Below are 144179 nucleotides of genomic sequence, written 5' to 3'. Positions count from 1 at the left end.
CTGTCAGTAACCATGTCTCAAATGCGAGATGACTCTTATCCTGGCATGTTTTGGCAAGAAAGAACTTTACCTGGTTTGCCTAACCTACACTGGCTTCTAGTTTCAACAAGAATTGTTTACATGCATTTAGTTTTAGCTCTTGGGCTATAACATGTCATTGTTCTTTTTACTCACCTCCTCCCCTTGCTTTTGGAATCAGGACAGGCATCTTCAATTCTTGTTGTTCCTGTTTGGTGTGCTCTTAGATGGATTTTAGCTTTGTCCTTCAGCTCTCATGGCACTCCAAGATATTTTTGAGTCATATTTCCTGTATAAGAAAATATAGACTATGTCATCACAAAGGGAAATGGGGACTAGGGGGGCATTATTTAAATCATTCAGGGAACTCATATCCTGGCTTGAAGGAAAATTAAAGTATTTGGATTACTTTATTTCATTGGATTGTCCTTCTTTAGTCAACTTACAGGATAATGCATATCAGCTCTTATTCAATTTTATCTGTCACTGTCACAGTGAGTCTAGAAGAGAAAAATATATTTGAGACTTACTTTAAAAAAAGTCATTGTTAGTAGAATTAGATTTCCCCCTGTATTTAGAAGAGAATGAACACCCTAGAAAAATAATAACAAACTTTTGGCAAAACAGTGTTTTCCTGAATATGCCGTGAAAGGGAAAGTCCTCACAGCAAACTTGCAGAAGTGCTCTGAAAAGTGTCTTGCACAATTCTGTTTCTTTATAGTACTTACACAATCATATTTCTTAATGACGTTCTATAAACAATTCTTTTGACAAGAAGCATACAGTTGTAAAAATAAAGAGATAACTTTGGTAGAAAATACATTAATGATTTTCTACTTCTATACTTCTATGACAGACATAAAATTATAGATTTTTTTAGTACCTTTTTCCTGTTGATTGTGGAGGACACAGGAAAAGCAACACACAGTAGGAAGTATCAGTTCGCCACCTAGAGGAGAGATGTGGAATTCAACATTTCTCCAAACAGCTTCAGGAGGATTCATTCATTTATTCATTTGCTCACTCATTCATTCAGTCAATTATTTACTTATTTAATTATTAAAAAAATAACTAAATACTTATTAGGCTTAGTTATGTACCAGTACAGATTTGATAATCTAATCAAGAGTTATGAGCTGAAGGAAAGCATGCAGTGTATCTTATTTTAATTGCACAGCTCTTTAAACTCTTTTATTTTGGGGCACCTAGGTGGCTCAGTCAGTTAAGCATCTGCCTTCACCTCAGGTCAGAATCTGAGGGTCCTGGGATGGAGTCCTGAGTTTTGCTTTCTGCTCAGTCTGCTTCTCCCGCTCCCTCTGCCCGTCCCCCCCCACTCTTGCGTGCCCCCTCTCTCTCCTTTGAAGTCACGCTTGTTCTCTCTCTCTCTCATGCTTGCTCTCTGTCTCAAATAAATAAATTTTAAAATATCTTTAAAATCTCTTATTTTTTAAAGAGTATAACTCAAATATCTGGACAACTCAAAATATCCATACTGTGAGGTATACTACTTTTAGTGGTCGGGTCTACTTTTAGCGGTCTGATAAAGCTTTATTGTTTTTATTTGCTCCATCTCTTTACAGTTTACCTGTTAGGCTCTTCTCTATAAAAATTAGGAAATGGGGGAGGGGGCGCCTGGGTGGCTCAGTGGTTGAGCATCTGCCTTTGGCTCAGGGCATGATCCCAGAGTCCTGGGATCGAGTCCCATATCGGGTTCCCGGCACGGAGCCTGCTTCTCCTGTTCCTGCCTCTCTCTCTGCCTCTCTCTGTGTCTCTCATGAATAAGTAAATAAAATATTTTTTAAAACCAAATTAGGAAATAGAGTCTCAGAGAAATGAAATAACAAGCTTAAGGTGTCACAGGTACTTCACTCTAGTGTCAGTGTCTGAACCCAAGCCAGTCTAATACCAGAGCCGCCACCCTACTCAGCTCTACTCTAACAGAGACACTCACAAATGGCTGGACTGCAGCTGTGGGGATGGCCAGTGCTTACACATTGAAAGAAGATCATGGCCAGCAGCACATCCACAAAACAAGCTTGGAAGAAGCTTTATGGAGCCAATCAACTGGACAGAGTCTACTAAAGATGGTGAGATTGTTCATAGGTATGAATTCCTTGTGCCCTGAGGAATGAACTCCAAAACTTTCCTGAGATGGTCCAGCACAGGCAAGAGTAGACAGAGGGCTGGGAGCAGTTGGTGTGTATGAGTGCCTCCTTTGCAGTTGGGTGTCTAACATCACTAGCCCCCACATCTCTGCTTAGTAGAGGAGGAAACTGAACTACACGAAAAATTTCCTGAATTCCAAGGCCACAAGGTAAACCTTGGTGCCCGAACTAACCCCTAAGCTTTCTGATTTTTTTTTTTAAGATTTTATTTTTTGTTTATTTGAGAGTGAGCCAGAGAGCACAAGTTGGGGGAATGGCAGAGGGAGAGGGAAAAAGGCAGGCTTCCCACTGAGCAGGTAACCCAACATGGGACTCTATCCCAGGACCCCGGGACATGACCTGAGCCGAAGGCAGATGCTTAACTGACTGAGCCACCCAGATGCCCCAGATTTTCTGATTTCAATCCAGCATTCTATCTTTTCTCACTGCCAATAATATCAGCTTTGCTTGCTGTGACTTTTCTCGTCACTCCTGTGGTTTTATACCACTCCCTCTCTCTCATTAAGTAACCTCTGTCAAGGCAGAAATTCCCATGAAAACAAAACAAATATAGCAGAGACGTTGATGGTATAGGAGATAAAACAGATACAGAAGGAGTGTTGCCAAGGGGTATCCTTGAATGCAAGAAAGAAGGGCTATATTCAGAGGGAAGGAAATGGGGGAAAATTAAAGGCAGTCTGTGCTGAAATGGTGAGGAGAGCAGTTATTACCTGAGCCTCTTTGATGGGTGTGACCCTGAAGACTTGTCCATATGGTGGACAAAAGCATAAGGCACTGTGGAAGTTGTCTAGCTGTTGGGATCCTATTGTAAACCTCTTTTTTTTTTTTAAGTGAAGAAAACTCTGATCAACCTCTAGTTTGTTTATGGAGAGGACTTTGCCCAGATGTACCCAGAAAGTTTGAGAATACCACACGAGCATAACCCTGAGACAATTTTTCTTTGCCAGGAAAATTTGCTTAAAAAGGAACACTAGAATCTGTTTAATTCTACTGCATGGACATGTGATAATAATGTGCATTGTGACCTTCTATTGTAAATTTGAAAGACTTAACCTTTCTGCATCTATTGCTGAGGGACAAAGGAGAACATTTTCTTAGGGCTTTGAACTACTTCATTTGAAATCTGACTGAGAAAAGGGAGCATCAAGGACTGTATCTTACTTATTTTGTAACTTTCTCTGCATCTAGCAATTTTTTGAGGATTAATAAAGGGTGCTGCTTTTTAAAATTCCAGGTATTATTATTAAATAGATTTAAATTATTTTATTTTTATTTTTTTTTAATAATTTTTTTTTATTTATTTATGATAGTCACACAGAGAGAGAGAGAGGCAGAGACATAGGCAGAGGGAGAAGCAGGCTCCATACACCGGGAGCCCGACGTGGGATTCGATCCCGGGTCTCCAGGATCGCGCCCTGGGCCAAAGGCAGGCATTAAACCACTGCGCCACCCAGGGATCCCAGATTTAAATTATTTTAAAGACATTTGAAAGAGTTTACATTAAAAAATTGAATCAACACCAATAAAAATTAATTAAAAAAATAAATAAAAAATAAAGAAAAAAAATGGAATCAGTTTAACTTATATTTCCCTTTAGCTGAAATTCACAGACTTCTGGGGCGCTTGTGTGGCTCAATCTGTTAATTGTTGGACTCTTGGTTTCGGCTCAGGTCATGATCTCAGGGTGGTAAGATTGAGCCCCAAGTTGGGCTCTGTGCTCAGCAAGGAGTCTGTTAGAGATTCTCTCTCTCTCTCCCTCTGCCACTCCCCCCCTGCTCACATACACCCTCTCTCTAAAATAAATAAATCAAATCTTTTAAAAACAAACAAAAAAAGAGAACTTGCAGACTTCCAAGCAACTGTTTTCTCTCTGAAAAAAAAAAATTCAAAAATCACCCAGAAGTAAGGGAGTGGCCCTGATCCCTGTGCTTTTATTTATGTGTGGTTAAAGTTCAAATTTCTCAACATACCATAATCTCAGTGTACTGGCCAAATTCCATGGTGGATAATTAGATCTAGTTTACCAGCGCAGACATGGATGTAGAGAGAGAGCAGTCACACTGTACTTCTGGGAATCTATTAGCCAAGTTGACTGTGTTTGACACATGAGTGGTGGGACTCACCTCACTTGCTGACTGGACTTGCCCAGCAGGTTCTACAGGTGAGATCACTGCTTGGCTGGCTCATTGCTGGACCTGGTAGGCAGAAGAGGCCATGAAATAAATGGCTTCACTTTGGGTCTTGAAAATTCTCTCTTCCTTCTCTTGCCTTCTCCTGCCAACTCTCTATGGACTGAAGCATTCATTAATAAATTCATTTATTCAATAAATATTTACTGAAAACCTATTATGTGTCAGGTATTGACCTGGGCTCTAGAAATATAATAGTGAACTACATATTTTCTACTTACAAGGACTTAATAATGAATAAATATAATACTCAGTGAAAAATTTTTCTGTTGACAGATCTTAGTAATCCAAATCTTTATTATTTCTGTCTTTAAAAAGCAGAAGTACGCAAATGCTCTTTGGAGAGGTGTGGCATAGAAATGTATTTATAGATTTCAACATAAAACTAATGAATGAATGAAGACCAGTTCATCTGTCATTGTGAGTTCAGTTAATCCTGCCCTCCCTGCTGTACCCTGACTCCACCTTGTCCAATGCCCTCCCCATCATTACATGTACACATGTATACACACACATACAGTTTCAATTGTCTTCAAATCTATGCAGCATTCAGTTGTCGAGCACATATTAATATACTCACCTAGGTGGAGACTGAATTTCCCCTCAAGGAACTTATAATTTAGAAGGTAAGACATTTGCCTTTTTCAAAATGTGACACTACTTCCCATGGCTTAGATTGTGAAAACATCTGTTGGTGCTTTAGTTAATTGATGCCCAAGCTTCAGTTGTTTATGTACCACCTTCATAATTTTTTAGATTTTATTTTGTTTTTAAGATTTTATTTATTTATTAGAGAGAGAGAGAACAAGAGAGAACATGAACGAGAGAGGTGAGGGAGAAGCAGGCTCCCCACGGGCAGGGAGCTGGATGAGGGGCTCAAGCCCAGGACCCTGGAGTCATAACCTGAGCTGAAGGCAGATGCTTAACCAGCTAAGCCACCCAGGTGCCTTCCATCTTCATAATTTTTGCTATAGTTACATACCACCTGGGCCATTATGCCTCTGTAAATATACTGCTATTTTAACTTAAATTTATTTAATAATATCTTAAATCACTAGGTTGATGTGCTAGCTCTAAAATTTTCAGATATACTTTAATATAAATATGTGACTACTAAATTAAATATGTGTTACATATATATTTAATATATAAATGAAACAAATTAATTATATAAAATAATAAATGATATGTGATATAAATAGAAAATAAATTAAATATATACAACATATATGTTTCTATAATATATGTATTTAATTTAGTATTCATTTATTAGTACAAATCAGTACGTATTAGTACTAAATGAATGAATAAATGCCTTGGGTCAGTAGGACAGAGATTAGCAACTGGAGAAACAGAAAACCAATAACTAAAGAAAAGAAAATGTGAGCAGCCTGGGTGGCTCAGTGGTTTAGTGCCACCTTCAGCCCAGGGCGAGATCCTCCAAATATATATATATATATATATATATGTATATATATACCCAGATCTTCTCAGGTACTCTCAAGTATGACACATATCATAGCTTGGGTGGTTTTACAAAAGTAGGACCCACCTTTGAGAGTGAAGAATGTCAGAAAAAATGCTTAAGTGATGATAATAATCATAGCAATGGTCATGAGAGCTATTATTTATTGGAGGCTTTACCTATGTCATTTAATTTTATTTTATTTAATCTTTGCTCTCTCACAGGCATTCATATTACAGAAATGTGAGACAAAAGGTCAGGAAAGAGGGAAGAGTAGAAGTGAAACCTTCTTGTGCCTTGGGCAGCTATAACCAACACATGTCATAATGTTTTAGTTTTTATTCTTTTCTTTAGTTGGTTATTTCATATCTGATTTTTTAATGTAAACTAAATGTAGTGGTGGCAAATTAAAAAACTTTTAAAAATCAAATATATTTGTTAATCAAACAAGATAATAACCCCAGAAAAAGGATGTCAGTCTAATTATACCCATTCTAGGAATGCAGGATCCAGTAAGAGAGTGAGATTAAAACACATTTTCCTTTTTTTTTTAATAAGATTTTATTTATTCATGAGAGAGAGAGAAAGAGAGAGAGAGAAGCAGGCTCCATGCAGGGAGCCCAACGCAGCACTCGATCCCTGTGGCAGAACTCGATCTCACGTCTCTGGGATCACGCCCTGGGCTGAAGGCAGCGCTAAACTGCTGAGCCACCCAGGCTGCCCACATTTTCTTTTCTTTAGTTATTGGTTTTCTGTTTCTCCAGTTGCTAATCTTTGTCCTACTGACCCAAGGCATTTGTTCAAAAGCCTTTGCACTCTCTGGCACAAGTGCCTAACTTACTAAAAACAAAATTCTTATGGCTTTCTGCTAAAAAATAGTGAAACAAATATTATTCTAAACATAGCATGACAAAAAATATATTTTTAAAGATTTTATTTATTTATTCATGAGAGACCCAGAGAAAGAGAGAGTCATAGACATAGGCAGAGGGAGAATAAGGCTCCTGATAGGGAGCCTGATGTGGGACTTGATCCCCAGAACCTGGGATCATACTCTGAGCCAAAGGCAGATGCTCAACCACTGAGCCACCCAGGTGTCCCTAGCATAACAAAATATTAATGCTGGAAGAGACATACAGGACCTAAGACAGCTCCCTTACTTTACAGAGGGAAAAAAGTTGAAACACAGCAATAATTATGGAGAACTTCCCTGTGTTTTCATAGTTGATATTGTCATCATAAAGTTTATGACATGCATTTGTTATGTTGTTTTTTCTTTTTGCATGCCTGAATTTTGCTTCCAACACATGGTGAGCTCCAAGTATAAACCATGTCTTATTTGTTTCTCACTCTGCATTTTTAGCAAAGTGCCATGTACTTGGTGTTGAATAATCATCTTTCAACTAACTAAATAGTAGAGTATACCTCATAAACCTATCTTTTAATTCTTCTTTGACTGAACTTTCTAGATACACCTCATTTAGCATTCCGTTGTTTATCTTCCTGTAAAAGTGTCAAAGACAGTGAGTGCATTTGAGAGGTACTTTGGTGAATAATAAAGACTTAAATAGCTGGAATAGTATGCTGTCCATTGTCACGTTTATGTATTCTGGACCTAGACAATAATATTTCAGAATGGTCGAAACTAGAAAGATGAAAAATCTAAAGGTACATGGACTATGTTGATTAAATATTTTCATTGGACATTTACATAAATGGTGGGAGCTGTAAGAAATAATGCATTTTTTCAGATTTTATTTATATATTAATGAGAGACACACAGAAAGAGGCAGAGAGACATAGGTAGAGGGAGAATCAGGCTCCCTACAGGGGAGCCCGATACAGGCAGGACTTAATTCCAGGACTCTGAGATCATGACCTGAGCCAAAGACAGATACTCAAACACTGAGCTACTCAGGTGCCCCAGAAATAATGAATTTTATCTTTAGCAATTATGGAACAGATTAGCTAGAGATTATAAGGTGCTTAGAAAAAGATTAAAATATGAGAGTGATTTCATATAATTAAATTATCAATTACTCATTATTTTTCTCTTTTCCTCAAGCTTTATTGAAATATAGGTATACAAGACCTGCACATAATTAATGCATACAATTTGATGATTTTGGTCATATGTATACATTTGTGTAGCCAAACTCTGATTATTTTTCACAATAGTTTAATTAAAGTACAACTTTGGGTTTGTTAGTATATTTGAACATCAATGTTTAGAGGTTTTACCCCTGGGTTTCCCATAAAGGTTCACACAGATTTTTTGTTATTATTCTGTGGATAACTGAATTACAGCATAGTAATTCATTTTAAAAAAACACGTTGGTTGTTAACACTTTTTGGTGTGAAGTATACTTTAAGAATTGTTCTATTTCCAGGGCCTTGTTTTTACTTGTGAAGGTCAGTGCATCCTCCTTTTTAATCCTCAAGATTGTTTTCTTATAGCTTGATGAGATATGACATATTGCTCTTGCCTCCCCCTCCTTCCGGTACCTTTTTCCTCTACTGTTTTGTTTTTTTTTTTACTCTTCCGGTTCCTCCTGGCATCTGGACTTCTTTTTCTGCCAAATGAGTCAGTTAGAGTGGAAATGTTGAACCCACATTTTTTTTTATCTTGGCTGGAAAAAGAGGTTCGAAGTTAAAATGTGCCTGGTGATGTTTCACGCGGATCCGTCACACAACCCTCCTGACCTTCTCGTGAGAACACCACTCTGTATCCAAGACAAATTGCCAAATGATCCACCACTGCACGTACCTGTCACAAGCTCAATGCTCAGGAAGCTGTTCTTTAAGGGAAGGAATAGAAAAATATAACTTATTTATTTGTGTATGCTTTTTTTCTTAATACTTCATCCCCTCCACAAAGGATGTAAGTGGGTTTTACAAACACAAGCAATACACTAGGATTAAGAGTGAAAGGAAAAACATGTAGATTTTTTTATTTATTTATTTATTTATTTATTTATTTATTTTTAAAAAATATTTATTTATTCATGAGAGACACAGAGAGAGAGAGGCAGAGACACAGGCAGAGGGAGAAGCAGGCTCCATGCAGGGAGCCTGACGTGGGTCTCGATCCGGAGTCTTCAGGATCGCCCTGGGCAGAAGGCGGCGCTAAACCACTGAGCCACCTGGACTGCCCAAAACATGTAGATTTTTAAAAGGGAAAGGAGGAAACATGGGCATATTTATAAAATGAAAATGAATTGTTTGTATTCTAGCATATAGTAGTTACTGTATTGAATGTTTTTGTTAGATTTTATTTATTTGAGAAAGAGAGAGCATGAGCAGGGGGAGGGGCAGAGGGAGAGATAGACTCTCCGCTGAGCAGGGAGCCCGATGCAGGGCTTGATTCCAGGACCCTGAGATCAAGACCTGAGCCAAAGGCAGACACCTAACTGATTGAGCCATCCAGGTGCCCTGAGTGTTTCTTATATATTAGACAAAACACTGATCAGAATATCTAATCTGATTGAATGCAATAGTCACTGTTTTGAATTTGTTTAGATTTTGTAGGTGTAGAAATCAAGGCTTCCAGTGTTTAATTCATTCAACTCCATACTGCTAAATTAGTGGTGGGGTGGGATTTGAACCCTCCAGTAGTCTCACCAAGTCACTGCTATAACCTCTATAGCTTGCTTTTTAACACAAGCATTTATTATTAATGGTAATTCATAGAACTGTCTCAGAAAATGTACAAATAACATAGCCCCATTAAATTAATTATTTTTTTCAACTGCCAATGCTTAATAAGTGGAATAGGTTTGGGGAACAGTAGTTGTTGGGTGCTGGTGGTAGCTGTGGTTTTGATGGAAGAAATAGTAAAACACACAGGCTGTCCCTCCTCTTTGTAATACTGCAGGTCAAAAAGTAGTTCATTTAAAGTTTGAAGTTTATATTCTTTACCAAGATATTGGTGTTGAATAGGCCATATAGACTTAAAAATATGTTATAAAAGTGAAGATACAACAGTATAAAGTTCTATCATGATGGAAATTCCTCAAAATTATGGTTCAAGCTCTTTAGAATCTTCACAAATCACCATGCACATTCATTTACCAATATTTTATGTATACATACAATAATATAATACTGTATTGCAGCATCACAAAATGAAACTAAGATGAATTTATTGGCTTTATTAAATATTTAGTAGGCTGAAATTTTGTTAGCCCTGATCTCAGAGCATCGGAAACAAATTTGGGACAACTTAAATAGCTCAGATCTCTTGAGAAAGTTCTCAGTTTCTTTGAACAGCTTCTTTTCTTCCAGATAAATTTCCCTGTAGCAAATAGGAGCCATCGGAATGATTCCCCAGACCTGAGAGCAACCTCAAAGTACAGTTCATTGAACTAGATCACAGCAATAATTTGAGAAAAATGTACTGACTTCTATTATGTTTTAAGCACTCCACTAGGAACTTTATGCACATGATTTTCTGAAAATTTTTTCATTTTGTTTAATTTTAATAGGAATCCCATAAGATATTAGTATCTCCATTTTAGAGACTGAGGAACCACAGAAAGATCAGAGAAGTAAAATAATTTGAGCTTCCAAGGCCACATCAGTGTTGGACATGGAATTTGAACCCAGATAGGATCTGAAAGCCCATGTACTTAAACCTCCAGACTGCCTGCCCCTCAAGGAACTGCTAAGGTTGTCATTGGAGACTTGACCCTGTATAGATAGTTGCTTCAAGAGGAGGAAAAATGTAGGAGGATCTGGTCCAGAGGTTTCAAGTAAACATCTGTGCTCAATTAAAAGGTAGAACTAGCTGCATTCTATTTATCAAGTAGAGGTATCTCATGTTCCCTGGATTTCTCTACTCCATACACTGTCCAAGGTGATAAAAGTGTCTAGGAAGGGAGATTAGGATATATCTACCATGTTTAGGTCAAAGCTAAATCACAAGATTAGCCTCTGCCTCTTCTTTCTCCTACATCCAGTCTCTCTTTTGATGGGAAGAGTAAACCTAATTCCTGTTCAGTCATATGAGGTAAGTCAATTGGAGAAGGACAATCATTATGTGGTTTCACTCATATGGGGAATATAAGAAATAGTGAAAGGGATTATAGGGGAAAGAGGGAAAATGAGTGGGAAAAATTAGAGACGGTAACAAAACATGAGAGACTCCTAACTCTAGGAAACAAACAAGGGGAAGTGGAAGGGGAGACGGGCGGGGGGGGGGGGGGGGATGAGATAACTACGTGACGGGCACTGACGAAGGCACTTGACGGGATGAGCATTGTGTGTTATGCTATATGTTGGCAAATTGAACTTTAATAAAAAAACTATATATTAAAAAAGTATTTTATTTTCAAGTTTTAGAAGGAAAGTCTGAATGCTTGTGAACTGGTGGGAAAGAAACAGTTATTTCTGAGATTTAACTTTGACTCAGGCATTGGATAAACACTCCATCACCACTGTTGCAACTCCATGCCTCCAAGAACTGCTGAGCTGAAGCACTTCTCATTTGTGATAGATTAGCCAAGCAGCAAGTCTGAAACGAGCAGGAGCAGCCTATAATGCTGCACTGCATTACATATGCTAAAATGTATCATAATTATTTTTTATTCTGATTCTTATAGCTCAGGTTCAATGGTACCAAATTCCCTGTTATTTTTTTATTCATACTGTCTTCATTAAGGAAAATGTATTATAAAATATAGCTAATTAATAATAACAACAGGGATGCCTGGGTGGCTCAGTAGTTGAGTGTCTGCCTTTAGCTCAGGGCATGATCCCAGAGTTCCAGGATCAAGTCCCTTTTAAATGGGCTCCTCGCAGGGTGCCTGCTTCTCCCTCTGTCTATGTCTCTATCTCTCTCTGTGTCTGTAATGAATAAATAAATAAAATCTTTAAAAAATAATAACAACAAAAAAAAGAAGCAAGGACCTACTATATAACTTCCTCCTAGATATTTTCCCTTTAAGGTGATTTTGAGATCTCCCTTTTCTGTGGTTAGATACTAGATGAACAAATATTAAGTTGGAAACTCAAGGGCAATGTAGATCATTGGGTATAGTTTAGAGCTGGATTTCATCAACTTGTCACTATCATCCTGCCAGTGTCTTTCTGTACTAACCTCGCTGCCCCAGGTAGTGGACCTCTAAGGTTCATGCTGATAGGAAATCTCTCAGCTGGGGCAGGTTATAGGAGTGAGAGAGCTGCCCAAAGGACACATACCAACCAAAGCTTCTCATCATAATGGCCTAACTCTTCAGATCCTGCAAGTCTCAACAAAAGCTCTCTCCTGCCCCTTCTCTTTTTTTATAACTATAATGGAATAATTTCATCGAATTGCATGGAAGAGACTACTTATGGGGCTAGTCTGGCAGTTAGGGTTCTCCATTGGATTGTTAGGTTTCACAATAACTTGCATAAATTGCATATACCCTTTTCTTGGAGTCATAGTTCATTCTCAAGTCCTTTTAAGTTTTATCTTTAATTGCTTCTTTCAAGGTTTTACTTTTTTTTTGTTTTGTTTTGAGGGGGAATAATTTCATGGAATATACTGAGTCTGCAATCCCTTTTGGTAAAGCAATAGAACAGATGAATGGATTTTTGGACTGCCTTTGGTGAAGGAATAAGGTATCTCAGAGGACACTGGAAAAGTGTAATGTTCCATTATATAAGCCTCAACTCTATCCTCCTTTGTCATTTTGGTGGTCATTTTGGCAACGAGAAATACTGATGACAAACTTAGTCTTCTCATCTGAAAATGAGAATCCTAGCACTGCTTGCCTCAGAGGGATGTCGCAAAATCCAAATGAAATAACTTGCATAAGAGGTGTAGCACTATGCTTTCTATTGTGTAAGGTCTCAACAAATAGCCATTCAGATACTGTTATTACTCACTTTTAAAACGCTATTGTTTAAGTCTTCCCAGTTGGTGTTTCTAGATAATTTCTAATATTTAAGCTTATATGCCATGAGGTTCTTCTAGGGTTAAAGCATCCTGGTGAAGCATATTAGACACCTTTCCTGTGCCAGTACTGCTTTTTTAGGACAAAATTCGAATGCCTAGTTGGAATGTATCTAACTCCAAAGCCACCACGTGAAGTAGCAGGTAGGCATAGGAAACAACAACTTTTTAGGCATTGATCCTAATTGAATAAAATTTCCAAACAGCTAATTCCTACATCTGAAAAATAGTTTTTGTATAAATGGAATAACCGGAGAATCTAAGAAAATGTCTTACTGGTTCTGTGGCCTTTACCCAAGAAATGCTGCCCTTCAAAACTAAATCCCATAGGTGCTTTACTCATGAACCTTTGTCCTCTCTGCTGGGAACTCTCCTTCACACCATACCCCCCGTGTACCATCTGCTCTTCCATGAAGGGCCACAAACAGATTGACCAACAGACCAACCAGAGCACATAGCCCAACTTTTATTTATCTATTTGTTATTTAAAATAATTTTTTAAAAAAGATTTTATTTATTTGTGAGAGACACACACAGAGAGGCAGAGACATAGGCAAAGGGAGAAGCAGGCTCCGTGAGGGAAACCTGATGTGGGACTCAATCCCAGGACCCCGGGATCACACCCTGAGCTGAAGGGAGACCCTCAACCACTGTGCTACCCAGGTTTCCCTGGCCCAACTTTTAATAGCAAGGCAAAATGCCAAGGCCCAAGCAGGGACTAAAGAGAAGCAGTTTCCTTCACAGAGCTAGAATGGCTCTCATTAAGATCAAGGGCCCCAAAGTCAGACAGGTTTGAATTTCAGTATCAGTTCAGACAATAAATTTGTTCAGAAACTTTGGCATACTATATAATGGTATCATATAATACATCATCCATGGGATCGTAATGAAGAAGAAATGAAATAATATCTGTAAAGTGCTTCACAGATTGGCTAACATAAAGTAAACAATAATCAGTTGCTCTTTCTGCTTTTCCCTCAAAATATTTTGTCTCTGGCCTCCTAGCTGGCATGAAAGCCAGTTTTCTGTAGATTCCATGACAGAGAGTTGGAGAGAAAGATGGTCTGAGCAATTGAGACAACTGGCTTTTGCCCTAAAACCAAGTGTGGCAATTTGTTCTGAAATATCTAGATCAATCTACACTTCTCTTTTATGCAATTGGAAAACATTTTAAAAAGCTGCGTGTACACATACACACTTAAGTATGTCTACATGAATATACCTTCAGTCACCTTTCACTCATCTATTCTCTCCTGTGACTTCATAAGCATGTGAGAGGTAGGTTTTATATTTCCTATTGTATAATTAAAGGAAAGGGGAACACAGAGAAGCAATTTGGCGAGCCCAAAGCCTTGCAGCTGATTAGGGAAAGATCTGGGGCCCTTCTGACCCCTGGGCAGCTTTTCTTCCTCCAGACTGCTCTGATGAGTGTGGGAGTGAATTGCACTAGAACTTGGCTGCCAAGGAACTCCCAGCTGATAGGTAACCAAAGGAAACAGCGTGGCTGACGTCCAATTAAAAGGTAAAATCCCACTGGGCAATTTCTCCTTAATTGATGGCAGGAACTGCTGTCGCTGCGCCTTCCAGCCGCTTTGCAAACAGGCAGGGATGTTAGCAAGAGCCGGCGGTGAACGGCCAATGCTTCCCAAGGGAGCGGTGATTGCTTTGGCCGGATTCTGGCGCGGCTGTTTTCTGGGGATGACGAGGCTGTAGTCAGCCGAGCAGGGGCGGTAACCTCTTCTAATAACCACCCCGGGCTTTTGGCAACCGAGCTCTCTGGCACTATCTAGGGAAGCTCTTTATGCTACTTCGTGCTACTTGTCAAGTCAAGCCGCCTGTCTCATTTTGCTGGGAAATCAGACACTGCGGGTCAAATTGCTCATGTCGGAGGGGTCCGGGGGGCCCAGGGCGCGCGGGGGGCCCAGGGTGGGGGGGCCCAGGGTCGGGGGGTTCCAGAGCGCGCAGAGGGGCCTCTGATCATCGCAGTCTCAAAGTGACCCCGGTTCGTACGGCTTTCCTCTCCGTGGCTCCACGTTGTTTGAAATCAGGATGTGGTCCTGAGTTAATGACATAAGGAAGCACTTTGATGCTTGAATTGCCAGCTCGGTTTTCTTGAACCTCATATGGACTGGCTTCATCCTGTCCCCCACTCCATAGCCCCGCGCGTTCCTCCCAGCTTCCTGCGCAGGCCTTCCTCTGGTTTGCGGCCGAGCGCCTGGACCCGGCCTTCAGGGCTCCTGACTGCCGCTCTGAGTTCCTGCGGGTGGTTTCTGCTGCCTGCTTATCATTCAGCCCCGGGGGCAGGTCTCTCTTCCCATATTTAAGAACCTGAAATAGCTCATTTCTAGTTTGGCCAAAGCTTTCCCTTTCAACTCTGACTCTTGCCTTCAGAGTAAGTAAGCAGGGATTAGGCTCCTTTTCCAAACCTTGATTTAATAATACCTACATTTCTTTTTTTTTTTTTTTTCAGATTTTATTTATTTATTCATGAGAGACACACAGAGAGAGGCAGAGACACAGGCAGAGGGAGAAGCAGGGAGCCTGATGCAGGACCCCATCCCAGGACCCCAGGATCAAGACCTGAGCCAAAGGCTGATGCTCAACGACTGAGCCCCCCCAGGGGCCCCGATTTTCTGCAGAATGATGTTTATGAGACTAACCAAAGTATGTTAAACTGGCATTGATTTGATGACTTCATAAATATTTTTTGCCAGGTTTTGTGGGGGGATTGTTTTTGTTTTTGTTTTGTGGGTGTGTCTGTGAAAGAGCCTGCTTAAAATCTTTGCTAATCTACTTGAATTTCCTCCTAAATGCGGTTACATATAATGCCTCTTAAAACTAATTCTCTGTATTTGCCGTTTGGCAGCCTCCTGTGGCACTCTGGAGGGCTAATAAATCCTGAAGATTAGGTCTTCATAAGGGAAATATGAAAGTTCTGATGTAGGTAAATACAACTTAAGACTCCAAATTTGGAGGAAAGTTGGGAGATGTTTGTGGAGACCCTTGAAATGTTCCCTATTCTCCGTTAACCACCATGTCAGTTACCACTATGAACTTTCTCCTTCTAGTTTGTATTCTGTTCACATTGAATCATTCCTTGCACGTACCATATGTTTCTCTTTTTAAAAAGATTTTATTTATTTATTTTTTGAGAGAGAGAGAGAGAGAACAGGGGAGGGGAAGGGAGAGGGAGAAGGAGAAGCATACTCCCGGCTGAGCAGGGAGACTAATGCAGGGCTCAGTTCCAGGACCCCGAGATCATGACCCAAGCTGAAGTCAGACACTTAACCTACTGAGCCACCCAGGCGCCCTGTATGTTTCTGATCTGGGTAGATAAGCCACATTTTTGGTTTAAAGAAGATTGTATCAGCTGCTGCCGGGAAGTTTTTCTTGAGTTAGTTAAGAACATGTGAAACTTAACCCTTGGCATTTCAATTAGCTGCAGTTTGTAATAAAATCAGCTTTCATCTAGACCATGGTTATATGGTCCCAATAGCATAGTAGAAAAAAGGGCAAACCCTTATTCTTATTTCTGACATCCCTACAAATGTATATTGGACCTTAATTGAAAGACTTCTTGCCTTACCCAATAAAAATAATTGCGAATTTTAACACTTGCCTCCAACCAAAAATAAAGTTACAATATTTTTTTTCCAGTGCTCTTAAAGATTTCAAGGTCGGTCTGGGGGCTTCCCAAGGGCATGGACTGTGTCTGATTCAGTCACCATTTTATCCACAGACACTTACATGGTGCCTGGAGCACCATATGGGAAGTGGCCAACACATTAAATGAATGAATGAAAGGAAAGATAGAACCAGAGTCACATTTTAGTGGCCTACCTATATATTTTCAGAGTAATGTAGTATTTAAAAAGGGACAGTGATAACACATTTCTAAAAGGAGATGAATGGCATATTTAACACTTCTCAAGAAGACGGAATCCAGCTTCTATCACTTGAGCTAGGCCTTTGATTTATAGAGGCATTGAGGATTCCCCATAACTGAATATGGGTGAAACTTTAAGGCAAGCTAAAGGCCCAGGCTTCCCTGTGGACATCAGTACTCCCATGGGTCACTTTCCAAGAAGAAAAGTGTGGGCTTGCTGTCTTTTTCATCAAAGCTCCTAGATTTTGGCTAAGTGCCTGGTTTATCCTAGGACATTAGTCAGCCCACAAATCCCACATTTGCTTATTCAGTCTAGAGCAAGTGAATACTGTCATTCTCCCATCTCCTTTGTTGGCAAATGCTTTGTTAACCTGAATTGAGCTCTGTAACACAAAATGAAATGACTAATCTTTTGGGGGTTTCCCCCTCCCAGATTCTTGTATGAGCAACTAAACCAATAGGCCGCAAAGCCCCACACTGTTGCTTTCTCTCATGATGCCCTTTTATTCTGATGGTTTCACATAGTACGTAAGGAAACCAATACCTTCCAGAGCATGGCTGAAGTGGCGCCACCATTAAGAAAAGGAGGTTACTGGACTCTTTCATCTTGCGAGAAAAATGTTAGCAAGCAAAGAGCGTTTAGGTTGATTATTTATACTTAGGCAGTCTACTACTGGGCATTGGCAATAGGTGTCACTTTGCTCACCTCGCACCCTCTGAAAATTTTCTGATTCTGAATATGGGGGTCTGAAAGCATAGGAAGTAGGAATTGTAAAGTAAACACCCAGTTTGGACGATCCCGCAGTTGATTTGTGGTGGGTCTGGAAAATAACCTGAAAAGGAGATGTATCCTTAATCCTAAGGCTATTTGTCTATTTGAAAAGATCTGTAAAGACCTGGACTTTTTAAGCAAAAGTATAGGGATCTGTGTTTCTAAATTGCCATTGACCATGAAAAAGTGATTAGTTTGGAAGACACCTGAGGTGCAATAGCCTGCACAAGAGAAGAGGGGATAAAGGAAATCCTAAGACTTGACATTCTTGCCATAAACCCCAGCCATTTTTATAGCATGTTGCACATAGTAGCTTGGCAGGAAATTCTCATTAATCATTAGACCTGTGGAAATTCTATTCAGTTCATGAAGCTTTGACTCTGTGTTTCCCATTGATAGCCTGTTTTTTCTCTCTCCTCCTTTTCCAACTCTTGGTCACAGCTACCTTCCAGATGACTTCTATCTACCACAGTCTTCCTCCCCTCTGTAAGAGAATGCAAGTAGATGCTGATGTTTGAAGCAAGAATGTTCAAGAATTGCTGCCTGACTTTTAACCCAAGGATTGGAATGGTATGGTCTTTTTAGCTTTTTAGTGTGAGATTCAGGGATCATAAAGGTTGTTTCATCCATGAGACTTTTGTAAATTGTTACACCTGAGATCTGGAGGAAACATCAGTCAAAATGGTTTTTAAAATAGCCATTAGTTCAGGAGGTACATAGCCAAGGCCTGTGGCAAGAGCTTTGCCCACATTACCATTTTTTGGTCACACGGTCTTTAAAGAAAAGACATTTTAAAAAAATTTGTTTTCTGAGCATGATCACCCCTTCCAATTTGCTATGGAGGGTCAGGAAAATGTGTAAATGATTCCTGGGCTTGGGTGCAGATGGCGCATGTGCTGGCAAACAGAAATCTAAAGTGATTAAAGATTTTGTCCTTTGTAGTTACTTCTCCAGATTTGAGTTCTGTATTTTTGGATATGACTCGTTGAAAATCTTTGAGCACCTAATACATGCCAAACATTCTGCGACGTTATGAGGAGTTGGGAGTCTCTACTATAGTCCAGTTGAGATACAGGAAGGATGAAGAGAGAATACATATAATTATAGCAGAAAGCAAAATAGAATACAGTGTACAATGGACTATGGGATATGATGGCAGAAGAGGGCATCTTTTATTAGTGGTGTCAAGGTCATGGCATTCTTGGTGGGTCATAAGGATAGGATATTGGCAAGTGAAGAGGAATCCCAATGCAAGAGAATAAGAGTAAAAGCACAAATGTGAGAAAGTGGAAGGGAACTGTGGTATTGCCATACAAGGTGGAGGCAGGGAAATGAAGAGTGGCTGACTTTATGTGGTGAGTTCTAAGCCTCGTGCACACAGTTGACCGTGCTGCCTTCCTTGAACCGCTGTTTGCTCCAGCATCATGGCACCTCCTGACTCTTAACCAGCCTTACCGGCCACTGCTTCTCAGTCACCTTACCTGGCTGCTCTTCTTTGGCCTGAGCACCATGGATTTAAGGGCTTCAGCGTCCTACTGTTCTCTCTCTTCTCCTCAATTGCTATCATTTAAATATTAAATATTTAACATCTACATGCCAATGGTCTTTACATGGTTAACTCTCCCCATGATCCATGCCCTGATCTCTAGGCTGTGTATCAAATTGTCTACTGAACATTTCCACTTTGATGTCTAAGTTTTTAGGCCCAAATTAGAACTCTTGATTTTTTTGCTTCCACCCACCCCACTCTGCTTTCCTGCCAGAAATCTTCCTCTTCCACCAGTCTTCCCCATCTTAGTTAATGGGCCTGCCACTCACCTAGCTGCTTAGGCCCCTCAAACTTGCAGTTATTCCAGATATGGCCCTTCTCTCACCCTTACCATTTAATAGCATATTGTGAATTTACTCCTGCCCCACCCCAAACAAGCAGCTATTGTTTTTTCTTATAGGGCTTATGGTAGTAAGATTTGCCTCCAAAAGCACACGAATCACTGATTAAATATTAGGTTAAAAAAGTTTAATTTTATAGCGATCATCTCTTGATTCCTTTCCAGAAGTTAACTCCTAAGATGTCCATGTGTTCTTCAGTTTGCATGTATGTTGGAATTCATTCCTTCCATTCTTCAAAAGAATCTTCACATTCTCTTGCCTTTAGACCTTGCTGTGATGGATTAGATACACAAATATGGGTCCCCATGTATCTGTTACACAGCAAAAATAAAAATGATGAAAATGATAGCAGTGCTACTAATAGTAGCACTCACTAGCCATGCATTGCAATAGGCACTGTACATTCACTGATGTTTTAAACCCTAAAGATAAAGAGGTAACTTTATTTATTTATTTAAAGATTTTATTTATTTATTCATGAGAGACACAGGGAGAGAGAGAGAGGCAGAGACACAGGCAGAGGGAGAAGCAGGCTCCACGTGGGGAGCCAGACGTGGGACTTGTTCTCCAGGATCACACCCTGGGCCGAAGGCGGCACTAAACTGCTGAGCCACCCAGGCTGCCCTGCTGCCCTCAGGGTGGGTTTTAAACGTCACATCCCAACCTCTGGGATGGATATGCCATTGCCTTCATTTTAGACTTGCCTAAGATCACATCACTGGGGAGTGGCAGAGAACCAAGACCTGAACTTTTATTTCTGCTAGACCTCAAAGCCCATGCTTTCTATCAAATGTAATTTAGCATTCCAAATCACTGAATAAAAGTAGATGCGGCTTCTAGTGTAAAGAATGTTTTTTTTGGCTGACTACACTCAGCCTCTAGAAAGATGTTATGGTAGAAAGAATAGATCCTATTTGCATCACTTTCCATAGGCTTCAGGATGCATTCTTATGTAATTTTCAAGGTGATTTTATTTTAGGAACTGCCAAAAAAAAATTGCCATTCATTTAGTTTTTTGCCCTAACATTAATTTCTTCTCAGTCCCTCCAAGGGACACCTTCAGTGACATAAGTATAAAGAGAGAAACTGGGGAGAAACATGAACCTAACAAGAAAATAAGTGAAATTATTAGAAAAAATTTCCAGGAGAGAACAGTACTTTGCAGCCTTTTCAATATTTATTTCTTTTTGGATTTGATAGTGCGAGCACCACATAAACCTGAATGAAAACAGAAGGAGATTGAATCAGTTATGATAAACCAGGTTATGCTATGGTAACTAGAACCTCAGAATCTCAGTAGCTTAAAAAGCAAAGGATTATTCTCATTCATGACATATCCTCATTAATGGTCACATCGATGGCTTCTTTTATTCAGCATCAGTTTATACCCCTATCTCTTCATTCTGGTCACAGGTCCATTTGTTTTGTCTTTATGTAGAAACTATATCAGGAGAACCTCTTTAACATAGAACTTCTTTGAACAATTACAGATTCTGTTTGAAGCTTTAAATGCTTCTCTGGAAAGCTGATTACCCCCAGTGCCTTCTCTGATTGGGTTTTGGACCATCCTGCAGTTGAAATAGTGTAATATGTATTTCATAGAGGTATCTTTGGCTGTGAGAGTTCCTCCAACAGAGACAGTATTCTCTCATTTTTAGCATGGGCTTTGGAAACAGATGAGAGTCTGAGGTGGCTTTGCTACCTACTAGTTGTATGACATTGTTCAATGTCTTAACCTCTCTCTCGGCTCTAGTTTCCTTATTTGAACTAGGTTGTTGTTCATTATTTGAACAGGAAAATGTGGTTGGATTTGAGGGAAGCAGGAGATAATATTAGTAGAAATTGTTGATGAATTGGGTGAGGCAGAGGGAGGAGGCAAGGATGACTACCAGGTTTCTATCTCATGCAACTGGGTGGTGATGCCTTTTACTGAGGAGGAGATAAGAAAATCGATTTGTGTGTGTGTGTGTGGGGGGGAGGGTGTGTGTGTGGGAGAGAGAGATAGAGAGAGAGAGAGAGAGAGAGAGAGCCAGCCTGCATGCATGAACATACCATGGAGAAAGACTTGCAGAGAAAGAGATATCAATTTTGGACATGACATTTTGAGATGCTTTGTGGATATGTATATAAGTGGAAATGTTGAGTTGAAGTTTTAATGGTGCATAGAAGAGAGGTCTGGACTGATAATAGAGACTAAAAAGTCCTTTGCATAAAGAACACAATTGAAGCTACAGGAGTAGAAGAGAAAATGTGGAGACAAGAGAGCCTAGGGTGAGGCTTGGGAAATTTTCTGTTTAAAAGGCTCACAGAGAGAGTAAGAAGATTCTTCAAAAATAAAATTTGTTTTTATGATATATAACATATGTTTATAAAACTATATATATATAACTATATAACTATAACTATAACTATAACTATATATATATATATAAAAGTTTCCCTCAGACATTTCTGGACGCCATTTTTTTTCCAGTGAAGCAAAAGATGATGCGAAAGATGAAGTGAAAGATGATGTTGTCTGCTTAGACTAGGAGAACAGGCTCTGGTATGATTCCTCAATAGAGATGTTGAGGTTTAAAATAATGACCAAGGAAAGTAGGAAGGAGGGTTGATCAAGTGAAAGGATTGAGGAGATGTACTGAAGGTCTAAAATCAGAAACCGTATGTTTTTTTTAATTTTTAATTTTTATTTATTTATTTATTTATTTATTTATTTATTTATTTATTTATTCATGAGAGACAGAGACAGAGAGAGAGAGGCAGAGATGCAGGCAGAGGGAGAAGCAGGCTCCATGGAGGGAGCCCGATGTGGGACTTGATCCCAGGACTCTGGGATCACGCCCTGAGCCTAAGGCAACCACTCAACTTCTGAGCCATCCAGATATCCCCCATATGTTTGTTATGACAATAATCTGAATGGTTCTAACATTTTCCTAAGGAGTTCAACTTCTAGGTAGCAAGATGACATTGGTCCTATGTGGGGACCATGGAGGATCTGCCTGATGGATGCAGTATTGGAGGAGACATGCATGGATTTGCATGTGCTGGTGGTGGGTAGTTCAGATATTCCACTACTTGTGGTTTGTTTAGAGAAAAACTGATAGACTGTGGGGAGATGAAGACCCAGGCACTATAAGGCTCAGTGAGGAGCAGGTGTATGCAAGGGAAGATCCTGAGAGTATAGGAGGAAAGGCATCTGCGTCAGAGAACACAATGTTTGCAGTTAAGATTTTGGGTGTGGAACCATTCTTGGTGATGACAAAGTTCAGGATGTGTTTCCTGGTGGTTTGGGGAGTTAATTCCCCACAAAGTTCAGAATATGTTCCCTGGAGGTGTGGGTTAATTCCCAAGTGGAGTGAGAGTGAGATTTGTTACTGTGTATTTTAGGTCAAGGAATAATAGATTAAAGGTGTTGGGTGGATTGCCCACAAAGATACTGAAGTTTTCTTCAGAAGTGGGGTTGAGGAGGGAAGAGGAGTGTCATGTCCTGAAAAATGTGACTGGGAGGTCAATAGATGATAGACACATAGAACTGTACATGGTGGTGTGACCATGGAACAGGTACCAGGATGGAAGTGTGGTGGTTCTAAAGTGGCATGAAAAAGCTCAGATACTGTCACCCCACCCTTAGTTCTATGGTAGGTGAAATACACAGCATAATGTGGGGAGATGCTGTGCTTATAGGGTTTTTTTTCTTTTACATAAAGGAAGGAGATTCCAGAAGGCAAAGTGTTTTGAAGAGAGAAGCCAGAGAGGAAGTATAGAGCATTAAGGAATTAAGAACAGGGAAGATAATTTGGCTTTCTTTTGGCATATGAGGATAATAGCAATGGAAACCTTAATTGAAATTAATTGACCACAGATATTCCAAAGATGAAGTGAGTCATCTGGTGACAAAGATATCTGAAGGTCTGAAGTGGGATCTGGCCAGTCTTGTGTGGGTGGGCTTGCTGTGTGGGAACTGGGGTCATGGAGGATTTGAGCATGGGCTGTCTCCCGTGTGTAGGGTGGAGGGATCAGGCCTCTCATCCCCAGGGTGGTCTCACGATGTGATGAATGACCACATGCAAGATAGTTTTCATTGACATCTCATTTCTAGCCTCACGATTAAGCTGAAAGGCAGTCACAGCAATAATGATAATAAAATATCTGCCTTTCTTCCCTTCCTGGAGTTGTGAAGATTCAATGAAGTCATTTGTGGAAAAGCACTTTAAAAACTGTAATCGCTATGTGTGTGCTAAGTTTTATTGTTACCCACACCTTTGATGTCTTTCTCTGTATGCTCATCCATATATGTGTAACATGTTCCCTAGGATAATAAGGGCTGCCCTTTGACAAAGCCAAGATTCTTTATTTATAGCATTAGGCTGGCACCTGGGCTGATTCTCTTTGGTGATTATGTAGTCTTGATGTGGACTGGCATTTTTCCCTGGAGTTTGAGTGTCTCCCTCAGCAGCTTCTCATGGCCAAAAGCTCCATCTCTGTGTCTTTCTGTTACAAAGCCCAGATTCCCTTCTAGACCACCCACCAAGTTCCTTGCTCCAGGCTTAAGGACGCCTCCAGCTCCTGGCTCACTTGCAGAGCTGAGCTGATTGGCACGCCGTAAGCCAAGATTGCCAGGTTCCCCTGGATGATTTGACAGAAGATATCCACAGGAAAGTGGTAGTAGACTCTGAAAATTGCAGTTGTAAACTGTCTAAAATCTTTCAGCCTTCCATGGAGAGAGGTAGATAATATGATTCTAACAACAACAAAAGGCATTCCTTTATTAATACTTCCTACCTCCCTTTGAAATTTAACTGAGACTGTTACTTGAGTTTTGAGATGTTAGATATTCTTGGCAGGGGAACGGAAGCTTCTGTGATGGAATAAACTTTTTAATTCTCAGGCAGGTTCATTAGCTTTGCTCTATCATCACCTTTCTACTGATGGCGATTTGTTTTCTTACATGGCATGGCTTGGGACATGGAGACTGTTTTTCTGTAGAAACCACATACCTTGGGGGTAATGGGGTGAGCCTATACCAGTTGCTTAGAGCAATACAACATATTTAGTATACAATTAAGAAGTGCACCGATTATTGCTAGCAGAATGTAATTTAGTCTTGGGAGTAAAAAACGAGGCTATGTCTTCCCTTTACTCTCTTAGCTTACAATATTATGTGATATATTCTATTCAGGGTCGATTTGTACCCATGCCTCTTCATTCTGGGCATTAGGGTCATTTTGAGTCTTCATGTAGAAACTGCATTGGAGAATCACCTAGAGACAGTTCTTTGAACTGTCATCAATTTTGTTTGAGGCTTTGAATGCTTGCCTGGAAGGCTGATTACCTCCTGGTGCTGTCTTTCTTAGATGACTTATGGTGAATTTTCTCCAACTCTCTGATATTGTCCATTTGGATCTCCTCCCTCCCCCTGATTTGCTTTACATCTCTAGAGTTAGCACCATCTGGGTGACAAAGAGTTGACATTTACTAGGTAAACATTAATTTGAGTAAGAAAATTCTTACTTACATTTTCTACCTTGGTAATGTTGGTTTTCTGACTTTTTGAGAATTTCCAGAACTCTACGTTTATCCTTTATCATGTCATCCAAATTCCATGGGGTGTTCCCCTCAAAGCATAGGGATTTGGGAGGTGAAGATTTTTGTTACAGTCCCCCTCTCCAGAACCAGCATCTGGAAGAAAGGCCCCAGGTGCCAAGGATAAACACATTTTTTTGATGACCCTCTTTTTCTTTTTTGTTGGCCAGTAAAAATTTAACATGAGTGTTCTTTGTAGAATTGTACAGGCTCTAACGTGCAGACAGAGACTAGAATGATTTTTCTTACTGCAAGAAAACAGATCTATAACACATCTTTTATTTAGGAGACTGGACTTAAACATTGCCATCTTCAGTACTTGGTGGTGCTGCCAAGACGGTGTGGTCTGAATGAGGGTGGGATGTCAAACAAATGAAGCTCTGGAGAAAACATGAGCTGGGTTGAGTCATGTAAGCAAATACCTCAGATTTCTCACCTAATACAGCACCAAAGTGTGTAACTGTAATCACAGAGTGCTGATTTAGAAGGAAATTGAAAAGGATAAACAGACACACATACATACACAGACACACACACACACACAACCATCTGTGTGTCTAGGAAGGACATGCAGAGGTGAGATATGAAGGCAAGACAAAAGTCTGTCTTTCTTAATGCACACAGCCTAGAGTGATTAGCACAGTGCTCACATAGCAGGAGTTCCATAATGTTTGTTGACTGAATTGTTTTTTCAATGATATACAGAGCAAGGAGCCTAAATCTTAACAAGTGAACTTTTAGGGGCACGTGGGTAGTTCAGTTGGTTAAGCCTCTGACTCTTGATTTTGGTTCAGGTCATGATCTCAGGGTCGTGAGATTGATCCCCACATCAGGCTCCATACTCAGTACAGATTCTGCTTGAGATTCTCTCTCCTTCTCCCTCAGCTCCTCCCCCTGCTCTTTTTCTCAAATAAATATGTAAATTCTTAAAAAAAAAAAAGCAGGCCTTTATGTTCCATATTCAGCTACAAAATGTAAGTCCAAGAGCAGGCTGTATGTTGGGGTGCAGGTGAAGAAGGTAAAAGAATCAATGAGATTGGCAAGTGTTCAAACTCTGTGTTTCTGGGGTGCCTGGGTGGCTCAGTCTGTTAAGCATCTGACTTTGAGTTTTGGCTCAGGTCATGATCTCTGGGTCATGAGACTGAGTGGCTAGGCAGGCTTCATGCTCAATGGGGAGTGTGCTTGAGATTCTCTCTCCCTCTGCCCCTCCTCCTACTCTCTTTCTCTTTCTAAAATAAATCAGTCAATCTTAAAACAAAACAAAACGAAATCTGTTTGCATCGTTCTTTTCTTCATTCTCCCCAAATTTAATCAGACTACTCCAGGGGCACCTGGGTGGCTCAGTGGTTGAGTGTCTGCTTTCAGCTCAGGTCACAATTCTGGGGTTCTATGCCTATGTCTCTGCCTCTCTCTCTGTCTCTGATGAACAAATAAATAAAATCTTTTATTTATTTTATTTTATTTTATTTATTTTTTTAGAAGACTACTCTACAGTCCTCTTTTCTCATTCACAGTTGTGAATACATTAGGGCCCTGGCCCTCACAGACCTCATGATCAGTTAGGGAAGGCAAACATTAAACAAGTAATTATAGATATGATAAGGGTTAGGGAAGGAAAAGCTTATGATGCAAAGGGGTGTAATTAAATTCAGGAGATCACAGGAGATATTCCTGAGGAACTGTGAAGTTCCAGAACCGTATGAAGAAGTTCTAGAACAGTATGAAGTTCCAGAACAGTATGAAGAAGCCTGCATTTGAGAGAGAGTGTAGCTCATTCAAAGAATCTAAAGAAGCTGCTATGGGGTTTCCATGGCATAATTATATGTTTTAGGGGGGAAAAAGGGAGTCAGTGATGTTCTAGTTTGGAGGAACTAATGTTCATTGGTTCATTTATTGATTCATTAAAATTTATTGAGTGATTGAATGATTGCTATGTTTCAGGCATTTTACTTGGCTCTGGGGATACAAGGCTGAATAAGGCATGGTTCCTGCCTTTCCAGTGCCAATAACCCTTGGAGAAAGAAAATAGACAAACATGAACACTATACAATATGACATGTATGCCAGTCGAGAGAGGTAAGAAGGTTTAAGTACAATAGAGTGGTTAATGCCATCTGCGGGAGGACTGTAATCACCGATTTCCCAAGTGAAGTGATGTTTCGTTCAGTGAGGAAACGTTTTTCAGAGAGATAAGGAAGGATAAAGGCATCCAAGATAGAGGGAAGAGTATGTACCAATGCAGAGTGACCCATGACAATAGAGTACACGGAGGAAACTGCCATGAGGCAGGGCTGAAGCATGGAGCATGTGATGAAGTGCCAGGTATGCCTCATGGCAATGGGAGCAGAAGTCTAACAAGTGCCCACCTCTGGGACATGTTATTGAGTTTCCTCAAAATAGTTCATTTATTCTTTTTTTAAAATATTTTATTTATTCATTAGACACACACACACACACACACAGAGAGAGAGAGAGAGAGAGAGAGAGAGAGGCAGAGACATAGGCAGAGGGAGAAGTAGGCTCCCTGCAAGGAGCCCAATGCAGGACTCAATCCCTGACCCCGGGATCACGCCTGGAGCCTAAGGCAGATGCTCAACTGCTGAGCCACCCAGGTGTCCCAGTTCATTTATTCTTATAACCTGAGATAGACATTAATAGGAGCTTGCAGAACCAGAGCATACATAAATGACTTAGGTGGTATTTTGTCTAGTGTAATTGATTTTGACCTCAAGGACTTAAATTTGGGAGCACATAGGCCTAGAGTAGCTGGTAGCCATCTTGTAACAAGTAGGGCCTGAAAGCAGAGCCAGTGCATAGGGATGCAGCAGAGAGATAGGAGAACATCAGATCCTGCTGACATTCTTCAAGCCCCTGGATTAAGCCACAACTGAAACATGCATATTTCTGAATTCTTATAAGAGATAAGCCAGTTTGCATTTTTTTGCTTAAGTCAGTTCAAGGTGTATATATTATAAAAATATATAAATTATATATACACATATAGATTATATATATATATACATTTTTTTTTTCAATTGCAACCTAACAGATACACCTGGCCTCTTCGTTTACAGTTCAGGAGACTAATATCCAGTTTGCCAAACTGACTCACTATCAAGTGGTTAGTTAAAAACTGAAACTAAAACTCAGGTCTCTCTCTCTCTCTCTCTCTCTCTCTCTCTCTCTCTCTTTTTAAAGATTTTATTTATTTGTTCATGAGAGACACACAGAGAGGCAGAGACATAGGCAGAGAGAGAAGAAGGCTGCCTGAAGTGGGGATCCTTAAAACTCAAGTCTTTTGACTCAGAGACCAGGTTTAAGAATATCCAGCATTTTAAAAGCACCTGTATATGAAGGCCTCAGTATACATCTATCTAGAAATCTGTTTTGCAGGAACTACATACTTGAAAGTGTGACTGAATTTGGTTTAACAGTGACATTTCTAAGTGATAATATTGTAGAAAGAGCATTCAACCAATTATTTGGCATTATTGGATCAAGGCCCACTTTCCATAATTATTATTGTGACCTTGGGTGTATCTCTGTGGGCCTGGGTTGCTCATGGGATGTGATTATCTCTAATTCCTCTTCCATTTCTATGATTTGCAGAAAAAGTAAACTCAGTTTTCAGTTATCCATTGTGGATCTTACATATTCCTACATACCCTGAGGAAATCTTCCCTTTCAATTGTTTTTGGTATTATTAGTTTCAGTGCCACAAATAGTTCTTGAACACTGATTTGTGCTACAAAAGCCAATAGTTATTTCTAGTCAGTATTTCTTCCTTACTTTTGTGTTCACAGATGCAATTTGATCTTGTTTGTAGCCCCAAAGTATTAAACCATACTTTCTAATCCAGGGGACATGTGATTGGAAATATGAGCAGGGTTAGAGAGGGCTAGGCTGTCACTATGCATCAGTAGAAGTGAGGCCATGGTGTCTAGCAGTCAGAGGGAGGCACAGAGAAAAGCATTGAGAAATACAGGCAGATTGGGAATCAAGTATATGTACAAAAACACATTCTGCCCAAATAGATTTGGTTTTGAATCATAAGTCTTTAGAAGACCAGCACCAGAGTTGTCACTGTGGATACCTAGGGGTCCTTTCGGAGTTGTTCCCTCCATGTTTGGAAACAACTTACTAACACTTTTCCTTGTATGATATTATAAGCACTTAGTTGCTCAATGAACTATTTTGGATATATTTTTTAATATACAATTAATGTGATTCATCACGGTAATTTTCTAGCTTGGATGAAGACCAGCTTGGTCTGTTTCTTAGTCTGTCCACAAATAGTTCTATTGGCTAGAAAGTGACGCTGGAGCTCTATAACCTCACTTGAGTCTTGGGAAGGGGCAAAGATGCTGGCTCTGCAATTTGCTAAGCACCAGATTTTGTCTCCTCCCTTACCATTTTGGCCTTGTGACCCTACACACATGACTAAGTTATTTAAGTCTTAGTTTTGTCGTCAGTAAAATGGGAATACTGATATCCTTCTCAAGGGATTGCCCAACACAGTGAGTATATACAGCACAGACTAAATAAATGTTATTAGACAACATAGGATTAGTGAGGTCTTATTTGAACTGGGTTCAAGTAATGTATTAGGTTCCCAGGTTGATAATTTCTTTTGATCAGAAGATAAGAGTCCCAGCTTGTTCTGGGTTAACTTACTACTTTGCTTTGTAACTTTAGGAATGTTATTTAATCTTTCTAGACTTCTATATCTTTGTAGACAAATTGAGCATAATACTGTGATCTTATTTTATAGAAACTGAAAGGAGATAATGAATATGAAAGTCTTTGTGATAGAAAACATGAATGTGAAAGTTCATGTTAATATAGTACACTTAATCTTAAAAATTAATATGATTACAGATCATTTCTTTTTTTTAAAAGATTTATTTATTTATTTATTCATGAGAGATAGACAGAGAGAGAGAGAGAGAGAGGCAGAGACACAGGCAGAGGGAGAAGCAAGCTCCATGCAGGAAGCCCGACATGGGACTCGATTCCAGGTCTCCAGGATCACGCCTGAGCTAAAGGTGGCGCTGAACCACTGAGCCACCCGGGCTGCCCTATTTCTTTCTTTCTTTCTTTTTTTTTTGCACAGTCTACATGATCTTATATCCATGTGGCCTCTGCCACTTATTCATTTCTGTGAGGCTCATACTGCCTTTGTACTTTATAAAGCGTCCTAGAAAAACAATATTTGCCAGATGTTTCAGGCAGAAGAGTTAGAAGAGAAACTATAACATTGAAAATAGATAACTATTGTCAAATTTCTTTTCTACCAAGAAAATAATAGATTCCTTCTAAAGAACTATTATTTTGGGGGCAATATTTTCACTATTCAAAAAGATTTTCTGGAACACATGTCAAACCTTTAGTTTTTTCTGCTAAATATTTCTTTTTTTAATTTATTTTTTATTGGTGTTCAATTTGCCAACATATAGAATAACACCCAGTGCTCATCCCATCAAGTGCCCTCTGCTAAATATTTCTAATAGCATTTGTGCATCTAGGCTGAGAAAGTATGCAAAAATCCCCTAAACATTTTCAGATCAAGCCACGTGAATTTAATATATACCACCTCAAAGAGGAACATTACCACCCTAGCACTATGTAGTGAGGAGAGAACTGAAAGATTTCTAAGAATATATGGGTGTAATTTTTCTGTTAACTGAGAGTGATTGACAGTTCTTGGAAATCTGCCTCTAAAATAACCTGCTTATAGCACCCTTAGTTTTATTGGTATAAAGGAAACTGCTTGTTGCTTACCCATTTAGCTACCAGAAACTCTTTAGCATCCTAACTGCCTAAATCCCTATGGATATATTACATAAAATCTGTTTATTTAATTTAGTTTTTCTTAAAAACCTATTTTTTGTTTGTTTCAGCTTGAGAGTTGATTGAAATAACATGATGTATGTAAAACTACAATATAGTCTAGATCTAACGTTACTAAACACACGTAGGGGATTTTAATAAAATTTGAGGTTTTAGAATTTTAAGATCCTATTTCCAAAAGGAGAAGTTTTGTTTCATTTCACATGTAGAGCCAAAGAGCAACTATATTGTACTGGTAAGAATAGTAGTCCCAAATAAGAAAGAGGACTTAAAAGAAGAATCCAAGCTGAATTTATTTTATCTGCAGAACGTGGCTTAAGTGGGGGTTTTGAAACAATCATTGAATACACTTTTTGATGAAGGAGGTGGGGGGAGGGGGAGAAGCACTTGAGAAACCCATCTGGTCACTTTGGGATATATGGCACACTCTAAGTAAACTTCAGACTTCAAATACTTATTTCTTTTTGCCTCCCTTTAAAGTCTTCATCCATCCCAAGACTCTCAATATGTTGCTCATTCAGATGCTACTGCTGGAAGCTGGAAGCTGGAAGCTGAAAGTGAACTGGGGGCGGGGAATGAATTTGGGGGGGTTGTTTTGCTTTTCTTGGATTTGACTGGATTTCTTTGCTTCCCTACTCCCCACCCTATCCTCAGCTCTGAGTACAGAGAGAGGATCTGCACATCTGTGGACCATAGTTCAGGGAGTCTTTGTCCTGAAGAAATTCTATGTGGTCCCCTAAACCATATGGATCAGTTCACCATGAAATTTTCATAGGCTCATGGCTGCACTTTAGACTTTTCTGGTCTACCACTGACATTCTAGACCATTGTTCCTTCATTTCAAGGGCACACTGTTGCTGGTAAAAGAGAAAATTTTAAGTGCTACATGGGTAAATATTTTATTTTTTATTTTTATTTTTTTTTAATTTATTTATGATAGTCACAGAGAGAGAGAGAGAGAGAGAGGCAGAGACACAGGCAGAGGGAGAAGCAGGCTCCATGCACCGGGAGCCCGACGTGGGATTCGATCCCGGGTCTCCAGGATCGCGCCCTGGGCCAAAGGCAGGCGCCAAACCGCTGCGCCACCCAGGGATCCCAAATATTTTATTTTGATTATGTATTTTAAATGCATGTGAAAAACTTTAGTTCTCCATTTATAGCAGTGATGTAGTTTCTTTAATTTCTTCAATTCTTGTTTTTATGCATTTATTTAAATTAAAAGTATGAGTTGATTTAAAGGTAGATATTAAAAGAATTCTGGAGGATCTCAGGTATGGAACAAAACGAGAACGTTGTGTTGAGGTTAGGGAAGCTCCTTGTTCATCCCCAGGCCCACAAACTAGTTAGACTCGAGTCAGGATGCCCTTTGCACTTTTGAGCAGGGAAACTGTGTTTCTAAGAATGAGGCTTTGCTTAAACCTCTGCAATCCTTGGAGGGGCCTGGGGAGTGAGCAGTTTTTGTCTTTCCTTCTTAAATCAGCCACGCTTGATAGAAAAGTCGCTACTGGCAGCCTCAGCTTGGAGAGGCTTGAGTTCTTTTTTGAACATGAACAGAGAAAATCAATATGCTCTTTCAGAATAACAGAGCAGGGATGTCTAATAGAAATATAAAGTGAACCACATTTATCATTTTTAATAGACATATTACAAACATAAAATGAAATGGGAAACTATTATTATTGTTATTTTTTAAATATTTATTTATTTATTTAGAAAGAGAGAGAGAGAGGCAGAGAGGACGAGGGAGAAGCAGGTTCCATGCCAGGAGCCCGACGCGGGACTCGATCCCGGGACTCCAGGACCGTGTGCTGGGCCAAAGGCAAGCGCCAAACCGCTGAGCCACCCAGGGATCCCCGGAAACTATTATTTTTTAAAGATTTTATTTATTTACCCAGAGAGACACAGAGAGAGAGAGGCAGGGACACAGGCAGAGGGAGAAGCAGGCTCCATGCAGGGAGCCCAATGTGGGACTCGATCCCAGGACTCCAGGATCACGCCCTGGGCCAAAGGCAGGCACTAAACCGCTCAGCCACCCAGGTGTCCCTGGGAAACCAATTTTAATGATATATTTTAACTCATGTCTAAAATATCTTCATGTGTAATTAATATACAAAACACTGAAATAGTTTTCATTTTTTCATGTAAATATTTGATATCTGGGGCATATTTTCCACTCATAGCATGTGTTAATTAAGATGTTTAATTATCACTGGAAATAGTGTTTCAATTTTATAATATATGCAGTTAAAAAGTAGATTCATGAATCCTAAATGTTTCAAACATGCTTAAAGTTTCCCATAACCAAACTGAATGTCAGTTTATCTAATTATATTGATTATTTCAATTAAGGTAGATAGAAGTAACATTTTATTTCTTTAGTTCCACTAGCCATGTTTCAGATTCACAATATCACATGAGGCTAAGCAGCAAATGTGTTGGATCATAGGATAGAAGGAAAACAACAAAAATAATTCGGGTGGGTTGCTTAGCTCCTATTCTTCTGTAATGAATACCAGACTTTCTACCTTGGTAGGGAAACTAGGTGATGAAAGCTCAGAAAACCTCATTCTAGACCAAGATCCATCACTGATCAGATTTTCCTCTCCTATAGAATGGTACCTACTCCTCTATCTTACTGGTTTTTGCAGAAGATACTTTGAAGATTTGTTTTTGCCCATAGCAATGGATTTATGGGGATTGAATCATCCTTCAAATATTTTAACCAATGGTTCTCAAATGCTTGTCCACAGACCAACATGTGCTTTCCATGTGACATTCATTTATATTTTTAAGCTTTTTTTTTACCATATCTTTTTTTTTTTTTTTAAGATTTTCTTAATTTATTCATGAGAGACACAGAAAGAGACACAGAGACATAGGCAGAGGGAGGGGCAGGCTCCAGGTAGGGAGCCTGATGCAGGACTCGATCCCAGGACTCCTGGATCACACCCTGGGCTGAATGCAGACGCTCAACCGCTGAGCCACCCACCTGCCCCCCATCAACTATTTTTGTAACTGGTTTTAACAGTTCTAATTCCTTAAAAAAAAAATCGAACGTCCTCCCCCACCCCAGATCATGACTTTCATTTCACTGTCCTGGACCCTCTCCCTGAACATGTTCTTGTTTGTCTCAATATTTAAACTGAGTGTACTTAAGATAAGACTTGATCCGCGTGAGGTATTGCAGGGCAGTCATCCTGATCTAGATACCATGCTTCTATTAATGCAGCTCTAGCTTTTGTATTTGCTTGCTTTTCAATTTTTTTTTTTTGTAGCCACAGTCACTTGACTCATAACAAGCTTATCAGTAACTGAAACCCCTATTTTCTGTCTTCCTGTACTTAATTTTGTTGTAAGTTTTGAAATGCCTCACTTTTTTTTTAAATAAAAAAAGGAAAGTTGATCTAGCCTCTATACTGTTTGAGGCAATTAGATCTCTTTTTACTCCATCCAACATTTGAAACTATATTGTATGCAATTTGAACTGGGAGTAAAAGGGGGTTAAGGAGTCTCAGGTAAGTATCTCTCAAACTTAACTGAACACATGTCTGTGTTGTAGATCTTGTTAAGATGCAAATTCTGGTTCATTAGATCTGGGGTAGTATCTAAGATTTTCCATTTTTAGCACACTCCCATGGATTACATTTTGAGTAACAAATTCTTAGGGTATCTGAAGGTTGCGTTTTTTTTTTTTTTTTTTTTTTTTTTTGTAAACAAACAACCAGTTCTTCCACATTTTATTCATTATCAGATGAATATACATTTTCTCACTGTAAAACAGCTTTCTGGGATCCTTTTAGAATTTTTAAATTCTCAGATCCTTAAGGGAAGAGGAGCCATGTATACTCTTCTTTTGGGTTTCCTCATAGTCTGGTAAAATGAAGACTGTTGATAAATGGTGTTGATTTTTATTGAGTTTGTTTGGCTTCCCCGTGAGAGCTAGGGAAGGCCATAATCATGTAGGCCTTCCCAAGGAGGCAGAAGCAACTAACATTAAAGCACTTGTCAATCTCTGAAAAATATAAAATTTTAAAGATTTTATTTACTTATTTGAGAGAGAATGAATGAGTGAGAAAGAGAACACAAGTGAGGAGGGGCAGAGGGAGCGGGAGCCCGACATGGAGTCACCCAAGCGCCCCCCAAAAATATTTTTCTAATTGATTTTGTATAATATTTTAACTTTGTGTTCCTTGGTTCTGATTCATTTTGTTAAAAAGAAATCAATGCAAAACATGAATACTGGATATTCCTTAATTTCATTGAAGATTGGAAGAGAGGATGTGGTAGTTAGTGTTCTAGGTGAGGAAACAATTTGTGGAAAAGTGAACTTAGTCTTGTTGGAAGACTCAGGGCCCCTCCATGCTGCTAACATTCCCAGATGCATACCCAAAGTGAGGTAAAATTGAGTTTTGCTTTTTCAGAATAGAAATTTGCTTCAGGGTTTTTTTTTTTTTTTTAGCTCTTCTCTTGATTTCTTTATCATTCTTAGATCTATATTCCCCTTAGATGTCTCTGTCCCTCCTCCACTGTTAGCGCTTTTTCTTCTGAACCTCCTTGGGTTCATCAGGCTTCACACTGCAGTTGGCACACTTTTTTTGAAAACCTTGTTTGTCAAAGTGTCTTTCTAGTAATCCAGATAGCTCCCAGTTGATACTTTTAATGTGGTTTTGGTACAGTCATATAGAGCAGCATTGTTTTACAGAAATGAATTTGACAGAATCTGTCTGTTCACCAGAGCAGGGCTGACAGAAGGTGGAAAAAACCAGGTGTGTCTCACACTTACAGGTCTGAAAGTGACCCTGTTGGAGTGTCTTGGGCTTGCCACTAAATCTCAGAGGCGATGCTAGTGAATGGCCACAGAAGGCATGAGATGTTAAGGAGTCCTGGTTTGGCTGGCTTTGTTCAATCAAATGCAGCCAGCCCTGTTTGTGTGTGAAGGGACTGGGCTTTCCCCAAGCTTTTGGTAATGATGCAAGAACAGACTTTCCCCTCTCTGGATCCCTGGAGTAAAATGGCTGCCAAGATATTTTAGAACAGAACTTGAAAAGTATGTACCAGCCACTGGAACACTGGAACAAGAGATCCTTTGATATTTTTATGTTCACTCTGATTGAGCTGGCATCTGTCTCCTCTTAGGTAAGGACTCTGAAGTGTCAGTGGTTGATGCAAGCTTATGACGTGGCTACTTCTGTTCAGAATACACTGTAGTGGTGGTGGTGGTGGGGGCCCTATGGGGATTGGGAATCCTTTAGGAACAGCAGTTTACAGATGAGTTCTAGTGGAGCCCATCAGGGAGAAGAAAGAAACCAAACACAACGGGGGATGTTTAACAATTGAAACCAGTCCTTGCTTGTGTGGTCCTGTGTTTCACCACATTACTGTGAAAATGGACTGCTGGGAGGAAGACTGAATTTCTGATAGTTTATGAAGCCAAAATCCTGTTGATGGCTCTTTATAAGGTACAGGAGAAAATGGAAACTATCAAAACTTCAGGGAAGTTACTTAATAGCTCTGATTACCACAGGCCACCAGGCTGTTGTTGGATCACGGGATCACAGCTAGATGATGTCGAAAATAGGAGGGTGGCCTGAGCCAGACTCAGAAACAATTCCAAAATGGGCTAGGACTTTCCAGCTGGAAAGTCTTTTTATATTTATTTTTAAATAAAGTGTTTTTTTTTTTCATTGAGAATTAACCTATGTTCATTAAAAATGTAAAATGCTGGGACACTTGGGTGGCTCAGTGTTGAGCATCTGCCTTTGGCTCAGGGCATGATCCCGGGGTCCTGGGATTGAGTCCCGCATCAGGCTCCCCACAGGGAGCCTGCTTCTCCCTTTGCCTCTCTCTGTGTGTCTCTCATGAATAAATAAATAAAATTAAAATAAAATGCCAACAAGCGGAAAAATAAGCAGTATAACCTCTGCTCCCAAAGCTTAGGATCAACCCCTCTTCTGACTGTGGTGCATTCTTTTTGTTGTTTTGTTTCCTACACTTTGTACAAAAACATAATTATATCCATATGGTAGATACAATTTTAACTCCTTTTTATTTTATTTTTATTATTTTTTAAAATTTTATTTATTCGTAAGAGACAGAGAGAGACACAGAGACACAGGCAGAAGGAGGAGAAACAGGCTCCATGCAGGGAGCCTGATGCAGGACTTGGTCCTGGGATCCCGGGATCACTTCCTGAGCCAAAGGCAGATGTTCAACCACTGAGCTGCTCAGGTGTCCCAATTTTAACTCCTTTTTAAACTTCAGCTTATATCACAAGTCTGTTTCAAAGTTGTCATGCACATTTTGTCAAGTAAGTCTTAATGGCTGTTTTGTAGGTTTATGCCAAAAATTACTTATTCAGTTCCTGTACTAAGGGCTTTACATATGTTATACCATCCAAATCTCATTTAATAGGTATTAGTATCATCCTCATTTTCCTGATGAGAAAATTGAGTCTAAGAGATGAATTACTTGCTCAAGACTATAGGCCTGTTAATTAGTAATGCAAGCATTTGAATTTAGATTTGTTCTTCTCTAAAGCTTAGGCTCAGATAAATAAATTTGGCAGCACCAAGAGGGTAGATTAACTGTGAAGGGGGCCAAGGGTACTGGATGCAGAGTGACCACTAATGCAGTAGTTTCAGTATTCAAGAGAGACATGAGGGTCTGAAGTAAGAGAGTTGCAGTAGGGATGGGAGGAAAGTACAAACATGAGATCTGGTGAGTAGACGCCCTATAACAGTGGCTCCTAAATCTTGATGTACATTAGATCCTTTGTGAAGTCTTGTTCATTCATTCATTCATTCATTCATTCATCCATTCAAGTAAACTCTACTCCTGACGTGGGCCTTGAACTCACAACCCAGAGATCAAGAGTTGTTTTTTAGATTTTATTTATTTATCCATGAGAGACACAGAGAGAGAAAGAGAGAGGCAGAGAGACACAGGCAGAGGGAGAAGCAGGCTCCATGCAGGGAGCCCGATGCGGAACTCAATCCTGGGACTCCAGGATCACACACACCCTGGGGCTGAAGGCAGATGCTCAACCACTGAGCCACCCAGGTGTCCCTGTTTATTTATATTTGAATTTTTTTAAATTTTTATTTATTTATGATAGTCACACACAGAGAGAGAGAGAGAGAGAGGCAGAGACACAGGCAGAGGGAGAAGCAGGCTCCATGCACCGGGAGCCCGACGTGGGACTCGATCCTGGGTCTCCAGGATCGCGCCCTGGGCCAAAGGCAGGCGCTAAACCGCTGCACCACCCAGGGATCCCATTTATTTATATTTGAATGCAGATTCCCACGGCATACCTCAGGCCTTCTAAATCAGAATCTCTGGGGGAGGATTGGTATTTGTATAAAACAACCTAGTTCTGAAGCTCTGCCAGGATCAAGAACCACAGCTCTGTTGACTTTGATCTAGATGTTTGGGGTGAAACATGAGAGAGGGAGGATTTTAGGATGACAGCTAGGTTTCTGAATTTTGTGACCAAGTGAATTATGGGTATCCTCTGCTAAATTAGGAAATAACAGTAGTTTTGATGTTTCTGTGGGGAGCTGAGTATCAGAGTCTAAAGCTTGGAGTAGAGGTCAAAGCTGCAGATTAAGATGTGGAGATCATTTGATATTTGGAGGGTGGTTGCTTTATACTTCTCAAGGAATTTTAAAAATACTCAAACCTTAAATTTTCTCTCAATAGTCAAATAATCACTCTATATATCAAATGCATTTCCTTCCTGACCCTTGATTGAGTCTATTGCTTTTTAAATTTGTTACCATTTCTTTATAGTTCCTTAAGAGTCATGCACTATTACATCTACCTATTTGTACCATCTCATTGGAGTCAAATGAACAACTTGTTAAAATAAAATCTATTATCTTTATGTTTTAGATGAAAAAATTTAGGGAGGTTTTGTAACTTCCCCAAGGTAATGCAGAATCAAATGGTTGAGTCAGGACTTAAACCCAAGAGTCTTTCTGATTCCAGGCTCAGAGCTTTTGGTCAGGCAGACAGTCTTCATATCATCTTTGGAAAGAATTAATACAATCTACCACTGGTAACTTTTGCATGCTAATTCCAAAGTAAGTTTAAATACTGAAAAGTACATTTAGAAAAATGAGTTGAATGCTTTTTGAGAAATGGGATACCTAATAAATTATATTTAGTAGAATGAATTTATGTACACTCTCCAGAGATCAGTAGGATTAGACTAATCAAAGTACCTTTTGGCCTTTGACCAATAGCATGTGGAGTAGTCTGCATTTTTTTGTACTCAGAGAAAGGTGGGGGCAAGGGGTGTGGCATTGGTTTTCTGTCTTTGGAAATTCTGTTGCATGGTTTGGCCTGGGGTTTTCCCAACTTACCTTACTTTTCAGAGTATGGCTTAGCTTTGGGCTGAAATTAAATGGACTCTTGGTAAGTAAGCCCATGTTGAAAATATGTCCTAGCACTAACATTGTTTTTCCTTAGTTTTGAATAAATACAGACATCTGCCAAGTCTTCTTGGTAGCACCGATAAGTATGAAAAGGACTAATGAAAAATATTCAGGCTATTATGAAGATTGGCAGGTTAAAATTGATACACTAAAAGAAATCGTGTTGTTTTCTACAGATGAGTCACACAGCTGAAACTTCATGGTATTATTTGGACCAACAACCGTAATAATGTATTTAATCTCTGTAAGCGACAGATATCTAGATAACTCTGACACTCAGATGACAACTCAGGCAACCATAGCCCCACTTTTTGTTATGTGAACGAAGAAATCCTAAAATCATTTTTCCAGAGGGCTCAAATATGGTAATACTATCATAGCTGTAGTAATTCCTGATACAATGTGGTTACTAAAATTTATGATAACAATAACTTCTACCACTGTTTAAAAATGCAAATATCTGGGCTGTGAACAAGAAGAAAAAGCAACAGTTAATTTATGAATTAGGTAGCTAGACTTTGCACCCAGATCCATAGACACGTAAAGTAAGGGAAATCTTACCTAGCAGTGAAAAGGCAACCTTACCATAAAGTCAGTTTCCCCCAACCCCACCCTGTAAAGTACATTCCTTGCTCCCCAGGTGTGCCTGTTTATCCCCAAGTCGTAGCCACACCTACTCCCTTTCTGGCTCCACACCAAAGAACATATAAAAAGCCCTTCCCTTTAGATCTCAGAGTATCTTGGAGTCGCTATTGATTCTTGATGTCCTTCCTTCCCCCACTTGTCTAGACAGATTTTCCAGTCTCTTTTCTATTCCATGCTTGGGATACAGTAGGTGTTAAATATCTATTTGTTGCCTAGATTTGTTTTTGAGTTTTGGTTTTTCTATTTCTCCACATCACTTAACCTATTCTTTTGATCCCATTTTATAACCTCTTGATTTCATCCTTTGGTATTTGGCTGCACAAGCCCTCAGAGGCAGGATAGTTCAATGGAAAGAATATGGGATTTGGGTTCAGAAAGACCTAAGTTCAAATCTTTGTTTCACTATTTACTAGCTTTGTAAACTCTAGCAAATCACTCCTTTTCTCTGGTCATCAATTTTACATCTTTACAATTGGATAGAAATATCTGTATTGTGGAGTCATTGAATCAGACCAAATATAAAGAACTTGACATCCCTTAGGTGCTCAATCAATATCTCAATATTTGTCAGATGGCTTTTCCTATCTCTTCATGGCTCATCTAGATCCTAATTCAACAATTTATTTGATTCCATTCATTCTTGAGTGGGAAATAAAGCCAAGAATTAAGTTTAGGAAGCATTTACAACACAAATAACCTGAAAGAGGTGAGTTGGAGGTTTATCCTATTTCATTTACTATCACTAAAGTTACCTGTCAGGGCAGATGAAAACATTACAAGTTCTATGCACAGATAAGATAAGGATGCCCATTGACATATTCCACATCTAAGTGAAATTAAAAAAAATGAAAGTGTCTAATGATGTCCAATAACATTCTTATTTTTTTCCCATGATAAATATTGCACAACTTTAAAAAATAGAACAAATTCTTAAGAATAACAATAATAATCACTTTTGTTTACTGCTGTTTGCCCTTGCATATCTTTTTCCTATTCACAAGATCTGAGGGGAAGGGCAGGACTAGGGAGAAGGATTACCAGCCAATTAATGTTTTTTAAATCCCTGAGATTAATATCTTTGAGAATTTACTCTGTCTGGACTCTGAAAAAACTGCAATCTTCTACTTTCTGAACTACCATCTTCTGCATGTATGTTGAACCAGATTTCTATTACCTCTTTGTGGTGCTGAAATAAGATTTTTCCAATGTAAAATTTTAGCCTTTTTGCACCCCTCAGACTTGTTAAAATCTTGTGTTAATGCAAACTCATGGCAAACAATAGGAATTGCCTGCTCAATAGCTAACCCCCTCATACTTGTTACCAACTGAACCCCAGTATTGTTCTGTTATTAGGCCTGGCATCTTCATTATCCTTCCAGTGGGAAAATGGGGATTAGGTTAAGGCAGTCCTGGTCATTTATTTTTCTTGGCAATGTTTTATTTAGATATGGGAATTGGGTGGAAAATTGCTTGTGAAATGTGAAGGCAAATAGGGGATACTTTTCATAAGTTTCCTTTGAGCTTGAAAGGGCTGAAAGACAGTGGTTATACTTTTCTGAATCTGGTCATTGTTGGACAAGGGGGTTGGTGTCATGGAAACTGTGTTGAGATCATAGGGAAGGAAATCTGAAGAAAAAAATGACATGCTAAGTAGGGCAGAGGAAAGTATGCAAGAGCCTGAGTCTTTGATGACGCCACAGAGTCGTGGACTGAATCTGCTCTGGAAATCTCAGGAGACAGTCCTTATTGTTTAAAGTAACTTTTAGGGACGCCTGGGTGGCTCATCAGTTAAAAGTGCCTACCTTTGGCTCAGGGCATGATCCTGGTGTCTCGGGATCGAGTCCCACATGGGGCTCTCTGCATGGAGCCTGCTTCTTCCTCTGCCTATGTCTCTGCCTCTCTATCTCTCTGTGTCTCTCGTGAATAAATAAATAAAATCTAAAAAAAAAAAAAAAAAGTAACTTTTAGTTGTGTTTTCTATTACAAGCATCTGAGAACATCCTAACTAACTAATATTAAACACATTCCTCAGATTTTCCAGAAATGCTTCATAGAGATTTCAATTGTTGGCTATAAGATTTGTCCTAACTAGATTGAATTTTCCAAAAGACAGTTAATCTCTAAAATTAAAAGCAAGACCTGATTAGCAGTTATTTAGTCTTGTGTTTTCCAAATTTTTAGTGTTTGATTTTAAATTATCTTCCCTTTTTAAAATTAAATACGTTCATTTAAAAATGAATTTTCTCACTAGCTATAAATTGAAAACCAACCATTATTTCCTTTAAATAGAAGGTAATTATAAAAAGAAGTACTGTAACAAAGACATGTTATTAAATTCTTGACAGATCTAGTTGTCTGTGAAGACTGAGCTTGAGGGTTGCTCTCTCTGTTGAAAATGGAGACCAGGGAGTGTTATAGAAGTGGTAAAATAATCCTAATACCAACTGGGACTATTTCTTTGCCATAATCAGAAGAACTAAAAGAGAAGGTCAAGGAAGACATCTGTTAACTATCTGAATGTATCTAAGTGTCATGCTTGTGCCAACTAAATTCATCTGGTGATCCACCAGTGCTCTGATTGCCCCTGGAACTACCCCCCTCCCCACTCCACCCCCAAAGAACTCTCCTAAGAGCCTGGCATCCTGAGCAATACCTACTGGAGTGATGCTCAAGGTAACCCTAAAGAGAGGAGAAAGGCCTAAGAATCAGGTTTTGATTGATGTGATTATGAAGGGCCATAGAAGCCAATGTTGCAATGTTTTATTATATTTGATGCTAAAGCAAGGACAAGTAATCATTTATTACTCTCTCTGTGTCAGTGTTTTTTTAACTTTTGCACGTGCCCTATTCAGAATTCTGGAAAACTACGGTTCTTCTACTCAGGAAAATCCACAATTACACACACACACACACACACACACACACACACACAATTTTCACACAGGATCAGAGGGCCCAGGGACCCTGGGCTAAGAACCAGCATTCTTCATATTTTGTGTGTGTCCTCCTATAGCTTACATGGGATTCAGTTCAGTGCAAACTGTGGTTGAGTGCAGAACATGGTTTTTTGAATATGTCTGTAAATGAGTAAGAATTGTAATTTAAATGCACTAAACTGGAGAACTACGTTCCCCTCAACATCTACTTTGAATAGACATAGATGACACTGGTATTGCCTGGAAGGAGGCAAGAGATGAGGTCAGGCTCTATAAAAAGAAAATCAATCAACCCTATAAATTCATCCTTGTAAACTTTGAAACACCACTGAATGTACCCAGTAAAATTGTCCCTGAGCAAGCAGACTCCCAGGACTGGATGGAGTTCACAAGCGTTCCTTAGCTAGAATAAACAAAAATGATTAGGAACTCTGGATTGCCTTTGTCTGAACTTGAGTATCTGGCTGGATCAGCAGTAGAGGCATACCACACACCTGCTTGTCAAACCAAAGAGAAACCCGATAGGCACCTGTTTTTTACATTGTCAACAGAGCAAAGATATCATGTGATTCTAATTTATGATGGCTCATTAGTTTTTAAAAACACCCTCTGACTTTTTTACAAATAATTCTTCTCTTAAAAGGGATAGGATAACTAGCCAGTTAAAATAGACCATTTTAATCTCTAATTTTAAAAGATAATATTTTAAAAATTCAATGTTTCTGGGTTAAGACATTAAATATGCAGTAAGACCCAGAATAGTTTTTGGAACAAATGTTAATGGGCTATGAAATTTTAAAAATCATAAACTAAAGCTTCTTAAAATTTTTTTCTTTAAATTTGGAATGAAATTAAGCCAGTGATTAATTTCAAACATTTGTTAATTGCTAAATTAAAACATTTTACCCCCCAAATATTACAAGAAATGTTTGGATTAAAAGTCCTTGATCACAGTAATGCTGAAGAGGAGATCTGGAATATATCACCAATTTACCTGATATAATGCATTGCATAGCAAATGTTTGAAAAAATACTATAAAAACCTTATAAAAAGTGAGCTGTTCATTACCTCTGAATGAAGTCATTTGGTTTACATTAAAAACCACCTCTCAGTATTCTTTAGTTTACTCTAGGTTTGGCCAGAAAGAACTAAAAATTATCAGATATCTCCAATTTTTTTTTTAATATCAGTAAAGATGAATTTATCTGCTTCACTGGTTTATGAACTTAAATTTATCTCTGCAAGGACTTTAGATTTAACTTCTTAGTAATACTATGGAAACCATAATAATGGCAAAATTGAAATATGAAAATTTCATTTTTTATATTTAAGAGTTCTTTTTCTCTAAATCAAACAAAGATTGGCTAAATTTGGTTGATGGCAAACAAGTAGTGATTTGGGCACAGAATCAGTTTGATGAGAATTTATCATGTTGACTTCTTTTGCTGCCTGTGGAAATGTAAACTCTTCCCCTCAACTTCTTAATCTAGAAAGTGGCACTATCCATGCATAAATTGTCTTTACTAATACTGAAACTGTTCATTGGGTGAACTTTATGAAGTGCATTGAAACGTTCTTGATGAGTGTATGAGGAATAAGGTTTGAATAAAACAAAGCTGAATAAAACAAAGTTTGAAGAAGACAATAAGACCCTCTCAGAGTTACAGAAAACACAAATTCATTATCCTTCTTATAACGGTAGGTAAATATTGGATGAAACCATCTACAGGCTAACAGGGACTGAAATTTAAGATTAGGTTGTATGAGATAATGAAAATAGGCTGGAAGTTCTTTTTTTTTTTTAAAGGTTTATTTATTTATTTCAGAGAGAGAGAGAGAGAGAGAGAGAGAGAGAGAGAGAGGATACATGAGTAGGGGAGGGGCAAAGGAAGAGAAAGAAGGAGAGAGAGAGAATCCCAAGCCGACTCCCTGCTGAGTGGGGGCTCGAGGCAGGGTTTGATCTCACAACCCTGAGATCCTGACCTGATGCATGATCAGGAGGCAGATGCTTAACTAGCTCAGCCACCCAGGCACTCCTACATTGGAAGGTCTTTTAAGGATACTTCGAACTGCTGAGATCAATACAGACATGTATTTGAATAGACATCTATTTGTCAAAGGGTTGTCTATTTTGTTATTAATATTAATAAATTAATTCAAAAATTAAACTGTGCCATAGTTGACCAAATGCTTTGAGTTGGTAAGCAGTGATAAATATTCCTAATAAATAATCCCCTTAAAGCAACACTCTTAAATCTCACAACTCCCATTTAGATTTTTAGAAATAATCTTGGCTCAAAGCAATAAATATGCTGATTTAATCCCAAGGCAGTGTTTTTTAGTGTGATCCCAGAGCTACCAACAAGATCACCTGAGTGAGAGCTGGGTCACATCACTTTTATATTGATCAGACTTTGTGGGCAGTTCCCTGTTATCTGCAATTTTAATAAACTCTCAGATGACTTTATGCACTAGAAGGTTGAGACTATTGTTTTTGAATATAGTCACTTGGGGGGATTCAAGTAATTTTGCCCCCTGTGACAAAGGAGCAAAATTTTCAAAATATTAACAGTAACAAAATTTTCCATTTCTTACAGCCCTAGAGGGCAGATGGCAGGTTTTTTTTAGGTGAAAGGGAGAATCAAGCTGAAAACATCATCACCTTGATTCCTCATAATCCCCTTCTCTTCCTTATTATCGCCATCATTATAGCTGCTGTCATTTATTGAGCATTTACCATATGCCAGGCATTGTGCTAGTAGCCTTTCAAACATGATCCTACTTAATCCTACAATGGGTTTTATGATTGCCAGGTTACAGTAGAGGAAATGGGAGCTTCAGTTCACACAGCTGATATAGGACAGGGGTGGGAAGTAAACCGTGTGGTTTCTGATGGTGGCTCTCAAAGGGATGTGACAATCTAAAAACAGAGAAGTACTTGGGCGAAGGAGAGAGAGAAATGATATTTGTTAAGTACTTTCAACCAACCAGATGTTTTACATGAGTGTTTCTATTTACCACTCTCAACAAACTGTGAAGTATTTATTTCTATCCTCACGTTACAGGTACCAACACCGAGGCTCAGCCAGTTTACATGTTCTCCCAAAGTCACTACTAACAGTAGAAAGTCTCAGATAAAATTGTCTGCCCTCACCCCCCTTCTCTCCAGCAAACCCCAGCTCTAGGCCAAAAGTTAGACTTCATAGGTTAAAATCTCCAGTCTGCCACATAATAGTTTTGGAATATGTGTCATCAACAACTTACTCAATTCCCTATGCCTCTGTTTCTTCATTTGCAAAATAGAAATAATAATGGTATGAATTTCATCTGGATTTCATGAGGATGACTATATGTATATAATAGAAATCACTTAGAATAGTGCTTGACATAAATCTAGCATTCTACAAGTATTAGCTACAACCCTAGTTATTAAACCTTGAGAGCAGCAGTTAGATGGCAAATTGGAAAATGATCAATTCTATAGAAAACTTCCAGAATCAGTTGTTTCTAGTTTTGTTTTGTGTTTTTCATCTATTCTACTTGGCAGGATTAAGTTGTACACCCTAGCTTGTTGAACACAATGCCAGTAACCAGAGTTGGAAGAAATCCTTGTATGTAGTGGTTGGTGGCCATGATCATAATCATGGAAAGGACCTGTGCGTGGGAGGGAACTGGACTGGGCTTTGAGCTCTTGTTTATGAAAAGGAAAAAGGAAAAAAAGAAAAGGAAGAAGAGGTTATTGCAAGGATTCTGATGCAATCTATTGCTTTTACTTCAAAAGCCTACAAAGCATGATCGTCCATTGAAAAATGTTGTAAATTAGACAAAAATGCATTACTTTTCATTTGTGTGCTTGTTCCTGGTGTACCATGTAGTTCTGGCCTCTGTGAGCTTCCTACAGGATAGTTTGGATAAAGATAGGGCAAACGTTTTTTAGAAAAATGTAATTAAGGGGATACCTCATTAGACTGCAGACTCTACAATCTGCAGACATGAAAGGTGAGAGGACAGAGGGACATCACAAAGGTGATGGGCCCTCCTGTGGACCACAGGATTATTCACCAAGTCCCAGGGTACTTGCTGAAGGTAGCCTGTGGTAACTTTACAATTCTGAAAATAATCTTTTCTTTTCAAGGTGAAAACTCATTGAGGAGCATATCATTTACATGATGAAAAACAGGTAGGAAACAGTAGGTTTCCTGTTCCTTCCTCTTATTCCTCCTGTTACTTCCTATTCCTTCTGACTAAAGACTGACTACCCTGTGTGTTGTGCTCTTTGCAGCATTCTTTGGCTCTCAAGGAAATAATACTGAGGTCTTTCAGCCCACTTGCAATGTTTTTTGCCTGTGGTCTGATGCAGCAGGCAGATAGTTCATTATGTTGGTTATACAGTTTTTTGTGGTTGAGGCTGTGAGTCAAGGCTTATTGTTCAGAGAGGTGATGCAAAAGCATCCCTCTTTCCATGATTTGTCCACTTGATGGGAATTCTTTGGGGGCAAACTTAGAAGGTCACAGAACAGTGTATGTAGAACCTGGCATACTTTGTGTAAGAAGGAGGAGAATATCATATGTATTCATATGTACTTGTATTTGTCTTACAAATAAAACACAGGAAGGAATAATGTTCAGAGCAAGAATTGGGTCCGTGTGTTTTTTTTTTTTTGTCACCTTGATTTCTGATACATGGTCTCTATCACCTTTTCAAGTCTGTCAAAAGGCATCACTTTTTATTTTAAATAATATAAGACAAGAACAGGAAAACAAAGTCCATTTGATATTACAGCATGTGGCAGCAGTATGTTTGCTTTCAGGGTATATAAAATCTATTCAATAGCGTAAGATGTTCCAGTCACTCTAATCAAAGCTGCTTAATAAATACTTAAATACTTAAATATTTATTTATTTACTTTTAAATTCATTTTGCCAGTATATATATATGTGTGTGTGTATATATATATACATATATATATATATATATATGTTATAGATAACACCCAGTGCTCATCTCATCAAAGCTACTGTGTTTAGAGCACCAGCTCCATGCCAGTTACTTCCCTAGTTTAATTCCTTCTGCTGCCCTAGGCAGGTAGTACTGTCCATGTTTGTAGATGAGGAGACCAAGTCTTAGAAACATGAACTGACCCAACTAATATCAGAGAGTTAAAAGTGTCAGAGCCTGGAACTGGCGTCCTCTGACTTCAGATCCAGTGTACTTTCCCCTGTAATAATAAGCTGACCACACCTCCTTTACTTGCAGATATGTTGATTACATCCAGAAGCCAAAGTACACATTCATTCAATAATTACTTATGGAATACCTACCCTGGATGAGGCACTGTGGCAATTCCTGGTGCTGTGAGAAAAATGAGAGTAGTGAAGACAGGCAAGAGAACGATGAAGCCTGATACTGGGCAGGGAGTGCTTTGGATAGAATTAAGCACAGCGAGGGTGGCAGTACAAAAAAGATATTTAATTGAACTAGGGAAGTTCATGGCATTTTTCCCGGAGATGAGTCTTGGAGGACAAATGGTATTTAGCTAGGTCCTCCCAGCTAGGGTCAAGTGTATTCCAGGCAAGAGGGGACAACATGTACAAAAGCACAAAGTTCTGAAAGGATGCTGCATTTTTGGGAAATGGTCAACAGTTGGGCATGTCTACAGCATGGAGGGAAATAAGACCAGTAAAGGGAAGGGTCCTGTAACACTGGCACTTGTAACACTGAGTTATTTAGACTCCATCCTGTAGCAATGGGAAACCACAAATGATTTTTAGTAGAGGAATGAAAAGATTAAACTTTGAGCTTATAAAAATCATTCTGGCAGGAGACTATGAATTGAAAAGGAGCCAGGGTTGGCGTTGGAGAACTGGTTGGGACAATGTTGCCATATTTTATTGTTTACATTATATATATAAACATTATTTTATATTTTTAACATTATGGTTTTTTTCCCTGAAATTGAGATGTACCTTACAATGAATTTTATGTCATAATTTAATTGGCGGCAATTTTTTCTCTTTCAGTGGTCCCCAAATACCAGTGTGTCTTATAACTGATGGCATCTCAAATTAGATGAAACACAATGGTCCAAGCAAGAGGTGCTCAGGGTCCCACCCAGTTCCTTAGCAGTGGGATAGTAAAGAGGGAAAAGATTTGAGTGATATTCAGATTCTGATATATTACTGATTATTAAGTAAAAAAAATAAATGTGTAGAACACCATGTATAATATACTGCAAGTTGTGGGGAAAAGTGTGTGTGTGTGTGTGTGTGTGTGTGTGTGTGTGCGTGTTTGGGGTAGAATATACACACACATATATTTTTAGAGATGTATAAAATGTTTCTAGAAAGACACATAAGAAACTGGTAACAATGATTGTTTCCAAGGAGGGACATTTGGTGGCTGAGGGAAATAGTAGAAGAATTTTTTTTCATTGTGTTCTATTTTGTACATGTTTTGAATTATGTATTGTGCACTTGAAATACATAAAATGATAAAAATAAGAGGTATATGATAGTGACGATTGACAAATTTGTTGAAAGATTAGGTTATAGGATAAAAGAAAGTGTTTTATATGTCAGGTTTTTTTTTTAAATAATTCTGTAGCTTTTTAAAACAACTTTATTGAAATTTAACTTACACACCGTAAGTTCATCCACTTTAAGTGCACAATCAGATGACTTCTAATAAACTTACTGAGTTGTATAACCATAACCACAATAGTTATAGAGCATTTTCATCATCCCAGTAAGTTTCCTCATGCCCATTTAGTTATTCTCCTCTTCACCCAGCCACAGGCAACCACTAATCAACTGTATGTTTTTATGACTTTATCTTTTTTGGATGATTCATATAAATGAAATCATATAATATGTAGTGTTTTGTGTCTGGCTTTTTTCATTTAGTATGATGTTTTTCAGGCTTATAATTGATGTATATATCAGTATTTCATTCTTTTTAATGGTTAAATAATATGCTATTGCATGAATATGCAATATTTTGTGTATCCATTCACTAATTAATGGACATTTCAGTTCTTCCTACTTTTTAGCTGTTTTTAATAATGCTGTTATGAACATTCATGTTCAAGTCTTTGTGTGGAAGTATTTTTTAATTTTTCTTCAGTAGATACCTAGAAGTAGGATTGCTATGTTGTATGTATGGAAATTAATATTTAACTCTACAAGAAATAGTCAAACTGTTTCCCAAAGTGGCTGTATTGCCGTACCTCCTTAATCAACAATGTATGAAGGAGGGTTCCTGCTTCGATATCCTTACCAATACTTCTATATTCATTGTCTATACTTCATTGTCTATATTTTTGATGGGCTTGATCCTGGTGGGTGTGAAGTGGTCCTTCATAATAGGTTTGATGTGCATTTCTTTAATGATTCATGATGTTCAAGACATTTTCATATGCTTATAAACCAATTATACATCTTTGGTGGAATGCCTACATAAACCTTTTTCGCATTTTAAAATTGGATTGTCTTCTTCTTACTGAGTTGTTAGAGTTCTTTGTGTCCTTAACTTTAATTTGACTAAGGAAAATTCTCCACCAGTAAGAAAACTCATTTCTCTTTCTATTTCTGAAAATCATTTATTTATTTAAAAAATTTTTATCCCCCCCCCCACTTCTGAAAATCTTTTAAATCCTGATACGTTTTAAAGGGACACTTCAAAAAATCTGTCTTATTTATTTTTAGAGTATTTCTGTGTGAGTATTGATCTGTGGAGATCAATTATGAAAATTGATTGCAACTTTCCTTACTATGGACTCAACCAAGAGTTAGAATATAAATCTTTGTATCACATTCATTTTTGTAACTTTCAAAGTTCACAGCTATCTTCCTAATCACCTCCTAGACAGACTGAAAAATTCAATCTAGTGGAGCTGTGTCTTTCTTTATAGTGCTCTGCAGGACACTGTCTAAAATTGGGAAATAGGTAGCTCTAGAGATTTGATAAATGATTGCAGAAGTAGCAACCTTTAATAAAGTAAATATAGACTGTGTCAATATTATGTGTCAGTTTTATATCCTCAGTTTTATCTGACTTAAATACCAATCCTTTTAATAAAATATGTTTTAATGCTTTAAGATAAAACAAGCACAGAAAAATAGCTTTTGAATTTTAATTCTCCCTGGTGAATAATTTTATTTTTCCTTCTAAGGGAATCATACATCACACAGCAAAGTACCTATCGCTAATCCTCTTCAACACACACACACACACACACACACACACACACACACACACACACACGACTTCTAGATTCTCAATGGTCACAATCCAAACTAACCTACCATACAGAAACTAAGAGGAGAGGCCTAGAAGGAGGAAGGTTTTATATACTATCTCAGGGTTCAACAGAATGTTTCTCTCTGTTTACACCAACTTTGAATGTGAGTGGCCTGGGCTGCCATACCAGGTTGAGTAGGAGAAAAACAAGGCCCTGTCATTGATTTTGTCATGAATTGTTTATGGCATATACCTTAAATACCGTTAGTCGGGTCAAGGGACTCCCAGCAAATGGCTCCTTGTGATCACACTTCAGTCCTCACACCATTTGATTGGACCCACAGTATGCAATTTGTCCTCTTGGTTTTTAAACCAACACTTAAAATGTAGGAGAATTAAGGTAAAAATTCAATAAAAATGGGATGATGTGGTGATGCTGGGCTCATGATTTCATATAGTAACAATGAGGTGGATCTGGGTGATGAATAGGTCTTTTGGCTAGAACATTCCTACTCACTTTTGCTAAAGACAACCTATACTTCCTGTTGTTTCCTTGCCTCTGAGAGTATAAAATTGAGAGTATCAATTTTATCTCATGAAAAATTACATGGGTTGCTAAAACCACGACTTCCCTACCTGGACTACTTGCTCATTTCACTACCTGTGTGATTCCTATAAGGCATTTGAGTTTATAACTGTATTTGTTTCTATGGCTGCTGTAAGTAGTTACCCAAACCTGCTTGCTTTAAAACAACAGAAATATATTCACAATTCAGTAGGAAGTCCAAAATCAAAATGTTTGGTAGAGCTGTGCTTCCCCCAGAAACTCCATTCCTCACCTCTCCTGGCTTTTGTTGGCTCCAGGAGTTTCTTGGCTTGCAACTACATTACTCCTCCTCTGCCTCTGTCTTTATATGGCATTGTCCTCTTCACCCCTGTGTCTCTCCTCCTTCTTTCTTTCTTTCTTTCTTTCTTTCTTTCTTTCTTTCTTTCTTTCTTTCTTTCTTTCTTTCTTTCTTTCTTTCTTTCTTTCTTTCTTTCTTTCTTTCTTATGAGACAGAGAGAAAATGCTTGCACAAGAGTAGGGGGAGGGTCAGAGGAAGAGAGTCTTCCAAGCAGACTCTGTGCTGAGCATGGAGCCTGACAGGGGCCTCAGTCTCATGACTCTGAGATCATGACCTGGGCTGAAACCAAAAGTCAGAGGCTTAACCTACTGAGCCACCTGGTGCCTCATTGTTTGTGTTTCTTGTAAGGATACTTGCCATTGGATTCAAGGCCCACTTGGATCATACAGAATGATCTCATCTCCAGATCCTTAACTTTTTCCAAGTAAGGTCACATTCCCAGGTTTTGGGGATTAGGGCATGGACATCTCTTTGTAGGAGACACCATTTAGCCCACTACAGTAAGAAAACTGGAGAACCCTGGAGGACATCCAAGAGGAATGGGAGTTGAGGCTGGTGCCATCCATCAGGATGAAGAAATGCAATGAAGACAAGATCACAGAGAACGATTTTGCCTCAAATATTAGTGTACCAAGGGAATCAAACAGCCTTAAGACCTGGAATCCTCACACTTTAGCAGGTTGAATTAGGGCAGACTTAGTTTCTATGATCTGTCGCTTTTATCTGGGCCTAACTATACTGACTTAATTGTTTGCTTGACCTTGGCTATGATTACCTTAAGTGGGTATACAATCTACTATCTATTTATTGCTTTCAGTTGCCCCAAACCACAAGAACCATCTAAAAAATGCAACAAATATGAACATTAATTAACTTAGGACTAAGACTCTCTTCTCTGTTAAATGGGGAGATGGTGGGACAGGAGATGTGAAACTAGGTCACATATAAAAATAGGTACTTGTGGAGCTAAGACTAGTTACTAAGGGGCAGGGGACTCTGCTGGCTCTCATGAGCATCATCAAGAAACTAATCTCAGAAAGCTCTTAGCTGTTTAATGTCATGCAAACATAGACTGTTGGGGGGGAAAGGACCTGAGGGGATAGTCCTAGCTAGGCTAGAGCTAGATCTGAGGCTTCAATTGAGAGCATTGGAAATGTGGGGGGAATTGAGATAGATCAAATCCCAGGAGTGCAAACAACACATAATCTATTTAGAATCTAGAAATTTTACTAATGCCTATTTGCAGATTTCATTCTGTATTGGGCTGTTTTCCTTCTAGAAAAGATGTATGTGTGTGTCTGTGTGTGTGTGGGGGGGGAGAGGGGCACCCAGAAAACCAGACCCTGACCCCTCAATATACCCACTCTCCAAAATATCCAAACCTTAATTGGGCAATTATATCGGTATCCCCAGAGACACATAGCTGGAAAAAGTTTCTTGTTCCCCTGCTGAGATGTGGTCTGTACTTTCTTGCTGGAGCCTGGTCACCAGGGCAGCGAGAAGCCTGAGCAGGAGGCTGGTCCGAGGCTAACCAAACAGCATGGCTTAATTCTGGGCTACTCCAGAGGGTTGGGTGGGGGGGGTTGGCTGGCAAAAAGAAGTGTCTGACATTCTTGCGTGCTGACATCAAGCTGCAAAGCTACTGCCCTCTGGTGAGTCAACAGCAAAAGGCCCACATCGTTCGAGAGCAGCTGCCCAATCAGAGAATGTGGTGCCACGCCTCAGAAATCTTTCTAACCCTCAGCGTTCTGCAGCCTGCAGACAGCTCCTTCCAGAGAAAGAATGCAGAAATGATTAAACTTATAAGAAGCTTAGATTCTACAATAACAACAATAAGACAAAGTCCACATTTGCTTTTAAAGCAATTTGTGACTAGAGACGGCCAACACCCTGAATTTTACTCACTTAATAAATATTTAAACTTTTATGCCGAGGCAGGAGGGCAGACTGACAGACTCACTGGTGCATTGGGGTTTTCTGAATATTGAAATTAAGGTGCACCAGAATGACATTGGTATTCTGGAATAGCATTGAGTTCCAATGGCAGTGATTGGAGCTCAGCCACCAGATCCATAGATTGTTAACTGCTATAATGATAATTTTGTGTATAAATATGAATATATGTAAATTCTACAGTGAAAATGAAAATTAAGTGTAGACTTCTCACCTTATTAATGAAAGCTGTGCTGCTGCTTAGTAATTTCTCTCAATTTTGCTAGACTGAACACGGATCAGTGGGTAGATATCAAGCATGAGGCAAGAGGTATATTATTTGCTTAAGTACAGTATAAACCTGCTTGTCAGGTAAGAGCAGAGTCCCCTCTATAGCATTGCCACCATATGGCATTGCCTATCGTGGAGTCCATAAAAGGGACTGACATTGTAAAAGATTAACTGGGTTTTACTTGGCAAGGTCAGGCATCTTGATGGCAGGCTATAAAATAGTTAGATGAGGAAAGAGAATCTGCAGTTGGAGGCCATCTGAGATTTTGACGCTGGTTTTACTTATAATCTTGGCATCTAGTTTGGAGTGTCAGGAGCAAAAAGGTTCACCTGGCTAAGTGGGGATGGTCTTGGCATGGCTTTGAGTAGGAGAGAGTCTCAGTAATAATGGCTGTACCCTTCTACTGGAAAAAGAGAATTGGTCCTGATATGAAGAATAGCTGAATGCTATTCAGCGCCAGGACTGCTTCCAAGAGGACTGGAGACCTCTGTCACTTTACCCCCTCCTTTTTTTAAAAAAAGATTTAAAAAATGTATTTATTTGAGAGGGAAAGAGGGAGAGCACAAGCAAGGGGAGTGGCAGAGGAGGAGGAAAGAGTAGACTCCCCGCTGAGCAGGGAGTCCAATGCAAGGCTCAGTCCCAGGACCCCAAGATCATGACCTAAGCCAAAGGCAGACACTTAACTGACTGAGCCACCCAGGTACCTCTCATGTTATCCCTCTTGTATGCTAGATCTAAGGAGTTGAAAGGAGGCTAGAGTATACATACTTGTTGATTTCTTCTTCCTTTGTTTGCTTCTTTATTCATTTATTTGTTTGTATATTTAGCAAAAATGTTTTTGCATATCTCATGTTCCAAGGCATTGAGGATACATTCATTGTTCTTGGTCAAAAGAGGAAACAAAAAAAAAAATAGATAATTGCAATGCAATATAATTAATGCTCTAATTACAGCAACATGTATTGAACTCTTATTAAATACCAAGAACTTTGCTAGGAGCTATAAATGAATCTCTATAATACCAAGACAGAGGTTGGCTATTACTCCCTTTTGTAGAAACAGGTTTGGAGAGATTAAGTCCTACAGCTTGGAAGCAGTGAACAAAAAAAAGGTTAACGTTAGACAATCTCACTAGAAGTTTGGGTCCTTAACCATTTACTTCCAAATTTGAGAAAGATGACTAAAACTACAACGCCTACAATGACTCTTGAAAGCCAAGTAACTCTTTAAATGAGGGTGTGTGTGTGTGTGTGTGTGTGTGTGTGTGCTGGCTGGGGCATCATGGGCTGGTGGTGATTTGTAGGCAGAAGTGATAGCTTATTCGAGGGCCATGAGAGGTGTAGTGTCAGGGGAAATGAAAGTGATTAAAGAGCATTGGAGGTTTCCGTGGCTGATCTGGTTTTCTATTAGTGCATAACAAAACTCCCCCAAAACTCAGTAGCTTCCATAGTCATGATCATTTATTTAATTCACAAACCTGCAATTTGAGCAGGGCTTGGTGACGACAGCTCCTTTCTATTCCATGCAGTGACTGCCCGAGATGCTTGAAAGATGGCTGGCTGCTGGGGCTCCTCATGCATTTCAATCTTTACCAGATCTCTTCTCCTGGTCTCTCCAGTGTCGAAGCAGCTTGCTTAGGCCTCTAAAGGTGCGTGCTCTAGAAGAGATTGCCAGACAGAAGCTTCATTCCTTTTTATGACCTAGCCTCGGAAATCACATAGCTTTACTTGTGCCAGATTCAATTAGTTGAGGCCATCACAAGGTGCTGCTCCCATTCAAGGGGAGATGACATAGATTCCTCCTCTTGATGGAGAAGTGATGAGGTTTTAGAAACGCATGTAGGGCCAGAAATACCATTTCAGTAATTTTGGGGGAAATAAGGTGGGATAAATGCAGCAGAGTGTAGTCATTAAAAAAGAACAGATTTGGAGTACGATGGACTTTGACTTCGACTATGGGTTCCACCACTTCATAACTGAGTTACTTTGGCTAAGTTGCTTAACTTTTTTTTTTTAAAAAAAATTTATTCAATTTATTTATTTGAGAGAGAGAGAGAGAGAGAGAGAGAGAGAGAGAGATAATATCCACATGGCCAATGGGAGGAGGGGCAGAGGGAAAGGGAGAGACTCTCAAGTAGGCCCCACAATGAGTATGGAGCCCAAGACAGTGTACATCTCATGATCCTGAAATCATGACCTGAGCCAAAATCAAGTCAGACACCTAACGTGCTGAGCCATCCAGGCGCTCCTTAACTTTTTTGACTCTGTTTCCTTATCTGTAATAGGAGCATGCTAGTACTGATCTCGTGGAATTGTGAATGATTAACGAATATATGTATATCCCTTGGCATTGGGTTCTGGCACAAAGTGGGTCCTTGAGATACGAAACCTGTGATTACTGATGGGCTAGTAGCAAGATACATAACTGGACCGGAAGAAGGGGCGAAGGTGGGGAGGGTTTTTGTAGCTAGTAGTAAGTTGATAAAATAATAATAACAATGGTAGCCAGAAGTTCCTGAAAACTAGGCAGTGTCAAGCTCTTTAAAAGGAGTATCTCATTGAGCTAAACAGCAAACCTATGAAGAATGACGATTGTTATCCTCTTTTATAGATGATAAAATCGAGTATCAAAGAGGTTAAGAAATTTTCCCAGATTGGTAAATAGGAAAGACGGGATATGAACCTGTTTTTATCAGAACCTGTATACTTGGACAGTTTGTATTTTAACCTGAAGGCTATTGGAAGCCACTGAAGAGTTTTTAAATTGGGCAGTCTTAAACCTGTTCTTTCGAAAGCAGTATGGCATATAGATCAGGGGCTCTAATCCAGGTGAGAAACAGTGAGATATCTGATATATTGCAGACATAAGTAGTGTGGGAAAGGTGGAGGAGGTCCTAAGAAATGAGTGACAGTCATCCTGGATTACTGATTGGATTTGGAGAGAAAAGGAGGGAATTTCTATAGCCATTAGTCAGCTTTGGTGCAGGCAGTGGCCTGTGCATTATTACTCAGGGCCTCCAAGTGGAGAAAGAAAACAACCCCAGGGTGTCTTCTAACTTAACGCATATTTCCTAAGCCCTTGCACTCTCAGTCTAGACTAAAAACAAACAAAACAGACTCCTCTTGAAGCTCTCAGATCTCTTACCTTGCTATGCTAGCTTTCAAATTCCAGGCCGCACTTCCTTTCCCACACAACAAGCCCTCGTATCACACCGGGGATTACAATGATCGTTTGTGTGTACTGGGCGATTGTTCCTTCCACATTGGGGGCCTTGAGAGGATGATCTAAGGCTGCTTTCCACTGTCCTTGCCTCCTCCGCCCAGCACGGGAACCAACTATACAATTTGCTGGTCCTCATAAAGGATGACTGGCTGGTGCTGCAATATGGTCTTCAGGCAGCCTGGGGAGGGAGGGTCTCCATCTGAGGTGCTTATTGACGGTGTCATTTAGTTTCATGGTAAAGTTCCTTTGGAGGGACAAAATGTGCTTTAAAGGACAGAGAAAGAATATGTCATTAGATACAGCATTCCATATCTCTGATTAGGTACTTTAATCTATTAGCTGGGTCAAGGTCTGAGGAACAAAGTGGCCTTTGATAGGAGAGTAAATTAAAACAAGCAAACCTAAGCCAATGGACAACCTCCAAAATCTCGTTTTTCCAACTATGAAAATATTTCTCTTTTCAAGTTCTTTGATTTAAACTGGAATAATTTCTGAGATTAAAAAAATTCCTAGTGACCTTGTCTGATAGGCTTATTTACTGTTATTTACTTGTTTGTACTTTCAATCTCTTTCTCTGTTTTCTTTAGAAAAGGGTAAATTTTTGAAAAGTAACTCTATTCTGATGCTACATTTTGAATAAATTACGGCCTCTTCCTGTGGACTATGGAGGTTGACGTTTCTCAAAAGCTTTTGTCCACTGATTGTTCCTTTAGATACAGAGGGTGGTCCATTGAACCCAGTGTTTCAGACAATAAATCACTTGAAAAGAGGGCATCGCTCTACTGTTTGAACAGTGTCTGTGCACATGGCTTGGTCATTCAATAGATAGTGATTAACTTCACCTTTTGCTGTCAGTCTCTGAAGTTATAAGCTGGTTAAGCTAATGCCAGTGCATAAGGTTACTGTATGCTCACAGTTTGGTTAGAGGCCCATGTTAAGATCTTAGATCTAACTTCCTTTAACAAACAGGGAGGCTTACACTTGGCTTTGCACACTGAATTATTACTTTAGAGAAATCATCCACTATACTTTGATTACAATCCAACCTTTTCATTTGTAAGTAACAAATAAGAGTTATTTTATAATTTAGAAATTTCCCTTAAAATGGGAATTTCCAATGAAACTCATTAAATTGGTGAATGGTAGTGAGTAACTGATGAGGTCATACTTTCTTGTTATGAGCTATGACAAACACTGCAGAGTGGCAACAAAGTAGAATATAAAAGTTAGGGAAGGATCTGGTTTCTTTTTAGAAGTGTTTTTGCTTATGAAAAAAGCTTCCATAACTCAGTGATGGGTGTTAAGGGAGGCACATGATATGATGAGCACTTGGGTATTATACTGTATGTTGGCAGATTGAATTTAAATTAAGAAAATAAATAAAAATAAAAATAAGAAAGCTCCCAAGCCACTAAACATCAGACCAAAAAATTATTTTAAAAAAGCATACTTTGATCATCTAAGCTTCCTTTTTCTTTTTCATTAAATTAAACCTTGCATTAGGGGATGATTTTTTTTCTTTTTCTTTCTTTCTTTCTTTTTTTCTTTTTTTTTTTTTTTACCCAAAAGGAAACTTCTTGTTTGGGACAGCTTCAGCAATTTAACCACATTTTACAACATGTAGAGCAAATAAGAGGCAATCATTTGTCGGTCATAAAGATAAGCCAAGGAATGGAAATACTTTTGTAGGTCATGTCACCTGACAGAAACTTTGGACTGATCCTTTCCTGGTTCAAGAGTTTAGCAATAAGACCTACTTTCCCTATCAGCTGGGCTGAAGCTGATAAAGTTCTGAAGCAAGCAGAGGTTCTTTATGAGCTTTTATTTAATTGTCTTGTGACAAAATGGTTGAGGGGCATTGTCTATATTGAGTTACTTCTGGTTGGAATGTTCTTTTGAATAAGTCACTGTCTCCCATGATTGAACTGGGTAAATGGAGTTTGATTAAACACTTAGCATCAAATTTCTAGTGCCTAGTATAGAGCCTTCATCCCTGAGAATAGTAACTGAAGGAATAATTTTGAATTTAGCCTTAGATTGGTGATTAGCTCTACATAATTGGGTAGACATGACTCAAGAGAAAATTAATCAAGTAAGAGCAAGTATTGTATTGTAAGCCCAACAAGTGCATTAGGTGTAGGTGATAGAGATGAGAATGAGCTTTAGATAGAAATGTTTTTGAAATTACATATGAGATATTTTCTACTATGAGAATTAACACAGTATATCTTCTTCTGGGAATTTGTCCCTAGAAGAGTTCACTTAAAGGTGTTACTCAAAAAGTGGTACATTAGGCCTATATTCACAGGGACCTTCAGTGGATTCCAGCTCCTCTGTTCCTTTGAAAGGAACTGAGTGTTGGATTTTCCATACCAGATCTCGCTCACTTTCCCTTCTATTCCTGACTTCACTTCTAATTGGTCTGTGAACACCAATAGCAGGAATATTGTAAATGGAATACAGCTTCTATCCTAACTTCTGTTCTAGTCCTGACTCTATCACAAAGTCCCTGTTGACCTTGAAGTATTCAAAGAACTTCCCTGAGGTTTTCCTTTCTTTGGCTGTAAAATAAAGAGTTGAATGAGATGATGGTCAGGCTACTTTACTAATTCCACAATTCTCTTATTTTGTGAATAGACCCTAGTTAGAATAGCTTGAAGCTGACACTTGATCCATTGTTTATTATTTTCTCTACTAAGATGGAGATATGAATCAGTCATTTTTTTCTTTAAATGTTGGGCTAATTATGTGATATTAGGCAACTATACACCTTATATTCATTAGTATGGATATCTACTAGGTGCTTGTCTATGGCTTCGAATTTGAGAATCTCTCCTGGTATCATCCCTTAGGTGAGTGAAGGTTGAAAACCATTAAGTCTCAATCTCCAATAGGGCTATGGTAATAGGGCTGTGGTTCGAACATAGATTTTCAGGTATCTTGGAATACATGCATGGTGTACACAGATGAAGACATACTTTTTGATATTTTTTTCTTCTAAGTGGTACCAATATCTCCATGCCATAATATATCATTTATTGAGAGCTTACTACATGCTAGACACTGTTGTTAACCATCTACAGTCTTATTTAATCATCTCAAAATGTGAGTTAGTTGCTGTAATACTTATTTTTGTTTTAAAATTATCATATGTAAGTGAATTAAATATATATATATACACAATATTAGAAATAAACACCCTATATAACAAACACCTCTCAGTTTAAGAAATTCAACTTTTTCAGTACTTAGATGTCTTTGTGTGTCCTCTCTAGCCACATCCCCCTCTTGCCTCTAGAAGTAACCACTACCCTAAATTTTGTGTAAACCATTACCTGTTTTTCTTTAGTTTTGCCATCTTTGTATGTATCCCTAGACAATACATGGTTTAGTTGTACTTGTTTTTGAACTTGATGGAATCTTATAGTATGAATTCTTCTAGAATTTACTGGTGTCCCAAAAATCTTATTTTTGATATTTATCATTATTGACATGTGTAGCTATAGTTTATGTAGTTTATATATTACCTAGTTTGTAATATTCCATTGGATGATTTTGCTATAATTTATTCTACCATTGATAGATGTTTGGATTGTTTTCATTTTATTTATTTTTGCTGTTATGAACAATGTGGCCTTGGATATTTTTATACTATACAATGATAGATGTTTTTAAGGGAAAGCAAAATAAAATTTCTCTGTTGTTTGAATCACATCTCTAATGGTTGCAAGTGACTAAACCCATCTTGAACTAGTTTAGGTAAAATAAGAAATGCTGAACAATCAAACCATGGCAATATAGGCATGCAGTGGACTTCCTGAAAAGCTGTAATAAAGAGTCAAAAACTCACTCCAGGATCTCCCTCCAGCTCTTGCTATTGCTTCCCTCTCTGCATTGACTTTTTTCTCTTTCACTGTAGATTGGCTTCTTCTGGATGGCAAGAAACATTGCTGTCAAGATTTCCTGAGTTCTACATCAAAAAGATCTCATACAGGCCTTTGGATCTACTGTAGCATTAAATATGCAAATGAATCACTTCTGACCCTGACCAGTTCTCACCTCCACCCCCACCATCATAACCACTTCTGTCACAACATAGACTCCGAAACTTCCCTTTTAAGTCTTAAACTCTTCAAACTTCTTCTTTTATGATCACCCATTTCCTTTCCTCTTAGTATTAGATCAAATTAGCCCAAATGCATCAAATGGCCTAATTCTTCCTGTTCTTCCAGTAGATTCCTACCTGGAACTATGTTAGTTCAGGTCCTCTGAGAAGCAGATGCTAAGATGAGGTTCGTTTGACATACAAGAGACTTGTTGAGGAAAACCTTGTGGGAGAAAATGGGGAGGGAGCTGGAGGAGGCTGGGAAAGCTCAGACCCAGCTATGCAGAACTGATCCTTGTGAAAGAGAGAGGGAAAGAAGGCAAAGAATAAATGCCTTGACATTCAATTCAAGGAGCCCCTGGGTAGCTCAGTCAGTTATGCATCCGACTCTTGATTCCAGCTCAGGTCATGAGTTCAGTGTCATGAAATGGAGCTTCACATTGGGCTCCATGCTGAGTGTGGACTCTGAGATTCTCTCTCTCCCCTTTTTTCTGTCCCCCCCCCCAAAATAAATAAATAACATCTTAAGAAAAAAAAGATTTCAATTCTGAGGAAGTTTAGGCAAGGCTAATTTGGAGTCTTTAAACTAACAATGCCCATTAGAGGAGTCCTGCATGTTTCAGGAATGGGCCTGCCTTAGTGGGCCTGCTGTGCTTAGTCATGGCTAGGAGCAGCCACAGAAAGCATGGCCTCAGAACAAATGTGGTGATGGATTTCAGAGGGCTGCAGCTGGGACCATTGGTCTATTATGCTTCCCACAGTGGCCACCATAATTACTATCCTAGCAATCTTTTTTAGTATGTTCTATGGGATAACGGTCTTCTTTTTCATGCCTTCAAATGCCAGGTCATTGAAAGGGCTGATTATTCAAATTCATGTGGCATCTCTGACTGAATATTTCTGTTCATCACATTTTATTTTATTTTAAAATGCTTTTACTAATTAACTCAATTCCCTTACCATTCTAGTTGCTTCTTTTGTTTTCTTCCTATAAATATTATTATTGTAATGTATACATGGTGGCTTGGATCCTGAATCGCCAGCCCTCTTTGAGTAACCCATAGTAATCACCAATTCCTAACTGTAGAAATGTATTAGACAAAGAAAATGTCATTGCTAAAACCAAGGCTTGGACCCCAAATACTTTTGTGATTTTTCTCAATGGATCAAATGGACAACTCATCTGAGTCACAAGGACTCCCTTTCCTTGGTGGGTTGAAGTTTGACTGGAAGATTTATATCATGTTTATGACTCATTTAGAGTGGTTCCTGCTTCTTCTTTTAAGTGGGAGGGAGAGTGGGGAAGGCATCCCTTGGAGGGACCATATACTATACAAATGGAAAGAGAGCATAAATATTACTGCAGTGACAACATAATCATAACTAGGATGGTCCTGGGAAAAGTGAGTTATGTGTTCACTCTAGGGTCTCTCCTCTCAGAAGCAAGGAAAGCTTATACCTCTCACCTCACCAAACATATGGAAAGAAAGAGAGCAGTGAAATGTTTTAAGACAGATATCTGAAAAAAGAGGGATGCAGAAAGATAAAACTTTTAGCCTTTTTTCCTTTTCAAAACGTGACACCCCTTAGGACTCAAGATTCACTTAGGTGTCTTTATTCCAGAGTTCTTCCTCACTGGGGTGAAGATGAGGTGAGGATAACAAAGCATGAGTAGGGGCTGTTGTCCCTTCAAGGCTCCTCCAGAGTTATTTCTAATGATTATCAGCTTGAATCATCTGTACCTGGGGATTCTTGGTGGCTTTCCAGAGTAAAGAGGACACATCTTCTTGGAGAGCATATTTTTTCCAAAAATTTAAGGGAAAATTACTTTTATGTTAAATCAAACCCAGATATGTGATTATTAGAATGCAAAACTCATCTGGATTTTAAAAACATAATGTGCAACTTCAAAGATATATTGTCCTTGGGAGGTCACTTTATACTCCTGTTCTGATCCCCTTCTTAGTGTTATTATTTGCTATTCTAAACTGTTAGTTATATTTTGTTGGAAAAGTTTGAAAAGAACTACCCAAGAAATTAGAGTGTGTCATCAACATTCTCATAGCTCTTTTGTCTCTTTCCAAAAGTGGATGAATGACACTGGACATTACCAGCTTTTTACTGTTGTGACAGCCATCTGAGCATATCATTGTAATTGATAATTCAGACTGGATTACCCAATGTGTAATAAGACTCAAGACAACCAGAACTTCCCATGATAAATGGAGATGAGCTTTAAGTAGGTGTGGAGGTGAGCCAGGATTTTTTCCTTCAACAGTATTTTATTGAGTGCCTCTTATGTGTTGAGAGCTGTTCTAGAAATTGTGGTAAAGCAGTGAACAAGACAGATAAAGGCCTTCTTCTCCTGAAGTATAATGGAGGTGATAGAGAATAAATATTGACAAAAACTAATAAATAAGGAAACAAATAAAAGCATTCCAATAGTGCTTTAACTGCCCGGGGGGGGGGGGGGGGGGGAACAAAGCGGGAAAGTAGTTACAACCTGCTTAGTGTGAGAGAATTGATGGCTTCTGTGAGGAAGTGACGTTTGACCTTAGAACTAAATAGAGAGAAAGAGGCAGTCAGATGAAGATGGGGGAAGACTCTTTCAGGAAGTAGCAATGGCAAGTGCAAGGAACCTGAGACAGCACTGGCCTTTTTGAGGAACAGAGAGAAAGCCAGTGTGTGGGCCACAGTGGATGAAGGGGAGTTTGGTTGGAGAGAAAGGCAGGGAATAGGTCATATGGGGCCCTATAGGTCATGAAAAGGAGTTTGACTAATATTCTAACTATAATAAGAAGTTACTACAGGGTCTTAAGCTGGGGAATATCATCTCTGTCCAGATTTCATCAAATAGTAAAACTGTCTCTTCCTGAATAATTTGCCTAAAAAGGATATTATGGCTATGGATATGCATGGAAATTAAACAAAAGATGGAAGAAGGGCCTCAATGAAAATTGACCTCACTTAAACATGAGAAGATAAAATGGTAGCTGAGAGTGTTAAAAGGATTTAAGGATCATGACTTTTAATAATGAATGAAAGCTTCAATTTTGTTATGAAGAAAAATATTTTGTCTGTTATATATTCCAGAAGGAATTCCCATTCAAAAAACTGAAAATTCTTGGGTATATACAACAATAAATCTTTTAAGAAACATATGGAAAATTCATATATCTAGAGCTTGATTTTTAACAAGCTCAGACTTCATTATATACAACATGCTATGAAATTTTGTTTATAATTTAACCTATTCGAGTCAAAAAAACACAAGAAGTTTAAGGAATATGAATAACATTTAAAATGGCCCTGTAGGTAGTTTTAAAGTCATGTATTAGCACAGTGTTTCCAATAGTCCTTTAACTGCTGGGGAGTTAAATATGATAACCCCACCTCTCCAGGACCTTGAAATGAGGGGGGGGGACCTCAATCTGGAATAAAAACAGTGCAATCATGTTTCCAAGGAAAGTGTAATGAGATAGGAAAAACAAAAACAAAAAAAATCACCAACTCATTTGGAAGCTCATGAAAGGCAGAGAAGAGTTTGTGCATCTCAGCCTGATTTGCCTTGCCATGTGAATCATTTAACAGGAAAAAACACAGGACTGAGTCAGCTTGAACAGTCTCTTGTTGCCCCTGCTGAGGCCCTCATTTGCTGTGGCCTCTGTTACTCTCCTCAGACCTTGCTTCCCTCCTCTTTTCTCACTGTAGGGAAACAGGAAGTCATGTTTATTCATAAGATGGACTGGGATCACACCCAAGGCAGTATCAAACCTTTACCTTTTCTGGGCTTGGGAGGATGTGCAAGGATCAAGGACAAGCTTCTGGTTAGAGTGTGAGACAAGGCCAGACCCCTGAAAAATCAACCCACAACCAACATTGATACAGGCCCTAGAGTGACCTAGAGCATGAGATCTCATCAATTTCCACTGACCCCCTGGTCAAGCTTTATTCCTTATAAAAGTGAGACAGCTGGAGCCTCAACAGGAAAAGGAGCTTGCCCAAGATTATGGGGTGAGCAACACTTGGATCCAGACCTTTTGACCCCTAGGACTGTGCCATTTGTTATGCTTCCTTGGCAGATGGTTCTAACACCGGGCGGCATTGCGTGGCATCTCCTGGGTGCTTTGTTACAAGACTTTATTCCCCTTTGTCTTTCAGTTCTATCTTGTGGCTACCTACAATTAGCTCCTGTAATGGGGTCATCCCTTGTGTGACATAAATTGAGCTGCATTAAACTTGAAAATAAGGAGAGAGAGAGAGAGAGAGAGAGAGAGAGAGAAGGAGAGAGAAAAATTCATATGTTTTTCACTCCACCCTACTTCACTCTCTCTTAACAGGGAGAAAGTACCTAAGGAAGATTATTGCTATGAGGGGCATAATGAGCTAAATGGGTGTTACCCAGTCTGAAAAATCTTAACAATGTCAATAAGCCACTTGAGACAACAAGGCACCTGTTGTTCTGTCCTCATTCCTTATCGGTCCTAGGCTTTGGGACGAGGAACTTTCTGGAAAGAGAAGGAGCCTTTGTGGAATAAAAAGGGGGGAAGTTTTATGAACTTGGGGCTCTGAAACATATCAGTGACAAGAGGTTCATGGGGTTGACAGTTTTCTTTCTACCTTTCCTAACAGCTATTCATCTCATTGTCAGAGATTTCCAGTAAAAGTCATAGTAAGAATCAAATGTAATCCCCTAAGTACACTCACAACAAGTTAGCTCCAGCCATGCCAGAAATTCTCAGTGGAATTCCAACTCAAGTGTTGTGTGTGATCAATCCAACAGGTCAGTGAAGTGACTCTACAGAGGAAATTCACGTGACCACTGTGGCTTGGGTTTTCTTAGCATATGCAGATTGTATTCATTTTCATCACACCAACTGCTTACAGTACAGGGTTGTTTAAATGGATTGGGAAATCTCATGAAAACCATTAAGCCAAATAGTTCCGGCTTATAGGTACACACCTGAGTATCTTACCATTTTCCAGAGGCAATCAGAAACTTGCTTGGAGAGAGCATGGGTGCTGGAGTTTGGCTGCTGGGGTGTGGATCCTCATGCTACCATTGTTTTGCTCTATGACAATGCGAAAGTTATATAAAATTTTTGTACCTCAGCTTCCTCATTAAATATGGGTATAATGATCGTGCCTACCTCACAGGATTATATATGAGGCCCAAATGCAATAATATATAGTGTATCCTGCCTGGCATCTAGTAACTGTCTGTTGAAATGACAATGAAGATAATAGAGATGTCTCTTAACCTATAATTGTAATTTTGCTTATTTAAGCCAAGTGTTCTAATTCAGTGGAGTTTGCCAAACACAGTGAAATCCTTGGGATCTCAAGACCGTGGCTTCATTGCTCTCTTGTTTTCATGCTACTTCCTTTAAGCAGGAAGTATACCTGTTGACTGGAGACTTTTTAGCAATGTATATATTATGCTGACTTCACCTATGTGCCCTCAGGGCTAGCAGCCATCAAAGCAGGGAGCAAAAAAGTGTGTTGGTGGGAAATAAATGAGGAAGAACACGAACAAAAAAGAGGCCTGAGCTCATTCAATGGCAATATTTATTGTATGGAACAATAACATGCTTCAGACGTGTTTGTTCTGTTATTCTGTAAATATGGAAGAAATGTCATTGCTCAATAGCTGTCTTGATCACTTACCAGATAGACTTGTGAGGTAGAGTTGTCTCTGGGGGCCTTCAAAACACAGTGGCATTTTTGCTTTGAAGCTTTTCTGAGGAGTGCCAGATTGGGTGAGTCATGAGTGAAAAAGAGCGCCATCTATAGGCTAGTTGTTTATGATAAAATACCTCATATTCTTGGCACCATTTTAGAGCAGAACTTCTCAATGGGCTTGAGATTTAGTGGAAAAGTTTAAATGACAACCAACACCCCAATCCTAATAGATTGCAAACTTCAGTGAGGCAGCATGGAACTTTAGAGTGAGCTTGAGCTTTGGCCTCCGTCAGACTTCCATCCTGGTTTAAAGTCAGTAGCTGTGTGACCTTGACACTCATAGTGAACTTCTATGAGGAAATTATCTCAGAAATATGGGTAATAAAGATACTCAATAATATGATTGCCTTGTTTTATTTCTTTTCTGTCTCTTACTTTCTAGTCTCTCAGTGCCATTTGGGGCTCCAGATGTACAGGCCTGAATTATTTTGCAGGTAGTGAGTCAGATATTGGAGGAGGCATAAGCTATCTGAGGACTTTGGATCTTTCTGCTAAATGGAGGCCCAGGGCCAGAGTCAGTGTTCATGCTTTGCAGCCCGTTGGTTGGCTGTTCCGGCAAGTCAGAAACACTGAGGGCAGGGGCTACTCATGAGTGCTTCCTGGTGAACTACTGCATATGGATGTGCTTCATAAAGTGTCAAGGGTTCTAGTACAGTCACCACTACCACTGTTGTCAGCATTTATCCTTTTTCCTTTTCATTTTACAGGTTAGGAAATTGAGACCTGGGAAGATGAAAGTGATTTTCCCAAGCACATACCTCATTATCCTTCTCCTCATCACAGCAGCAAACAGTGCTTGCCTCGTGCCAACTACTGATCTAGGTACTTTGCATGCATTACTGGTAATCACATAATCTTCGTAACAACCTTATGAAGTGGTTTCTATTATCCTTGTCTTACAGATGAAGACACTGAAGCTCAGAGAGGACACACAGCTGTTAGGTGACTGGGATTTGAACCCTAGCAGTCTGACTCCAGAGTAGTCACTTTGGCAGCTATACTGTACACATACACATGAAAAAAATAAAAACTAGGCTCAGATGACAAACACATTTCTCTTTTATATTTGATCCTTTCTTTTTTCACTTCATAGCACATTTTGATTACTGTATTAGTTAGCTTTTGAGAATGTTATAGAGATGGAAACAATGCACAGAAAATGTATTGGTTGTGTAAAAAGAGGAAATAGCTGCTAAAGTCAATTAATATAATCCAACGATACCTTTGAGATACTCTCCTACGGGGTTGATGATGGTAGAGGTGAAGAGTGGGTAGGTGGTTTGTTCCCAGAGAAATACAAGACATGTCTAGTACAGCCGAAGTGAGGAGACATATGGAAACAGAATAAAGTCCAGTAGAAATTAGGGAAGAAAGGAATTTACATTGAGAGGATAAGGGTTTCAGGTGAGAGATGGCACTCTGGTGTGAGAGAAGCCCAAGATTTAGCAGGCTACAGTAAGGATGAGCAAGGACCCAGAAAGCAATATCAGATCAGAAATGGATAAACAAATCAAAACAAAAGCACCAAAGCTGCTCAGCTTAGAGAAGAAAAGACAGGGATACGAAGGCTCACTTTTCATATTTTAGGGTTGCTATATGGCCAAGGGATCAGATTTATCTGTGTTGTTCTAGAGGACAGCAGAAGGGCAAATGTATGCAACTAGAGGGAGGAGAGAAACCTTCCAATAACAAACACAATGCCAGCATTTCAGCCACAACAACAGAAAGGACTACTTTCATAATTAATGGCTCTTGGTCACTGCAAAGATATATAAGTGGAGGTGCATTACTGGTAATGTAAAGGGAAACAAAGCACACTGCGCAACAAGAAATATTAGACTATGTTTCCACTTCAAAGAATTTATATGCATATAAAAATACACTGAACAAACTCATAAAGACTTGCCTTATATAGTCATTTTTTTCAGTTTTTAAGAACATATATTCAATAATTTAAGATAACCTATAATAATTTTTTTTAATTTGGAAAAGCTTAGGAAGATTAATTAATTACATTTTCTGAGGTCACCACTAAAGCCAAGATTCAAACCCATCTCTGTCTGACTTAAAGTCTAGTCTTTATTTCAGAAAACCACAATCCCTCTTTTTAGTGGACTAAGAAGGGGATGAGTAAACAAAATGTGGAAGTAGTAGACATAGAATACTACGTTGTAGGATATAAGGAGCTTTTAAAGTGGCAAGCAGCAGATTTGGGAAGTATGACTGGAAAGTGACGGCACAATTAAGTCCATTGGAGCTGAGTGGTGACAAAGCAGGGTTGTGGAAGATGGATGACCACACCTTGGCAAGTAGCAGATGTGAAATCAAGATAGAGTTGCTACTTTTCTCCATAAGAGCACTGTGTAACTGACAAAAATACCCCCAAACCAGTATTAAGCATATTTCTCTATCCTTTAAGCTATTTTGATTTTTTAGTCACTTCTTATCCTTTCACAATATTTATTCTTTTGGGATTAAATTTCCTTTTTTATTTTCCTATGTAAGCTAGATTTGATACCGGGAATAGATTCTGTGGTCCTGGCTACTTGAGTGCAGAGTGGAGTCTGGCCACATTTAGGGACCAGGAGTGGTCTTAGCTGAGTTAGAACCTGATAACATTATTTATACAAGTGTAGTCTGTCTCCAAGATAGAGGGAGGTGTTTTATGACCACAGGCTTTATGAGTTGTAGCTATAAAATAATCAATCTTTTAAAGCAAACATAGCACAATGTCTCTATCCAAATGTGAGTTGTCCTTCAGAGCTGTGACCCTTGGAAACTTTTCACACATATTGGCATAAAACATATTTAAGCTTTTCAGTGGAAACATCTTTCAGACCCAGTTTATCATACATACAGACACACACATACACACACACATTATTTTAAAGAACACTTTAGGGGTGCCTGGGCAGGTCAATCACTTAAGCGTCATGATCCTAGGGTCTGGGATCAAGTCCCACATTGGGCTCCCTGCTCAGCGGGGACCCTGCTTCTTCCTCTCACTCTGCCTGCCACACCCCCTGCTTGTGCTCTTTCTCTGTCAAATACATAAATCTTTAAAAAAGTAAAGTACACTTTATTTTTTAACAGGAAATTGAAATGTTTTATCTTGCTTGATAACCAATTTTATTTCCCAGAAGGACTGACTGGCTGTGAATATCTCTTGGCTATCTGAAAAATCAAATCAGTCATTAAAAGACAAAGTGTTACCACGGAAGAGGTTAAAAAAAAAATGGGGTGCTGACTCTGAAAACCATACCCAGGGGAGAACGGCTAACTGTTCAGAATATTGGCTGGGACGAGTGAATGTTTTGCTCATCATTAGCCAGAAGCTGGAGAGAGGTGGATATATGGCTACTGGACTGAGTTGAGAGATACCATGCAAGAGGAGAAGAAGCCTGACAGATTTCGCAAGTTCTGACAGTTATAGCAGCTTCACCTATGGGGAGACTGGCTGGGCTAAGACAGGAAGGACCCCTTCAGGATGTGCATTATGGCTGGTACTTTCACCGCTCTTCTCCTTATTCATCCTTAGTCTTTTTATTATTGTTTCACTGAGGTTAGATGTTGCTTAGTATGGCTAACTCTCAATACTATGTAATTCCTAAAGAATTTTGGCAAGAGCGGGGTACCTGGGTAGCTCATTCGGTTAAGCATCTGCCTTTGGCTTGGGTCATGATCTGAAAGGTCCTGGGTTCAAGCCCCACACTGGGCTCCTGTTTAACAGGGGGCCTGCTTCTCCTTCTGCCTACCGCTCCCCCTGCTTGCACGCTCTCGCTCTCTCTGTCAAATAAATAAATAAAATCTAAAAGAAAAAAAATTTTTTTTGGGGGGACAAGATTTCCAAAGAGTGTTCCACTAGGGTTTTCATGTTTCATTACTTTCCAGTCTAATTTGAAGTCTGTGCCCATCTTCGAGTTTCAAGGGAGAAATTATGCTCAAGGTACATGGAAAAGAGCAATCTTTAGGTAGCCCAGGGGCTTCCCTGTCTAGTGTCTGGATCAGAGAAGCACAGATAACCACTTTTCATGTGTATCCTCTGTAGAGCGGAGCTGACTTGAGAGGCAGACAGTCTTTCTCTTTCATCTCTAATAAATAATGGTGCTTTGAGCAATGCGTGTTTACTGGGAACAAATTCCACCACTGGGTGTGGTGGAAACACAGAGCCCTGGGGACGGTGCAACTTCTGCTGTCGTCCACAGTATTTCCTCCCTTGTCTTGGACGTTCCTGCCTCCTCAGACCGGGGCAGTGGCAGGTCCTGAGAGGTGTCTGCGTTGTCCTCCTACAAAGATGAGGAGGTGATGGTAGTGGTGGAGTGGCTCTGGGGCAGGGATTCCATCTTGCAGAAAGTCTGTCTTTACAACACAGTCAATGGGGGCAAGCCATGTCAGCAGCTGAATGATTTCCTTGTTGATAGGAGCTGAGGAAAAGATGAATAGCTTTGTGGAAGGAAAATCGGAGGATAGAAAGGAAGAAGAAAAAAGTTAAGCATTAGGGAAGACTTAGGAGCTGGAAGAAATGTCAAGGTGGATGTTTGCTTTTTCAGTTTGGCATGGAGACACAGTGAAATAATCTTTTCATCCTTTTTTTTTTTATGATAGTCACAGAGAGAGAGAGAGAGGCAGAGACACAGGCAGAGGGAGAAGCAGGCTCCATGCACCAGGAGCCCGACGTGGGATTCGATCCCGGGTCTCCAGGATCGCGCCCTGGGCCAAAGGCAGGTGCCAAACCGCTGCGCCACCCAGGGATCCCCTAATCTTTTCATCCTAATTAGCAAAGCCCTGGTGTCTGTTCTGCCCTGGGGAGCACCAGCCGTTATATTGAGCCTCTAAGTAAAGATAGCCAACTTATGTAAGTGTTCTAATCCCATCTTGTGGTGAGAGGCCCAAAAATTCTAGGGGCCAGAATCAATACCTGTAGTGTACACATAGGAAGTGGTGCCCTCAAATAGGACCAGGGCATCTGACCACCTTTTGTTATGTGTGTTTCTTTATAAATGTTGTATGGTGTCATATCAGTTCACTTGATTTTTTTTTTAAACAAAACTGTAGGCCATCTTTGAGAAAAACTCAGCCTAAACAATGGAAATATATATATATATATATATATATATATATATATATATATATATATATATATATCTGCACACAGAATTCGCATACAGCAAAGCCAACACACACCATGGAGTGGTTTTGATAACCAAGAGTGGCTTGTCCTCTGTTCCAACCCATCAGGATGATAATCAATGTGGTCCGGGAAATGCTTGTTTTGGGTTGATCCATCTGTGGGTATGTTTCTTCCTGTCATCTGGGTTTCGAGTCACCTGCCGATCTGTTTCAGTATGAGTGCTAGGTCACAGCCTGCCCTGTCCAGGTTTTACGGGGCACTTTCTTGAATCAAAGCTGATTTTCCACTGAAGAGAATTCTGTCTCTGGCAATTGTCCAAAATATAGCATCTCAAATGTAGATACTTCAACTGTGTTTACGTGTGTTGTGCAGGCTCTTTCTTTTCTTAGCTTTGAATTCTTCAGATATGGGATGTGCTGGAGGTGTGATTCCTGCATCATTCAAGTGTTATTTTGCAAATTGTCTTGGCTAATGTGTTGTGCACAAGTTGCCCATGACTGGGGCTGTGGTCTGTGATTTTTTATTTTTGTTTTTTAAAAATTTTTATTTTGTTTAAATTCAGTTGATTAACATATAGTGTATTATTAGTTTCAAAGGTAGAAATTGGTGATTCTTCAGTTGTATATAATACCCAGTGCTCATTACATCACATACCCTCCTTAATGACCATTGCCCAGTTACCTCATCCCCCCCTGCCCCCGCCCAGCGACCCTCAGTGAGTTTCCAATTGATTGAGAGTCTCTTATGGTTTGTCTCCCTCTTTGATTTCATCTTACTTTATTTTTCTCTCCCTTCCCCTATGATCTTCTGTTTTGTTTCTTAAATTCCACATATGAGTGGAATCATATGATAATTGTCTTTCTCTGATTGATGTGTTTCACTTAGTGTAATACCTTTAGTTCCACAAATCATCTTGACCAATGTATGTGTGCAGGTTGCCTGTGACTGGGGCTATGGTGGCAAGGACTTTAGAGACGTCTGTGACATTTTTAAAAAAGATTTTATTTATTTATTTGACACAGAGAAAGATAGAGGGAGAGAACAAGTGCCCAAGCAAGGGAAGCGGCAGAAACGAAGAGAGAAGCAGACCCCCACTGAGCAGGGAACCCTAGTGTTGGGCTCTATCCCAGGACCCTGAGATCATGACTTGAGTTGAAGGCAGACGCTTCACTGACTGAGTCACCCAGGTGCCTCAAGAGCTCTGCTGAATACTGTCCTCTTACTATTTAGGCAAGAGGTTGCTATCTTTTGAAACCCCATAAATGTGTAATCTCTGTGTGTGTGTGTCTCTCTCTCTCACAAACATACACATTTAACAATGAGTGATTCATAAATATGAAAAGTTAACTTTTGAATTTTCACTCAGAAAAATCGACATTATTGATAATGTTATCAGTATTTCTAAAGTGGAAATTCATGGAGAAAATAGATTCCTAAGCATTTACTAATGCCAAGGACATTTTACCAGCATTTTCTCATTTGACTTCTGACAACTCTTAGATATGCTTTATCCTAGCAATGAAGTAACTGAGGCTCTTACCCATGAAGTAGCCTGCCAGGGCTATGGTAAGTGTGGGGCCAGGCCAGGGGCCTGCCTCTGACACCCGAGGTCCCTCACTGTTAATTATTCTCTGTGCTGGGCTTTAGCTAATTGGCAGCTGTTTATTGCATTAAATTCATAATTCTGCTTTCATCATCGCAAAAACAATAATTATCACCGTGACTCTTTGCAGTGGCCCCTGGCCAAGACCATTTGATCCCGAGTCAAAACCTTATGTGCTTTTGTTTTGTCCAAATCTACTAAGGGTGGTTTTCATGATCTGAGGACAACCAAACTGATTTCTCTCTATTTAGTATAGTGACATATCAAATTATTAATTTTATATGTTTGAGTCAGTTCCCAGGCTTATCATTCTTTGTGTTTTGGGAAGTTGGGAGCTTAAACATGCCTTTGAAAAATGTCTTCACCAAAGACAGGAGATGGTTAGGTGTCGCTTTTAAAGGGAAAGTTTCTTAGTGAGACAGGGGAAATGAGAATTCATGTCCCTAGCCAAGAGTTTATTGTCTTTTCTAGTAACACCACACAATCTGGTGTCTAATTTGTCTAAAGACTTGGGATACTTGTCTATTAATAGCCTTGCTATTAATACTGTGCAGTGACTTGATAGGCCAAGATTTTACTGCTGTTTTGGAGAACTGAAAAGATTTCAGAGTTATATCTAGAAAGCCTTTGGAGTTTCTTCAACATGGTATATGATCAGCAACTGAAACTATGACAAGAAGGAAGGAAATGAACATACATTGGGAATCTATTATTTGCGAGACATATCAATAGGCACTTTTCCTGTAATTACCTTGTAAAGCTGATAGGAAGCTCTGCTTTGTAGAGGATGAAAGGTCAGAGAAATTAGTAATTTCCCCCAAGTTGGACCCTAAGAGGGTTTGAGTAGAGTCTGTTCAATGCCAAAGCCTTCATTCTTTTTATATCCTTGCCTCCATGTAGTTTGAAAAATGAAATATGTAGCATTTCATGTGCGGGTCACCTCAACAAGAAGACTGGTCACTCATTAAAATAACTCCCACTAAAAATCAACACCCCTCTTCCCCCCACAAGCTTCTCAAGGTTGCAGAGAGGAACACTAGAACTCTGCTTAGCATAGGAATGCTGTCTACAGTAATCTGACATCAGAGGATAGCATTCAGATCATTTTTTTTTTCTTTTCTGAGTTTCCTTCTCTGATGTCATATATGTTTTTGAAGCTTTTTTTATGATAGAAAATTTCAAGTATATGCTAGAGAAAACAGTATGTGGAAAAATTGTGTGCCTCGACCTGGCTTCAATCATTTTTGCCTTAATTTTATGCTCTATATCATACTGACATAAATTGTGATGTGTTTGCTTTTGGTGGTAAGTAGATAATGAACCATATGCTTTTACTTTTCAGGCCCTAGTTCTCACCCCAGTACAGGATTTTTTCCCTCCAATACAAAGTCTTAATGGATTAGCAATAGGGACATCTTAAAAATCCATTAAGATTTACAAAGTCTTAATGGATTAGCAATAGGGACATCTTAAAAAGTTAGCATAATGAGAGACAACAGTAAATCAGCTATCAAAATAAGGTACGGTGGGATATAAAGATTTCACTTTGAAAATAAAAGAAAGGCCAAGAAAAGAGTGTGAGGAATATGAGAATTGGGAGCATGGAAACAAAAGGCTACCTGGAACCAGTTGATTCCCATGGGTGCATGAGTCTTGATTCCATTCAGGGTTTGGAAGGGGACTGAAAGGGCACAATCCAGATCACTGGATTATCTGAGAGATACAACTGTCCTTTGTTACATGGAGTGTTTGCCTTTGGTGTCATAGCTCATCTGCCTTGAGAGAAATGGAGAGTCAAGGAAAGAAATGTGTTATGCTGTCATTTTTCAATTATCCACATAAATGCTTGGGAACAGGGGCATGGATTATAGAAGACGATAAAAAGCATTTGTATTTGACTTCGGAATGTACTGCCATACTTATTTACATTTGTCTATGAAGTATGTCCATCCTGGAAATTCCCTTTAAACACCATAGAAGACCATTCTGTGATGGCCAGTCTCTGTTGGAGCTGCTTTCTTGTTCCACCAGTCTGCAGCCCCACCCCTCAGTCTCCTTCTCTAGTTTGACCTAAATGGCAAAGTTTCAGAAGGTCCTGATTCTTATACTATAAATATACATTTAAAATATTGACAGAATGGGAATTAGGCAGATGAGATTCTCAGAGTGAAGCTGGGGTTTTCCAAAACCAATCCAGTTAACAGACTTGAAAGTATTTGTTAAGTCTGTTCTCAGATACAATTACTGAAGACCTTAGACATCATAGACCTTCTAACCCATTCTCCCTCAACAGGGCTTCCAGCTCTATCAATACCTTTCTTCCAGCTCCAGTTTACACATGATAATAAGTCTGTTTCATGGGCTCTGTTCTGTCTCTGGCCCCTCCCACCCTGGTACCGGGAAGGGTTTTTTCCTGATGTTATCCTCACAACAAATTGTCGGAAGAGAAGATAAGATTTTCTTTAACAGCAATAACCTAGGATACTGCACAGGTGTGTCTGTTTATGCATCCCATGCTGGGAGGAAAAAAACTTGTTCTAATCTGCCTATGAATTCAGAATCCAACCCCAAACAAATTCATCCTTTACTTCCCTTGTGTAGACCTGGCGTGGTTTTCTTTGAGGACTCAAGCTATTAAAAAAGCAAAGCACAGAACTTACAGGCGCAGTGATTTTCCTGTCCTGAATCACCCGGTACTATTTTTATTTCACTGCTTCTGTTTCTTTGCTATATGAGTGTGTGTGATTTGCTGGATCATTTGTCCTGATTTTAGTTCAAACAGCCAGTGTACCTACAGGGCAATACAAAGTAATATAGAATACTTTGCTTTTGCATTAAAGAGAATTGCCTCCATGTAAGTAAAATAACAAATATATGACAAGAATAATAAAAACCAGTATTTATTATGTGTTTACTCTCCACCAGAGCTCTATTGAATGCTTTACTTGCATTACCTAATTCCATCCGCACAATATCACTATTAGATAAATTCCGTTATAATCCTCACTTTGCAGAAAGGGGCACTGAGGCTTAATGGAGTTGGTTGACCCACTTCACAGCAGTAAGAGCAGAGCTGGGCAGGATAACTGGGTGGCTCAGTGGTTGAGTGCCTGTCTTCGGCCCAGGGTGTGATCTGGAGTCTCAGGATCGAATCCCACATCGGGGTCCCTGCATGGAGCCTGCTTCTCCCTCTGCCTGTGTCTCGACCTCTCTCTGTGTGTGTCTCTCATGAATAAATAAATAAAATCTTTAACAAAACAAAAAAAAAAAAAGCAGAGCTGGGATTTGAGCACAGGGAGAATGATTCCAAAACACAAGCTCTGACACACAAACAGAACAGCTGCTGAACATGGACCCAAGGCAAAAGAGCCGTGAACAGGGAAACTTATATGTGAGAGTGAAGCTGTAGGGATAAAGGTGGAGATAGGCATGAACCAGGCTGGTTGGGTTGGGTTGGTCAGGATGGGTTCGTGGGGCAAGATTGGTTTGAAGGAGGCAAAGGAGATAGGGAAATAGTGGTTTGAGAGATGAGAGAAGGGGTGGGGTCAGTGGATAAGGTAAACAAAGGTAGTGGTGGAGATATTAGGTCCAAAAAAGAAATTGAGGACAGTTGCGGACAATGGAAACATCTCTGGCCTACATGTCACTTTAAGAAAAATGGTGGTCTATTGCTTTGCATTTTAATAGCAACATGCTTATCCTATAGACTAATGGGAAGCTATACAACCTACTCTTTTTAGAGGCTTCCATTACCCTGATGGATTAGAATTTGTGGTTTTACTTCTTTACTTGCTGTTTTGATGTGAGAAGTTTTCTTCCCACTGCTCTTTTCTTCTAAACACCTGAGATTTATTGAAGGAAGTGAAGCCCATGTATGTTTTTGAACTTGATGACTATTATTTATTGCCATATCTTACTAATTATAAATTATTTTTTTCAAAGTCTTGTTTGAAACACATTAGGAATCAAATGTATATAAATATAGTAACCATAAGGGATGTCAGGGTGGCTTAGTTGGTTAAGTGTCTGATTTTGGCTCAGGTTATGATCTCTGGATCCTGGGATCAAGCCCTCTGTCTGGCTTCATGCTTGGCTCAGAGTCTGCTTGGGATTCTCCCTCTCCCTCTCCCTTAGCCCTTCCACCCACTTGCTCTCTCTTTCTAAATAAATAAATAAATAAACTCCAAAGAAAAAGGATAGTAACCTTGAAAGTATAAAGGTGTCCTCTACAGTAAGTCCTATGAGATTTTATGATTTAACATGTACTTGACATATTTGATAAAAGGATTTATCAGTCATAGTTTTCTTGGAGATTACTTATATTTTTTACAGTACATTTTACCTTGATGCCAGGATATTTGAGGCTTACCAAGGAAGAATGTCATAATTAAAACAGTGTCTAAGTAGGAAAGAATAATATTTATACATAAGCAATGCAGTATATTAGAGTTGTATTTAGAGTTGAATCATATTCTGAAATATATTGTATAATATAAAATAAAAACTAGCACATATAAAAATCACTTTACCAAATGCTTAAATAATAATACCTGTTTACCTTTAAAGTTTAAAATCTTGATCTATTCACTAAGGAGGGCACTTGATGGGATGAGCACTGGGTGTTATACTATGTGTTGGAAAATTGAATTTAGATAAAAAATTAAAACAAAAAATAAAAGCTAAAAAAAGAATCTACCTCAAAAGCAAAAAAATAAAAAAAATTTTAAAAAATCTTGTCTATTTCACTACAGACACATTATTATTCTATTGATTGTTGACCCTTCTGACCATACAAATTCTTTTTTTTTTTTCTGATCATACAAATTCTTTTCATGTCTCATTGTAGTCGTGTAAAGTATTTTACTTCAAAGGAAAAATGCTATGAATTTACAGTGATTTCAGAATTTAAAAATGTTTCCTATTTTGTTGACTAATACGGAGGAACATTGATTGTGAATAAAGAATGTGCTATGTTGAAAACAAAATTAAAGATCCTGATGTTTCTCTGCCAGATAGCACAAAAACTAAAAACGCCACAGGAATTTTTCAACATTATTAACCTCTTGACAATGTGTGGGTCGTATAAAGGACAAACGAATGTTTTGGAGGGACTGAGAATGCCAATTTTAACAGACTGCCCAATCACTGAAGATAAATATTTGTGTTCCTGGGGATTATTTGATTTTTATCAAAGCAAATTGAATTGGAAACATGGCATGTATTAAGTCATTGGTCCTTATTGTCCAATTCTTTTTCCCATAGAAGTTTCTATGCACTGAAAGAGCACTAAGTCATCAGTTAGACATACCATGTAGTGATTCTTATCATATCCAGACAAAATAAAAGCCTTTTAAGAAGCTACTTCACAAGACAACTGCATAGCTTTCCTCACAGGAACTTGTTAAACAAATAATGATTATTAAAGCTTTTGGGTCAATGACTTGCACCAGTTTAACGAGAACAATTCCAAGACGTCTAGCCCATTCCACATTCCATGTGACTAACTATGGTATCCAGAGCTTGGATAATATCCAGGCAACTCACAGTAGCTTTTCTCAAATGCTTTCTGGACCCTGGATTTTAAGGAAAGTGATAGAACTAGGTTTGCAGAGAGGAGTCTTCGAGGATACCCACTGTCAGTGCTATCAAAGGTCTCTTCTGTATCTGAAAGTTGTCCAAAAGTATTCAAACTTGAAAACATTGCAAGGCTTGTCCATATCAATATTGGAGCTGGCAAATACATTGATCCTAATTGTTGATGTGGAGATTAATTGTATTTAGTGAGACAGATGTACTAGTAGTGTTGCACAAGTGTCCAATAGAGGTTGCTGTGAGTTGGAATGATTAGCTTTTAAAAATGTGTGCATAGGAACCACTCCTTTATGCTTGTTGTCATGGTGTGATTGGGGTAGAAACAAAAGAAGGAAGATTTAGATTGGAAAGATAGGCATAAGAAAGAAGGAAGACAGGGACTAAGTCAGACAAGAAGAGCTTTGACTGTTTTAGGGTCAATTCTGTGGTTATTAACCAAGACAGATAGAAGCAGCAATTATATCTGGGACACAAAAACTCAAGTGCAGAAAGAGGCCAGGAGAAGACCAGCTGATCATCTAGGTCCCTATCTCTTATAAATAGGGTCTGGAATCCAGAACTTTGGAATGAAGTAAAAAAACCAAGATAAGGGACTTCGGAATAAAGTGTCAGTAACCCAGCAAACAAAAATCAGAGGTCCAGGACACCAGCACTAACAGCTTATAGCCTAAACTTGTGAAGATTTGGAGAAGGCCTGAGCTCAAAGTTTTACCTTTCTCATTTCGTTTATATTTATTAGGCACCCATTATGTGCCAGGCACTGCATGAGCAGCAGAGGCTATTATTGAACAAGGTGAGGTGTTTTTGTTTGTTTGTTTTTTTTTTCAGTGCTGACTGGACCCCGCTGACCTACATTGATGACAAGGGGCCCCGTTGTGGGTGGAACTGTGGCGCCTCAGGGTTCCACCGCTGCCTGGCGCTTACTCTGTGTCCGCAGGCAGGTGGAGGCACTCGTGCTCCGGATCTGGCTCGCAGCGCCCGAACTATCCCACTCTCCCCAGTACCCCAGTGTATAAAGTGTGAGTGCTCACACAGTGACAGGTCACAGGTGAGTGGGAGCTGCTCCCTGCTCCCCTCGGGCCACCGTGGGACCTGTGGGTCCGGGTGGGGGTGCTGGCCTCCGGGGCTGGGGTGAGAACACAGCGGCCCCCATGTGATGAGAACATGTTCTCATTTTATAAAGGAGACATACAATAAACCAGTAAATAATGATATGAACAATTAACTCTAGAAGGAAAATACATGACACAATAAGTATGAAGAAACTATTCTAGAGAAGAGTGGTACAGACAACCTCTCCAAAGAAGCGCTATTTGAGAATGAGAGTGAAGTTTGAGAGAGAGTAGACCTTTGAAGAGCTGGAGGAAGAACCTTGTGAAATGCCTGGAGGTAGAAAAGGCATTGGGACAAATGATGGGTATTTGTCTCTTCTGATGGCCGAGTAATATTCCATTGTATATATTACCACATCTTCTTTATCCATTAATCTGTCAAAGGACATCATGTCTCCTTCCACAGTTTGGCTGTTGTGGACATTGCTGCTATGAACATCGAGGTGCAGGTGTACCAGCGTTTCACTACATCTGTATCTTTGGGGTAAATCTCCAGCAGTGCAATGGCTGGGTTGTAGGATAGCTCCATTTTTAACTTCTTGAGGAACCTCCACACAGTTTTCCAGAATCTCTGCACAAGTTCACATTCCCACTAACAGTGCAAGAGGGTTCCCCCTTCTCCACATCCTCTCCAACATTTGTTGGTTCCTGTCTTATTAATTTTCCCCATTCTCACTGGTGTGAGGTGGTATCTCATTGTGGTTTTGATTTGTATTTCCCTGATGGCAAGTGATGTGGAGCATTTTCTCATGTTCTTGTTGGCCAGGTCTATGTCTTCTTTGGAGAAATGTCTGTTCATGTCTTCTGCCCATTTTGTGATTGGATTTTTTGTTTCTTGGGTGTTGAGTTTGATAAGTTCTTTATAGATCGTGGATACTAGCCCTTTGTCTGATAGGTCATTTGCAAATATCTTCTCCCATTCTTTAGGTTGCCTTTTCATATTGTTGATTTTTTTTTCTGTGCAGAAGTTTTTTTTATCTTGGTTAAGTCCCAGTAGTTCATTTTTGCTTTTGTTTCCCTTGCCTTCATAGATGTATCTTGCAAGAAGTTGCTGTGGCCAAGTTCAAAAAGGGTGTTGCCTGTGTCCTCCTAGGATTTTGATGGAATCTTGTCTCACATTTAGATCTTTCAACCATTTTGAGTTTATCTTTGTGAATGGTGTAAGAGAATGGTCCAGTTTCATTCTTCTGCATGTGGCTGTCCAATTTTCCCAACACCATTTATTGGAGGGCATTATGCTGAGTGAAATAAATCAGTTGGAGGACAATCTTCATATAGTTTCATTCATATGTGGAATGTAAGAAATAGTGAAAGGGATTACAAGGGAAATTATGGGAACTGAGTGGGAAAAATTAGAGAGGGAGATAAACCATGAGAGATTCCTAACTCTGGGAAACAAACTAAGGGTTGTGGAAGGGGAGGTGGGCGGGGGATAGGGTAACTGGGTGACGGGCACTGAGGAGGGCACTTGATGGGATGAGCACTGGGTGTTATACTATATGTTGGCAAATTGAATTTAAATTTTTAAAAAAGTAAAAATAAATAAAAATACCCCCCTCCCCCCCCAAAGAAAAAGAAAAGAAAAGGCATTGGAAAGTTCAAGGAAGAAGGAAGTGGATTTTCAGAATAGGGAGCAAAGGAGAGAGTGGTGTGAAATGGGGGCAGGGGATAGAGAAATTGACAAGAGCTCCATGGTACATTTGGAGGGAAGAGCATTTGGCTCGGCTAACGGATGGGCCAAGTAGTCTAAGAACTGATTTGAAGTAGCTCACTGTGTTTTATAGTCCTAAAATGGAAAACAGACTATTAAGGTCTGAATATTCTGCCCAGACATTGTGAAGAACTTACTTAGGAAGTTTCCTAAAGCAGAGATAAAATAAGAAGCAGGCCACTGGTGCCAGATGCTGGTGTGTAAGCTAGTTTCTAAAGAGCCCAGAGTTGAAAATTAACTTCAGGGCAAAACACTGCCATCCCAAAGAGTGGTGGTAGTAGCCGGAGGGTTTTTTCTCCGGATGACAAAATTGATGGGACAGGATGGTGAGTCACCCCGCGTGGGCTGCTGTGAAGCAGAGCGTAATGTGGGTTAGCCTGGGAGACGCATGAAGAATAAAGTGGACGAAATGCAGAAAGCACCATCCTTGTGATTTCCTTCCTTCCATACTCAGCTAAGTCAAGGTGCCCTAAGGAGGTCTTTCAATTGGTTAACTATATACTGTGCTCTTCCTTTGAATGTTTTTTAGGAAATAAAAAAAATTTGCTGATAATAATAGCTTAAAAAGTAGTAGCAATGTCTTGATTCCTCTTCTGGGTTAAGTTGTGTCTCCCCAAAAGATGTCTAGGTCTAGGTCCTCATCCTCACTACCTCAGAATGTGATCTTTTTTGGAAACAGGGTTGTTGCCGATGTCATTAGTTAAATCCAGGTGAGGGTGTACTAGAGTAGAGTGGGCTCTTAATCCAACATGACTGGTGTCCTTATGAGAAGAGGGAATTTGGATGTAGAGATGGGCACGGTGGGGCGATGGCCATGTGAAGACAGAGACACACAAGGAGAATGCCATGTGAAGGTGGAGTCAGAGATTGGGGTGAGGTATGTGTAAGCCAAGGAATGCCAAGAATTATTGGCTATCACTGGAAGCTAGGACAGAAGCATGGACCAGATTCCTCTCAGAATCCTTAGAAGGAACCAGCCCTGATGATACCTTGACCTCAGATTGAGGACAGTAGAACAATACATTTCTGCTGTTCTAAACCACCTAGTATTTATTTGTACAGCAGCTCTACAAAACTCTACAGTCTCTTCCCATTCCTCTGTCTTATTCTCTTCCACCATTCCCCCTCACACTCTTTTATCCATTAAGACTGAGTCGCTTTTCCTACCACCTGTGCTCTTTCTGCCCAAAATATCCCCCTTCCCTTCTTTGTCTGCCAGGCACCTATTTTAAAATTATTTATAAATTCCAATTTTTAATTATAAAATATTTCAAGCATACACAGAAAATAATGTAACAGACTCCATTTTATCAACATCTAGATTTATCAGATAACTTTGGTTTTTGCCATATTTGTTTAAAATCTTTCCTTTTTATCCTGAAAAGGAAATGTTACTGATAAAGCTAACGCCTCCTCTCTTCCTACACACTTCCACTTCCCTGTTCTCCACAATGGTTGCTCTTCCTTAATCTTAAAGTAGCTTGCAGAACGTCATGAACATCACCCAGGCCAACTTCATAGCTCTGTCTCCTGTTCCCACAATATTTTATACACAACTTATGTGAAGCAATGATCATATTGTATTTTTGACTAGTCTTTTTTTTCTATAAGAAAAGAAAATGATCTGTCATTTTCAATCATTATCTGGTGCCTATACAATGTTTAGGTCTTGGTTAAACACTTTTAATTATATAATGTCTCCAGGAGAGCATTTGGCCCTCTGAAGAGCTCTGTGCTTATCAGGACTGGAATTTTCATTCTCTTTTTTTCCCCCTGAAATTGAAACTATGAATTTTGCTTGTCTAATGCAGTAGGCGATATTATTTGTCCACAATTCTTCCTTCCCCACTCATTCTTGCTATGGTGTGCTGTGTGGAGTCTATTTCCCTGCCCCCTGGAGTTGGGCTTGGGCATATGATTTGTTTTGGTCAATGGAATAGGCAGAAGTGAGTGTGTCAGTTCCAAGCTGACACTTGAAGAGGTTTATGTGTTTCTGTTCTCTGCTTTGTGCTTCCGCCATTCACAATGAAAGCATGCTGCAAACAGAAGCTGGTGCCAGAGTGAGGAGACAGGTGGAGCCAACCTGACTCCAACCTGAAGGCTGGTTGTAACCAAGCCTAGTAAAGCTTCAGCAAGCCTGCAGGCTTGCAGGCAGGAACAAATGCTTTCTGATGTAGTTTGCTAAGATTTGGGGTGGATGTTTCCGTCCTAGTGGGAATCTCATTATGACACCTAACAGCTAATGCTAGAGCCAGACTAGACCACTCACTGATTAGTGATCCAGTGTCTTTCTACTATTATTCTGTTATTCATCTACGCATTCGACAAATACTTATCACGTATTTACTACAGAAAACATCAGACACAACAAAAACTAAAAACAAAGACTATAGTCTCTGCCCTCACACAGAGCATATTTCTAGGAAAAGAAATAGATAGAAACAAGTAGATTTAAACCAGAATATGATGACAGTCCTTTAATAGCACAAATATCCTTCTGAGAGTAATGGAGGGAGTAAGGGCATTTGCAGTGGCTAAGGTAGGGCTTTTTGGGGTGCTAACAATGCCGAGTGAGCATATGTTTCTCCCCCTTGAACGGTCTCACATGATGGCCTCATTTTCTTCATTTTCCTTTATTTGCATAGTGTCAGCCTAACTCTGTGCCTGTGCTCTAGGCTCACTTGTCCTCAGTGTGTAGCCTGTATTCAGAGAGCTATGGGGTTCTTTTGTAAGTTCTTAGAGAAAGACCAAAAAATGCCCCATTTTTCCTTTTCCAAAGGGAGCAATCACATAGCCTCACTAGAACAACAAGTCAAAGTCCTGGCCGTGCGTGCAATCTGATTTGTCTCAGGTGAGAGGTGTTCAGTAGATGAAATGTCAAAGGAAAAATGTGACTTTAGCAATACTGTAGGGACTGTGGTCAGCACCGAGCTTATAAAGGCCTTTGTTTTTCCATGTTTTGCTTGGCCACGGGAAGAGCCTGGAGCAGCCTGCACCCCCATCTGTATTCATGTTAGTGAGACCAAAAGTGCTGACTCGGAATTGCAGATCAGGGCCTGTGGCTTGCCAGGGTAAACTTGTGTAATGCACAGTACATCCCTCCTAACAACACTGGTTCTTTTGTCACTTAAACAGAGGCTATTAAGAACATGAGTTATTAAAAAGAGCTTTAGGGGAGCAGGCAACATTTTCCAATATTGTGGCTGTAGGCGATCCTCAGAGAGTTCCAGAAGCTCCAGAAGAAGTGAAGCATTTTGTGAAATACCAACAATAGATTCAGAATTATAATCTGAATTGATTAGAAGCAAGTACTATCTCCAAAGATGGCTTCTGATGAATGCCAAAAACAACTGGGGACACTTGGATGAAAATTGACTAAAGTATTTTTGTGTGTGTGTGAATGTCTAAGTATCATCAGTAAGAATATTTCTAAATCTTAAACTGGCCTGGGAGTCTCTAGCTTACTGAGGAAAGTACAAATTCAAGACACTGGTTATAGGATAGCTTTTTCATATTATCAATACCCCGAAAGTGCACCTGTAGGAATAAGGAGGGGAAAAAGTTCTTAGTCTACCATCCAGGGAAAAATCTGGGTAACATCTTCAAGGCGTTTCTGCTAACACATTTCTCTACAAGTACTTCTTCCGTAGTTGAGCTCAGATGGCACATGTTTTGTTTGTGCATTTTCTTTCACTTTTGTTATTTGTTAGAAAAGATCAGGGATTGGCTGACTACGGGCCAAATCTGGCTCTCTGTCTGAGTGGGGCATAGCCACGTTCACTCATTCACGGACTCCCTGAGGGCTGCTGTCATGTTACGAGGGGCAGAATAGTGACATCTCCACAGATCCCATGTGGCCCACAAAGCCTAAAATAGTTGCTCTCAGGCCTTTACAGAAACAGCTTGACAACCCCTAGGATCGATGACTAGAGTCACATATGAGTAGCATTCTAAGGCTCTCATGAACACGTACTAAAAAGTTATGTACCATTGACATGTTCACCAGCGTTTGTTGGATGACACTAGCTTTTCCACCTAAACATGAGTTCCTACTGATGTTTCTAACTCCACTCTGTTACCACTTGTATCATTTTAGCATCTGCCCCCTTTGCTTATCTGTGTGCTCCCACTCCAACAGTGTCAAAAGTTGCTCCCACTGTCTGCCAAATCCAGGGTACATGTATAGCAGTATCAGAACTGTGAACTCTTGTTCTTGTGAGAAAAAGAAATTAGCAATTAGAGTAGAGGGTTTATACTCAGTACCTTTTACTGTGAGGTGGAGACCCTACTCATTTCCAAAGTTATTTGCTCTGTCCACTGACTTTTAACTCTTCTTTTACTACATCTTCTATCCGTGTTTGCTTCTTTTTTTTAATTTAAATGATTTATTTTTTTATTTTTATAAATTTATTTTTTATTGGTGTTCAATTTGCCAACATATAGAATAACACCCAGTACTCATCCCGTCAAGTGCCCACCTCAGTGCCTGTCACCCAGTCACCCCCACCCCCTGCCCACCTCCCTTTCCACCACCCCTAGTTCGTTTCCCAGAATTAGAAGTCTTTCATGTTCTATCTCCCTTTCTGATATTTCCCACTCATTTTTTCTCCTTTCCCCTTTATTCCCTTTCACTATTTTTTATATTCCCCAAATGAATGAGACCATATAATGTTTGTCCTTCTCCGATTGACTTATTTTACTCAACATAATACCCTCCAGTTCCATCCACGTCGAAGCAAATGGTGGGTATTTGTCGTGTCTAATGGCTGAGTAATATTCCATTGTATACATAGACCACATCTTCTTTATCCATTCATCTTTTGATGGACACTGAGGCTCCTTCCACAGTTTGGGTATTGTGGACATTGCTGCTCTAAACATTGGGGTGCAGGTGTCCCGGCGTTTCATTGCATATGTATCTTTGGGGTAAATCCCCAGCAGTGCAATTGCTGGGTCATAGGGCAGATCTATTTTTAACTCTTTGAGGAACCTCCACACAGTTTTCCAGAGTGGCTGCACCAGTTCACATTCCCACCAACAGTGCAGGAGGGTTCCCCTTTCTCCGCATCCTCTCCAACATTTGTGGTTTCCTGCTTTGTTAATTTTCCCCATTCTCACTGGTGTGAGGTGGTATCTCATTGTGGTTTTGATTTGTATTTCCCTGATGGCAAGTGATGCGGAGCATTTTCTCCTGTGCTTGTTGGCCATGTCTATGTCTTCCTCTGTGAGATTTCTGTTCATGTCTTTTGCCCATTTCATGATTGCTTCTTGTTCCTGGTTGCCAGTCATGATATGATATAGGGATAAAGAGAACAGGTGGTATGTGTGAGGGATTTTCAAATTTCTTGAGGTTATAAAATATATATGTCTGTGCATATACTTATGACAAAGCATGCTATGTTTTACCAAATTAAGTCCAAATTCCTTGAGAAGCTCATGTAGACTGGATCAGAGCCTCTGGGACCCAAACTCACATCTACTCAGCCTCACCTCTGCTTCCAACCTAGATGTAATCACTATTCTGGATTTGACTCATATCACAACAGAGTCTCATCTCATCTCAGAACACCATGCATTATTTACTTTTTGCTCCAGGACTTCTCCAATGCTACAGCTGGGAATGAGACCCTAGTTGTAAAACTTATACATGGAGCCCCCAAATTTATGAAAGTTAACTTTGAGAGCAATCTTCAATCAACGAGGGATGGGAACCTATGGATTAATGCTTCCCGAAATTGTCCTTCTTCTAGAGGACAGCTCTGAAATACTTCCTGTATGTCCTTAGACACCAGAACTTAGCCCCAGAGTCCAAGAGCTATGATATCAGAAATACACTTTATATATACATTTCTCCCTTCCCCCATTTTCTCTGGTCCCCTACTTGTACTCTGGAATTACCTCTTTGACTAGGGCTTCACTTTCTGGTAGAACCCAAGCTAAGACATATAGTACTAGACTCTCAATGGGAGTGATTTGGGAAGAGGAGACCTGAGGAAAAGCCTTGGCCAATTTGAGATAGCTAAGGCACTGGCAAGGTATGGGTCAACCATGGGCACTTCTTGCCATTGACATCACATGACTCGTGATAATGGTAAGTGACAATTGCAGCAACCTTGGCCTGACAGCAGCAGGATATCCAAGAACTCAGCCAGCTCAGGGATGAAGGCTACATCACCCCACTAGGCTAGAGAATTAGACAAGTAGGAGTCGTGGCTGAAGGAGAGGGATGTTTAATATGGGCAGTGGAGGAAGGAGGTGATAAAACATCAGTTATAACTTTGGGACCAGTGGTGGCAGTGAAGACTGCCGATTACCACAGTAATCTTTACCTATGAAGTCATGTGTAGGGATTGTGGCTTAGCGGCATAGGTACCTCTGAGGGATACAAAGAACAGACTATATGCATTGCTTCTGGATTCCTGCCTCACATCCTGCAAGCTTCATCTCTGATCTCTGTGCACATTCAGTGGGTAGTTTGGCTTACCTCAGACTCACAACTTCTCTCAAGCACTGGCTGCTATGCGCTTTTGCTCCCGGGTATTTCCAAAGCCACAGATGCCTTTGGAAAGCTCTCTGTTCAAGCAGATATGCTCAGTCTGGAGATATACAGGGATTGATATATCCTCAAGTAAGTTTCACTTGATGTGCGATTTGGTCAGTGGATCAAAACCATCAATTCAGGGTGCCTGGGTGGCTCAGTGCTTGAGCATCTGCCTTTGGCTCAAGTTGTGATCCTGGGGTCCTGGGATCGAGTCCCACATCGGGTTCCCTGCAAGGAGCCTACTTCTTCCTCTGCCTATGTCTCTGCCTCTCTCTGTGTGTCTCTCATGAATAAATAAGTAAAATCTTAAAAAAAAAAAAAGCCAACATCAATTCCCAGGTAAACAGTTCCAAAAGGCCCTCTATATCCTCTCTAGAAAATTCCTGTCAGGACTGAGTGCCACTTGCCTACAGTAGTTATTTTAATAATGAATCTATGCATTTACTTTTTTCCACTTTATCCCTTACTTTTCCCTCACTTCTGCTCCCTGTTTGAATCTTCTTCTCCTTCTCCTTCTCCTTCCCTTTCTTCTTCTAACATTTTATTTATTTATTCATGAGAAACAGAGAGAGAGAGAGAGAGAGAGAGAGAGAGGCAGAGACATAGACAGAGGGAGAAGCAGGCTCCCTCTGGGGAGCCTGATGTGGGACTGGATCCTAGGACCCTGGGGTCATGACCTGAGCCAAAGATAGACGCTCAATCACTGAGCCACCCAGGCACCCCTGTTTGGAACTTCTTGCCTTGAGCACAACTTTCAGGAAAATTCAAGTTAAAAAAGAATCCTTAGATTCTGATCTATCTCTAGCTTCTATTTTCTATCCTGTTTTGTTTTTTTTTTTTTTTTCTGTCTTTGCTGCTTCCTTGGTATATGCCTGGGAAATAATGGAGCAATAGAACAAATGCAACAAATAATTGAATATTGAATAGCATTTCCACAAGGACTTAAGCTGCCGAGTTGAAAAGACCCGCTAAGTAGCCCAGAAAGCCCAGAAGTTTTTCTCCATGAATAGTCTGTTTTTATCTCTACATCTGGTGTACAGCTGTTCTCCTGAAATTTCTCCTTATTATACTCTTGCTCCAAAACTTCTATTTCTTATAGCCCATGCTTTCTTTTTTGGAACACTTCTTCAGTAGTTTTAGAAAGGATGCATACGAGGTAATTTTTTTTTTTTTTGAGTCCTTAAATGTCTGAGGAAGTCCTTATTTTTGCCTTCTATGTGATTGAATAGATGTGGACTTACAGGTTAGAAATAATTTCCTTAAAATATTTGAAGGCAGTGTCTTCTTACTTTCAGTGTAATTGAGAAGTCCCAAACAATTTTGTTCATGATCCTTTACATGTGATTTCTTTTTCCTCTCTCTGGAAGCCTGTAGAATCTTCTTTAGTCCCCAGTGTTCTGAAGAATTAAATGAAGTGCCTCAATGAAGCTTTCTTATTTGGTTCTGATCTCTATGTTAAACATTTTCACAAATGCTTGGCAATCCTTGGAAGGCTTTAAAATTTTCAGTTGTCTTTTAAATAAATTAAAAGAAGAAAAAAGAGAGTCTTCCTATTTATTCCTATTTACCATTTCTATTGCTTTTCCTTCTTTCCTATAACTCCTGAGCTTTCATCTGATGTCATTTTCTTCAACCTGAAAAAGTAAATGTTCTAGTTTCTGTTCATCTCAAAAAGTCCACTTTATGTCTTTTTAAAAACGTTTAAAAAGTATTTATTTGAGAAGGAGAGAATGACAGAGCAGGAGCAGGGGAGCAGACAGAGATGGGGAAGCAGACTCCCTGCTGACCAGGGAGCCTCACATGGGGCTTGAACTCAGGACTCTGGGATCATGACCTGAGCCAAAGACAGAGCAACTGAGCCACCCAGGTGCACCTTACTGTCCTTTTCAAAGGATATTTTGTGGATATATAATGCTGGTTTGATAGATTTTCGTTTGTTTACTTCATATGTTCTATTGTGTTTTGTGTCCACTGTGAGTGATGAGAAGTCAGGCATGATTTGTATCATTGTTCACCTGCATGTAATGTTCTTTGCCCTCCAGCTGCATTCAAGATTTTCCCTTTATCTTTGGTTTTCACTAGTTTGATTATTGATGTACTTAGGTCTAGTTTTCTTTATATTCATCCTACTTAAGATTTACCTAGACTCTTGGATATATAGGTTGATAATTTAAACAAATTTGAGAATTTTAGGCCATTGTTTCTTTAAATATTTTCTCCTTCATTTTCTTGTTCCTTTCTCTGTAGGGCTCCACTTAAATGCATGGAGACCTCTTGATATTATTGTTTTATAGTCATGAAGGCTCTGAAAAATTAAGGCTCATTTGTTTTCAGTATTTTTTTTTCTTTTAGCAAGTCAGGGGGCCTTCTTCTCTGTTATTCCCTTCTTTAAGTCACTTTGGCATCCTGAAATCCATTCTCTGGCTCCTTAAGTCAGGAAGACAGTAGTTCTCTTCATGAATTTTGGCCGCCCTGAACCACATGGACTGAGAAATACCCTCAGAAGAAAAGCTTTCTAAAAGTAATTCTCACCCAGTGCAGTTGCCTTCTGTGAAGGGTTGAAATCTTTTCCATCTTGGACTCCTTTTGGATGTTCTCAAGTAACTTAAATAACTTGTTTTTTATACTGATTTGGAGTTTATAATTGTTCTCTGTAGGAGGGTTAGTCTAATACAGGTATTTAACCATTTCGAAAACTAGACTCTTCTACTATATAGCTCTTACTCTGTCATGTATCTCTTTTAAAAATGCCAGTGGTTATTCCTTGTCTATAGATTAAAACAGATTTTATTTAGACCGAATACACTCCATTTTTTTTGTCAGTGAGTTGAAAAATTTTCCCCACAAGCCCCTTATCCTCCCTAAACTGAACTGTTCTCCAAACATTCTATTTTGCTATGCTCTTTTGTTAAACAATTCTTTAGAATAACATTTCCCCTAAATTTGCATGTCCCAATCTTGACAATCCTTCAAGGTCTAACACAAACGTCAATTCCTCCATGAAAGCTCTCCGTATCTACCCAGTTGTAAGTGACTTAATTTTCTACTAAACACCTCTTTATATTTATTTCACTTCATTTAATAAGCCACTTGGGTGGCAGAAGCAATATGAGCACAAGTGATTTAAAGGTAAGGAAGACATAGTCTTCACTCAAGAAATCTCTGCTCCTATAATGATAGAAAAAGCCAAAGTAATAGAAAGGTGGCAAGTGCTGTGGGCAGAGGTTGCTGTGGAAGCTCTGGAGAGGAACAGTCAACTCAGTCTCGAGTCTTAGGGACAGCTTCTTGAGTCAAGTATTCCTAGACCTGAGTCTTGAACAGTGAATTATCTGAATCAGATACATGGACTAGGAGAGGAGGAATGTTCCTGAAAGAGAAAACTATAAATTTGAAGGCAGAGAAATATAAATTTCTGATAGCACTAAATATTCTGTCCTTAGGTGATCTGATCTAATAGGTAGTAGGAAGTGACAATGTATCTACAGCTCCTGTCTCTCCCAAGTATCTACCAAATGACTTTCCACTCCTGGCTTCTACAGGTCAGCCCTCCCCTGGGGTCCAGCTCTCTCAGTCACCGTAAGTTTGCACATTATAGGTAGATGCAGGAATCATCTACACAGGATCTTTTTCATTCTAATTAAGTGGCTGTGTGGCTGTGTGTCTTGTTATGACCTGCGTGTGGGCAAGGTCAGTGCCCAATGCTTTTAGTTCCCATAACCTGAGAAAGAGTTTCAGTACTACATAATCCATCATTCAATTGTATTGAATGAAGGAAGAAATTCTTCATGAACTTTGCCCCAGCTTTATTGAAGTTAGAATGATGAGCTAGCTCATGCTATACATGCTCTGGGTTGTGAAATTGAAGGAGAAATTTTAAACCTTGGAATAAATTCAATAAAATTACACATTGCAGTTACAAGAATGTGTAAATGTGTATGGAGGAGGGCAAGAACAAAGAAAATAAAAAACAGGTTGCTCTAGTGCAGTAAAGTGACCGGCTAATTTTCATTTCCTTTGCTTTTGAAAATATCATTTTTGGAGGATATATGAAATGAATACAAGGTCGAAGGAAGGAAACTTGGCAGAAAATGGTAGGTGAGGAACAGCAATGATTTAAGAACTATGACAAAGGAGATTAGAAATTGAGTGGTTTCTGGCTTGTGGAATTTGAGAGGAGCCTCATTCAAGAAGACGGATCTACGAAGGATGATGACCATCTCCATCAGGGACCAGACAGGAGGCAACAGGCTTACATTACAGAAAGGGATTTAGATAAGAGTAAAGGAAAAATTTTCAGACAGTGCAATTTGATAGACACTGGAATGTGTAGCTGGGGAAGCTTGTGGAATTTCCTTCTCTAGAGGTCTTTTAAAAATAGAACAATGTTTCATCTGCCTGAAGGATGGACTCTGTTTGACCTTTCAAAGTGTCCACTGAACCCAGAAGGTGTACCTTCTGCTTTCTGAGAAGAAAGCAAATCTGAATCATCCTGGGTGGCTTGAGTAGTGAAAATAGGGTGCATAAATTTCATATTTGATTTGATTTACAATTTACATAAGTCATATTTGTTCTCCTTTCTTTCCCTTTTGGTTGAATGTTTTCATTTTTAAGGCTTGGAGATTAGATTTAAGTAAGAATATTATAGGGCAAGAAGGAAGAATGCTCATCTTTAGGGCACATTTTTATAGGGACATAGGCAAGAAGAAAAGGATATTTTGGACATCTTTGATTTGCTTTCACTTCCCATTTTAAATAAAAAAAACCCCACTGCCTTTTCTGTTTGGTTTAATATTTTGGGGGTAAAATTTTTAAAAAATTAATTTAGCCTAAATGTTTTTTACAGTGTTTTTGATATCTCAAACTGGAAGAGGTTCTCTATATTTAATTTCCTCTCAGGAAGTTTACCTTCAGGAGTCCAAGTGTAAGGTCAAGCTTTGGGTTGCCGGAAATGGTAATGTTCTTTACTGTCTGAGCACCCAGACAACACTTAATAAAACATCCTACTTTGTGGACATTGGTAAGGATTAAAGTGCTTTACCCATTTCCTCTTATTCTATAATTGGTGATTTCTGTATTCTGTCTTCTAAAACTCAAAAATGAAATTATACATAAGCAAGAGCGGCATTCTCTGGATTCAGCTTATCACTCTGGCTTGCCAGATATAGGGTGGTATCCATCTTTTTTCCTTTCTAAAAAAAATGTTGCAAAGGCCAAAACGGACATAAATTTTAGAACTCATTATTTACCTTAGGCAACAACTCTAGGGTGTTCTAAACTTGATTTCTGACTTTTTGTTGATATGAGAACATTTACAGGATAAAGCAATGAATCATAATACCTCATATTCATGTAGCTCTTTGTATTTGTCAAAATACTTACTCATTTAATATCTAATTTGATCTTAACAAGAGCCTCATCAAGATCATGATCTTACAGGTGAGAAAATGAGATCTCAGTAAGGAGATGTGACATGCCCAAGATCACAACACTAGAAAGCACAGAGTTGGAACACCCCTGACCTCAAAGCCTGTGTGTTTTTCACTGCATCATGCTATGCTGTCAACGAGAATCTGTGATTTCCTGGTGGTTTCTTTTTCACCATTTATGAGATCTTTGATTCATTCTGAGCCAACACCATATTAGAGACCATGACACTAATGTTATTGTCACCAAATAGAAAGTTGTGCTAGCATTCTCATGGAGTAAAATACCAAAGGTTATAAAAAATCCTGCCGTTCTACATAAGTCATGCAAATTAGGCCAGTCGTATGGAGATTACAATTTTTGCCAATTCATGCTAGCTTTTCATTATTAAGGCACATTTTATTTTTATGGCAAAACTTATTTTAATTCTTGTATCAGTCTCTGACAGAAATTCAATATTAACTCCCATAATCCCTGTCTGTCTTGGGTGTCTTTTGGGGGTACAGTGTGGCTTTATTTCCTTCCCTAACAGTTCGGAAGTTTGTTTAATACTGACTCAGAGGAAGCATTCTAGCTGAGTCTTCACATGGTCTTGTTTACAGCTCCGGAGTGCACATAATAGATAAGCTACTGATTTCCACAAGAACCCCCACATTTCCTGGGTGTGTGGGCGTGTGTGCTTGCGCCTGTGAATTACGATTATGCAATCCGCCTGCTAGCTGCATCAGGTTGCAAAGCCATTTCAGATCTCTTAAATATTTTTCTCCTAAACCTAATTTCAAAAACCAAAAACCATTGTATTCCATGGGAAGTGTGCTAGTAACTAATAATTAACACTGAAAAGCCAATGAGTTTGTAACAAGATCAAACTTGATATTGAGGCAGGGAGTAGGCAAATTTGCCTGAAGAAACATTGTGAAATAAAGCTGCAAATGGCCATAGATGAACGCTGTTCCATTTGTAGGATTTCTTTCCTTGGTTATAATTATAACTATCACTTACAGAGAGCCTAGGATGTGGCAAGAACTTTGTTAGGTCAGCATCATCTTATTTGATTCTAACGGTAGCCCTGAAACTTAAATATGGCTAAAGAGCTTTTATAGAAGAAAGGTGACCACAGAATTCAATAATAGGTCTTGTATTACACTGATGTCAAGTGATAGAATGATGAAAGTGGCCAGGACTGTTGGACTCTAACGACTGACTAGATTCTACAAATCTTTCTTTGGTTCCTTTTTTGATGTGACTTTGCATGAAACTTAACTGTGGTTTACATAAAGTATAGAATTTACTAGAAGAATTATCTCTGAATAGTAAGGGGATTCAGGCTACAGATGTTTGGAAGATGATGGTAGTCGGCTGAGAATAGCTCCATGAATTTTTCAGGGAAGGTGATCTGAGGCAGAAATGTCACAGAGACCTCAGATCATTCTTCCCTGGAGATGGAGAATGTATACACGACTGTATGTGTAATCTGTCTTGTGTAAAAAGCACTGAAATGATTAAATCCATTGTGAACAAGTATTGGACACTAATGCAGAAGCATACTTTTTGGAACCAACTTTTATTTAAAAATTTTAAAAATTATTTATTTATTTTTTTGGGGGGGAGAGAAAGTGAGGCAGAGGCAGAGGGAGAGGAACATGGAGCCCGACTGACATGGGGCTGGATCTCAGGACCCCGAGGTCATGACCCAAGTGGAAAACTAGAGTCAGATACCTAACCGACTGAGCTACTCAGTTACCCCTTGAACCAACTTTTTGCATCAGAACTAAGCAACCTGTATTATCTCAAGATCATGCTTACCAAATTTAGGCATTCTTTGTAACTCTTATTTTTAAAAGCCATCATAATTCTTTCCCTTTGTTTTTTCTTTCCAGCTGCTGCTGCTACTGAATTTGAGGCATGCCATGCACCGCTTCTGCAGTGATAGCTTTATTTTTGCAAAGTGAATGGAATTGAGTTTGTGGGGATGTAGAACGCAGGCACTGAGAAACCTACATGAATGTGTAAGAATGACCACAAGGCACCAAACGTGGGTGTATTTATCTGCTTGTCTCATTACTAAGAGGTTTTAGTTCTAAAAAATATCCGGAAGGATTTAGCTTTGGGGAAGTGGGGAGGGAGAAGGAGTGGAATGAGTTTTGAAATTTTAAACAATTTATTTGAGCTTCCAACTGATATACTCCAATTTCTTTACACCAGAAGCAGGGTTTCTTAAGGGACAGTTGAGAAAAGATACTACCACCAGTGTACAGAGACATTAAAGAGTTGATTTTACAATTTATTTAGTATATTAACAAGAAGATATTTCATTGCAAGAAAAATTGGAAACTGCCAAGTTTCAATATTAGTTATTAAAACAGCAATTAAGACGTTTTTGTGGTCCAGAAATATGTTTGTCTTGGTGACATATGCTGTGTTCCATTTGCAGGCTAATTATGTTGATGCAATTCTATCTGATGTTCTACTCCTTAAATAGGTCATGTGGTTTCATTGACAGAGGGTAAGTGAAGCTCCTTTTCATTAAAAAAAAATTTTTTTAAAGTAGTCTCTGCACCCAGCTGGAGCCCAATGCCAGGCCTGAGCTCACAACCCTGAGATCAAGACCTGAACTAGGATCAAGGGCCATCCAGATGCCCCTCCTTTTCATTCTCTTTCAAAGACAGTGGTGATATTCAGTTCTGGGGTCAGATTACTTGGGTTAAATCTATGTTCTGCCTCTATCAAGTTTTATAACTTTGGGCAAGTTAGTTAATCTCTGTGTCTCAGTTTCCTTACCTGTTGTTGAGGATGATAATAATGTTACTTATCTCTCATAGGGTTATTTTGAAAATTAAAATGAAAGTACACCCATAGTGAGAAATCAATAAATGTAATTTTTAAAAATTTACAGATAGTAATATTCACTTTTTTTAGGTGTATAGTTCTATGAGTTTTATTACATGTATAGATTATTGTAGCTATCCGTATACCAACACAACAGGGTACAGAATAATTTCAGAAGAATTCCCTTATGCTCTCCCTGTGGTCAGATACTAATACCACCACCTCCTTCCCCAGATCCCAGCCCTTGGTTGCTACTTATGTGTTTTCTGTCCTTATAGTTTTGCTTTTTATAGAGTGTTATATAAATGGAATCATACTGTATATAATTTTTTGCGATTAGCATCTTTCACTTAGCATAATACCCTTGTGGTACAACCTGATTTATAAAGGAACTCCAGCTGGAATTCATCTGACTTCATAGAAAAGGGATTAGATAAGATTTTTTTTTCTTTTTTAAGGATCATTGAAGAGAAGAAAACACATAGATTAATATTATGCAAAAGGAGACTTTAGCCTAATATGAGAAAGGAAATTTTCATAGTTATCAAAACATCAAATATAATGCTTCTTTAAGAGGAAATTATTTCCCTGTCATTAAGGGTGTAGACACATTAGCTAAAGGGCCATAAGGAAGGCCAGGTGAAGAAGATGCAAGAGTCATATATGAATTAACCAGGAGAAAAGCGTTGATGATAGTGGTATATGGTGTTTTGTATGTGGGGGCTCGGAGCAGGACAAGGCGTTGGAAGGTCACGAATAACCCCAAATAATCTGTAAATGTAATCATATTTGCTCCATGCTTTGTGGGTGAGAGCTAACTGTTGTTGGGTGCAGGGGGAACTTGGACCCTTGTCACTTTGGCAGTTCAACTGCATACATGGGGAGGTTAGGCAGTAGCCATCATAGAAGAGGGAGAAGAGGTCAAATCCTGACCTGGATTGGAAGAGAGTGATGGGGTAGGGGTGGTAAGACTGAAGGAAGGGGAGGAGCTGGACAAAGCTACAACTTTGCACTGCATGTTTGATCCCAGAGGCAACAATTATCATGATAATTTAAAAATACCATGTATATTGCCCTAAATTATACAGATGCACGCACATATACAGTATAGTATTATGTATGAGAATGTATATGTTTAACTTCATCTTCATTCTGCAAATCAGTTAAATCTCAAAAACCTGAAAGTTCACTGTACCAGCTATGATTTCCTGGCTATGTCCTAGGGTAATTGTGTGGTATTTGATTTAATCCTTGAGTCACTACTCTGTGGGAGAAACTATCTTTTTCATGTTCTAGATGAGGAAGCTGAGGTTCAGAGAGGTGAAATTACTTACCCAGAGAAATAGAGGTAGTAAATACAGAACCAGAGCTTCTTCTCAGGAATGTCCATTTATCTTCAGAGTTTGGTCATTTGCCTTCATTATGCTGTTACATATTGATGAGAATGGTTGAATTTTGGTCTTTTTTCTGCTTAGAAATCCATGATCTGATTTTGTTTTCTTTTTTTAAAGATTTATTTATTAGAGAGAGAGAGAGAAAGCATGTGCGAACAGGGGGAGTGGCAGAGGGGAAGAGAGAAAGAGAGAGAATCTCAAGCAGACTCCCTGCTGAGTGCAGAGCCCAACTTGAAGTTTGATCTGATGACCTTGAGATCATGACCTGAGCGGAAATCAAGAGCTGGTCCCTTAATTGCCTGCACCACCTAGATGCCCCTCTAATTTTAAATACAAGGGGAAACAATCTGACATTTTAAAGTATACTCTGTAATGATACTTTGTGTTTGTTATTATTAATGGTGCTAAAACTTTATATCCAGTTACTACCTGAATTTAGCAAGGATTTCGGGCAAGAAGAGCTAAGCTTTTCTTCATTCAGGAAAGGCCTTGGAATGAGAGGACCTTGAGTTAAAATTTTAGTTCGGTTCATCATAGCTGTGTGATCTCTCTCAGCTTCGTGTTCTTTAGTGAATTCAAAATGATAATAAAATGGTTATTATGTCATTTAAATGACAAAATGGTTGGGCAAATACCTGGCATTGCTTGTCACATGGTAGGTATTTGCGAAATTAGGAAAAATAATTCAGAAGCACTTCTAATTTCATGACTTAAGTATAAGCAGAAAGGTTTATTTGTTTGCACTGTAGTCATTTTGCGGCTCTGGTTTGTGCTTGGTGGTTTTACAGGAAGATGCACAGAACAATTTTGTTTACATTCAACTCAATCTTAATGCCTGTGAGTATGAATCTAGATCAGCAGGGAATACATTGAATGAATTAAGTTTAAGTATTGGATGGCATATAGATTTCCAGAAATATATATATTATATATATGTATATAAAATATATATTATATATATCACATATAATATAGATTATATTATAAAATAAATTATATTTTATATATATATATATATATATATATATATATATATATATATATATATATTCCTTATGCCATTCTTTTCTTCTTTTAATTGCTCTCATAAGAAGACTAATAAATCCCTCTGGAGATTTCATTACTAAAAGTGAGAGAAGCCAAGCTGGGCTGAAAGTTATTTGAACCTGTTTCATTTTAGCATATATGCTTTTCACTTGACCTCTTCTCTCCGATCTAAGAGGAATGCATCTGTGAGCAGTCAGGGGATCTAAGTTCTACTAGGATTCAACTTTCTCATAACTTGTGGCTGTGGGTGCCCTAGGACCATGTTCTTCCATTTTGAGTCTGGCAATCTTTTACCTTTTTAGTAGCATTTTATTTTTTATTTTTTCTATTCATTTGAAATTCAGTTCTACTCATCAAGTATATTTATTGAAAGTTTGCGCCTCCTCGTGTCCCACATGCTGGGACTTGTTGACATAGGGAGGAAGCCAAGATACATCAGGTTAGGACTGCAGAAGTTGGGGAAGCCCAGGGCGAGGAGGCAAAGCCTGGTTGGGCAGAAAAGAAAAGAGAAACCAGCATGGGGAGCGCTGAGGATTGATGACAATGACAGCAGGGTGCTCAGCTGTAGGTAAGACCGCAATGTTGTGACAGCAGGAGGAGGGAGGACAAGCACTCCAAATTGCTGCTGGAAGCTTGGCTGCTTCCCCAGGTGCCAGCTGTGTTTCAGTCCTCCTAGCTGCACTGATGAGTGCTGGTTTCTTTCTTTCTTTCTTTCTTTCTTTCTTTCTTTCTTTCTTTCTTTCTTTCTTTCCTTCTTTCCTTCTTTCCTTCTTTCTTTATTTTTTTATTTTATTTATTTATTTGAGAGAGAGAGTGAGCAAGAGAGCAAACATGAGTGGGGGTGGGGGTGTGGAGGGGCATAGGGAGAGGGAGGAGCAGACTCCCTACTGAGCAGGGAGCGTGATGCGGGGCTAGATCCCAGGACCCCAGGATCATGACTTGAGCTGAAGGCAGATGCTTCACCCTTCACCGACTGAGCCACTCATGAGCCCCTGCTTCCATCTTTTTTTTTTTTTTTTTTTGCTTCCATCTTTTTAAAGGCACAGACCACAGCTTGTGCAATCGGAGGAGAGTGTCTACAAAGGTAACTTGTTGAAGTATTTTTAAGGATGACTCTGTTTTGATCCCATCTGTTTACAGCTGTCGTGGGGGATTTTTTCTCTTCTACTCTCGAGTCTTCAGTGTACAGGTGAAGCCATGATGGTGGTGGCCAAAAGGCACAAGATAACAAAGTTAGACTTTTGTCTGTTGCACACTTTAGTCAAATTGACTCAATAGAATCAAAGTTAGCTGCAAAATTTTGAATTCCCTTAATGATACTGAAAGCTATACAAGACCTTTGTGTGTTTTGTAGCTTTCTTCAGCATAGCTGGCAGGTTACATAATACCCATTTGTCCTAAAAGTGGATAATCTTTATGGCAGAAATTACTGAAAAAGACATGGCAAACATCTTCAGCATCTTCCCAATGAACCGGTTGTTACTTTTTTTCCACAATACCTTGGGAATTATCAACATTTTTCTTTAAAAAATGAGAAATACTGGGGCACCCGGGTAGCTCTGTCATTTAAACATCCAACTCTTGATTTTGGCTCAGGTCATGATCTCAGGGTTGTGAGGCTGAGCCCTATTTTGGGCTCTGTGCTGGGTGTGGAGTCTGCTTGAGACTCTGCCTCTGGCCCTGCCCTGCCTTAAAAAAGAATGAAAAATACCTGTCCTCTACATTTGGACATTATAAGAACCTTGTGTTGTAGATATTATCTTCATTTTACAGTAAAGGATCAGAGAAGTTATGTACTTTGTCCAAGAATGCACAGGTAGTAAATAAAATCAGATTCTGAATCTGTAAACCAACTTAGGGGGCTTTGCTCTCTCTTCTAGAGCACACAAGCTTTTGTATAGCTGCTGACAAAATATTGAGTGATATAGATGACATACACTGAAATGAATCTGTTGTTCATGCTGTAATAATCTCTTGTCTTCTCCTTGTTTCTCTTGTTTCCTACCTTAGTTTAACAACCCTATCTCATTTTTTAAAAAGTAATTTTAATCATTTTTTAAATTCTTATTTAAAAAATTTTAATTTCAGTATAATTAACACACAATATTATAATAGTTTTAGGTATATAATCTAGTGATTCATTAATTATATACATTACTCTGTGCTTATGACTGTAAGTGTACTCTTCATCCTGTTCACCTATTTCACCCCCCTTAACCACCCAGTTAAGAGTCTTTGTTTTTGTCTCTTTTTTCTTTGTTTTGTTTCTTAAATTCCACATATGAGTGAAATCATGGTATTTTTCTTTCTCTGACTGACTTATTTCACTTAGCATTGTGCTCTCTAGATCCATCCACATTGTTGCAAATGGCAAGATTTTATTCTTTTTTTATGGCTGACTAGTATTCCACTAAACATATATACCACATCTTCTTTATCCATTCATCTATCCATGAACACTGAGTTGCTTCCATAATTTGGCTATTATAAATAATGCCACAGGAAACAGGGGTGCATATACCTTTTCAAATTAATGTTTTCATATTCTTTAGGTAAATACCCAATAGTGGAATTATTGGATCATATGGTAATTCTAATTTTATTTTTTTGAGAAACCTCCATACTGTTTTCCACAGTAGCTTCCACTAGTTTGCATTCCCACCAACAGTGCCCCAGGGTTCCTTTTTCTTCACAGCCTCACCAACACTTGTTGTTTCTTATGTTTTTGACTTAAGCCATTCTAGTAGGTGTGATGTGATCTCTCATTGTTTTGATTTGCATCTCCCTGATGATAAGTGATGTTGAGCACCTTTTCATGTGTCTGTTGGCTATTTGGATGTTTTCTTTAGAAAAATATCTGTTCATGTTTTCTGCCCTTTTTAAAATTGAATTATTTGGATTTTTTTTGGTGTTGAGTTGTATAGGTTCTTTATGTATTTTGGATACTAATCCTTCATTAGATATGTCATTGCAAATATTTCTGTTCACCAGGTAAAAAATCATAATCATACAGTACAGGCACAAAACTCAGTAGTAAGAGGGAGCCATGTCATCAAGAAGGTCAGAAGCATACAAGAGTATTTGGAGAACTTTATTATGTATCAGGAGATATCTTAAACCTGAAAAAGGAGAAAAAGAAAAAGAAAAAAAATTATTGACTTACTATTTGAAAAAGACTAAAAATCCCAATTAACACCATAAGCCATATGCCAAGATGAAATCCAGATGGATTAAAAATGTAAAAGTAAAGAGTTATTTTAAAAAGCTATAAGAACATGAATATTTACCTCATTTTAGAAGAGAACAGCAATTTTTAAGGATAAAGGCAATGGAAGAAAGCACAAATGTTTATAGATTTGATTACATAAAAATTGACTTTTGAATAGTCATAAATAAAATGAAAAACAGTAGATGGGAAAATACTTGATATCAGATTAAGAAAGGCTATAATTTTTAATATATAAAAAGTTCTTGCAGATCAAAGACAAAAATCTCTAACATTGCAATAAAAAATGGATAAATGGCTTAATCAGAAAATTCAATGAAGACAAAATATGAGACTAATTTTAATTAAAAGATTTCAACTCATTTTCTAAGAAAAGCATTAATTAAAACAAGATAGCCTTTCTCTACCAAAATAGAATGAATGTCTCAAAATATATATTCAATTTTGGTAATGGTCTGGCGAGATGGATACATTTTGGCTGGATGATAAATTGGTGCAAACTTTCTGGTGAGCACTTAAAATTTTTTTTGAGAACCTCAAATAAGTTTGTGCCTTTTGGCCTCATAATTCTCTTTCTAGGAATATATTCTGTGGTTTTAGTAAAAATTTCAAACAAAGAAAGATATATATGTAAATATACCACTGAAATATATCTATATATTCATATATATATCACAAAATTATATATATAATTTTGCATATATGTGCAAAGATTTTTATTTCAGTATTTTAGGAAAGCTTTTTTATAATGAAAAATTTTACACCAATATAAAAGTAGAGAGAATATGACAGTCAATTTCTATGTACCTATTACCTGGCTTCAGAAATTATTAATATTTTCCCACTCCTATTTCATCTGTTTCTATGTGTTTTTTGTCCAGGACTATTTTAAAGCAAATGAAAGACCTCCAAATTATTTTATTTGTAAATACTTCTGTATGGTAAGAGCTTTAAAAAGTATCCAAAGGCTATATTATTAAGTGTAAGGGAATTAAACAGGCTTATGTTCACATTTCTTCACTGACTAAAGAATGTCTTTTAATAATTGTTTTGTTCACATTAGATTCCAAAATGCACATATTGATGTTATATCTCTTAAGTTAATGTATAAAAGTCCCCCCTTTCTTTTTCTACTGTTATTTATTTGATAAACTAGATCGTTTGTCCTGTAGAATGTCATACATTCTAGATTTAGCTGAGGTCTGCCCCATGGTATAATTTAATGTTTTTCTCTTTCTCTCTTATTTTCTGCAAGTAGCCCTCAGAATGAGGCTTGACTAGTCCGGCTCATTTTCAGTTTTATTTTTTGGCAAGAATACTGTATGTGTGGTGTTCTATACTTCCTGTTGTATTATATTAGTATGCACATAATTTCTAGTTGCCTCACTTTCAGTGACTCTAAGATTGATTTGTGGGTTCTGGTGAGCCATCTTTATCAAAGTCTTTACTGGCTTTTTACATAATTGTTAGTTATAACATTTATTAATGATCATAGCCTAGATCCATTCTTTCTTCTTCTTTTTTTTTTAAAGATTTTATTTATTTATTCATGATAGACACAGAGAGAGAGAGGCAGAGACACAGGCTGAAGGAGAAGCAGGCTTCATGCAGAGAACCTGACATGGGACTCGATCCCTGGTCTCCAGGATCACACCCTGGGCTGAAGGCAGGCGCTAAACCACTGAGCCACCCAGGGATCCCTAGATCCATTATTTCATTAAAATTCACAAAATGGTATTTTTCTAATTCAACCAATCCTTTTGCATCAACTGGAAATTTTCTATAAAGAAAAGCTCTCTCTTCAACAATTTGATTACTCTAAAAGAGTTCATGATGGAAAGGCATGATACTGCTTGATTCTTCTTATTTTCGCTTTTTCAGAGTGATGTGTCAATGCTCTTGCTACCTTTATCTCATTGGTTTATTATGGTTCAAGCTGGTAACAACATAAATGTCCAACAGTAGAAGATACCCTGTGAAATATCTATGCTATAAATATTGTGCAGCTTTTAAATTTCAAAGAATATTTAACAACGTAGAGAAATATTCCAAATAAAATGTTAACTGAAAAAGACCTAGAAGTGTATACATAGTGTGATCTAAATATTATCTAAAATGCATGCATTGTAAAATACTATGTCAGACTCCGATATTAACATGATCACCATAGGATAGTAAGTTTTAGAGTCTTACAATTTTTATCTTTATTTTCCATAGACCCTTCAAGAAGATCCATTTACTTTTATCTTTAAAAAAAATGTAAATTTGTTTGAAGGAAATGTCTCTGGATAAGTTGTTATACTTGGAGAGATTCATAGATGCTGATCTTGGCTTCAGCTTTGACTTCTATTGTAACTTCCATTATAACTCTCTCCTACATCTAAACAAATTATGGTGCTAACCAAACAATTGGAGTGATTTAAAATGTGCTCAGTTCTGCAGATTCTGAGACATCTTTTTCATTAGACATAAAACTCTCACATAATCAGGAGAATGGAATCTATTAAGTCATGCTCAACTAAATTTGACTAGTTCAGAAGACAGCTGAACTGAATTTCCTGTTTTTGTTTTTTCCTTGTGTGTGTGTGTGTGTGTGTGTGTGTGTGTGTGTGTGAGTGTGTGATGTTTTATCAAGTGGTCCATTGGTCCATGTCAGATAAACACATGGACCATAATCTCAAGATTGCATCTTCTTGCCAGGGTCTGTTTAATATACTAAATTTGTTTGTTGCTTAGTTTCAAGATGAATGAAAGGAAACCAACACACTGGCTTTGATTTTGACAAATTCTCAGTAATCCCCAAGAAAGTACTTGATTCTCCAGGGACCTCCCTGAGGCCTAGTTTCTATATCCAGAAAATGAAGATCAGATGGTTTGATTCATGGGATTGTTTCCAACACAAGTATATAAAACTCCTGGCACAATCCTCAGCAGCTAGCATTTGCCAACAAACAACTAGTTTTCTCTTCTCTCTTCCTAAACAGAAAGGGAAGCAATCTTTTCCGGTTTTACTCTTATAATAATATTAGAGACCAGGTCCTGGGCACAGGATCTAGAATCGAGTCTAGCTCCACTCCTGGTTTTGAGCCAGTGAAATAAATAAATCTTTTTTGCCTCAGTTTTCCCTTCCTGAAAATGGGGGAAATAACAGTACTTACTTATAGACTGCTATGCCTATTAAATGAGTTAATAATTGCCTACTGCTTAGAACTTTTCCTGGCACAGAGTAGGAACCAAATGGGTGAGGCTATTATCTTTATTATCTGCCTAGAAAAATGATATGTCTAAGCTCAAAGTTCAAGGCACTTCCCCGTTGGATGATGCGTGAGATACACTGACCACTTCTTGCTTTACTTCTCTTTTCTAGGTCCTACACAGAACCTCTTCCTTCTGTTGATTCATTTAATACTTATAGTCACACAGTCCAGATCTTCCTATTTATAATCCTGTGATTATAATTGATTAGGATTATATGAGACTTGTCCCTTTTCCTTGTCTGTTTTTGTTGTGGTGGTGGTGGTGATGGTGATGGTGATGGTGAGGGTGTGTATGTGAGTGTGTATGCGTGTGACAGCCTGAGATATGGTGGTACAGCCAACCTGATGGATGTGGTTTAGCTGAAACTTCCCACACATTCATTCTATTATTTGTCTTTTATTGGGAAATTTCCATAGAATTCTACTTCTGTTATGGGACATATGATTAGCATAGCTCTCAAAAACTAAGTTGCATATCTGTCAACTATCCTCGTTGAAGGGTGGAAATGGGATAACCTCAGTTTTTCCAATATTTTGACAACTGAAGGTTATCAGAGAGGTTTAGGAGAGGGTGCTGGATGACACAGAGATAGGGACGAACCACATGGCCATATTATTCGGGAATGGGACAACCTAATCAGGGCACAGGGAGCTCTGGATCCCACAAGAGAATATTTCTCTCAGATTATAGGGACTCTGTTAGAAGACATTTCTCACTCGGGCTGAAAACAATAAAAACAGATCCAAAGTAGATGTAAGGTGCCTTCTGTGGCAGTAACCTAAGAGATAAAATGTGCTGCTAATGACACAAAGATGTCCTTTCTATTAATTCATAGGCACCAGCAGTTTCTCAATTTCCATCAAATTGATTAGGGTGTGTACCCTAGGAAAACAGGAATATAGTATTGCAACACACCTATGGGGAATGTTGTATTGTCCAAACAGATTGAGTTATAGAAATGGGGTCTGGAGAAATGAGTGCCCATGAGTAAAGCCTTTTCATTGGTGGTTAACAGTTCTCCGAGTTGACAATAATCTGCATCTGAGGTCAGGCCCCTGTTGTCTGGACAAAAATGTCTAGCAAGTGATAGGGCAATCCACTAAGATATTCCACTGAGACTATTAAGAGCATCTATGCCTCAATGCTTTAATTCTGTGTTCACCAGGGACAGACTGAGACACCCTTTGTTCCACTGATTGTCAGACCCAACAGTAGGAATTGATGTCTGAGAATCTGCTCAAATGAACCTTCTATCTGGGGCAGATTACCCAGGGTGTTGTAGACCATGTTAAGGATTTTGGAAGTTGGGAAACCACTTGTGGGTTTTAAACAAGGAAGTGAGAAAACATGTGGTGCTATTTTTAAGTTTATAAAGTATAAAATCAGAAAAAAAATCTACTTGAACTATTTTAAATTTTAAAGAGAGATTCACTTACTTTCCATTCACAAAAACATTGAAAACACTCTAAGATATTATATTAGTCAGGGATTTCCAGAGAAACAGATCAATAGTGTATGTATCCATATCTATCCTGAAACCTCTGAAGGCCTTCAACTGATTGGATGAAACTCGCCCACATTATGGAAGGTAATCTGCTTTGCTCAATCTACTGATTAAATGTTAATCAATCTAGGAAATAGGTTCGCAGTATCACATCTGGATTGGTGGTTGGCCAAACACCTGGACACTACCCTCTAGCCAAATTGACACATTAAAATTAACCATCGCAGAGAGAATTGATGATGTCACCCTTAGTTGAGAGGAGACTTTGTTGGTTCATGAAAGTTAATTGGCCTGCAATCAGTAGAGAGAGGGCCACTCTCCTCATGTGCTTCACACTTGAGGCATAAAGTAGCAAGAGCATTTTACAACCCCCCCCCCCCCCCACCGGAAGTCCAAGGTGGTAAGTGCCATTATTTGAACACTTCCCTTTTTTGTCCTATTATCATACAATCCTTTTATTGACAACTTTGTGATAAGGGCTAATGTCCTTTAGCTTCACTGTTGATGTTGTGGAACCCTATTAATTGATGTTTTGTTGATTAACTTAAATTTTCCACCTTAGAAAAAAATGCATGCGTCCATTGCTAATGATCAGGCTTTTCTTCTTACAAGGCAGGGTTTCAAAACCCCAATGACCAGGTTGAAAGAAGATGAGAAAGGGTATTGGACTGGGCTCTGGAAGATTGCTAACAGTCCTGTTTGATGACAGAAACTACTTTCTAGTTTTTAAAGTGTTTTCCTGTGTGTTTCGGAGCCATGATGATAAATACACCAACCTGTATAGAGTCCCAAGCTCAATCTTATTATCTAAGGCTGATGAGAAAATAATTCTAATTTCTTAGAAAAATGGACTCATTATTTAATTACACAAAAGTTAAGGGGCACTTTGTGATTAATTATTTGAATTAAAAATAATCATGATAATTTCCAATCATCTTCATAAATTTTCATCTAAATTCTGACTCTAAAACTCATTCAGATTAGGTTTAAGAAAAAAACAAATAATCTCCAGGGACAAGTCATTTATTATCAATTGCTGGTATCCATGGCCAATAAATATAAGTTAGATTCCCACATGAGCCTTTACATTTTATTATATTATTTTTTTTAAAGATTTTATTTATTTCTTCATGAGAGACATAGAGAAAGGCAGACATAGGCAGAGGGAGAAGCAGGCTCCATGCAGGGAGCCTGATGTGGGACTTGATCCCTGGACTCCGGGATCACAACCTGAGCTAAAGGCAGATGCTCAACCACTGAGCCATCCAGGCTCCCAGCCATTTTGTTTTAAGGTTCATATTTTAGACTGTATTCCAACATTTTAAGCTCTATCTCTATCTCTCCAAGAGATCTTCTTACTCACTGAGGGAAATGGACAAGAGTTATGGGAAAATCCATATCAACATATGCTCCTGTGAGAAAATGACTCAGAGGTTGCAGGTTGTTGGGGTGTGGTAGCGGATAAAGTATGTCATCACCCTGGGGTGGATAGATGTAAAGGGCCAAGAGCTTTCTGTTGTATCACATTTGTTTTTTAAATGAAATTTGGACTTCCTTCCTTTCAAAACTAACCAGGCAGGGATAAATTTATTATGCATATCAAAGTATACAATAAAAGTTGTTGTTTACCAGACTTTGTAAGATTTTTTCTTTCTCACTTGTATCACTCACAAATTCTAGAGAATGTAATTTGAACTTTAATTTATATAAAATTATTTATTAACTTTATTACTATTAATACATTTATTATTTAGACTCAGCCTCTAATCCTCAGTTTTACTCATCTATATGCAGTATTTGTAAGTGAATATTCTTCCTTTGTTTATGGGATCCAACCAATAATGATTCCATGGTGACACTTGTGTGGTGAAATAGGAACTTTCTGTGAGTCTAAAATTTGCTGAGATCCCTCTTCACTAAGGACAAATAGTCAAGGAAGCCCTCAGACCTTAGGGAGTCCATGCTGTCATGGGGCACCCAGGTAAAGGAACACTTATAAAACATTTTGATCAATGGTATAAAAGAGGTTTCCTCCTGTGCCTTTTCTCACACTGCCCACATGTTTTGTATCCACTGCTCATACTTTGTTATGGATCCTGTCCTTTACACCTGCTCAGCCTTTCACATATGTCTTCTCTATCAGGACTCCAGTTTTCCCTGGTGAATCATGTCTTCCCAACTAGGACCTGTCATTTGAAATACACCAGGCTGCCATTCGAGGTGACTAGACTACTTTAACCAAGGGACAAGTATGTGACCCAACAGAAGCTAACTGATTCTGTTTCCCAGGATCTTGAAAATGGGGAAAATGATTGGAGGCTTCATTCCCCTTGCTGTATCCTGAAGAGACTATCCATCCTGCCTTCATGATGGGTTCCCCTTTCCCTGTTGTGCAAGAAGCCTCATTATTTAAGTTTCCTTTGATTTTTGTGAGCTACTTCATCCCATAGCTTTCCAAAATATTCCTTTAAAAATGTGGTTTATGTTGCTTAAGATGAATGAAGCTTTGATACAGTATCATTCAATATGAAGAGCTCTCCCTGGCCCGCCCTACCTTCTCCCTGTGCATACCTCCAACCTTTGCTTGTATAGGTTTCATTCTATTTACTGTCATTCTCAACATTTTTATTCTAGGGTATGGTGATTGCCCTTTGAGAGAGAGTCTTGGCCCAACTGAAGCAGACCTGTGTTTTCCCTCTATTACAGTCACATTGGGTAGGAATTTGAAGAACTATCATCTGTGCTATCATTTCGAACTATCATTGAAGAACTCCCATCTACTACACATACGTTACCTTATTTAATTACTATAGTCAGTCTATGTATTAGGCATTATTATTTCCACTTTATAGTAAGGAAACAGAAGTTCAGACAAGTTAACTGATCCAAGGTTACATAGCAGGAATGTATCAGAGCTCTAATTTGAACTTGCACCTACCTAAGCGCAAAACTCAATTTTTCCCTGCGGCATCTCAGCTACTCTCTCCCAAGACATCACAATTTTAGTATCTTGAATGCATCACTTATCTTTGTGAGACTTGGTTTCCTTATCTATGAAACAAATATGAAAACCTACTATGTCATATAGTTGTAATTACTAAATGGGATAATGTAGAGAAAGCCCTTGGCTTTTATAAGTGGCCAAAAGTGAATGCTTTCTAGTTCAATGTCCAAATTTGATATGTAAATCTGGGTCTTGGAGATTATGGTGAATTCAAAATCTTGGCCAAATCTGTCATTTCTGATTATCACCTAACTGACTTCTTACCAGAGTGTCTAGCAGCTGAAATACTTTAAATTGGATTGTTGTCTTCTTTCTCCTCTCCCCCTACACCTTTCCAGCTTCTGAGAGAAGTGCTAACAAACAATGAAACTCTTATAACAGGACATCCATGGCAAGGACATGGCGAACTCAAACTCTGAGTAAGTGAGAGATGGTCTTCTGCACACTTGCCTTCAAGATTATGTATTTGCCTATGTGTGTTTCTTTTTTGTTTTTTAAGATTTTATTTATTTTTATTTGAGAGATAGAGATAGTGAGATACAGCAAAGTAGGAGAGAGGGGTAGAAAGAAAAGCAGGCTTCCTGCTGAGCAGAGAGCCCACCACAGGGCTCAATCCCAGGACCCCAGGATAATGACCTGAGCCAAAGGCAGACACAACTGAATGAGCCACCCAGGTGTTTCTTATATGTGTTCCTCATGTTATTTTTTAGTTTAGAAATGTAATTCATTTTTTTAAAAGATTTTATTTATTTATTCATGGAAGATACAGGGAGAGAGAGAGGCAGAGACACAGGCAGGGGGAGAAGCAGGCTCCATGCAGGGATCCCCACCTGGGACTCGATCCCAGTAACTCATTTTTTTATAACACTTTAGAATATTTCCAAACTCCTGTCTCTAAGGTTTTTAACCCAAGCATAAATTTTCAGTTTACCAGTTGAAAATAATAGTCCCTCTACCTCATAGTGTTGCTGTCAGGGTTAAATAATACATGACGGGGCACGTGGGTGGCTCAGTGGGTGAAATGTCTGCCTTCGGCTCAGGTCAGGGCCCCAGAGTCCTGGGATCCAGTCCTGTGATGGGGTCTCTGCTCAGTGGGGAGTCTGCTTCTCCCTCTCCCTCTCTCTCTCCCTCTCCCCCACCCCCCTCTCCTGCTCCCCACTCATGTTCTCTCTCTGTGCTCTCTCTCTCAAATAAATAAATAAAATATTTTAAAATAATACATGATAATTGCTGTGCCTAACGGAGACTATTCACTCAGTAACTGTCAGCTATGATTATTATGACATATTTATATGTTTAGTATTTTGAACATAACTGATGCCTGGCAAGTGTTGGTTGAATTGAATAGAGTAGTCCACAGGAAAAAGAAGCTTCATGGAATAGGTGAGTCATTGAAAAGAAAATGTTTTAAGTTACACAATGTTAGGATGCAAACTGAGGGAAAATAAATTCAAATTAAAGTTTTGATTTTTCTTTTAATCTTGTCAATTTTTCTAGTATAAGATTGAGTTAGGGTGAAATGAGAAAATACTGATTTAAATGAGGCTTTTGATTTTAGCTTCAAGTTTACGTTTTATTCATTTTCTTCACTGAGTGGATATGAGGAAAGCTGCATTTTCGAAATGCACCGAAGGCTAAAGGTGCTTCATTGTCCCTGTAATCGTAAATGAAACCCACATCCTTTCCTCTGACCAGGGGTTAGTAAAAACACCCCAGGGGATACATATTATGAGCATTTATTTTATAAGTCTTTGTCAAAATGACAGGTTGTGAGAATCAAATTCAGGGCTGGTAGTGATATCACAACTCCAAAGCCCTAGAGGCATCAAATACCCCGGTCGAGCTATCTGGGGTTGTAGTTTAAGTGGCTGGAGGAGAGGCAAGGAGGTAGGAAAGCTAAAAACCTGGGAGGGGGGCATGCAGAATTCATTGGAACAAAGGTTAAGGTAGAGGGGAGTAACTGAAAACATGATAAATCAATGTCTTTAGGGATAAATTGAAAGTACAAAGGGTAGGAAAAGCTTATAAATGTCAAGACCTATGGTGGTACAGGCCAGGATGGAGGATGGGTCATGGAGCCAGGAATTCAGAGATGAATAAGGACTATGAGGCTGTATTAGAATCAAACAGGCCTGATGGCTTCAAATCCCATTGTGTTTGCCTCTCACCCACGGCATGCTCACCTCCAAAACAGACCAACCAGACTCTGGGCCAGGGCAGACTACAAACTGCCATAAGTGAGCAGAAGTCTTATATCAAGTTTGAAAGTGACGAGAGATTTTCAAAAGCAAGAGGTTTCATCTTCCATAGTAACATATTTCTGTACTGCTTGCCATCTCAAATCTATAGCAGGAGAAAAAACATAAACTGAAATAGCACAAGATCTACATCATCCTGTCTCATCTTAATGGTCCTTTTGAACTTTGCTCCCAGCTGTGGCAACAAGGAACATGTTACAGAATGTTGCATGGTAGGGTCAGTTTTTGGGATGCTACTTCTTGCCTGTTATACAAATAAATTCTTATTTCCATCTATAACTTATGGAAATATGGACTTATTTTAAAAATCTGAATTAAATAATAGGCTTTTATTATTTATTTATTAAAAATAAATTAGAGAATATAGTTTTAAAAATTATGATAAATAGCATTTAGACTATTGAGATCTGAAAAAATTTTCACCATGATTCCTGACCCATTTTTAGTATTCATGTAGTAGCAAACGTTGTTAACAGAAAGGAGAACATGAGGTGTCCAGAGGAGGGGAAGTAACTCCAAAGTCAGTGATATTTCACAGTTGAACAAGATAAAAAGTACTGTGGAAAAATTCTACTACCTTAAAAGTTGTCATTCTGTTGGATTTCTCTTGGTTGATGTTTCCTATCTGAAAAATATATTTATTAGTAGCTGCCCACACTATTCCGTCGACATTTAAAAAAACTTTTTATTGTGAAAAATCTAAAGCAGACACAAAAGTAGAGAAAAAAAGCATAAATTCTCTGAATGCCTGGGTGGCTCAGTTGGTTAAGCTTGTGTTTTCGGCTCAGGTTGTGATTCCAGGGTACTGAGATCGAGTCTCGCGTAGGGCCCCATGCTCTTTGAGGACTTTGCTTCTCCCTCTGCCTCCCTCTCTGTCTCTTATGAAGAAAAAAAAAAAAATTCTTTAAAAAAAGTATGAGTTCTCATGAACCTATCATCCAGCTTCAAGAATTATAAATATTTTTACAATCTTGTTTCATTTAGACCCTCTCTTTTGTGTGTGTGGAGGAGCTAGAGTATTAAAGGAGATTCTAGACACTGTGTCATTTGACCCATAAAAAACTTCATTAAGGATTGCCAATTGAAAGAATATGTTTTATGTGCAAACCATGTCATTATCACACCTTACAAAATGAACAATTTTAATATATTCAATCCGTATTCAAATTTATGATTGTCTTACATATTTTAACAATATGTCCCATTTATTAAAATTATGCAAAAATAATGTGGAAAGTCACTAGAAATCATAAAAGACACTTATTCGAATAAATATTTACACTAATAATATATGGTAATGATGAGGAGGATAGACTTGTGATCTATTATAGTAAAAGTAACTGCCTCTGGGATTAAGTTACAAGAATCCTTAGCTTTAAATTGCATAGTATTTTAGAAAGTCCATTTAAAAGTTTTTGCTTTTCATTTTTATAGAATTACTTGGTTTCCTGAGAATGTTGGATAATTTATTTTTGTTCTTTTGAGGCATTTTCCATTTTGTAATATTTATTTTTCTGGTAATGAAAGTAATTCATGTTTCTTATAATAATGTTGGAAAATCGGTCATAATTTCATGACCCAGTGATGACCACTCAATGTCCTGGAGTATTTCCTGCCAGTCTTCTGTGTGGCTATGTGTTTGTGATGCATATGGGTGTGTACAATGTGTACAAATAGGCTTTCATTCATTGTCACCCACTCTTTGCAATTTACATTCTATTTAATGTGTTTCCCAAGTCTTTGAACAACAATCATCGTTTTCACAAATCTGTGTGAATCGATGACTACTCTATAGCATAAGTCCCTAAAATGGAATTACTGTGTTCAGAGTATGAGTACTTGTAAATTCCTCAGTATTTATTGCTTAATTATCCCTTAGAAATTATTTTCCAACTTCCAGAAAACAAGCACTTATTTTAAAGCAATTTCATTAGCATAAAATATTTACATGCAACTTTTTTGATAAATTGATGTATGAAATATTACATCTATTTTCTTTTTTTCATTTAACTTTGTGAGAATGAATTATGTTTCAGCTTTTTTTTGGAAATATTTTTTCAAATGTTAATATCTATAACTATTTTTTTGCCCATTAAAATGTTTGACCAACTTTCTATTTCAAGGCTTATCTTACTAAGCTGTTAGTATTTTGTCTATAGTAAAGATATAAACTTTTTGTGTCTTATGTTGGCAAATATTTTTCTCATTTTTATTCTAATTTCATTTGTTTTTTCCTAAAGAAATTTTACATCTTTTACAGTCAAGCCTGTCAATGGTTTTTATTGTTATTTCTTTCAAAGATTTTACTTAGTCCTTCCCATTCTCAAATAGTAAATATGTACTTAAATTTGCTCCATGTTGATTTATGATTTTTAAAAATACTTTTATTCTTTATTCCTTCTGAGTTAAACTTAAGAGTATGTTGTGATGAGAAACAGGGACAGGACATCTAATCATTTCATTTTCATACCATATAAGGGATAACCATTCCTTTTCTTATTAGTTTTTTGGTCATAACTTTATCTCACACTAGATTTTTTTTTTTTACACACTAAATTTTGATGACCACTTTGGCAAATAATGGTGCATTGATTTAGAATTATATTTCTCGGTAGCTTTTTAAAAAAGATTGATTGATTGATTGATGAGAGAGATAGAGAGAACAGGAATTTTTTGAGAGAGAGAGAGGAAGCAGGAGAGTCATGGCAGAGGGAGAGAATCTTCAAGCAGATCCCTGCTGAGCATGGGACCCACTGGGGCTCCATCCAGGACCCATGAGATCAGACCTCAGCCAAAACCAAGAGTCAGATGCTCCACCAACTGAGCCACCTCTACCCACCTGGGAGACTGTTAGAGGGCCCTCTTCGTTGTCTTCTTCTTTTTTTTAAATCTCCTATCTTTGAACATGACAGTCAATGAAAATGTGTTGCTTGAAACAGACGATAAATGAGTCATTAATATACCTGGGAAAGTATTAACTTCAAGATAAATAAAGGTCTGTTTTGACTGTTTTAAATGTTTAACTTTTGGACCAAAAAAAAAGGGGGGGGGCCGCTGGGTCTGATTTTTTTTTTTTTAATGACTCTTCCATTATAAGATTCTTTCATGTAACTTAACTACTCAGTCATTTCTTAAACCAGAGCACCAAGCCGGATTCTCATGGTCCGCGGGATCAAGATTAACATCTGGATCCAAGGCATTTTTTTTTTATTATTTATTTTTTTATGATAGTCACACACACACAGAGAGAGAGAGGCAGAGACACAGGCGGAGGGAGAAGCAGGCTCCATGCACCGGGAGCCCGACGTGGGATTCGATCCCGGGTCTCCAGGATCGCGCCCTGGGCCAAAGGCAGGCGCCAAACCGCTGCGCCACCCAGGGATCCCCGATCCAAGGCATTTTAATTCATCATTCTTCCAAGGCAATTGTGGTGCAGGCTGGAATTTCTGTGACCTCAGTAATGTGCAAACCCTTTTTGCCAAAGACCTTTGAAGACTGCACCGGGTCTGGTCAATCCAGCGGGATAGGCCAATGCACCAACCCATTCTGGAACGCGTCGAGAGCCTTCCGCCCAAGCCCTCGCGGGCGGGGAGAGGGGCGGCCCCGCGCCCGCCCCCGCGCCCGCCCCCGCGCCCCGAGAGCCCCGCTCCGCGGTAAACGGCGGCCCCGCGGGGACGCGACCCCGGGGCTCGGCAGCCTCCTGCGGCGCGGCGTTCGCTCTCCGGCTGTGCGCGCCCGGGGCGAGCCTGGCCTCGCTGCGCTCCCCTCCCACCCGAGCCGCCGGCCGCCAGCGGATCTGCAGCTTTCCGGCGCCGCGTCTCCCCGCCCTCCGCCGCCCTCCGCCGCCCTCCCCGGCCCTCCCCGGCTCCCGGAGGCCGCGGCGTCTCCGGCGCTGGGCGGCCGCCCGTGTGCCCGAGCTCGGCCCGGGGGCTCGCCGGCCTCGGTGCAGGGTGCAGGGTGCAGGGTGCAGGGTGCAGGGCCCACCGCCCGACGGGGCTCCGGCGGGCTCCGGGCAAGGGGCGCGGAGGGTGGGGACGGCCTCCCCGCTTGCCCCTCTGCCTCCCTTCGCGGGAGTGACAACCGAGTGAGAAAGTAGCTTCGTTTCGTTACTGCACTAAGGGCCGGCTCCGCCGCTTCCCGAAGGACCTTGGCCTCCAGTTCCCATGAAATAAAACACGGCGCCGGGGCGGCCCGGGTGGCGCAGCGGTTTGGCGCCTCCTGCAGCCCGGGGCGTGACCCTGGAGACCCGGGGTCGAGTCCCGCGTCGGGCTCCCTGCGCGGAGCCTGCTTCTCCCTCTGCCTGTGTCTCTCATAAATAAATAAAATCTTAAACAAGGAGCTGAAGTAGATGGGGTTCTTTACCCCCCCCCCACGGAGTCCCCGGGAATGGGCATGAGAAGGTGCCTCTGGGGGCGCTGTTTCAAGCGGCCTAAGCGAGCAAAACCAAACCAAAACACGTCTCCTCTTCCCCCTCAAAAGGCACAACCACCAAAGACCCAACAGCAACAAACCCCTCGTGAGAACGTTGAAGCAGATCACTTTCCAGTATTTTCCAGTGCTAACGTGCCATGCTTTAAGAGTGTTATCTTCATTTTCTTCACAACTCATTGCTTGCCTTTGTTTTCATGTGTAATGGTTCTCGCAAATTGGTTGATTCCACTTCAACAGTTACATTTAATGACTCGTGTACATTCTATCCATTAGCTGATTAAAGCAGCTTACGAAAAAAAAAATCAGCATCACACAAATTCTCTTCCAGAGAAAATTCTGGAATCTAGACCAAAGATTAGAGTTTTAGTGCTAGGTGTGCCACTATTTTGTTTTGTCTTCGGCGATTCACTTCACCTCACTTTTGATCTCTGAGAAATGAAGTAGTAGACCTGAATGGTCCTCTTTCCTGTTTTGTTTTCAGGTCACCCAGGCTTCCTGACCTGCTGGCAAAACTGACTATACAGTCAGACCCTAGGTAGAGTATCGGTTTAACTGCGGAGGATGGTGCCTTGGCTCCCAATTAGGGGTTTTTACTCCTTGGGGCTTGGCCTCTCCTTCCTTCATTGATCTTATCAGTAGGAAGCAGGTTGGGTCATTTGCTGATGGACTAGTGGGGGTTTGAAGGGCTCCTTCCTGATAGCATCTGAAGGTAGGTCCCATGTGAACCTATGGTCCCACTTCATTGCAAGAAGAGCATGAAAGGACCATATACTTTTTTTTCCCCTTTAGGATAAGCCTCTCTTCACAATCTACTGGTCTGTCTGTTGGGGCTGCTAACTATTTTTGGCAAACAAACTGCAAGTGTGGTGCCAAAAAGTTAAATCAAGTGAAATAGGATGCAAAACAGGAGGTCGCCTGGGGTGAACAAAAGGTGTACAACTCTCCCTATATGGTCAACTTTCTTGGATTAAAAAACAAAAAAGGTCACTTATCCTCAAGGTTAGAGGATAGAAGAAGCATTAATAACAGACCTTTGATTTTACTCATAGATCACAGATCTTCCTGAATAAACTTTATCTAACCTAGGAAAAGTTTGATGAGGCAAAAGATTATGTGTTTTCCACATTAAGGCTACTCTGTCTACGAGTTAATTTCCTCAACAATTTCTTTGGTGACGTAAGTATAGACAAAGTTTTATGTCTCCTCGCATTCTGACATTTTGCTATCCCAAAACTCAGTAAACTCATATCAACAGTTAATTTCTGTTTCAAGTTATAAGATGAGGTTCTTTAAAGATTTTAAAAAGTTATTTGCCAAAGTACTCTAGGAATTTGATTTGATTTTTAAATATTAAAGGTTGAGGGTCTTTATATGCCTTTCAAAAGAACATGGAGGGCATTTGGAGATCTTTAATCCTTTTTAATAACTATTCATTTAAAAAGTTAATTAAAAAGTTTTAATTTGAGCTGTTAAATGAAGTCTGGTATTAAGGAAATAGAATTCCTGGTTCCCTTTAGAGAGGACAGGTATTCAAGATTAAAATCTGGGCACCGAGGTGTTTGTTCACTGCTACTATGATAGCTTTTAACCTTTCTAGACTAGAACTAAGATTCACAGAATCTGTGTGCATACATATATGCTCTACATATACACATATGCACGTGAATACATGCTGTGTGTATCTACACATACAGAAAGTACCCGAATACATATATATGTACACACACACGTGCATTTAGAAATAGGTATATTAGAAATCTTGAGTCCATGCTGATACTACCAGTTCAGTTCTATCCTCACAAGGTTTTGCCTTTCCAGTTCACATTAATATGCCCTTTCTTCCACAGTGAGAAAACCATGGTTCTCAACAATCTCCATATATTAGTTTATTTGCTAAATCCTATAATAGATAAAATTTCAGAATCTCTTTGCCCATACCATTAAAAACCAAAACTGTTAGTAAGAATTCAGAACATGTTTGCTATTCTCCACTCCCTGCTTTATGCCAGGCCCAAAGTCGGTCAGGTATCATGGTCATAAGGGACTTGGAGGAGTCCTTTTACTGCCATTCCATCCTGGAATATGATGGGGTGGTTTTGTGGTTTGTGTGTGTGTGTGTTTTTTTTTTTAAATAACACTGGATTCATTTGTTTCAGTTTGCTTTCAGTTTTAGTTTTTTCTGTCTTTTTCTTTGATTTTTATTTATTCTTTGAGTATATAGAATATTAACATGATTTCAAGCCAAAACTATAAAAATAGGAATCCTTGGGGAAATGTCACTGCCTCGCATATTCCTTCCACCCTGTCCCCTCAGCCCTTGTAGATAACCATGTACATGGTTTTAAGGTTTCTCATTTATTGTTTGTTTGTTTGTTTGTTTGTTTTGGTAAAGAAGTGTAGGCATATGTATGATTTGCTACACAAAGGGAGAGCATAATATATATGCTGTTAGGCATTGTGCTGTCATTACTTCATGATGTCTTTGGGAAATTGCTTCATGTGAATTCACAGTGATCTTCCTCATTCTCTTTTATAGCTGCAAGGAAGTTAAAAAGCAGCAATGAGCTAGATATTCAGAGAGAGAAAAAGAATGAGGGAGAGACAGTGACAGAGAGGGGCTATTGGTGTATGATGTGGGGATTTGGGGGCATAGATGAGTAAGAAACATCTCTATGGAAGTTTTAAGTTTTTCTCTGGGTTGTGAGGTGTAATTTGCTGCACTTCCCAACCCCTGAGAAAACTTCAGGGGAGGCCGCTTTTATATTGGATATGTCACTTTGCTGGCATAGATATGAAAGTGTAACAAGAAGACTGATTTTACCTTAGTTACAGGAAGAGGTCAATGATATCATACAGTGGGTCACTTAAAAGTCCTGTTTCAACTGTGGCTAATAGTACAGATCTTTCCAGGTCTAGCTGGGCTGTGTGAAAAGAGGTAATAGATGCCCAAATCCCTATTGTCTGGGAGTTTGAAGGCTCGTCCTAGACAGGAGATTTCTCACTCAAGGCAGTAGACGCTGCAAAATGTGCATGGAGAGCACTGCCACAGAATCATCAGGGCATAAAACTTTCAGCAACAGCCTGGAATCTGGTGGGTTAGAGGTTGACGTCAGGGCTGAGTTATTGTGCCAGAATCTGAGAAATGGAGATGAAAGGAGGCCCAAACATCTCAAGAATAAACAGGGAGGGACTTAGGATGATGTTCCAGCTAGAACAAGTGCTGCTGTTCACAGCTTCTTTTGAAGTTCTGGTTGGGGTGTGGTGGGTCAGCTGAGTTTGATGAACCTGAGACACAAACATGTAGGCATCCAAGGACTAAAATAGAATGCCATACAAAAGGTCCAGAAAGGGAGTTAGAGTGAAGAAAATATCAGTGGGAAGGGAAAATATTTAAATTTCATTTTTACATTTTGGAAACAGATCTAAGTTAGAATGTAATAAAGCAGGCTTGTTAGACAAACCATAGAATACTCAAACTTAGACAAACATCTGAAAATAAATTTTGTCTTATGTGCCAGGTTGTAAATGCAAGTAATTTACTTCCCCCTGAAGTTGAAAATATGTCTAGTTTTCAGTAGAAATTTCTAGATGAGAGATTTGGAAATGACTAAGAAAGCAAAGGCATTCAAATGATTTTTTTTTTTTTTGGGCTTTCGGTGGTTGTTGTTTTTTTGGGGGGTAAGACAGGAGGTGAGAAATTATAGCTTGATATATTGCAAAACGTGCCTTCCGCTTCTTCTTTCTCTCTTTACTCCTTTCCTCTTTTGCTATTAAATTTGTGACAAACATCTGTATAAAAACTTGAAAACCAAAACAAAAATATACTTAATAAAATTTGTCTAAGTAATTTATAGTTAAAGATACTTTTTAGAGTTAAAAAATAAGAGGGAAATTAAAATTTTCAGATTCATAACATTTTTTTCCTGAGTTTCTTTTTATGTAGCTTTTGTTTGTTTGTTTGTTTTTCTTTCTTTTTGTGTAGTATTGATCTTAATCTTTTTTGTGTCATGGACACCTTTGGCTGTTAGATGAAGCCTATGGACGTCTCTAAATAATGCTTTTTAAATGGATAAAATAAAGTACACCAGACTACAAACAAGCAAATTATAAAAAATAAGCCAATTATCTTGAAACATAGGTATCAAAAAATTTAAAAACATAAAAATCATGATGTGGTAATATGTACACCCTAAAAGTATCACTTTATAACAAGGAGGTCACTATAAGGTAGATGCTCAACCATGACATTTTTTCTCATTCAAATTCACAGACTCCCTGAGTTCTAAGGGTTATGGGCCTCACTTAGAAACCCTCGCTCTAAGGAATAATTATATTTTATGATATCTTCATAGAAAAGGTATGGATCACACTCCATGTTATTGTAGTATTATTTAGAGTAGCCAAGTAATGGAAATAACCAATGTATCCATTAACAGGTGAATGGCTAAAGTAAATGTGAACATTTACAGGAAATGGAACATTATCTCATCTTAAAAAAGAGGGAATTCCGGTGGCTGTGACAACATAGATAAACCTGGAGGACATTATATAATATTAGTCATAGAAGGACAAATACTACATGATTCCACTTATATAGGGAATCTGAAATAGTCAAACTCATAAAAGCAGAGAATGTAATAGTAGTTTCTAGGGGTTGGGGAATGGGGAACATGGGGAGTTATAGTTCAATGGCTATAAAGTTTCAGTTATGGGGGCACCTGGGTGGTTCAGTTGGTTGAGTGACTGACTCTAGATTTTGGCTCAGGTCATGATCTCAGGGTCATGAGAGTGAACACTGGGTTGGGCTCCTCGTTGAGTGTGGAGTTTGCTTGAGATTCTCTCTCCTCTCCTTCTGTCTCTCTCCCCACTGGTATGCATACGCTCTGTCTCAAAAATTTTTCAGTTATGGGACACCTGCATGGCTCAGCAGTTGAGCATCTGCCTTCGGCTCCAGGTGTGATCCCAGGATCTGGGATCGAGTTCCACATCGGGCTCCCTGTGAGGAGCCTGCTTCTCCTTCTGCCTATGTCTCTGCCTCTCTCTCTCTCTCTGTGTCTCTCATGAATAAATAAATAAATCTTAAAAAATTTCAGTTATGCAAGATGTATAAGTTCTAGAGATCTGCTATACAACATAGTAACTGTAGTTAATGATACGATACACAATAATTGTGCACTTCAAAATTTGGTAAGAGGGCACACCTCATGGAGGTGTTCCTACCACGTAAAACAAACAAACCAAAAAAGCAGAAGAAAAAAAACAGAGGAACACAAGGAAACTAGGAGGTGTGGAGGTGTTAATTATGGTGATGATACTACAGGTGTTTACATCGGTCTGAAGTCATCAAATTGTATGTTAAATATGTGCCGTTCTTTGTATATCAATCATACCTAATAAAGCTGTTAAAAAATAAAGATTAAAAGAAGTATAGATCACTGATAAAAGCCTACAAAAACAAACATGACCCCATATATTGGCTAGACACCTCCCCTAGTGCATTTCTAATTTCAAAGATTATAGTTTTCATTTCTAGGAATTGTATTTTCAAAAAATCTGCCTGGTAATTTTTATAAACCTTATTCCCTTTTACATTTTTGTACTTATTTATTTCTTTAAAATATTTACTATACTTATTTAATATTTGGACTACTTGTTAAAATTTATTATATCTCCTGATTTGCATTCATGGTGGCCAGTTTTATTGTGTGTACACACCGTGTGCCTTGTCACCTTATCTGTGGAAGCTCTTTGAAGCCTGAGTTTAAAGAGCTTTCCTCTAGAAAGAACTTGTATTTACCTCTGTCAGGTGCTGGTGGGGAAGGGAGTGGGGCATGGGGGAGAGAGCAACCCAGGCATCTTTTAAATTAAATTTTCAGCTTTGTTTTTGTCTCTAAGGCCCACTCAGGTATTGAGACCAGAAGGTCCTAAACCTTTGTGAGTGCAGAATTATGACCAGTAATTTTCTGGGTATTTTATTCTTCAACCGGCTCTAAGGATGAAACTAGTTCAATTCCCCTTCAAAAGTGTGATCTTTGGGAAATCAAGGCTTACGGTTTTTCTCCTCATTTTATTGGGTCCTGGATCCTGGGTCTAATGTGGGTTGGCAGATCCCCACAAGACAAATGTCATTTCAACACTTGCTTATATCTTTACATGTGTATTTTTCATTGTTTCTAGCCTCTGAGAAGTTCCCTTTTTTGCATATTTATCCATGCATTACATTAAAAAATTACTTTAAATATTAACTTTTGTGTGTGGAGGGGGTGGGTATTCTCTACTGGGAGGATTTCTTTGAACACCTAGAACATTGTACTGTCAGGTTCAGTTCTGATCGATTTGTTAAATCTTGTTTAACCTTTACAAAAATATTAAGAAATAGCTCATATCCCCCCTTTGATTATAAATGTAGAAAAGAGAATCAGCCAGAGCAGCTGACTGCTGATGTCAGGACAGAATCGAATTTAAAACTGTGTCTGAAAAAAAAAAAAAAAAAAAAAAAAAAAAAAAAAAAAACCTGTGTCTGCCAGGACACCACAGCTCATATTCTTTCCTTTTTGCTGTCCTGGATTTTTTTTTTTATGGGCCTTGATACAGCACTATATCTAGCATTATATCATGCACATTATACTAGAATGTTAGGTTCATTTGGACAGATTTTTGCCTGTTTTGCCCCCTCATGCCACCTAGCTGTACATGAGAGGTCAGTAAATATTGATCAGATTAACCAACAAGTTACTATTTGTGCCACCATAGAATCTTTATAATGACAAATTTTGAGGCTGTGTAACATACCATTGAGCTGATTAATTGAGGTAGTATTTTTTATTTATTTTAACGACTTTATTTATTTATTCATGAGAGACAGAAAGAGAGGCAGATACATAGGCAGAGGGAGAAGCAGGCTCCATGCAGGGAGCCCAATGCGGGACTCAATCCCGGGACCCCAAGAACACACCCTGGGCTAAAGGCAGGCACTCAACTGCTGAGCCAGCCAGGCATCCCAGGGGTAGTATTGTTTAACTTAAGATATTGTAACATCTGTCTTATATAACGGCAAAAATTCTCAGAAACTGGTCCACCACTTTCTTCTCTTGTGCTCTGTCCCATGGTACCCCAATCCTTTTCAGTGCTTTTATTTTTTCTCTTTTCTTTCTTTCTTTCTTTCTTTCTTTCTTTCTTTCTTTCTTTCTTTCTTTCTTTCTTTCTTTCTTTCTTTCTTTCTTCTTTCTTCTTTCTTCTTTCTTTCTTTCTTTCTTTTTCTTTCTTTCTTCTTTCTTTCTTTCCTTTCTTCCTTTCTTCCTCTCTCTCTCTCTCTCTCTCTCTCTCTCTCTCTCTGTTTTTTAGCAAGTCACATCACAGATGCCTGCATTTCTACTCTCCATGTTGAGCTAGTGGGCTCCTTGCTCCTGATTTGGAGAGCTCTAGAGATGCTTTCCCTTTCATCTACAGCACTATTCTTTGTAGAGATTAGTCACAACAGCAACGTGATCTTTGGCATTTCTTCTGCTGTGCAGCTGACCATGAAGCAAAGTAAAGGGCAAACTATTTATAAATCAAGCGGTTACAGGTGCAGAGAATAGATAAGAGTTTAGCTTTGTGCAGGTTGGGAGACCATTCTTATTGAATTTCCTTGTTTAGGGTATTCCACTGCAGGCTTAAATTTAGAGAAAGGTCTAGGGTTTTTTTTTTGTTGTTTTTTGTTTTTTTGTTTTTTAAAGCATGTATCAGTTTTAAATTAAAAAAAAAAAAAAACCTGAACTTACTTCCACTTAAGCTGCTTGAAATGTCTGTCATTGTCAGAGTCTATACCATTGGTTGCTTTTTTAAAAAAAATTCTACAGCTGTTTATTAAGTGCCTGCTATAAGCTAACTTCATGATAGGAGGTGATAAAGTTGGCAAGGAAAGCAGCAAAATCAGTAATATATAAGAATGCTTGCTCTGGCTTGCATCTATGCAAAGAGCTATGTGAGCACCCCGGGGGAGGACTGCCCTCTCTGGTGTGGGCAAGTATGGCTTCAGAGACTTGCAACTAAAAGTTGAGATGGCCCTTGCCTTCCCTGATTATCCCTAAATGGTCTTGCCAGACTCAGTTTTTCTCAACATTTTTTTCCTTCTCCAGCATTTACCACCCAATCTGGATTTGTAGCTGTTTCTTGTTAATAGACATTAATATTTATAATATAGTATTAAAAATTATCATTTACAACTAAGAGTCATTTATTTCTCCATGAAGGGAGGGGACAGTTCTGGTTCTAGCTCCTCCTCACTCTCCAAAGATCACTTGTATTAATTTAAAACAATCTGCATGCATGTGCCTGGGAAACAGCATTCCCGGTTTTGTCTCTGAAATTACCTTTTCTATTTTTTTAAAGTCCCCTCAATTCTTTGAGGCCAACCTACTTTAGTCTATGTGTTTATTTATTTATGTAGGTGTTTTTTTTTTTTTTTTGTACTCTTTCCCACCACAGCCTTTCTTGCCTCTCAAATTATAGAAGTATGGAATATGCCAGTCTTTGGTAAATTAGCTGTTTGATCCCCTCACATGCTCATTATTTTTATCTGGAATAACTTGGGTATTTTTTTTAACAATGTGTGAAACTTTCTTTCCCTGGTGTATTCTTTTCAGTTCAGGGGTTAGGTGTTACATTTCTTTCCCCCATTATACACAGAATTAGGCTTCAGAGGCTCGTTTTCAGAATTAAGATGTTAATTCACACAAGAATAATACAAAGTGCTTTTGCTCATAGAATAAATGTTGATTTGCAACAGGTTTAGTCTTTTTTTTCCTTTCCTTTCTCATTTCCCTTTTTTATTTCTTGCAATCACCTATTCATCCATTCTTTATTTCGGTACCAAAAAATCCAAAATATGCATGTTCCTAGCACTTAGCAGGCACAGTGTGTTCACAAAGTAATAAGACTAGGAATCTGCCATGGAAGACGGGAAAACATACGGTCTGAAATATCAAGAAACAAGAGCTGGCTCTATGCTATTTTTGTCCAATACATATTTCATGTTAGGTTTGACTCTTTGAAGTCTGTGAACCATCTATTACTTTGGGAGAATTTTGTTACTGATTTAGATTTTCTGCCTTATGCTTCTGTGCCAGACATGTTGAATTTTTTATAAAGCTTGAGTAAGACACAGTATCTGCACTGAGGCTTACTGCTGTGCATTTGAGAAAATTGGTTTTTCTGTAAAGAAACAACTTCCTGTCACCCTGACCCCAGGTAATGGGTTTTCAGATGTATTTAGGAAATCTGGTAGTCCTTGCTGCCTCTTATCTCTGAGAGTGACTGAATTGAGTTGAATGAATATCTATTGAGAGCCCACAGAGAGGAGCTCCCCAGCTTGTGCATTAGGTCGGCAGTGATGGGGGAGGAGAGGCATCAGAAGAGACAGGAGTGGGGCAGCCAGGTGGCTCAGCGGCTTAGTGCTGCCTTTGGCCCAGGACCTGATCCTGGAGACCCAGGATCGAGTCCTGCATCGGCATCCCTGAATGGAGCTTGCTTCTCTCTCTGTCTCTGTCTCTGTCTCTCTCTCTGTGTGTGTGTGTCTCTCTCATGAATAAATAAATAAAATCTTTTTTTTAAAAAAAGAAGAGACAGGAGCAAACTCATGGTGACAAGAGAATTCAGAGGTCTGACATGTCTACGGTCTTAGAAATATTTTAGGGTATAGTGGGGAAGCAAGTAGGGGAACTATTTCTGGAAGGGCTTGGAATATTTGGCTGCAAGTGGCAAGCTCCATATGACCAACACAATTAGGCCCTGGCTTCCAATCCAACAATGAGTCAGTGTCAGGTGAGGCTCTGACGCACTAAGAGGGCTGTGCCAGCAAACATTTGCAACCCTGAAGCATAATCTCCACCTGATCTTTGGTTCTGATATGACTGGAGGGGGGAACCATCTGAATTGTGGTGCTCCTCCAAGTCTCCAAGCAGAGTTCTGTTTGCCAAGTTTTCTCTGGGAAGGTGTGTGAGGAGCCGTGAGGGGCCATACCTGTCCAGGCCCCTACCTGAATCACAAAACATTCTTAATTATTTAAAAAAAATTATTCATGAGAGACACAGATTGAGAGAGGCAGAGACATAGGCAGAGGGAGAAGCAGGCTCCCCGCGGGGACCCTGATTTGGGACCTGATCCCAGGATCCTGGGATCATGACCTGAGCCAAAGGCAGATGCTCAACCACTGAGCCACCCAAATGCCTCTCTTATTCATTTTTTTTATGGTGCTTTAAGAGACATGCGGAGTACAAAGGTCATGTAGATATTTTTTTTTCTCTCATTTTTGGAAATGACGTCTGTTGTGGATAGGAAATATGGTTTCTCAGGTCCTTTAACCACTTGGTTTCAATTCAGGATTGAAGTCACTTGCAGAATTTCAAGACAATGTAAAGACAAAGAATAGTCCGTTGCTTAAAAAACAAATGATAAGTTGGGGAGAAGTTCTTTATTTCACAGTCACATTTTAACCTTTTGTTAGGTGCTAACAGTCATAGGCATTTAACTCTGGGAAGTCATGGATGGCTGCACCTGCGTCAGTGATTTTCAAATTGGGTGGGAGTATGGACGGATACAGTGGTGTCAGAGGCTGGACACAATAAATCCTAAAATCTTTAATGTGTGTCTTAGCCATTTTTTTTTAAACAAATATGTCTTAAGGACCTACAATGGATGCTAATTATTGTCAAGAGATGTAGAAGTATATAGTTTTGCATGCCTTTTTTTATCATATGTCAAGATTGGCAAATTTAAAATTCTTTCTTTCTTCGGGACTTGAAGGTTTTCTCCCGTTTCTCTTCTACATTGCTCCTTAAAATGAGAATCTCTATATCCTTTGAATTTGTAATAAGCAAAGAAAAGGAAAGTATATTTCTGACTCTTAACTGTTGCAGAATAGTTTTGAATAAACTTGTCAATTAAAGTGCCATGATTCTGTAAAGCATGTATATGAATAGAACATATTCTATTTATGAAACATGTCTCATACTTGCTTCCATATAGCATTTATAACAAGGCAGAAACTGCCCCCTTTTTAGATGGCGACTCAGAGCTCTAGTAACATGACTAGTCAAATGGCAGAGCCTGGACTGGAAAGGGGAGTTGGGAACTCTTCCCATCGCATTACACTTCTTCCACAAATGTCAAGAGCAGTTGGATATTGGTATTCTTTTCAAACTCCAATCAAAGTGACTCTTTAGCAATTGCGGTTGTATTTGAAATATTCAGTTGTTCCTTGGTATCGTTCCTCTATAAGAAAAGGGAAGTATGGCACATAAACACACCTACCTTGATCTGAAAAGACATCTCCAAATATTCTGATCACATTGTAAGCTGTGTCAAATAAATTTTTCAGTTGTTTGTTTATTTTTTTAGGTTTGGGTTGCTTTTATGAATTTAGTTTTAAAGAATCTGGCATTGTTGACATTTTTTTTTACTCTAAAATTTGCTCTTGGAAGAACCAGAACTTTTCAGCTTTGGTGTAGTAGTATTTATTGATTAGTTAGTGCATGCCAGGCACTGGTACATGTTACATTTTCATGCTGTCCTAACAATGCTTTGAGAAAAATACTATTATTATTTTAATATTATAGATAAGATATTGTTTTTTTTTTTGATAAGATATTGAAACACAGAAAAATTAAGTGACTTGCCCAAGATTATACAGCTAGCAAGTAGGAAAACTGAGGCCTGAATATGGGCTGACTGGCTCCACATTATAATGTTTTTTGACCACAACATGATAATGCTCTGTCTTGGCACTGCAGTGATGAATGTGTGACTGTTTGTTCCAAGGTCACTTAATGGCTTTGATTTTCAAACTCATTATTTGTGAAAAGAGATTGCACTAGATAATTTATTTACTTAGCGGTACTCCTTATTTACATACATTTCCATTTAATCCTCACCCTATGGAACTAACTAGAATCCTAACCCTGAACATAGACAGTATTAATATCCTCTTCGTTTTACATATGGAGAAATCAGGACTTCGGTCAAGTACCTGCTAAGAGTGACATAGCGGAGATTCAAGCCCAAGATTTTAATCAATATGCCTAACTGCCTTTCCTTTTTAAGGGCTTGAGCAGCCTGAAAATCCCATCCACTGACTCCTGGCTTTTTATTTCAAAAACATAATAATAATATGTTTGTTTCAGAAAGCCATGAATTTACAGTTCTTCCAAGAGATGACCTTAGTCTACAAATGGCTGCCAATGTTTGAGAACCACTCACATAGATAATAACAATCTTAACAATGAAACATTGTGCTATTAATATTATATTATTATTTTTTCGAGGAGTCACATGCATAGCAAACAGGATGTAACCAGACATGTTAGGCAAGCTGTTGCTAACTCAGAAGACTAAAGGGGATTAAATTCTCATTATTACTCACAGTTAGTCCCCAAATATCTGTGTATGTTCAGTTTCTTCAGTTTGGCAGGAAGTTTTAGAGAACCAAACAGCATGCCCTTCCGCCCCTGGCATATTCATAAGCTATTTTGGGGTGAGTCATCGGAATTCTGTGGTTTGTATATCCTGAGGGAAGAGAAGAGACACTGTATGGTTAGCATTTATTTGAAACTGTTAGTTGGGGGAAAAAATTCTTTGATAAAAGTTCAACATTAGGTAAGAAATGCCTGCGGAAGGATCTCTCCATTGTTATAAGATTCGGCTCATATTTACGTCTTGGGAATATTACACAAATTTAAATCTTCAGACTGTAACAATGCACAGCTAGTGTACACGAAGCCCAGGTCTGGTGTTTAGTTGGGGGAAATTAGCAGAGCATGCACAACCCGCTGAATGACTCTTCTTCTGACAGTGGAGTCTCTGCTCCCCAATGTTAGAGTAATGCTCGAAGATGGATAGAGTTGTAGATCTATGAAAACCAAGAGACCAAGCCAAACCTCTGAGGTCCGTTGGATGTAACCAATATTATAATTGTGGGTTGTGATTTTTTTGTTGGTGTTTTAAGCCATCTTTATCTTGTGAATTATCTAATTTAACATAATATCTAACTTTTGGTGGGTTTTATAATTATTTCTTTGTGTCCATCGTGTGAAATATTCTCTTAAAAATTGTGGATTGTGATTAAAACTCCACAAGGGTAAAAAATAAGTGGGGAAGAATTAGTTTTTTCTCCTCGTAGCTACAAGGGAGCCTAAGGGGGAATTCCAATCTTTAAAAAATATTTTTCTTGTCTCATCAGGAAAAGAAACTGATTATTTTTGGAAGAAGGAAGAAGACACAAGTTAGTTGGGTGCTTATGGTGTGTCAGATGCTGCAGCTAGACTCCAAAAAAGTCTCATAGGGGCGCCTGGCTGGCTCAGTCGGTAGAGCACGGGACTCTTGATCTCCTGGTTGTGAATTCAAGCCCCACATTGCACGTGGAGTCTGCTTAAAAAAAAAAAAAAAAAAAAGGCTCATAAAGACTGTTTAGATCTGAAGAGAGTATTACTTTCAGAACTGAAATGAGCCTGTGGTCTACAGCATCAGTGGTCTGTAAGACAGGGTTACCAAGGAAGGGAAGTGGTGACACCTGACACGTGTATGCAGCTATCCATGTGATTAGGACCACCTGACTAGTGGCTGTAGCCATGCATAGTCATGGTAGACAACTCAGATGATCCTCATATGGGGAGAGTTAAAATATTGCCCTATTTTTTTTTTTCAAAAAAGATAGGGAAACTATCTTTTGATCCTTAAAATGGTTTTAGATGAAACATCATTGGGCATTCCATAGCATTGAAATACATAATGAGTAAAAGCTCTCTTTAATTTCCTCTCAATTTTCTGATTATGTCAAGTAGGAAGTTTTAGTTCTGCATTAGTAAGATTTGAACTCTTCTCAGAGCAGGCGACCTTCTCTCTCCCTAGGCTTGAATAACTCCTTATTTGTAGCACTTTTTTGCACAGTTACATCTTATTTATGGCAAGTGAAACTGATTTTCTACTTGTGTGGATTAGACATTGCAAAAATGGATCCATATAAAAAAATAGAGCTGGTTTAAAAAAATATTAACTAAATAATCATACAAAGTGATTAGCCAAATGGGCCATGGGGGCTGACCTGAAGAGATTACTCAGCATATAAAACTTTATAACTTTGGTGATTAAGAGGCAGATGGTTTTACAAATGAAAATAAAAAACTTAGTTTGCATAGGTCCTACCTGCTTATCCAGAGTAGTTCTTCTCAAAGTGTAATCCATAGACCAGTGATGGTCTGTGAACTTTTGTCCACCTGGAAGGAAAGAAGTAAGGAAGTTGTAAGTAATCACTTAGAAACTTATAGCTTATCACCATTGCTTTGATATTCAATCACATGGAGTATCTTTCTAGTAACTTATTTTTATTGTACAGTATTTTACAAAAGCATTGGTCTGGAATGGATTAGAAAAGAAACATGATAGTTTCAGAAGCATTGATATAGAGTGTATGTTTAGAACAAAAATATAACTAAGGAGTGGCAGCCTAAGCCATCATGATAAAGGAATATGTGCTGGTGTGAAGTACATGACCTTCATGGAATTTAGAAGAATGAGAGTAAAGAGGCTAAGATAATAAGTACATTTGTAAGGACTGGGACTGTCTCACTTTTTTCATAGTTGTATCCCCAGGATCCGTCATAGTGCCTGGCATGTCGTTAGCACTCTATACATATTTGTTGGATGAATGGATGGATGGATGAATGAATGAAAGAATGAGTGAATGAACAAATGAATGAATAAATGAGCTATGGCATTTGGCAAGTGAGTCTAATGCAATCACCAGAGAGTATGCTTGATTATAGTGCAATAGTAGTTCATTATGCTTTTCCAGGCATCTCACAACAATATTAAGTTCCCTTTGTTCTGATTATATAAACAAGTCAACTTCTAAGTATTAATTAGGTTGTCAAAGTACCTTGACTCCAAGAAAGCAGTACCTTAATTTAAAATAATTTTTAATTCCAGGCTATATACCACAACAGGAAGAATAGGTTGGATTATGTTTCAGTAATAAACAATCCCAATGTCTCACCCAACAATTATTTCTTTCTCACACACATGCCCAACAAAGGTTGATATAGGGCTTTGCTTCTTGTAGTCATCTCTGCGCATCCATAATAACCATAGCTGGGGATGTGGCAGATCACACCCTGCCTTTTGGATTTTCAGCTTGGAAATGGTACATTTCATTTTTATTTATACATTTTTTTTTTTTGGTTAAAGTAATGAGCATGCCTAATAGTAATGGGTTGGGGGAAATATAATCCTACCACGTGTTAGGAAAGTGAAAAACAGGAAATATTTTGTGGAAAGTGTTGACATATACACTCACCTATTGTAAATTATGTTAACAAGCATTATTCCCTCTTTGATTGGTCTTCTGTGACTACTATCAGCCCTGAGTTCCTGCCCTTTCAGATCTCTGAACTGAATCTTGAATGTGGTGACCCCATGAACGTAGGGCTGTTTGTATTCCTTTGCTCAGCCATCAGCTCACTTATGCTAGTCACTATGTTCTCTGTTTTTTCTATAATTTCAAGAGACCTCTGCTAGAACATACTGACTCCTTTGTTTCAAATTCTTTCTCTACTGACCAAACTTTTCTGCTGAATACATCTTTCCGTAAGAAGGCTGGCGATTGGCCATAGATCTTGGTCAGGGAGACTTCTAGTGAATTTTTAAAATGACTGTGAATATAAATATAAATATTCTTGCATAGTGTTGTTTGACTGAGTTAGCTTCCAAGAGGCTAATTTATCCTGAGAAAATCGAGCATATCAATTTTTTAGATCTGCAGTCCTGAGTCGTAGGTCCTAGGTCCCTAGTGACCTATAGATTCTTCTTTCCTTCTTCACTTCCTTCCCCCACTTCCCACTTTTCTTCCTTCCTTCCTCCCTCCCTTCCTTCCTTCCTTCCTTCTTCCTTTCCTTCCTTCTATTATTCATCTACCTATCTAGTCTATCTGTGATATTCCAAGGCAGGACATACCTACATATCTAGATTGGGCTAGAAAGGTTATTTCTAAAGTGCATGAAAACTTTTACTATCTAATAGAACATAAAACATCTTCACCCCTTAAAATATATTTACATAATTTGCCTGCAAATTTAGAAGGAAAGAAAGTATTTGCTTTTTTAAAGTGGCCCTTTGGGGCACCTGAGTGGTTTAGTGGTTGAGCGTCTGCCTTTGGCTCAGGTTGTGATCCCGGGGTCTTGGGATTGAGTCCCACATCAGGCTCCCACAGAGAGCCTGCTTCTCCCTCTATGTCTCTGCCTCTCTCTGTGTCTCTCTTGAATAAATACAATCTTTTTTTTTTTTTAAGTGGCCTTTTTGCAGCTAATGCTAGCATTATGTGAACTTCCAAAACTGGTGGAAGCCAAATCAAGATGAGTGAAATCTGACAACATACTTGAAAAGATCATGATTATCAAATTAATAAATCAAGATAGCAATATTTGCCCCTGTCTACAGACAGATGGCAGAGGGAGAGGTAGAAATTTGAGACTTTAAATGTGATCAGTAGCAACAGTCAAATATTACTGAGCTGCTTTCTCCAAAACACTTTTTTTTTTTCCAAAACACTTTTGACTAGGCTTTTCCCCCAGCTACCTATATTGAACACAATAACAGAATGGTTTCCAGATCTTTACAACATTATGCTGGTGAATACAAACTAATTACCCATATGAATAGTAAGGAGGAGAAATCTTTTATTACTCCTCAGTCAGCTGTTGCACATCTAGACATGTAGCTAATAATTTATTAGCCTCTAATTTTGGAGGCTGGCTCTAGATGATAAGCCTCATAAAAAGCTAACAAGGAGATGCTTTTGATAAGGTGGTAAATCATTAAATGGAGAAATGACCAGTTGATTTATGACTTACTAAAATACTTTAGACTGTGAAAGATAAACCTTTCTGTTTTACAAGTCATATCCCTGAAAAAAAATTTAAACTTGGATTATACAATGCAAAGAAAAAAGCACATTCTGGCTAATTTTGGACATCTTCAGTTAGAATAAATGCTCATAACTCAGTATTGATATCCTATTTTCTCTCCTGGCCACATAGGTAGTTGGTTCAGAAAGAGTTGTGCCAATGTTTCCTTGGGAGCTGATAAAAATGGTAGAATTTATGAAGATAAGCACATAGGGGCAATATAATATTTTGATAAAATACAATTTATAGCAATATTTAGCTGAGAATTTCTTCAGAATAGACATAATTTTGTAAGAATTTACTTAGGCATACTTAGCAAGAAATTCCTATAAATGACTATAATTGTTATCTATACTCTTAGGCCAAGTTCGTCAGGGGCTACTTAGGGAAAGGTGTGTGGAAGAGGAGGTCATGTTATGTGAAAGTGGGAATCATGTGGAAGACACATTGTATAGACATGGCACAGTTACAAATTAGTGGATTCAGGAGATGGGTCCTTTCCTTAAATAGCTATAAGACCCTGGGAAAGACAGTTATTCCCTCTGGCCCTCATTTGTCTTAGCTGAAGAGTGGAGATTTAACTGAATATAATATTTCCATGCTACTTAACTTGCTATGATATATAACTTATTTTCTGAGACAAAAGCATTTTTATGTGTGTAGTTGTATCCAGTTAGAAATAAATTGCTTCTTATTTTTTCCTTTATTTATACAACTAACATTTTTTTATTTTTAATTTATTTTTAATTTTTAAAATTTTAAAAGATTTATTTATTCATGAGACAGAATAAGACACACACACAGAGAGGTAGAGACATAGCCAGAGGGAGAAGCAGGCGCCTTATGAGGAGCCTGATGTGGGACTTGATCCCAGGACCCCAGGATCACGACCTGAGCCAAAGGCAGATGCTCAACCACTGAGCCACTCAGGTGCCCCCATTTTTTTATTTTTTAAAACAGATTTCAATAAAATGGTTGCTTTGAACTGTTATAGTAATTACAAAAATTATATGCATTATACAATAGAATATTATTCAGCCTTTACAAAGAAAGAAATCCTGCCATTTGTGACAATATGGGTAGGTCTGGAGTACATTATGTTAAGTGAAATAGGCCAATTCCAGAAACATGAAAATTGTATTATCTCACTTATATGTAGAATCTAAAATAGTTGAATTCATAGAAACACTGAGCAGAATGCCAGGTAATTGGGGGAGGGGAGGATAGGAGAAATGGAGAGAATTTGGTGAAATAGTACAAAGCTTCAGTTATGCAAGATAAGTAAGTTCTGGAGATCTAATGTACAGCTTGGTGACTATAGTTAACAATACTTCATCGTACACTTTTATATCTATAATTTGCTAGGAGAATAGACCATAAGTATTCTCAACACAAATAGAAAAGGTGTGTATAAGGTGATTTTAATTACTTGATTATGGTGCTCATTTCACAATGTACAATATATAATAAAATGTCAAGTCATACACCCTACAGATATACAGTTTTTACTTGTCAATTATATCTTAGTAAAACTGAAGAAGAAAAAATTGCCTAATTATTCTGCTTGCGAGTAGATTTTTAAAAGAACTCAGGGATACCTTGCAATATAACAACATCTAGAGACTTTTTAAAAACTGCCTTAGAGAAATGCAAGCAGTAACAAGGATGTAAAACATGCCAGTATTTTTTTAACTTGTATGATTCAAATCCATTCAGATATTTATTTGTCAATTACTGATGCGGTCCTTGCTAAATTCTAGAATATAAAGTTATTGAAGAAACACACATGGCTCTTGTCTTAGTTTTATTCTAATTTTTATTATGGCTGTTTCTTTGATCTTTTAGCTATTTTAATAAAGTGTGTTTATGATTTTCCCCAAATCTATATTGTTGTAAAATAATTGTTTTTATTGATTCCAAATATAAATTGTATTGAAGAAATAGAACATAGTTTGAATGATACTGACTGAAATTTACTGAGAACTTTTTGTGGTCTGATATGTGGTCAGTTTTTTATCAGTATCAGTGTTCCATGTATGCTTGGAATATATATTCTCTGATCATAATGTATATAAAGCTTAATTTGTGCCCATTACATAAATTATTAGTTGTATTATTCAAATATTCTTTATTTCCATGATTATATTGGTTTGCTTTATCTACTCATCATACAGAAGGTATGTTGAAATTCTCCCCACTGACGATGGATTTGTCAAATTTCCTTGCAGCTTTATTAATTTTTTGGCTTTATATGTTATGAGGCCTTGTTAATAGCTATACGCAGGTTTAGAATTTTTATATTGTCCTGGCTAATTGTACTAGTCAAACTCTAGGTGACTGTAGCATTGGCTGACAGCAGGATTGTGACATCCTGTGAGACCCTGAGCCAGATTCTGTGTCAGGCAAGCAGCTTTCCTATTCCTGACACCAAAACTGAAATTTCCTTTTGAAAGTGAAAGTAAAAGTGAAACAGAAATTTCTCTTTAAAAACATGAGAAACAACCGTTTGCTTTTTTAAACAGCTAAGTTTTAGGGTAATTTGTCACCTGGTTAACTAACACCATCTGATTTTCTCTATTTTCTCTTTCTGGAACTCTAATTAGATGGCTGTTAGCCATTTTTCATTCGATATCCTCCACATCTCTTAACCTACCTTTTCCAACCCTTTGTCTCTCTGTGAAGTATTACGCATAATTTACTCAGACCTAGTTTTTAGTTTACCAACTCTTTCTCTGGCTCATTCTTACCTGCTATGTAAATAATCTAGTGAGTTTATAATTTTGGCAATTACATTTTCATTCCTGGAAGTTCTGTTTATTTTTCTGACACATTTTTGCTCATTCTTGATAACATCTTATTCCTCATATTTGGCCCATCAGAATTGCTCCAGAATATCGAAGAGACTTGGATGAAGATGCCCAAAGTTCCAGAAAAGATTTGTATTTCATTCTGACAAGTTCCTGGGGTGTTATCAATCTAGAGGCACATTTAATTCAATATATTTGCTTTCACGTTCAGGGCTTCCCAGAGGTAGAAATTAAACCTCCCACCTCCGACTTTCCTTTTGGGAAACTTAGAATTTCAAAATTCATTGGGGAGATATTTTCTTTACTGAGCAAAGGACTGGGGCAGGCAAGTTGAAATGACATTTGCTTACCCTCTAGTCAGGGTTAGGTGCATGCTGATGGAGAGCAATGAGGGTTCTTGCCACAGCCTCTGTATCTCCAAGAAGACTGGATCGATCCTCTTCATCCAGGTAATTCCTGGAGCTGATTTCTGCAGGTACTATTGAAGAAATGCCCACTGGGTTCTTTACAGGGCAGGCAGGTAACAGCTCTGACTCTTATCAAGAATGACCAAGCACTCTGTGGCTGAGCTGCCCAAGCATATGAAATCTGCCATTCTTTAAAACAAATGCAGGGGATCCCTGGGTGGCTCAGTGGTTTAGCACCTGCCTTTGGCCCAGGGTGCGATCCTGGAGTCCCACGATTGAGTCCTGCGTCAGGCTTCCTGCATGGAGACTGCTTCTCCTTCCTCCTGCATCTCTGCCTCTCTCTCTCTGTCTATCATAAATAAATAAATAAATCTTTAAAAAAAATAAATAAAACAAATGCAGATAGTGGCTAATCATACTTTTGTATGTCATCTCAAATATACCATTGGAATCTAAGTTCAAAAATTACTATTATTGGTATCAATCGGTTTTATTTTCAAGACCTACAGGCTTCAGAAACTTTAGAAAGTAGTCTGTTGACTGAAGGAAAATGTCTTTTTACAAATTGGCTTTTCTTTAATGGTTCTTAGGCAGATCCAGAGATACCTACCAAGACCTTAGTGTAGTAAACCAGTGCCTCTTAAACTATTTGTGGTGCAGGATAATTTTTTAAATCAATTCTTTTTCTCATTCTCCTGTTTTATTTATTACTTCATTCTTCTCTTTCTCTTGGTTTGTAACTTAAAGGGAACAAAGTTTATCAGGTATTGACTTAATTTATTGTTTCTCTTTTTTTTCCCCTCATCTAAGCATTGAGAACAATAAGTCTTTTCTTAATTCTGCATTGGTGGTATCCCAGATTGAGATGTAGACCCTTATAATTTTGTTCTTTAAATATCTTAAATGTCTTCCCAACTAAAAGTTTATTTAAGAAAAATTCACTCTGCTGAATCAACAAGAAAAAGCTGAAAAAGAGGTATAACTGGAGGGAGGAAATGGCACAAGATAAAATGATCAGCTATTGATATTATGATATTATGCCCAAGATAATCAAATAAACATTTCTTAGAACTGGTAAAAACTTATTTAAAGTGAATGGATGCAAAATAAACATTCACAAAATTATTCCTTTCTTCATTTATACCAAGACTTAGAAAATAAAAGGGTAGGAAGACATATGCATGATAATAACTATAAAAATAAATCATCCTAAAATTAGCGTACCAATAAATATGCAGAAACTATATGAAAACCACAAAATTCACAAAGAATTATAAAAATACAAGAAAATAAGGAGACATATCATGCTCATGAGTGAGAAGACTCAATATTGTAAAGATGTGTATCTTTTCAAATTAATTTATATGCTTAGTGTAATGTCAACCAGAATCTCAATGGAACAGGGGCACCTGGGTGGCTCGATGGTTGAGCATCTGCCTTTGGCTCAGGTCGTGATCTTAGGGTCTTGGGATCGAGTCCCACATTGGGTTCCCCACAGGGAGCCTGCTTCTCCTTCTGCCTATGACTCTGCCTTTCTCTGTGTGTCTCTCATGAATAAATAAATAAATTCTTAAAAAAAAGAATCTCAATGGAACAGTGTGGAAAATATGCCCAAATGATCCTGGAGCTCACAAATTAATGACAGTAATTTCTCCTACCTCTCCTCCTAGGTAGGTGGAGGTCTGGGCTGGGTGAGGGGTATAGATGGGAGGAAGGTGAGCAGGCAGTCTGGGTGCAGAGGAACAGCCATCACCTAAGTCGTCTTGTGATCCACTTTCAAAATGGACAAGGACAATTATTGGACAAGACTTTGGACATTTCCCACTGGAATTATGAGTTCATTTTGGTCAATCAACAAATATTCATTGAGTATCAGGCATGATTCTAGGAACTAGGGATGGCGCAGTGGGCAAAACAAAGTCCCACCTTTGGGGAACTTAAATTCCATTTGGAGAGGCAGACAATCAACTTGGGTTTTGCTGAATGATTCTTAATCCTTATAAGGGAGACCTGGAGACACCTTCCAAGATCCTAATGAAATAAAATTTGTGATTCTTAAACCATCTGTCTTGACTTTGTTTTTATTTGTCTTTATTTCCAGTCCATGGCAGATAGATATTTTTGAACATATAGATGATGTGATTTGCTTAGATGATGTGGTACTACCAAAGATTTCTACATACTCTAAACTTTTGTCCTTATCTCACTCAGAGTTTCTTGGGCCACTCTTAGTAGCATTGAAGTAAAAAGACCTCTGGAAATGCCCTGTAGATAGACTATAGTACTACAGACAAGTCAGTTTCTAATGCAAGTTGGCTGTGGCAGTCAATTTTCCTCCATCCCATTGGCATTTCACAGTTGTTCCCCTTTATTCACACAAGAGCATTCAGATTTCTCAAAGTTACAGTCCCTCTACCCTTCAAACTTGATCTCCATGGCAGGGACATGAAGGGTGCCAACAGGGCAAGTCAGCCTGGCAAATGAATGAGTCCAGTCTCTGAACTGGATTGTCTTGGGCTCAAATTCTGAGTCTTTGCCTGCTAGCTCTGTACTCATGGATAACTGGAATGAGGAATGGTGTCTACTGGGAAAGAATATGGGTAATCTTCTAAAAGAGAGAAATAGCCACCATTTGCTTCGACGTGGAGAGACCTGGAGGGTATTATGCTGAGTGAAATAAGTCAATCGGAAAAAGACAAACACTATATGGTCTCATTCATTTGGGGAATATAAAAATTAGTGAAAGGGAATAAAGGGAAGGGAGAGAAAATGAGTGAAAATATCAGTGAGAGTGACAAAACATGAGAGACACCTAACTCTGGGAAATGAACAAGGGGTAGTGGAAGGGGAAGTGGGCAGGGGGTTGGGGTGACTGGGTGATGAGCACTGAGGGGGGCACTTGGCGGGATGAGCACTGGGTGTTATGCTATATGTTGGCAAACTGAACTCCAATAATAAAATAAAATAAAAAAGAAAGACAAAAGCAGGCAATGGTCAGAACATGTTTCCTTCTTTTGTATAATGAGGAATATTAGGCGTTTTCATTATTGAAGATCCAAAAATTAATAAATGGTCTAATTTCCCATCTTAAGTTCTAATCAGTTTACCACGTGCCCCAGGCTGTCAGGCATGCTCAGGGCCTTGGTCAAATTAAGTCAGAGGAAATTGCTGTTCACTTCAGAAAAAGTTTCAGACCTCTCTGAGCAACAGCTTTCTCACCTGTTAAGGATATAACAATGGCATATGGTGGTGATCCCAATGCAATCTAGAAATGTATCAAATTAACACATCACACATCTTTAAACTTACAAAACATTCCATGTCAATTATACCTCAATTAAAACACGATGTACACCTTTCAGGGTTGTTGAGAGTGTTAGACTAATTACTGGTGATTTTGATTTACTTCTATGGCAAGGGGTGCTAAATTCAGGACTCCTCTGGACACTTCCTGAAAAGGATTTTCTTAATTCCTTTCCCCTTCTGATTCTCATACAAAAAGGAGAGGCGAGCCAGTATAGGATTGTTTCTTTGGGTTTAGTTAACATTTAAGTTTTGAGTTAGAGTCTGCAGATTCCACTTTCTCTTTACCTTATGGCTTGCATTCAGGGAGAATTTAGTGACAGATCCTCTTTGTTAGGCTCTAAGGAGATAAAGAAGATGTGTCCCTGAGAGGCAAGCTGGAGCCACTGAAGTGCTTCAGAGGAGGAATGTTTCGAGGAGCCAAAGAGCCAGAGAGCCAAGGTTCTGAAAGCAGACAGAGGACCCTTCCTTCCACAGAGATCTCAGTTCTTTCTGGCCCCAAATAAGGTTATCTTTAGCTCATTTCAGTTTCCCTCCCCAGGGAGAAGCAAGCCCAGTCCATGGTAGTTCATCACTTCATTTGGAAGTTATTTCCATCTCTCAGACATAACTATGTCTGAAATAAAGATTAAGGCTGGTGGGTAGGGCTGAAAATTCCCCTACCTACCTTGAAAGGCTAACCTGGAGCAAGAGATTGTTTTCTGGGTCAGCTTTATCTTTCCAGGTGATTTGCAGAAGCCTAGGGAGCCAGTCAGTGGGTATGAGTCATCTGGCTGTGGTAAGACTAGAAATTCCTACAACATGATATAGGAGTCCAGCATTTGAGGCAGAGAAAATGAAGGGAAGCAGCCCTCTTGGCTTATATCGCTACCCCCAACCTGGTGGCCTAAATTCCTTCTTAAGTTTTGGGCAGGTGTAGATAGAGACACCTGTTTTCTAAATCTTGTTTTCCTCCTTTCCTCTTCTGGGCCCCCCCCCCCCCCCGCACCCTCACCGTCCTTGACCCTCTAAAGCCAGGGCAAGCACTTACTCAAGTTGAATGTGTAGACGATCATAAGCAGAAAATTGACCTGGTGTGGGTTTAAAAACGGTTAAAAGAGAAAGTAGAAGAGGAGAGACGGAAAAGGTGGGGATGCCATAAAGCACTAGAAAGGCGGGGACCATGGGAAGGCAAGGAGGGGATTTTCAGCCTGCAGAGACAGGGGTGAGAAGTCTGTTTTGTAACTGCCAACCAGGGACATACTTGGCCAAATGGTGCTTTTTTATTTGCCCATAACTAAAGAAAGCAAAGATGATTGCTCCTGCTATTTCCAGTAAAAAGCTATGGCTGACATTCACCTAATTTAAATTTTAAGATGTTTAAACATGAGAAACCTGCCAGAGCACAGTTCTGTACATTTGAAATTGGTCAGCAGCTGGGGCACCTGCGTCGCTCAGTTGGTTGAGCATCTGCCTTCAGCTCAAGTCATGATCCTGAGGTCCTGGGATCGAGCCCCACGAGCCCCACGTAGGAGTTCCTGCTCAGCAGGGAGTCTGCTTCTCTCTCCCCCTCTGCGTGCTCTCTTGCTCTCTCTCTCTCAAATAAATAAATCTTAAAAAAAAAAAACCCACAAAATTGCTCAGCAGCTCAGAAATTTCTGGTTCTCAGGGGCTGTTGCCTTGCAGAGAGCCAGGCAGTTTGGGTGGGAACAGTGTTTGCCCTTCCAGGCCTCCATGGCCTGTTTATCTGAAGCAGAGTGATACACATCCTACTTGAGAATGAAAATGAGCAGCTTCAATGGCCCTTTCTTGACAGCGCACCCTTTCATTCACAGAGGTCCGATGTTCCTGTTTCACTGCCAAGCACCACTCTGTCCCCAAGAGCCCCGGGAGTCCAAGAACCTGGGCCAAATTAAGATCAGTGAGGTCTCAAAAGCGAATATAGCACTGTGTGTTAACACTAGTGGGACGAAAACAAAAGGTGCTTAAGCACTTTCTCTCTCATTATTTTCACTTGGAGGACACCTAGCGGCAGTTTGTTGGCTGTGTTCTTCAAAGCAAACGGAACGAAACCAAGATGTAGCTGGTTGGGGTGGCCTGGAGGCTAGTTTTCTCCAGGTGGCCCACATGCAGCCAGGACTTGCCCTCATTCGGAGGCGCGTCTGCGGTGGCCCTGGGGGCCAGACAGGCCCTTGCCAGGGTCTGCAGCCAAATCCCCTTTCCTAACTTCCACCCTTGCCAAGCGAAATTCCCTTGGCCTAATTGTTTCACAAGTGGTTCTTAATGAGCTCATTGTTTACTTGACACCGATGACCTCTTTTTAAGACTACAGAATGGCCACGGTCTGGGCACTTCATCAGCTAATAACCAGATATTGATGGTCGGCTTCAGGCAGACTTTTTGCAGGGGTTACAAAGACAAGGTAAAGATCTACATGAAAGGGGATTTTTTTCCCTCCCTTCTTGACTTCTGGTGGCAAAGTGTGCCTTCCCAGCTGTGTCCGTCCGTAGAGTCAATGGCCTAATCTCTCTGACTTGGCTTTCCCTCATCTGTAAGGTGGCAGTAAATGTCCTTAGCTCATAAGGTGGTTGTGAAGATTACGTAAAAACTCTAGGCAACTCACACAGTTGTTAGTTAGTTGATAGATAGTTATCTATCTGGTTGCTACTAAATAATTGTGAAGACCCTCCCCTCTGTCTTCACCTCACTCCATCTCTCCCCATCTTGAGTCCTAGAAGCTAAACATAATTGGATGTGCCTCTTTCCCTGTCTCACTCTCCCAGTCTCTCACTCTTGAAACCGCCTCCCAAGTAAAGTACTTACACACAAGTCATGACTTCAAGGTTCTGCTTTCTGGGGAGACAAACCGAGACAAAATGAATCATATCTTAATTATAATGTGAGCAAGTCTTACAGTGAATACAAAATTTTAGAAAGACCTTAATACTTCCCATAAGCTCACTGGTAGGTAAGGCTTAGTCACATGCAGAGTATGGACTATGGGATTTTTGCGTTATTTACTGACTAAAGAACAGGCTTGTATTTTGGGCTTAGCTCTCAACCCACAAACTCCCAGTGAGGGTTCTCACTTGCAATTCAGATCTGGCGTGCCCCAGATCCATCTCATAACTCTATTCTGTGAAGTCAAGGTAAATAACCCAGAGTCAGGTCTGTAGGGGCAGTGCTTCCCATTAAGACAACCAGCATCAAAACTGGATGTTTTAATAATAAATCCCCTGGCAGTTGTGTTTCAGGAAGGGATGACGGATCTACTCATGATCTGCTACTGATGCCTATTTTCTTGCATTTGGGCTTACATTTACACAAGATGGTATCCATGCATCACTGTTCTCCCTGCATTTACTATACACTTCAGTTTATTTTTTAAAAGGTCTTATTTATTTGAGAGAGAGAGGCGGAGATAGCGGCTGAGAGCATGAGCGGAGGAGAGGGAGAAGCAGGCTACCTGCTGAAC

This window comes from Vulpes lagopus, chromosome 7, assembly GCF_018345385.1.
Source record: "Vulpes lagopus strain Blue_001 chromosome 7, ASM1834538v1, whole genome shotgun sequence".
Classification (NCBI taxonomy): Eukaryota; Metazoa; Chordata; class Mammalia; order Carnivora; family Canidae; genus Vulpes; species Vulpes lagopus.
The sequence above is the reverse complement of the archived record's forward strand: the minus strand, read 5'-3'. Positions refer to the sequence as shown.